The 132,634-nt window shown below is 42.4% G+C and overlaps 36 protein-coding genes across 36 annotated transcripts; 20 read left to right on the forward strand and 16 right to left on the reverse strand.

Annotated features, from left to right (window-relative positions):
• Positions 1-642: 642 nt before the first annotated feature.
• BDB00DRAFT_932320 (PLC-like phosphodiesterase) lies at positions 643-3,704 on the forward strand (the record flags this gene model as incomplete). The annotated part of the gene is made up of 3 exons (XM_053129076.1): positions 643-1,356; positions 1,487-1,972; positions 3,593-3,704. Exons 1-3 carry the CDS (start codon positions 785-787, stop codon positions 3,702-3,704), a joined length of 1,170 nt encoding a protein of 389 aa, XP_052975191.1. The 5' UTR covers positions 643-784.
• Positions 3,705-6,467: 2,763 nt separating this feature from the next.
• BDB00DRAFT_771583 (DHHC palmitoyltransferase-domain-containing protein) lies at positions 6,468-7,730 on the forward strand (the record flags this gene model as incomplete). The annotated part of the gene is made up of 5 exons (XM_053119974.1): positions 6,468-6,613; positions 6,701-6,809; positions 6,927-7,137; positions 7,230-7,537; positions 7,617-7,730. The coding sequence occupies 5 exons, from the start codon at positions 6,468-6,470 to the stop codon at positions 7,728-7,730; spliced, it is 888 nt and encodes a 295-aa protein (XP_052975192.1).
• Positions 7,731-8,223: 493 nt separating this feature from the next.
• BDB00DRAFT_884658 (mRNA splicing factor) lies at positions 8,224-8,972 on the forward strand (the record flags this gene model as incomplete). The annotated part of the gene is made up of 4 exons (XM_053128346.1): positions 8,224-8,321; positions 8,391-8,550; positions 8,632-8,743; positions 8,875-8,972. The coding sequence occupies 4 exons, from the start codon at positions 8,224-8,226 to the stop codon at positions 8,970-8,972; spliced, it is 468 nt and encodes a 155-aa protein (XP_052975193.1).
• A 707-nt stretch (positions 8,973-9,679) lies between these two features.
• On the reverse strand, positions 9,680-11,154 carry BDB00DRAFT_771621 (Cullin repeat-like-containing domain protein; the record flags this gene model as incomplete). The annotated part of the gene is made up of 4 exons (XM_053119979.1): positions 9,680-10,044; positions 10,123-10,294; positions 10,398-10,775; positions 10,876-11,154. The coding sequence occupies 4 exons, from the start codon at positions 11,152-11,154 to the stop codon at positions 9,680-9,682; spliced, it is 1,194 nt and encodes a 397-aa protein (XP_052975194.1).
• A 2,285-nt stretch (positions 11,155-13,439) lies between these two features.
• BDB00DRAFT_922132 (uncharacterized protein) lies at positions 13,440-14,569 on the forward strand (the record flags this gene model as incomplete). The annotated part of the gene is made up of 6 exons (XM_053128756.1): positions 13,440-13,477; positions 13,601-13,687; positions 13,788-13,891; positions 13,971-14,037; positions 14,155-14,217; positions 14,283-14,569. 6 exons carry the CDS (start codon positions 13,440-13,442, stop codon positions 14,425-14,427), a joined length of 504 nt encoding a protein of 167 aa, XP_052975195.1. The 3' UTR covers positions 14,428-14,569.
• A 682-nt stretch (positions 14,570-15,251) lies between these two features.
• BDB00DRAFT_643430 (Rho GTPase activation protein) lies at positions 15,252-17,967 on the reverse strand. The gene is made up of 6 exons (XM_053118139.1): positions 17,665-17,967; positions 17,474-17,575; positions 17,273-17,389; positions 17,022-17,129; positions 15,964-16,885; positions 15,252-15,847 (listed from the first exon to the last, which is right to left on the reverse strand). The coding sequence occupies exons 1-6, from the start codon at positions 17,845-17,847 to the stop codon at positions 15,450-15,452; spliced, it is 1,830 nt and encodes a 609-aa protein (XP_052975196.1). The 5' UTR covers positions 17,848-17,967; the 3' UTR covers positions 15,252-15,449.
• A 1,831-nt stretch (positions 17,968-19,798) lies between these two features.
• Positions 19,799-21,576, reverse strand: BDB00DRAFT_845766 (uncharacterized protein). The gene is made up of 4 exons (XM_053125107.1): positions 21,056-21,576; positions 20,511-20,946; positions 20,076-20,424; positions 19,799-19,907 (listed from the first exon to the last, which is right to left on the reverse strand). The coding sequence occupies exons 1-3, from the start codon at positions 21,510-21,512 to the stop codon at positions 20,217-20,219; spliced, it is 1,101 nt and encodes a 366-aa protein (XP_052975197.1). The 5' UTR covers positions 21,513-21,576; the 3' UTR covers positions 19,799-19,907; positions 20,076-20,216.
• A 4,541-nt stretch (positions 21,577-26,117) lies between these two features.
• On the reverse strand, positions 26,118-28,469 carry BDB00DRAFT_845778 (NUDIX hydrolase domain-like protein). The gene is made up of 7 exons (XM_053125108.1): positions 27,919-28,469; positions 27,501-27,820; positions 27,342-27,440; positions 27,106-27,255; positions 26,906-27,004; positions 26,715-26,821; positions 26,118-26,630 (listed from the first exon to the last, which is right to left on the reverse strand). The coding sequence occupies exons 1-7, from the start codon at positions 28,407-28,409 to the stop codon at positions 26,388-26,390; spliced, it is 1,509 nt and encodes a 502-aa protein (XP_052975198.1). The 5' UTR covers positions 28,410-28,469; the 3' UTR covers positions 26,118-26,387.
• Positions 28,470-31,218: 2,749 nt separating this feature from the next.
• On the reverse strand, positions 31,219-32,221 carry BDB00DRAFT_791455 (thioredoxin-like protein; the record flags this gene model as incomplete). The annotated part of the gene is made up of 6 exons (XM_053121039.1): positions 31,219-31,313; positions 31,386-31,462; positions 31,545-31,678; positions 31,765-31,927; positions 32,021-32,137; positions 32,211-32,221. 6 exons carry the CDS (start codon positions 32,219-32,221, stop codon positions 31,219-31,221), a joined length of 597 nt encoding a protein of 198 aa, XP_052975199.1.
• Positions 32,222-32,381: 160 nt separating this feature from the next.
• BDB00DRAFT_771595 (uncharacterized protein) lies at positions 32,382-34,449 on the forward strand (the record flags this gene model as incomplete). The annotated part of the gene is made up of 10 exons (XM_053119977.1): positions 32,382-32,773; positions 32,877-32,951; positions 33,030-33,147; positions 33,227-33,335; positions 33,402-33,464; positions 33,557-33,726; positions 33,848-33,892; positions 34,024-34,199; positions 34,238-34,245; positions 34,307-34,449. The coding sequence occupies 10 exons, from the start codon at positions 32,382-32,384 to the stop codon at positions 34,447-34,449; spliced, it is 1,299 nt and encodes a 432-aa protein (XP_052975200.1).
• Positions 34,450-35,873: 1,424 nt separating this feature from the next.
• Positions 35,874-38,676, forward strand: BDB00DRAFT_845787 (FAD-linked oxidoreductase-like protein). The gene is made up of 3 exons (XM_053125109.1): positions 35,874-37,365; positions 37,478-37,599; positions 37,719-38,676. The coding sequence occupies exons 1-3, from the start codon at positions 36,087-36,089 to the stop codon at positions 38,298-38,300; spliced, it is 1,983 nt and encodes a 660-aa protein (XP_052975201.1). The 5' UTR covers positions 35,874-36,086; the 3' UTR covers positions 38,301-38,676.
• Positions 38,677-49,091: 10,415 nt separating this feature from the next.
• On the forward strand, positions 49,092-49,746 carry BDB00DRAFT_845831 (uncharacterized protein). Its single transcript, XM_053125110.1, has 2 exons — positions 49,092-49,562; positions 49,593-49,746. Exon 1 carries the CDS (start codon positions 49,329-49,331, stop codon positions 49,560-49,562), a length of 234 nt encoding a protein of 77 aa, XP_052975202.1. The 5' UTR covers positions 49,092-49,328; the 3' UTR covers positions 49,593-49,746.
• A 1,680-nt stretch (positions 49,747-51,426) lies between these two features.
• On the reverse strand, positions 51,427-52,917 carry BDB00DRAFT_941953 (uncharacterized protein). The gene is made up of 5 exons (XM_053129384.1): positions 52,711-52,917; positions 52,403-52,674; positions 52,294-52,379; positions 51,930-52,167; positions 51,427-51,887 (listed from the first exon to the last, which is right to left on the reverse strand). The coding sequence occupies exons 1-5, from the start codon at positions 52,763-52,765 to the stop codon at positions 51,663-51,665; spliced, it is 876 nt and encodes a 291-aa protein (XP_052975203.1). The 5' UTR covers positions 52,766-52,917; the 3' UTR covers positions 51,427-51,662.
• Positions 52,757-53,075, reverse strand: BDB00DRAFT_845855 (uncharacterized protein; the record flags this gene model as incomplete). Its single annotated transcript, XM_053125111.1, has 1 exon — positions 52,757-53,075. A coding segment is annotated over one exon (198 nt), but the record flags the coding sequence as incomplete, so codon positions are not given.
• Positions 53,076-58,209: 5,134 nt separating this feature from the next.
• Positions 58,210-60,981, reverse strand: BDB00DRAFT_791459 (P-loop containing nucleoside triphosphate hydrolase protein; the record flags this gene model as incomplete). The annotated part of the gene is made up of 12 exons (XM_053121040.1): positions 58,210-58,254; positions 58,352-58,443; positions 58,551-58,919; positions 59,064-59,319; positions 59,411-59,435; positions 59,523-59,617; positions 59,708-59,835; positions 59,972-60,170; positions 60,261-60,359; positions 60,421-60,621; positions 60,723-60,829; positions 60,948-60,981. 12 exons carry the CDS (start codon positions 60,979-60,981, stop codon positions 58,210-58,212), a joined length of 1,650 nt encoding a protein of 549 aa, XP_052975205.1.
• Positions 60,982-61,757: 776 nt separating this feature from the next.
• Positions 61,758-64,035, reverse strand: BDB00DRAFT_845868 (uncharacterized protein). The gene is made up of 4 exons (XM_053125112.1): positions 63,673-64,035; positions 63,568-63,592; positions 62,960-63,460; positions 61,758-62,855 (listed from the first exon to the last, which is right to left on the reverse strand). Exons 1-4 carry the CDS (start codon positions 63,880-63,882, stop codon positions 61,948-61,950), a joined length of 1,644 nt encoding a protein of 547 aa, XP_052975206.1. The 5' UTR covers positions 63,883-64,035; the 3' UTR covers positions 61,758-61,947.
• A 968-nt stretch (positions 64,036-65,003) lies between these two features.
• BDB00DRAFT_845873 (heterokaryon incompatibility protein-domain-containing protein) lies at positions 65,004-67,170 on the reverse strand. The gene is made up of 2 exons (XM_053125113.1): positions 66,840-67,170; positions 65,004-66,751 (listed from the first exon to the last, which is right to left on the reverse strand). Exon 2 carries the CDS (start codon positions 66,720-66,722, stop codon positions 65,100-65,102), a length of 1,623 nt encoding a protein of 540 aa, XP_052975207.1. The 5' UTR covers positions 66,723-66,751; positions 66,840-67,170; the 3' UTR covers positions 65,004-65,099.
• A 762-nt stretch (positions 67,171-67,932) lies between these two features.
• Positions 67,933-69,212, forward strand: BDB00DRAFT_876910 (uncharacterized protein; the record flags this gene model as incomplete). The annotated part of the gene is made up of 7 exons (XM_053127537.1): positions 67,933-67,965; positions 68,028-68,120; positions 68,204-68,563; positions 68,642-68,724; positions 68,810-68,840; positions 68,911-69,012; positions 69,117-69,212. 7 exons carry the CDS (start codon positions 67,933-67,935, stop codon positions 69,210-69,212), a joined length of 798 nt encoding a protein of 265 aa, XP_052975208.1.
• A 224-nt stretch (positions 69,213-69,436) lies between these two features.
• Positions 69,437-70,387, reverse strand: BDB00DRAFT_771584 (translocation protein Sec62-domain-containing protein; the record flags this gene model as incomplete). Its single annotated transcript, XM_053119975.1, has 2 exons — positions 69,437-70,113; positions 70,225-70,387. The coding sequence occupies 2 exons, from the start codon at positions 70,385-70,387 to the stop codon at positions 69,437-69,439; spliced, it is 840 nt and encodes a 279-aa protein (XP_052975209.1).
• A 2,690-nt stretch (positions 70,388-73,077) lies between these two features.
• On the forward strand, positions 73,078-75,786 carry BDB00DRAFT_922162 (uncharacterized protein; the record flags this gene model as incomplete). The annotated part of the gene is made up of 2 exons (XM_053128757.1): positions 73,078-73,080; positions 73,637-75,786. 2 exons carry the CDS (start codon positions 73,078-73,080, stop codon positions 75,425-75,427), a joined length of 1,794 nt encoding a protein of 597 aa, XP_052975210.1. The 3' UTR covers positions 75,428-75,786.
• A 217-nt stretch (positions 75,787-76,003) lies between these two features.
• Positions 76,004-77,157, forward strand: BDB00DRAFT_845882 (uncharacterized protein). The gene has a single exon (XM_053125114.1). The coding sequence runs from the start codon at positions 76,289-76,291 to the stop codon at positions 77,000-77,002; it is 714 nt and encodes a 237-aa protein (XP_052975211.1). The 5' UTR covers positions 76,004-76,288; the 3' UTR covers positions 77,003-77,157.
• A 2,544-nt stretch (positions 77,158-79,701) lies between these two features.
• Positions 79,702-82,593, forward strand: BDB00DRAFT_644379 (uncharacterized protein). The gene is made up of 11 exons (XM_053118141.1): positions 79,702-79,951; positions 80,120-80,203; positions 80,320-80,455; positions 80,537-80,637; positions 80,721-80,845; positions 80,919-80,986; positions 81,093-81,381; positions 81,444-81,610; positions 81,689-81,801; positions 81,871-82,079; positions 82,149-82,593. The coding sequence occupies exons 1-11, from the start codon at positions 79,805-79,807 to the stop codon at positions 82,345-82,347; spliced, it is 1,638 nt and encodes a 545-aa protein (XP_052975212.1). The 5' UTR covers positions 79,702-79,804; the 3' UTR covers positions 82,348-82,593.
• Positions 82,594-82,748: 155 nt separating this feature from the next.
• On the forward strand, positions 82,749-83,906 carry BDB00DRAFT_644320 (uncharacterized protein). Its single transcript, XM_053118140.1, has 5 exons — positions 82,749-83,057; positions 83,174-83,209; positions 83,317-83,444; positions 83,554-83,773; positions 83,858-83,906. Exons 1-4 carry the CDS (start codon positions 82,840-82,842, stop codon positions 83,673-83,675), a joined length of 504 nt encoding a protein of 167 aa, XP_052975213.1. The 5' UTR covers positions 82,749-82,839; the 3' UTR covers positions 83,676-83,773; positions 83,858-83,906.
• Positions 83,907-85,782: 1,876 nt separating this feature from the next.
• On the reverse strand, positions 85,783-88,826 carry BDB00DRAFT_845889 (uncharacterized protein). The gene is made up of 6 exons (XM_053125115.1): positions 87,810-88,826; positions 87,542-87,649; positions 87,143-87,466; positions 86,709-87,037; positions 86,316-86,603; positions 85,783-86,240 (listed from the first exon to the last, which is right to left on the reverse strand). Exons 1-6 carry the CDS (start codon positions 88,727-88,729, stop codon positions 86,095-86,097), a joined length of 2,115 nt encoding a protein of 704 aa, XP_052975214.1. The 5' UTR covers positions 88,730-88,826; the 3' UTR covers positions 85,783-86,094.
• Positions 88,827-88,853: 27 nt separating this feature from the next.
• On the forward strand, positions 88,854-90,418 carry BDB00DRAFT_845895 (uncharacterized protein). Its single transcript, XM_053125116.1, has 4 exons — positions 88,854-89,091; positions 89,192-89,219; positions 89,324-89,396; positions 89,490-90,418. Exons 1-4 carry the CDS (start codon positions 88,953-88,955, stop codon positions 90,273-90,275), a joined length of 1,026 nt encoding a protein of 341 aa, XP_052975215.1. The 5' UTR covers positions 88,854-88,952; the 3' UTR covers positions 90,276-90,418.
• A 1,132-nt stretch (positions 90,419-91,550) lies between these two features.
• Positions 91,551-92,136, forward strand: BDB00DRAFT_845897 (uncharacterized protein). Its single transcript, XM_053125117.1, has one exon. The coding sequence runs from the start codon at positions 91,884-91,886 to the stop codon at positions 92,097-92,099; it is 216 nt and encodes a 71-aa protein (XP_052975216.1). The 5' UTR covers positions 91,551-91,883; the 3' UTR covers positions 92,100-92,136.
• A 1,119-nt stretch (positions 92,137-93,255) lies between these two features.
• BDB00DRAFT_845898 (uncharacterized protein) lies at positions 93,256-93,727 on the reverse strand. The gene has a single exon (XM_053125118.1). The coding sequence runs from the start codon at positions 93,529-93,531 to the stop codon at positions 93,343-93,345; it is 189 nt and encodes a 62-aa protein (XP_052975217.1). The 5' UTR covers positions 93,532-93,727; the 3' UTR covers positions 93,256-93,342.
• Positions 93,728-95,203: 1,476 nt separating this feature from the next.
• On the reverse strand, positions 95,204-97,567 carry BDB00DRAFT_941963 (geranylgeranyl pyrophosphate synthase). The gene is made up of 7 exons (XM_053129385.1): positions 97,197-97,567; positions 96,882-97,036; positions 96,619-96,782; positions 96,444-96,473; positions 96,283-96,354; positions 95,989-96,209; positions 95,204-95,858 (listed from the first exon to the last, which is right to left on the reverse strand). Exons 1-7 carry the CDS (start codon positions 97,317-97,319, stop codon positions 95,526-95,528), a joined length of 1,098 nt encoding a protein of 365 aa, XP_052975218.1. The 5' UTR covers positions 97,320-97,567; the 3' UTR covers positions 95,204-95,525.
• A 754-nt stretch (positions 97,568-98,321) lies between these two features.
• On the forward strand, positions 98,322-99,059 carry BDB00DRAFT_845913 (uncharacterized protein). Its single transcript, XM_053125119.1, has 2 exons — positions 98,322-98,490; positions 98,593-99,059. Exon 2 carries the CDS (start codon positions 98,730-98,732, stop codon positions 98,967-98,969), a length of 240 nt encoding a protein of 79 aa, XP_052975219.1. The 5' UTR covers positions 98,322-98,490; positions 98,593-98,729; the 3' UTR covers positions 98,970-99,059.
• Positions 99,060-99,170: 111 nt separating this feature from the next.
• On the forward strand, positions 99,171-102,048 carry BDB00DRAFT_771593 (transport protein Avl9-domain-containing protein; the record flags this gene model as incomplete). The annotated part of the gene is made up of 13 exons (XM_053119976.1): positions 99,171-99,444; positions 99,534-99,652; positions 99,781-99,852; positions 99,929-100,018; positions 100,088-100,231; positions 100,305-100,374; positions 100,463-100,611; positions 100,697-100,837; positions 100,912-101,035; positions 101,153-101,283; positions 101,415-101,575; positions 101,661-101,714; positions 101,796-102,048. 13 exons carry the CDS (start codon positions 99,171-99,173, stop codon positions 102,046-102,048), a joined length of 1,782 nt encoding a protein of 593 aa, XP_052975220.1.
• Positions 102,049-105,483: 3,435 nt separating this feature from the next.
• Positions 105,484-107,407, reverse strand: BDB00DRAFT_963026 (uncharacterized protein; the record flags this gene model as incomplete). The annotated part of the gene is made up of 8 exons (XM_053129743.1): positions 107,371-107,407; positions 107,108-107,197; positions 106,866-107,038; positions 106,727-106,793; positions 106,441-106,654; positions 106,218-106,371; positions 105,916-106,133; positions 105,484-105,832 (listed from the first exon to the last, which is right to left on the reverse strand). Exons 2-8 carry the CDS (start codon positions 107,184-107,186, stop codon positions 105,484-105,486), a joined length of 1,254 nt encoding a protein of 417 aa, XP_052975221.1. The 5' UTR covers positions 107,187-107,197; positions 107,371-107,407.
• A 2,548-nt stretch (positions 107,408-109,955) lies between these two features.
• On the reverse strand, positions 109,956-110,687 carry BDB00DRAFT_845923 (uncharacterized protein). The gene has a single exon (XM_053125120.1). It carries the CDS (start codon positions 110,647-110,649, stop codon positions 110,329-110,331), a length of 321 nt encoding a protein of 106 aa, XP_052975222.1. The 5' UTR covers positions 110,650-110,687; the 3' UTR covers positions 109,956-110,328.
• Positions 110,688-116,354: 5,667 nt separating this feature from the next.
• On the forward strand, positions 116,355-117,361 carry BDB00DRAFT_645146 (uncharacterized protein). Its single transcript, XM_053118142.1, has 3 exons — positions 116,355-116,376; positions 116,461-116,519; positions 116,582-117,361. The coding sequence occupies exon 3, from the start codon at positions 116,626-116,628 to the stop codon at positions 116,929-116,931; it is 306 nt and encodes a 101-aa protein (XP_052975223.1). The 5' UTR covers positions 116,355-116,376; positions 116,461-116,519; positions 116,582-116,625; the 3' UTR covers positions 116,932-117,361.
• Positions 117,362-118,090: 729 nt separating this feature from the next.
• Positions 118,091-118,387, forward strand: BDB00DRAFT_845953 (RecF/RecN/SMC). Its single transcript, XM_053125121.1, has one exon. The coding sequence runs from the start codon at positions 118,196-118,198 to the stop codon at positions 118,367-118,369; it is 174 nt and encodes a 57-aa protein (XP_052975224.1). The 5' UTR covers positions 118,091-118,195; the 3' UTR covers positions 118,370-118,387.
• A 6,681-nt stretch (positions 118,388-125,068) lies between these two features.
• Positions 125,069-125,317, forward strand: BDB00DRAFT_735611 (uncharacterized protein; the record flags this gene model as incomplete). Its single annotated transcript, XM_053118383.1, has 1 exon — positions 125,069-125,317. A coding segment is annotated over one exon (249 nt), but the record flags the coding sequence as incomplete, so codon positions are not given.
• A 1,209-nt stretch (positions 125,318-126,526) lies between these two features.
• Positions 126,527-126,823, forward strand: BDB00DRAFT_845982 (RecF/RecN/SMC). The gene has a single exon (XM_053125122.1). It carries the CDS (start codon positions 126,632-126,634, stop codon positions 126,803-126,805), a length of 174 nt encoding a protein of 57 aa, XP_052975226.1. The 5' UTR covers positions 126,527-126,631; the 3' UTR covers positions 126,806-126,823.
• The last annotated feature ends 5,811 nt before the right edge of the window (positions 126,824-132,634 follow it).

A 132,634-nucleotide genomic window follows, 5' to 3' on the forward strand; every position in this document is an offset into this window, starting at 1 on the left:
TTTCCGTTCCTTGGCGCGACAATAAGTTTGACGAGCGTGGGCTTGATAAAATAAATGTGCCAAGGGGGGCTTACTGAAAATCCAGTATCATCGACATTGCCATCGTGCTAAGCAAAGGATTTAGTGTCGCTTGTTGTTTCTGTTATGCTTTAGCATATAATTTTAGCGTGCCTTTAGTTTGCTGTCCCTCATCGGCTATAGATCGCTCAGATTCAAATGATCAAAGGGGGCTGTAATGCCGAGATACCTTGTTTGTGATGGTATCATTTTACTATCTAGTATGAAAAGGCCGCCAGCATCAAGTAATGTGATATCAGACAGAGGTCCAAGCACAGGCCCGCGTCCTTCATCTCCGATGTAATCGAGCACAGTTGCAGTAGCAGTTAACTAGCAAGTTTGACCCCCTTTTTCTTCTTCTTTACTGCCTTTGTCATGGAAGTTGCGATAGTCTGATTAGCATCTGTGGAAAAAAGGGATCTTCGCTTGCCTGGTTTGGGATGTGTGCGTGTATACGGCAAGTGTTTGGATGATCCCATGAGATGTTTATATATAGCTTGACAGAAACAATTGCCCAAAAACACTTCGCTCATTCAAATTGCAAGTCAGCAGCACCCGCACGCAACATCTTTTTCTGGAATAGGCCTGCCAACGAACCCATAAATAGCCTGCCTAGAACTTCTTTCTTTTTCGCTTTTCTTTCAACTTTGTATACTCTCGCTCCCTTTCTTTCTATATCTCATAACCCTTATTTATTCACTATATTGCCACTACCACTACTACATCCATGCTCAATCGTCTTTTCTTCCAAGGTGTGGCTGCAGCAGCAAGCTTGCTAGCTCTGGGCGTATCTGCCCAAGACCAACAAGCATGCAACGGCTATGCTGAATTCTGTTCCAGACCATACAGCGACCTGACTTATGTCCTGACGCACAACTCGTATGCGTACATGGCCAACCCTGCTGCTAACCAGCAGTGCGATATTAGTGCACAGCTCACCGACGGTGTCCGTGCTTTGAGACTTTCAGCAGTAAAGCCAGACAACTCGTCCGACATCCACCTGTGCCACACATCTTGCTCCTTTCTAGACGATGGCCCGGCCCAGGACACCTTGTCGACCTTGGCTACCTGGCTCAAGGACAATCCCAACGAAGTACTGACCGTCATGTGGAATGTCCCCAACCAGGATTTCTGGGCTTCCGATTTCCAGGCACCGTATGAAGCCAGTGGCATTCTCGAATATGCACACGTCCAAGAACAGCAGAATTTGACGTGGCCCACCCTTCAGGACTTGATTACGTCTGGAAAGCGCCTGATCAACTTTGTCGATGTCAATGCAGACCAAAACAGTGTCCCATGGTAAGCATAGCAAACAAAAACAGGGAGAAGAAAGAGGGAGGAGATAAGCGGGTTAATTTCGTAAAGAAGGATAGGGTAATATTGAGGGGAAGAGGGTGTACACACAATTAAACAAAAGAGTGATGTGTAGGTTACACTCCCAATATGACTACGTGTTCGAGACGCCCTACGATAACAAGAACGAATCGTCATTTACCTGCACCATTGACCGTCCCGAAAACCCTGTGAATCCTCAGCAAATGATGTACGGCATGAACCACTTCTTGTATGGCTCGTTGCCATGGGGCGACAATGTCATTCAGATTCCTCAGAGCGGTTCAGCAAGCGTTACCAACTCGCATGATTCTTTGATGTTGCAAGCCAACGAGTGTAACCAGGCATTTGGTGCGCGTCCAAACTTTTTGATTGTCGACTTCTACAACCGTGGTCAGACGTTGGAGATTGCTGCAGAGCTCAACAACGTGACTTATGATAGCTCAAAGGAACTCGTCTGTGACAAGAGTTCGACCAACACTGGCAGCGATAATTCCGACTCGGCTGCCAGTTCGCTCCAAATATTCATTAGCTCACCTTTCATTGCCACCTTGTTGCTAGTTGGCCTTGTCATGACCTTCATGTAAAGAAGCACACACACACACTTCTCTAAGAAGAAAACCGCATTAAAAAAGCATACGCAACGCACACAAACGTGCACATGTAGATATACGTATATTACTTTTCCTTTGTAAATTTATCTGAATTTTTACTTACCACCCAACCACTCAGTGTATAAAAAAGGCTCATGGTACTACATACCCTTTGAGCTTAAAATGAATATTACAGTACATTCACACATAAAGTTTGTGCTATGTATCATTACAAAATGATTGTTTGAGTAAAGCACGTTTTTACTGTGTGTATATGGATTATCCCTCAAAACATGAATGCCTCCGATGATTGAAAATTTATGATGTTGCCCTACATCTAAGCTCAATGCACGTTTGTTGTTGTGGTTGCTTTTCACTTCTTTCGGCTATATATTGCCGCCGAATTTGCATACATAAGGTATGCCAAGCTTGTCCGTCGTCATTAATGAGCTTAATTGCTCTTTGTTACTATTATTATATCTCGATAGATACAAAGGCGTCAAGTATGGCTGCCTCGTATTACTCATAGAAGGTTTTGACATTATGTCATGCAAAAGTATGAATGTAATATTTATTTCCTAGGGTCAAAATCCTTAACAAGCATATCCGGGTGCGGCAACAGTAACAACATGTATGTGTTGCATCATCAGATGATGTCGCGGGCAAAGAGAAACGTAATTGCGCAGCTCGTTTACTATGCAATGTTCTATATTTATATGCAGTAAACAACAACAACAGCATGCAGGCAGAACCCTCTTTTACTTGTGGCTAAACCTGTTTGAACACGCCTGCCTAATTATGTTTGGCTGGGAAGGAATGCCTTTTCTACATATCTGCTATGTATAAATGAATGTTTCTGTTCACAACGACATAACGAAATAACAGAGTGTATCATGTGTGCTTTATAGCAATCTGACTCGCTTGGTATCTTAATTGGCAAATTGCTTTTATTTACAGCTGTATCATATAGCATCATGCACATAACGACTTTTTGATTTTCATAGTGCATCTACAGTTTCCATATTATTTATTAGTTCTCGCTTTTTTTACTGGTACATCAAGTGTACAAGATGTGCATGTGCAAAATTCAAAATGGTATAGAAGTTATATCCGGCGCAATCGATCCTTTCTATATGCCTAAACTTTGCTAGAACATAAGAAAATTTCAGTCGATCTAATTAGCTATATCGTATCAACACATGTGATTTAGTCATGATAAAAATGGAGATGGTTTATTCTCACTTGGTGCGATCTGATAGTCCATTTTGGCTCGAACGACTCGATTAGAAATCATGCTCACTTTCAATACCGTGGCCTATCTTTGTTTTTGTGTCATCCAAGTCAACTTCAATTGTAACAATAAATACACTACAGGCGTTAGGAAAACTAACTATTTCGTATCCGACATCGCGTGGGTAACTGGTATTTCGGCGTACAGGTTTTACGTCAGATAAGGCTTCAGATCGAAAAACAAGTTTTAGATGGAATTGAACGACGGCGAAAGAAGGCACAGGACTGTTGTTGCTTGATATTGCCCCCACTTCATCGACGATGCCATTTCAAACAGCACGCTATGGAAAAACTCACGTATAATCTTTGACGTCTTGTAGTCCGATCCACTGCGGCGCACGAATCCACGTGATGAAGGATCGCGATAAGGCTACTACCATTTGGGCTATTCGTCCGCCCTCTTCTTCTGGTCGAAGAGCAGACCACCCGTAGGTCATAAATACATGGGCATAAGCGACCAACGGAAGCAACTTGGTCAGCCTTATTCTTTCTCTTTGGTGGCAGCGACAAATAACGCGTTTCGTTGCTTTGGACTGTTGAGCAATTCAGTGATGGAGGAGTTGATGCACGTTTTTAACCTGTGCAGCTTCAAAATTTACACTATTTTGCGAATTTTCTCAGATCCAGGCGCATGCTGCTGGAGCCGTTTATATGCTGTTCCGTGAGTCGCTCTTCCTCGCAGTTTGAGTGCCAAGTGCAGTCTTGAATGAACACATATAGATCAAGGCTCCTTAGGCAACAGAAAAGTATAAAGTATGATTATTCAATGTTAGTATCAGCGAGGAATCACTCTGCGGATACCTCGTTGATACTGTTATACAGCAATGAGGAAACAATGTGCTGATACCTCGTTGATACCTCGCTGATACTCGTTCAGCATGGCCAAAACAAAAATACGGAAACGACCATGGAATCGATCCATTTTAATATTGTAACATCCTAATATGTACCTTGAATATGTAGCGTAAACAAGAAACAGCATAATTCATGGAAGTGAAACGAACTTTTCTGATAGTTGGCACCTTGGGAATATTTGCAGCAACATAATATTTAGCAGCATTGCAATACCGCAAACAGTTGAAGCGTTGATTAGCAATTACAAAAGGCTTTATGCTTTTCCAAGCAAACAAGTACAAACAAGTTCATGTCCGTCTACATAAATTCTATCGTTCGAGCCGATGTTGCTTTACATTATATATAATAAACAAGCACGAATATGATAATATCATAGTGGGAATTTTGGCCATCCAAGCAGGTATATATAAGCGATTGAATGTTTTAGGTTAATCGCCAGACAATTACAGTAATACAAAGGTGATTGAGAGAAACAATTGATTGCCGCTCATCTATCCATAGTGCAACCGGCTCTAACTCGCAGATTTTCAAGTACTATATAGAAAATACGTTAGTGGCGTGCTTGGATAGCGCCATATACTCTGGATCTTCGATACGACGTCCAAAAATACTCGTAATAAAGTAATGCATCATCATATACAGCAAAATGACGTTCTAATCTCCTCAAACGTACACAATTTATTTCCTGTTGATGTAGTTGTTAAAACCACAAATATAATGTTTCTTAAGATTCACGTCTCGTCAACTGTTCTTGCGGGATTCTATAACGCGTATTGTTGCGATACGTTACGAAGAAGGCTTATAGGTTCTCCTGTCGTAACGGTAAGATCCAAGCCTTAAAAGCTAATCTTGATTGGTGCAGTGAGTGTATGTCTGTGAGCGGCAACATCACATATAAAAAAGATCATTGGAGCCGAATAAAAGCGATCCACAGCACAGCACTCTCCAGTTGTCCTTCCATAATAACTTGCGTCTCTGTTATAACATTCAATTTAATACCATGGCAAACGATATCCAAGAAATTAATGCTAGACGCCACAGACGGACAGACCAAATCACAAAGGCATTTTTCATACTCCAGTATACTATAGCGCGAAAAATGAAGGGAGGTAATGATGCGTGCATACTTTGACTATCATGTAGCTTAATTACAAATATTAATAAACTAGCATAAGAGACACATCTTTGAAGCACTATCAAGTGATCGATATAAGGAGGAAGGAGTGCCCTGCATACTAAAAAGACGGTGGTATAAATAATGCGCGCTTGGTTGAAAGATGAAATCCAAAAGTTGACAGGTAAATAAAGTATATCCTTCGAACCGTGGCACAAGGTCGCTATTACGTGAATGACACTTTTCGCTATTGACGGAACCGACCCTTAAAGAGTATTTACTAATACTGCTACCCAACCCCATGCTTGTATACCAAATCTGTCTCCTCCCTCCACAGCTCTCCAAAACTTTATGAAATCATCGGAGAACTCCGGTTTTGAGGTAACGTTCGTTCGTCAGGCACCGAAAAGCAATACACACTCTTCTTTTTTTTTACGCCTTGTTTTTCTTTATATATTAAGAAAAAAAACGAAAACAACGTTACCAATTACATGGGCCCCGATGAGCTACCAAAACACGACCCCTCTGGCATGTCTGAACCACAGCAGCACCAACATAACGAGGCATATTATAAGACACTCGGCATACCCTTAGAACAACTCAGCGAAACGCAACAACCACACCAACAATTCATACATTCCTCTTCGCCATTTGCATATCCATCTTCCAATGTCATTCGCTTTGCATCTAAAAGGGAACAACAACGGCAACAACCAGATTCTTTCGAGAATTTTGATTTTGGTGCGCTATCTTCGGCCACTCGTGCTGCCGTCGCTGATTCTACTACAACCACTAGCCCTGAGCAAACCAGAACAAACAATACGTACGACGAAATGTCATCTCACGAACAACCTATTCCTCATTCATCGGGCTTGACAGCCATTTCAAACATGACGAGCGATGATAGTGCAACATTGATTGGGCGCAGTAATACTCATCATTTACAACTTCATCACCAACCGTTGCAGACAACGCAAGAATATCCATCACCAACATCACCCTCTTCTCCCCGCTCTCTTTCACCTCCTCCTTGTTCTCCGCAATATGAACAAGAAGAACTACAGCAGCATCCGATAAAAACACCATCACCTATCATTACGCATAACATTGATAATTATCACCATCAACAACAACAGCATCCTTATAATCATTATCAGCATCAACCACAATCGGCCGCTTCAATAGCTGCAGCAGTAATTGATCGACCCATGGATACAAGTAGACAAATGAAACTCGTTCGTAATTATAAGCTTTTCCCAGGCCGAAACAAGTTCTTCTGTGGCGGACGATTAATGACAAGCAGAGAGTACTGGGCATTCATTTTGGCATTAATATTGCTGATTGCACCTTCTGTATTGTTTGGTATTTTCACGTGAGTTCTCTCGAAGCTATTTACCTATCATTATTCTTATCGGTATGCATAAACTTACGTCCATGTGTGTGTTTGGTGATTATCAAGCTGTCCGTTTATTTGGGAGCATGTTCATCCAGCCATTCCTATTGTATTCGCCTATCTGTTTGTGCTATCATTGACATCCATGATCAAGACTTCTTGGACCGACCCTGGCGTAAGTTTCTCTTACCTTGAATATATGACTATGTGGTGTATTTATATATGAGAGTATAAGATGATTTGCAAGAGAAAGCTTACTAGAATTATATGTATGTTATTTAATTCTTACTAGATTATACCCCGTGATTTGGATCCGTTTCCAGTATTAGAGAGATACGAGGATCCCGGATCTCCATACTCTGAATCCATGTGGCATCACGGTGTACCTAGTCAAAAGGAGGTGCGCATCAAAGACAAGACATGGACATTACGCTACTGTGATACATGCCGTATATATCGGCCACCTCGGGCATCGCATTGCCGTCAATGCGATAATTGTGTTGGTAAGCGTTAATATTTTTTTCAGCAGTTGCTCAAAAGTTATAAACGACGATTAACAACGCCTTTATCTTCATTTTGTAAATCAAAAATATAGAGGTGGAAGATCATCATTGCATTTGGCTTAACAATTGTATTGGCTCACGCAACTACCGACCCTTCTTTGTCTTTATCAACACTGCCACTTTGTTATGTTTATTCGTGATTGTGTTCTCAATTGTTCATCTACTACTTGTCTGGAGAGAACAAAACACTACCCAACAAGTAACGTTCAATTCGGTATTCGATGCAGCGCCAGTCAGTTTCGTATTGGCTATCGTATGCTTGGTTCTCCTTTTAATGGTGGGCGGTCTTACACTATACCATTGCTCCTTAATTTTGCGAGGTATCACCACGCATGAACAGGTAGAAAATACAGATCCCATAGTATCTTTCTCCTCCTTTCCTGAGAGTACCATTGTTAACTTGGGTTTTCTATTTGTAGCTACGTGCGTCTGTGATGACCAAGCACTCAGATCTGAGCGCCAACCCCTACAACAAAGACAATCCAGTTCTAAACATGGCAACTGTTTTGTGTCGTCCTCGTCCAAAAAGGTAGGCTGCGTGTATAATTGAAAGGAAAGGGCTTGTTGTTTTTGGTATTGCTGTCGCTAACTATCTTGATCATGGTATAGTTATCTTCGTCGAAGGAAATACAGTCCTGCCCATTAATCCAAACCCTTATTCTATTCGATGTTCTTCCTTACAACCACCCATTTAACATCCACCATCCTTTATTTCTTCCGTTCAGACTCACACTAAAAGTTATACCACTTTCTGCCTATTCTCAGTTTTACCACTGTTTGTAATTCTATAAACCATCCTAGTTTGCCATTATCCCTTGTTGTTTTTCTTTCGTATTCTACACAAAAAAACAACAACAAAAAAAAGCTTGATTGTACTGTTGATATGACCCATCCAACAATCACACTGTCTCTTTAACTTACGGGATAAGACATACTCGTCGCATTAAATTTTTGATGCTGAGACACATTGTAATCGATTAAAGTAGCGCCTCCTCGTTCTTTTTCTCTCCTACTTAACACAACACAATGGAAAAAGAAGCACTCAATCGAAAAGAACGTCTAGCAGCATTACGAAAACGGAAAACAGGATCTGAATCAAATCAAGCTGCTGAAACAGCCGAAAAGTAAACTACAGTCTTGATAATATACGCGATCCAAAATAAAAGAACGGGTAAATATTCACGTTTAAATAGGAATCTGTCATTTCGAAGCTATACACCAACCGATGAAAACTTGAAACAACACACAAACGTTGCAACCCCATCCGACATTGGCGAAACAGTTGAATCCGAAACCAAAGATTACACAAAGAAGGCATTAGCAGCAGCTGCCGAACAAGATAAGGAAGAAGTGGTAGGATGTGTTCTTGATCGATTAGTATTTGGCGGTTGGTAATACTCATCAAACCGACACTAATTATCTTGTTATCAATAGGACCTATTCAATTTGCAACCAAAAAAACCAAACTGGGATCTAAAACGCGACGTACAGAAAAAGTTGGACAAGTTGGATAGAAAGACACAAAGAGCTATTCTCGAAATTATACGTAAGTGTCAACCACTGATATAAAGTATTGGTAAAACTTCCAAACACGCGTGCACATCTGGTGTATGAAATGGAAGGATTCAAGAGAGAAATAGAATACAGCTAACCACTCTTTCTGGCTGCGTAATATAGGCGAACGTCTGGTGAACGAAGGGGATAAAGAGGGAAATCTTGCAGATGCCGTTGCAAACGCAGAAAAACAACAAAAACTCGACGTAGAGGACGATTAGAATGGAGCCTTCGGTTGGATAATAAAATGCTCTGGTTCTTTTTTGTTCCTTTTTCCACATAAGATGGGTTGTTTCGAGATTCGAATTTATCTTGGCAGATTACTGTATGTACATACATTTCAGCAGCAAGGAAAGGAAGCGGGAAGCAGAGCGCGAATCACATATTGGGCATGGAGGTTGTCTGTTGTCGAGTAACGAATTTAAGTGTACTACGAACAGAGAGGGAAAATAAAGAAAGGAAGAAATTTACTAGTGGTTTTCAAATGAAGCTGTCAAGAATGTAGTAGTGATAAAAGAATGGTATCTGTGGAGTGATGTAGAGTAATAGAGAAAGACGGCGTGGTTATGCTGCAGGTTCGAATAGGTGATTGATCATCTTTTCCAGTTTGTCCTTGTCATATCGAATATATTTGGCAGGGTTCTTGGTAAAGTCAGTGCTTTGATATCTAGTTAGAAGATAGGGTAATGTAGGTGACCACATCGTCAGTAAACAGTTTTACATCAACCCGGATTAATGAAAGTAAACTTACTTATCAAGGAATCGGCCATACATTGGCACTAAGACATTCTTTACATCACGAATAACTTGGTTACGTAACTCTGAGTCCGGTACCGCATATGTTGTTTGTGCTCGCCAAATTTCATCGAACTCGGTGTTGAAGTTCTATTTTAAAGAGATTTTTTTTAACCACGGCACGTCCTTCTTTTCACTCGAGAAATTGATTATTAGAGAAGGAAAAAGGACTCAATCTTACCTTGAATCGTTCCTTGACAAGCTGACGCTCGCCACTTCCCATGGAATTCTTGATTGCGCCTCCTCGAACATAAGTGACATCCATCAAATTCTCTACACATGGCTTCCATGATTCTTGGTAGGTATCCAGCTGCTTCTTGACCAATTTGCTGAATTTGAGTTCGGATACTTCGTCAAAGATGGCATTAAGTGGCGGTGATCGGATTTGTCGTAAGATATGGTTGTAGTTGTTGAGTAAAAAGACGGTAGCCAAAGCAGGTTTCTTGTATCCACGCGATATCCTTTGTAGGGATACTGTCAACTGATCCAAAGCATCATCTGGAATTGATAAGGAAATAATCGTCAAGTTAGCAAGCAGGTTCTCTTTCTGAAATGTGATTATAGTAATCGACATACCAAAGAAGCTTTGCAATAATGCTGTTCCTTTGGGCGTTTCACCATACGCAAATGACTTTTCTGGAATTGCAGTGATAGGTCCAGGGTGGTTCCAGCCACCGTCACCGAGCAGCAACAATAGGGGTTCCACAATTTCGCGCCACAGGTACAGGCGTTTCAAGTAGTTCAAGGTCTAGTATCATCATCACCAAGGCATAAAAAGGACGGATTAGTAAACGATATCGTTACAAAATATATCGGCCTCATTAAAACATATATACAGGTACGATACATACATTACTGGTCATTTCATGCACGGTACCATCACTGCTCATGTTCATGAACGCATTATTTTCGCGCTTGCCCTTGACGTCCTCGGAAAAGTCATGGAAGCTCTTGAGCGCTGTCAACTTGAACGTCGAAATCATTTCAGTGCAATCGCTCAAATCAATTTCTTGTGATAACTCCTTGAGAATCGGAGCACAGTCGCGTTCGTATTTTTCCATAATATCGAATATGAAAATGGTGTCAAAATAGTTTAACCGTTTAGCAACCACGTTCAAATGTCGCCCGGCCGAGATAAACTCTTGCAGGGCAGGTGCTATGCTTCCTTTCAAAGCAGTACTTCTTTGAGATCGGTTGCTGAGAATTTTGCCAGCAAATTGTTGCTCTGCCTAAATAAAAAAAAATTGTCCCTTCTTTTCAATATAACGACCTCCCATCACAGTAGAATATGAGTATCTTCTCCGCTCATTTCCCTTTGATTTTAAGTACCTGAATAGCCTTTGTAAAGCATTCCATGTATTTGAGAAATTCCCCAGAACCCTTTTCGTATGAAATGCCCTGGTGACGTTCAGACACTTGGACCGATTGCGACAGTGAGTGTAAGGATTTGAGTAGGTAGTTGGAACGAATTTCGATGTATGGTTTGCTGAAGTCAACGGTGTATCCAATTTCTTTTTCAGACGTTGCAATGTAGGTCGAGAGTTGAGAAAGCTGCTTTAACGAATCGTTGGGTAATGGCTCTAATAATAAATGGTGCGAGGAGGACATCAGTAAGCAGGTCTTTCTTTCTACTGGCCCTCATTTTTAACATAGAAAAAGCAAACTCGATGACGTTACTTGGATTAAGGATATCGTCGCTATTCACGACCGTGCTGACAGATGATAACCATTTACGGAACAGTGTCTCCAGATGCAACATACCGGCTTTTAATAATTGTTTCTATGTAACCATCACGTAGTCAGCAAAGAAGTACTCAGGAATATTATCTTTTGCCTAAATGAACTTACTGTCTGATTTACAGCCTTCTCGCATGACTTCAACTGATTCCGCTCGACAGTATCCACAGCATCCTTCAATGCACCCATTGTTTGGAGATAAGGGAGAACATTATGCTCATCAGGTCTAGAGCAGGAAAGAAGCGTTCAAAGGGAGCAATAATGAGTGATGTGTATCTCACTTTCGTCAGCAGTTACTTACCCTTTCAGAATGAAGGCTTCTTCTTTGCTGGGAAGGTTCAAGCAGTTTACAATATTGTCGGTGGCATTTAATGCACGATCAATATCTACGGAAGCATATATTTAAAAAAAACAGGCTCTCTGTGAAATCTCTCTATCAGGCTCTCTGCCGGCAAACCCCCTATATACGTTCTATATAGAATATCACCACTCACTTGACGCCAACTTTGTTAGGTTTTGAGTCGATTTATGTATTGGTCGTATCGATGCTTCTAACTTCATCAAGCGACCGTCGAAACCATCGAGTATCCCAATCTAAGTTCGCAAAAAAGAAGATCGACGATTCAGAGTCAGATACAATGATTATTTGACAGATCGTCGAAAGAAAAAAGTTACTGGCGTACCAATTCGTCCGAAAGACCATCCATTCGACTGAGTTGGTTCTGTAAGTAGTCGAGTTCGCCAGTGTCATCTTCGATACGATTCAAGTTTTTCTTGCCATGACTAATGGAGACACATTTATAACGCTTGATTATTTGTGCGAGACTCTTTGAATTGATAAAAAGAAAGGAATTATGTAACCTTACCTTTGAAGTGTCTTGCCTGGCATAGTTTTCAATTTTGTTGCAATAAGAAAAGGGCGCAATCGGGCAACTGGGGAAAATGCATTTTACACGTGTCTGCCATTGTTACACAAACCTTGACTTTTGAAACCACCGGTGAATAATGCATACGTGTGGGGTCACATGAATGGTGGTAAAGTCAAAAGAAGTATCATAGGTAAAATTAAAAAAGGCATTGGTGCAAGAATAGTAGCATAACGAAATTGTGGCCTATAGAATAAAAAAAAATGTTTACGTGGTAGCAATATGAACGGAGGTATAGAAAGATAATGTTTGTGCGGGAGAGACAGCTTCTTGTGAGGGATTTATCGGGTCGAGACATATGAGACTATAACTTGGGATGTGGAACAGATACGGAATGCTATAACAGAAAGGGTACTTGTCGGGGAAAACGGCATGGATAGGAGGGACTTGGTACGAGGTACTGTATGATGGAATAAGCAAGACGGACAATAAGTAATACGGGAATGATGTGGGTGCAGGTGTAGCGTGGGATCACCAGAGCATACAAAAACGTGGAATGCGTGATGGGAGCAGGTAGTCCGGGGAATAGGTACGATATATGATACAGAAGATAGAAAATGTATGTCAATAAAATACAAATCGAGGGAAACATATTAAATTCAAAGATATGAGTATGTTGTCGGCGGTTTCAAAGGAAGAGGAGCCACAATTGGTTGAGACAAATTAAAGCATAGATGGTTGAGGATCGAGTAGATGTAGAGGAGAAAGTTGTTTAAGGGCATCATATATTTGAAGTAGTCTTCTCTACTGATAGCTTGCCACTCTTTAGCCAGTATGGTACTCGTGATGATGATGGAAAAGAGTCACCTTCAAAGAGCGAACATAATGTATGTATCCGTAGTAGCACATATACTTCAGCGATCATCTCTCGTTCTAGTCGCTGTCATTGTTATATGTATTTTTATCGATCAAGTGGACCACGCCACCCTTGCTGTATATGCTAAATGCACACTCACTTCTCCATGAATGCACCGCAGCTCAAACAAATGCTGATAGATATATTGAATTAAATATCAGCAGTAGTGCTTGTACATATACTTGACGTTGCACATTGACGTTTCAAAGCTGATACGATGCATGAGGAGCAGACTAAACACGCGGCACGCATGACGTGTCTGTGCTCATCTGTCAAAATAAAGCTGAGCTCGAATTACAGACGACCGTGGATGGTTGACTTTTCCTTTCTCTCTTTCTCTCTCTTTTTCCTGTTTCATTCTAACAGAAAAGATCATGGACCGCCACAACAGCTCAGGTGATATTCGTGAAATGTACATATCACGAACTCTTGTTCTCTCAGATAATATGTACACAATAGCACGATTATCGACCGTGTTTATCAGTAAATGAATGCTGACGACAATGGTACAATGGCTGTGTACTTTTTTTTTCAGTGACAATCAGTTGGGTTCGATTAATCTGCAAACGGTCATCGCTTCACAAGAGCTACGCGAGCAAAGGCGCTTGTACTATGCGCGCCAGTAAGTTGCTTCTTCATTAATATGAGTACGAAAATGGTCTATATGCGCAGCAGTGATAGTACGATGATGAATTAAGCCTTTTTGCACCTTCTTTTCATAGCGCAGAGATCCCGAATGCCATCAGTAATTTTCAGCAAGAAATTAGAGACTTTCTGAATGAAGTGGTCAGCACCTTTCCAGTCAATGAGGACAAAGCTGAAAAGAGTAAGAAACCATTTTCAATGTTGAAAAAGGCATTACGGATAGTGAGAGGGACTAACACAAATTATATAACTTGCTATAGTTCTGTGGCTCATCGACGACGGTGCTTACAAACTCATGGAGTATTTGCGTTGCATCGATCAAAATATGTAAGCCACGTTTCTTTCTTCTTTTCCTTCAGGCTAATCAATCTTTATTACAAAGAACGATATTATTTTGAGTTGGTATAAACTAGTAACCATCACATCTATTTTCTTAACAAAAAGCATGGATATAGGAGGCGATGAAAAGACTTCTTTGGAAGAAGAAAGCGAGGCCGGAGTCATGAGGTACGATGTATGGTAAAAAAAAGTTGGGATGATTCTTCTTTTTTTTACTAAATTGTATAAACCAGTGAAGCAAACACTTTGCTAAAGGTGATTCAGTACGAGATTGACACCCTCCATCTTCGTTTGCAAAGGCTCAAATCTCAAAAGCAAGAATTGGAACGATTGACTGCTGAACAAACAGCTACAGAACAACCTACTACTGATCAATAGCCGTCAAGAATAATGAAGAGTGCACATAGTAGCTTTAAAACATGACTAGCTCATATTACATACTATCATCTATGATCACAGACAGCACCTCTACTACAGTACCCCAAAATTGTATATTGCTTTTACACATAAAATATTAAAGAGCTACTAAGTAAAATATCTTATCAGCTAATAGCAACGAGCGATCTCCTAGTGATGGTGGCTGCTAGATTAAACTGAAGGTGTTTGGCTTGATAATCGAGACGGCACTACTTTACTACTACGTGATTTGAATGATTAGCAGTCTTGCTGCTGTTGTTTCCATACATACCCTGTCATCAATTACTGCCATATTATACAGCGAAAAGAAGAAGAGGAACGGAAAAATGAAACAAAAACACATGTGCATACAAAAAGAGCCAGCTTTGTTATTATGTTAAATATAAAGATATATCCACAGCATGTCCTGATGCTGTAAATAGTTATGATATACGACGGTGATAGCACTGCTAGTGTAATTAAGGATATTGATGTTTTCGTCGGGCTTGCTAAATATATACGTAAATACAAACATAGCGATTCCATTTGACTCGAAAACGTTTTTGGAACGAACAGACTATATGTGCTATTCCTAATATCATATGACATGTTTCCAAATCGGTTCGAATGCAATGGACGGGATATGTGCTTTTCATTACGTAACAGCGCAGTTGATGTTAGGCCAGAATATTGGTGTTGACATATGGCTTTTATTGTCGTTGGCGTCGTCTTGGTTGATTAAAGTCATGAAACCCAAAGAAAGAACAGTGTTGCTGGAAACGTGATGCGGGTATGTGTATGAGAGTAGTGATCTTGGTCGATGCGTGATGGATTCCGTGTGTGTGCGTATGTCATATCAGAGTCCGTCCGTTCGTCAGTTGTTAGTTTTCGGTATTTGGTGGGTAGAGGCCGGAAAGAGAGCTTGTTGATGGTGGAAGAGAACATTCGTTGTGTTATATTGTCGTCAAGAATTTCAAGATCGTGGAGCAGATTCAGAAGCAGCTTCACTCGAAATTACTGTCGTCTGTCCAAAAAATATCGTCAAACTCTGTCAACAGTAAGCTGAAAACGCTGGTCGGGATGCTGAGTGTTGCTGAGAAAACGATACCGACATTTCGTACGGTCATTTTATTTGCGCCGGCGTTTTGTACGACTCGGATAAGATGAGCGCATAGTAACCGAAGGAGTGTGTAGTTTGCCAAAGGAAGCAAGGATATAATCCTTCCCAATTCGGTGACGCGTTCACGGCGATCAGGAAGATTGTCAACGTTTTCCATAATCTTTTTAAGCAAATCCGTCGTTAAAATGTTATCAGGTAGTTCTCGAAACCACATTTTAAGCAAGCTGGATACAACATGAGCATCGTAGGTTTCTTCGCCGGCTAGCAGATCGACATCCCCCTCTGCTCATCACCGTTTAAATATAAAGCATTGAGCAAGCAAGGAACGTATATGAGCACGATATTATATAGAAGATGTACATGATAATAAACTCAGCGCTAGCATGAATGAATGTTACCTTTGTTAAATTTGGCCTTGAGCGCTCGGATCTTGGCGGCACTTCCACTGCGACGGTAAATACCTTCTTCTTTGATCGAATTTTTGGCCTCTAAATAGTCGATGCAACGATAAACAATAGCGGGCAGCTCATATCTCTCTGAAATTTTGGCCACCTTGATCGCCTCTTCGAGTGGAGCGCCAAACACTTGATTGGGCTCTCGTGTATGATCCTCGGTCGGTGGCGCTGTATAAGAGACATCATTGTTTTTGTTTTTATCTTGTTGACTTCTAAGGCTGCTCGATGGTTTAAGACTGATTTCTTTTGTAACATTGCTGCTGGAACTTGAAAACACCTTTTTAAACCATGGTACGCGTTTACTACTTGGTGTCTTGCTGGAGGTGTCGTCTTCCTTACTGTTACTAGTAGTGAAAGGAGATGAAGGGCTGGCAGTACTGCTATTGGTCTTTTGTAATTTTTCAATGTAGCTCACGGAATGGCGTTTCAGCGTTGCTGCATGATTATTTGGCCCCGAAATGAACGTTGGAAGACTCGACCGTCGACGGTTTGCTCGTATGTTATCATTGTTGTTGTTGTTATTGTTGATAATGATGTTGCCGATATCTGCCTTTGTTGGTGAAACTTTTCGGTTACTCTTTTTCCGACTGATTATACCGTTTGTAATGTACTTGGATGCTGCGCTGTGGTCAATATGCTGCATCAAAGCTTCAATCCATGCATCGCGATTCTCATCCGTGTCTGCACAAAGTACATGTCGGGCAATGCCCCCTGGAGCCGATCTCTTGGGCTCAAGGATCAACAGGGCATGTTGGAAAACTGGCGCGTCTTTGCTGGCTACTTCTGAAGAAGAGGGCGGCGGCGATATTTGTCTTGCGATTCGTGCCTCAGTTAGATGGATCTTGCCAAGGTATTCGCCTAGCTCCTATATGCATTAATACAAGCAATAGCTTCTGTTATTGGAAGTGTACATGAAGATTACTATTATATATATGTTGAGACACGAGATATAGATAATGCTGCAAGTGGCTTCGTCGTTTGTTGAAGGGATTGTTACATACATCTTCATAGTATTTTAAATCAGGTCCGTCTAGTACATAGAATCGCTTCTTCCAGCATCCAAAATTCTTGCCACGCTTTCGTAGATATCCTTGCCGGTATCTGGACACCTAAAAGAAGGTTATAGAACCAAATTAGGTACATATTTAGGTTAGGACAACATGTTTTTGAGACAGAAAAGATAACCCACAATGAAGAAGATAGATTAGATTTTTTTTTGGTCTACTCTCTTATTGTTATGGGTGTCTCTTACCCTTGTTTGAGATTCATCCTCTTCTTTAGTTATATTGGAGCTCAAGAACTCACAAATGTCTGTTGAATCCGGTAGGGGCAGTTCAATCACACGTTTCAGGTAATTCTCGATGCCCAACTGGTAGTTATAAGCGCATTATAACGTTAGATTTTCGAAGTCGTACAGTAGATAAAAAGCAGATAGAGATACCAAAAGATGTACCTTGCGTTGATCCACCCTTCTCGGGCCATGGGTCACGAAAAGTCCTTTATCAGGGAGCTTCGGAAATTCGTATTCCTTCAAGTATTTTGCCTCTGCCTTGAGCTTAAAAAAATTATGACAACGCGCGACCGTCAAGTTTAAGCTTCCAAATGACCGTAGTAGTGATTTCGCCAGCTGTTATGTACACATACCTGTGCATCGAGCGCTAGGAAATCTGGGTATAGTTTCTTAATTTGCCATAGCTCTTTTGAATTTGAGTCAGAGTCAGAAGGATCCTGAACATTGCGCACAGAAATGGTGAATGTGACGATTTTCTTGCCCTTGTCATTAGTAATGACGTTAGAGTCGACGACTTTAGCACGCAGGTTAGCCATAAGAAAGAAATAATAAATAGTGGAGGGAGAAGAAATGAATGGAAAGAGACAGGGAGGAAAAAAAAAATGACTGTTTATGGCGTTGTTGTTCCTGAGTTGTGTGTGTAGCGATTAATAAATGTGATATTAAATTTATTATTGATCGCTCTCTCTCCAGGTGGCGTTGTTTGTCTGCCGTCCTCCCCTCTCCTTGCTAGGCCTCTGTCGCACTAGCTGTTTCCTTTGTTATCACCTTTGTACTGGGGTTGTTACATGCAAACACATGAGCAAACCAATTATAGATGCTATTCACACTCTTTACATGAATGTCTTCAAATAAAACGATGGATTACTGCAGTGTACAGTCACTCAATATGATATGTCGAATCTCAACCGTGAAATGTGTTTACAACCGCTGCTGGAAGGTAACTATGTAGAAAGATCGAAAAACATCAACAGAGACAGAGAGATAGTACAAATATTCTGTGATACAGGTTTTAATTTTGTCGTGGCGGGTAGCACATAATCATCCTGTGATACTTGCGTGCAATATGAGCTTATTACAACCTGTTGGAAAAAAAGATCTACCACTTACCACTTTTAGCGCTGCCGAGGTTTTGGGACCTTTTTGTTTGTCATTTCTGAACACAAAAATCCAGATTTGCTTTTTTAATTAAATATATCGATCTTTGAAAAATCAGAAAAATGATATACTTCTAGCAAACAGTCTGGATAGGGCGCAGGCCCTGTTTGACTCGTTCAAGGCAGGTAACTTCTATCCAAGAGGTTGTCGGTTCGAATCCGGCTGTTTGTTGTCCCTCGCTGCTGTCCTAATGTGGGTTGTCACTTCGTGGCATGGTCCTCCCTGGTGCTCTTGATTGGTCCGTAGTTAAAACACAACGGTGTGTCTTAGTCGCTTCATCCTGTACACTATGTATCTTTAACGTTATTGGCAGTTACTGATAATTGCACACTTTAATAAACTTGTCCCCGACCGGGGACTTCCCCTACAAAGAAAAACAGTCTGGATAAAGAAAGTTCTCTGTAACCAAGCGTGATACTTTCACATATCACGACTATTTATAGAAACTTTAATTAGCGTATGCAAATAAGGTTTTTCCACCTGCATTCTTAGAAACAAAGTGTGCGAGACATGAACTGCAATAATGATTAAGCGACCATGATTAAAAGCCCACCACACAACACGCAGTAATTTTAAAGAAACAACTTCTATAATGGAAGCCACATATCCCAAAGAAAGATGGTTACGCTTAAAGTGACCGTTAATTGCTCTGTTGATATTACTAGTGATGCATGATGTGCAAAGTATAGCAGTAATCAGGAGTAATAAGACGGAAAACTGCAAAAATTAGTACTTTAGGTGTCTGTCATTATTTTTGTTTTTTCTTCGTTTCTTAACTAGCCATACCACGCATGATACAATATATTTAAAACTAGACGTTGAGGTGATAACTTACCTTAAAATCAAATGAATTTCTGGTACGACGGCTACTTTGATGACCCGGAATAACTTGACCCTGAAGCATCGTTATCATACGGGTGCTTGACCAATATTATCTAATGTCAATGCAAATGGTAAGCCTCGTGATGACGCCAAATGCCGATGATGATGGTTTATTGAATATTTTGGATAAAGCTCTTAGCACTTTTTTCACCGACATGGAAGCTTGTTCGTGCTGCCTTTCTAGTTTGTGATCAATCTCTTGTTCTTCGCTTTGGACGTCAACCACGACACAGTTGGATCCCTTGAGTCATATTGGGTAAAACTGATATTGTTATATGATGACGATAACGACGAAAAGGGCAAAGAGGATCCTTTTATGATATAAGGGCACCATTGCCACTACCATTAGTGGCTGTTGTTGTTGCCGTGGTTGCTGGAGTAACTGTTGTCACTTCAGGATTGCCACTCTACCACAAAGCATTGATTAGCAACAGTGGCGTGCACGTACTTCGTGATAGAAACAAAAGCTGAATGAATTCATCATTGATACTGACAAAAAAAGATATCAAAGACGGTGCGGTGGAAAAGCAATGATAGCAGTGAGGATGATGAAGCTCTGGGGTATCCGCCATAATGACAGCAGCAGCGATAATAGCATATCAAGAAAGTTAGCCATTACTATAATGAAGTGACTTATACTGATTATCATAATAATACGAAGTCGCCAATAATAGCCAGCATATATTTTGAGTACTGTACAATCCGCTTTAAGAAGGGTGCCTACAATATTCTGGTAAATATGAGATAGGCGTTGTAGCGATATAAGATTTTAATAAAAGACGCCTTTTTTAAAAAAAACCGTAATCCATTTTTTTTGTGAACAGATCAATTTTATAGACCGATATGGCAGTAGAGCGATTGATTTCTATCTGCTATTTCCTCGAGGAGGGTTATTGTTGGCATTTCGCCATTTGCGGGATCCGAGCGCTGTCGTAGTGGAGATAATAATAGTTGCACCCAACACGCTCATCCAGTCTGGATACTCGCTAAATATACATATACCAAATAAGAAAGCCAATACAATTTCGTTCATGCGCATTACAGAAGCAGGACCTGCAGGAGCCATTTGTAACCTATTGTAAGTTTATACACAGTAAAAATTAGAATTAAGAAATCCCCAATATTTTTTATGTAATCAGAGCAATATAAGCGAACATACCCTTTACTGAGTAAACATTGACCGATGAACGCACTGATACCGGTCATCAAAAGCATGGCATATTGACGCCAGCCTTCTGGTAAAACAGGCGATTGGACTGTACGCAAAGCGGGGATACTCATCAAGCTTGCGACAACACCAAAATAGAACGTGTGAACCAAGAAATGGGCAGCTTTTCCAACTTTTCGGATAGTACAATATGCTACAGCGGTCAGGATGGCCCCTGTTACTGCCGCAAGCACAGCCAATGTTCGTTCCTCATTACCCTGGCCGTGATCTGAGGCAGAACCGTTTCCGAACAAAAACTCGGGCTTTGATACAAACACGGCACCAGTTAGGCATAGCGTAACGCAGATGCCCTCGAACCAGCGAAATGGTTCACCCAGTACCAAAGCAGCGAGAATAGCTGTAAATGCTGGGTTGAGGTACATGATGACTAATAACAACATATAGCCATCATACGAAGGAAAAAGTAATTGTATTACTTTGTTAGTCGAGCTGGATTCTTATACGTTACTGCAGTGATAGTAGTTACAGCAACAAACCTGTTGCGTCTGCAAGTGGCAAGTGCGTCACGCTGTAGAAGTTTACAGCCAAGGCAAGTCCACCAATGACTCCACGAAACACGAGCCAGGGACGTATACGGCGGTTTCCAAATGGATTGATGCCGATGTAGGCACAGCCAGCAAGGCCTAACGCTGTTTGGACCACAGAACGGAAAAGCACGATTTCAAACGATGGGAATGAGGCACCACTAAGCTTTACGAAAAGGGTCATGGATGAGAATGCCAATGCGCAGAGTGCCATTAATGTTAAACCAATGACTTCCGATTTGGCATCGCGATTGGTTGTAGTAGATGTGGGACGTGAAGACGCTGTTGTTGGTAAAAGTGGACTTCGTTCATCATGTTGTTCTTCTTGATAGTGGTGGTCGTTTACGGCATTAAATTTATTGCTATCTTGTTCCTCCTCTTCCTCACTGTTGTCGGTCGGTCGCGACATTGTATAAAATATCACGATAAAAAGGAAGATCAAAAAATCCTTTTAGGGAATACAGAGATGAAAGATTGAGTTTTGTGCGCGCGCTTCTTCACGGGTCTGCTGTCTGCTGATGGAACGGCATCGCCAGCACTACTGCAGGATACGCCAATATATGCAGCTTGACGATTTGATGTACAAAGAAGTGTAAAAAAACATTGAAAATATAAATATAAAAAAACGTTTTAGTTATTTGTCGCACAAAAGCCTTCAAGGCAAACAGGGTTCCTTTTACGACATCACGATGACACACTTTACGAACGCAGTGAAAACAAACATACAAAAGATATATGTAATTTCTGCTTTGCTGCATGGGATACTCAAAAGAGGTTTACACATACACCGAGTATCTCCATGTCTCCCGGTTCGTGCCTCGTCTGCATTACACCCAGATTTCACCTTGGGACTGAGCTCCGCACCTTTTGCAGGTACCTTTTTTGTGTAGACGATGATTTATTGAAATACCTTTGTTGTCGGTATTTATAATGTCAGAAAAGAGGGTTGACAAACGCACTATGAAAAAGTACTGATTTCAATGTAATGCGGGCTGCTACACCGTCGGGCCAGAAGGTTGATCCTTGAAACACTTGATGCCAATGGGAGTTGCATATGTGGAGTATTGTAGTGGCGATGATACATATGAACTCTGGTTTGACCGTGAGCGGGAAGGTGTTGAGAGACCTACTGTAATGTGATCACACGTCAAAGACTCATGGTCGACAAGGAAGCGCTTTGCAGGTACCGCTATACTCGCACGGATAAACTGAAGAACCGGATATGTTGTCATGATCCCCTTCTAACAACATAGCAATCGTTGCCATCGTTACTTTACCTCACATGCAGCTGCAGAACCCCCATGCGTAGCTCATATAGCTTTCTCTATGTATTTAATATCAAAACACACCTCCCCTGAACCAACCCTGGCTAGCAGTACCTCCGCCTCTTGTGTGCCCTCTGTGAGTATACTTCAATCCACTTCTTGCACGATTAACCATCATCTTCTCGTTAGTGCATACTGATGAGTTGACAGCTAATTTCGCATTAGTAGTCACTACCACAATTAGAGGAATCTCCTATTCCATCATTTTCTCTCTTTCTTCCCTGTGTATTTCGTTCGTCTACTTTACACTGTAAACCGTCAATCAGTAGCATTGGTGCATATTATATCTGTTGTCTCGGCCCCAATTCTACCACTGACACAATAAAACAGACAGTTATTTTGAGACAATTCAAGTCTACACACATCAGCACTTTAAGCGTAAGTGGAGAAGCGTAAGTGAGAGGCGTACCCATACACTCTGTTTTTCCGCCTGATACAAAGTGTATGTAAATGTGAATACATATTTTGGTGTTGTCCCACTCGAACAGTCGCATGTGGTGCTGGCTATTCCTAAATATCTATATTTGTATTTGTTCGTTGCTTTTGTTCTCACCCCTGTACAAACTGCTGCTACCCGTGTCAGTAAACTCGGTAATACATCATTGGCTTGAGACCGTGATCCGACAAACGATCAGGATCTAAGCAATTCTTCCAACCACCTTGCGTTTCTCGGGGAGCGTTCAACTTTTCTGGAGCATACACGTTTGCGCTTCTATATATTCAGTCTTCAGCGTTCAACTTTCCAGGAATTGTTCAATATCAGTATATTAAAACGCGTCGCGATTTGAGACGAACAGCTCATACACGATGGTGAAATAGTCAAGTAATTCGGTTGTTGACATCATGCATACAAACAATGACTTCCCATGCTCGAGCAAGGGGCCTAAAAAAAATTAGACACTCTTACAAGCGAGTCAGTCACATCTCTCGATTACGAATCTATGCTGAGCAATTTTGCATTTGACTTGTTTATATCTGAGAGCACTGACGTTGTGACCATATAGCCTGGGACCAGAGCTTTAGTAAGAATGCTATCAGCGTAAAAAAAAGAAGGGAAAGTGGTGGCACGAGCATGTTGTTGAAAAAAAGATCCGGATAGCGACTGCCATTTCTCCTTCTTCTCGACCATCATCCTTCAATAATAAAAGCATTCTTGTAGATATAACTTGGTTTTACGTCGCCATTTCTGTGGCTGCTTACAAATGAGAATACAGTCGTAAGCGGAGGAGATGAGATGACTCGGTTGTTGCGCGCTTAATACAATTGACAGATGAAGAATTATATATTCGTAAGCAAAATCACGCGTATAATAATATTATTACATCGTTTACTCATACATTCTTCAATACCTTGTGCCACGCCAACTCTTACCAGCAAAAGTAAGCTGACTGATGCAATTGGCAATCTGCATTGTATATGTTAATAGCATGATGTGCCATATAAATTATTCATGGAGGTTACGCGACAGAGATAATGCGAGGATGATAACTAAAATGATGAAAGGGTCATTTTTCGCCTGTAAGCACGAGGGAGAAGTAACGCAAGCTCAAACGCTACTGACAAGGTTTTTTGAAACCGGAGAATAGCGGGAAAAAAGGCATCCTACTTGCAATACCAACGCGTTATAAAATATCGTATAAGCCTTTTTAAACCAAGCTTTGACAACGCGAATCCGCAGCAGTCGGTCAAGCTTGAAGTCAAGCGTGTCTCACTTGCTGCCGTTGATGGCCATTTGTTTCAAACGGATCTTGCATCACAGAAAAGAAAAACACAGACGCAGCCTCGTTTCTTTCTTTTAAGAACCGTCGACACTATCTTAAATGCACTACCACGCCACGCAAAAAGGCTCACTCGGGATATTGATACCTGCAGCCATCCTGGTTACAGATTTGAACCTGAACCAGATCCACGGCTTGTTCTTGCACAATTCTCTCCCTCAACCTCGAGCTAGTGATTTATCCTGGTCCCCAACACCCATCTCTCTCTCTACTCTCTACCTGTTGTCTCTGGTAAAGCCTATGTATATTTTATTTATTTTTTCTTCTCTTTGTAATATTTAAGCATCATTTACCCTCGCTTCATCAGCTTCCCACAACCAGGTTTTTCTTCCCCCGAGGGGTTTCCCGCATGTCTCTCCCCCTTATATCAGCTATAGTGGTTCCCTGTTTAAGTTCAGCCTCAACGGGGATCTATAAAGTGCTGAAACTACTGAGGGTGCTACATACTATAAGGGGGTATAGAAAAAAATTGAGATAACTGAGGGTTTATCTTGTTGAGTGTGAAATTAGACGGGGAACCACTGTATATATTCATATTCCTTAGATTTATAATTGCTGGCAAATTGCCTATCATAAAGGATGTTGCCACTTTGCCATCTTCACCTAAATGCTGTTTGAACTGCAAAAGACGGAGTCTGGCTGTAGGTGAACTGAGTATATGTGGCGATGATGCGATCATCGAAACACAGCCCATATCTGCATATGCACAGCTATACTTTGAGGAGAAAACACGGTACATGTGCTGCATAGATGCACTCGTGCATAATGCTCCTCGTTTCCACATATACGACGCAGAATACAGAGAAGGCATTAGACTTCTTTTCCAAAAATTTATTAGCTGTCAGCACATTTAGAATAATAGTATTTATATTATAATTGGGTAATGAGCTGTCAAGCTAATAGGTAGTATGTAGTGTTACTATTTCGTCAACTTTTTCTATATTGATATATAGCCAGATGTGCTCAATTGATAATCCTTGTGTGGCGTAACAAGGTGGGCTAGGCTTGATTTAACGCATAGGGTTTTTATTTCTATATCATATGCAGCATAATCTACAGATGGCGTTACAGTTCCTAGCCCCTTTACATTGAAGAGGTAGATTGACAGTCAGTCTTTTAGTATAAAAGGTTCGCTTTTCTACAGAACTTGCTCTATATCAAATAGTTTTGTGATCCTCACTCAATTGTAAGTCATCTTTTCTTTATTTCACTACTATGCACCTTCATGTTTATTCAACTAACCATTGACATGTACACGCTTATAGTAAACAAGACGAACATGGTTCAAATTTTCTCTCTCCAACGCCTTTCTCTTTCCGTGGTTTTGGCCTCGATGCTGGCTTCCGTGCTGGTTTCTGCTGATGATGGTGCCTTTTGCTATGCTTCTAATGAATTTTGTCTTCCTGGTGGTCCAATTTCTTGCTGCTCCGGCACATGCGAATGGAATACGTTGTTCGAAAGATATGCATGCACGTAATCGGCATCATGAGTGAAATGCAAAGATGAATGTTTTGCGCGCTTAAACTTTCTTGCGCACATTTTCATGAATAAAGTGGTTTTAAAATGTCCAAAATCAGCTTACATAACTCATTATGGTGCAAGACAGCTACAACCAGCCAAATTTAGGGCCAACTTATAAAAAGTATCTAGTCACCTAAAGTTGACGATATTAAATTTTTATTGCGTTAAAAACGTTATTTCGATGGAGGAGAATAATTTTAACGCAGCCGATTTTTGTTTAAAGCAACACAGCCCAAGAAGAAGGACTTCAAAGTCGGGATATGCTTATAAGTGCAGCCCAGATTTGGCCGGCCGGCAATATTACCTATAGCCAATAAAATCACATAAAACAGCCAAAGTGACTGTTTATATAGTGGTAAACTATGATCCGGTATAGACTGATGTCTTTCTCTTCTGTGTTTTAGGATCTATAAGAGACACGATTGTGCACATCGTACTAAGCGAGAGGTGTAGAAACGATGCAATTACCCATTCAAAAGCTTGCAAGTGACTGTACCAAAAGTTCTTGATGAATTCATTTTCATTAAGACCAAGGCTATGTGTGTCCTGAAGATACTCATGTTGTGGCGTACTGTCTCTTAGTGGGTAGATGATAAGCATCTTTCGCACTGTATACTGTCTTTATTTAATCTATTCAGAATTTGTATCATAATACTTGTTTTACATTTTGGCATTGGATTTCTTGGCCCTCCACTCTCGGTCTGTCGCCCATGTCTTGATAAGCTGGTGTGCAATAGCAGTGCCTGGTGGCATCGTGAACTTTGCTCCTGGTTCTTGGTTTATTGCTGCGAGCACCTCGGCACGGGTAAACCAAACTGCTGCTTCTAGCTCCTTATCCTCCAACTTGATATCAGTTGTTACAGCCTCAGCAATGAATCCGAACATCAAGGAGTTGGGGAAAGGCTAATATATAGCCAATGCCATTGTCAGTACTTTTACACATAAATCTTCAACTATTCCCGATATGGATTACTGTGATATTCTTACCCAAGGTTGACTGCTATGATAAAGCACGCGATTCACCTTGACACCTGCTTCCTCGTATGCTTCACGACGCACTGCCTCTTCAATGGATTCGCCCGCTTCGACAAAGCCTAGCAACCAGTTCAAACATGCCTTAGTCGGATGCATCCTTTCTGCAAACTACCAAGACACAATGTGCTTTTTTTCTGACTTACCCGCAATACAAGAATGCATTCGACCGGGCCATCTTTTTTGACGACCAAGAAGGAGTTTATCTTCTGTGGGATGAACGATACCAACAATAATGACAGGGTCTGTTTTTATAGAAAAGGTAAAATAAAGCGGTTATTAGTTCAGGTAAACATATACAGGCCTATATACACATGCTGTTAATCATGCCGTACACTGGACATACCTGTTCTTGGATAGGCAAAGTTGTGGACTCCCTTTTGACTAATACATGGATCATGTTCACTGCTAGGGCAACGACGTTTGTGACCTGCTTCATCCGAAAATGTCTTTCGTCCGCATGCAGGACAATAGAGATTGCGTGTATTCCAGTCCACTATACAATACAAAATATTCAAGGAATTGTTTAAACTTGCACAAGCTAGAATTGAAGTATTTAAGATATCCTTCTTTGATTCTTACGCATGGCTCTCGCTTGAGCAAGTATAGAAGCCGCTTCTTCATCAATCGAGAAAGCTCGAGGAAGGGCAGGGCTGAATTCTAAGTTCTGCGCCTTAAAGCCTAGTAAAAAGATATTAAGTATATATACATCATATCTCACCGCCATTTCCCAAATCTTACCTTCCACAAGTTTTTTTAATTCTTGCTTATGTGGACCCTTGGGGGTCAAATCCAATGCCCAATATGCCTGACCGTCCTCAGCAGCCGCCTCCTTTTCGTCAATGCCCAAAAAGACCAACATGACGTCACTGTCAGGTTTCACACCATCATCTCCTGGAACTGCTTTATCCACAAGCGACGCAACTTGATCATATTTTGCGAGATAAAGGCCAGCATTTGTCTCGAACAACGGATCCAGTCCATTCAGTAGCAGATATTTTGATCGTGGCGACCGAGCTAAACGACGTAGAATATTTTTATCATTTCGATACCAGCTGAATCTATAGAGCATGTTGTTTATACATCATGTCAATAATAGTCAAAAATTATTACTTTTTACCGAAGCTGCTTACTAACTGTTACATGGAACAATACTCACCTATTCAATGGACTACCGGCAAAAAAGTTGTTCCGGTTGGGTGGGAATGGCGAGCCCTTGATGATCGCTTGTTCTTCATTTTGTTCTTGCTCTTCTCTGGCTCCTTGTGATGGCGCTAAAAGTTTGGCGATGGCGTCAAATCCCCAAAATTCTGCAACTTGAGCGGCCGTTTTGCCTTCGGAATTCGTTGCTGATAAATCACAACCGGGCTGCTTCACTAAAAACTCGACAATGTCGGCTTGTCCAAACCGGGCAGCGAAATGCAGTGCGGTCCAGCCACGCTCGTTTTTCACGCCAACATTGCCACGGTTTTGTTGCAGGTATTCAAGATCGCCTTGAGCCGCTGCTTCAAAAACGTTGCTACTGCTCATTATAATATACAATGGAAAGGAAAAGTAATAAATATACGCGTGAGGAGTTATTCTCGCTAACTCAGATTTCATGGATTTGTCAGCTTGGTAACGCATGAATAGCGTAAACGTTACACACATATTTTGGACGTGGGTACGTTACCTTATGTGTTTGACATCCTTAATTATCGAAGCACTGAGCTGTTTATCGTGTAATTTGATGCTCTACCGTCCCGAAACAATGATATGTGGTGGCATCTGAATAAAATAGCGCCTTTTTGTTTTGAATATCACAATCCAATAAGTAACCTTTCGTTCGGTTCAGGAGGTTAGTGTTCTGGTTATGTAGTAATCATTTTGCTCGACTCTTTGACATTTTTTTTTATTTCTCCTTGATTAGCAGTGATTGTGTATGTTTCCGTTTTTCTATGATAAGTGAAAAGGCACAGCATCGCATTCTTTATAATTTGAACGCAGTGAAGGAAAGCTTCCGCACATCAATGGCCCGACATAGTATGGAACGCTGGAGAAGAAGTAGAATAAGCGAGCCAAGTTAAGCAGACGACTAAAAGCAGTACGCGTGTGGGCTTCACAAGAACGTTACCCAACACTGGCAAAACGATCTTGCTCGATATCGGACAGCTCTGAAAGCGACTCATGCCTGGTTATTGAATCAGCCAAAGAGATGTTCAGACAGCAATTCATGTAGATGAATGCTGCTCAAAAGTATGTGTTGAAACAAAGTGAAGGCGCCAAAAGCATTTATCATAAAGACATAGTGTGTGAATGTGGTGCAGCTTTGAGCTATGAACAGTAAGTTGTGAATCAATTCATAACCTTCGCTGTAATTAAACGCGGAGAAGATTTAAAGTGTACCACTTATCATACGCTTCATATTACAGCGCTGAGCCCTCTTTTGTCCTTGTTCCAATCGACGAGATGTGAAGAAGTATTTCTCTTCTCATGAGCCTCAAACGATTCGTGAAGCTTAACAACAAAATTTCGCGCCTTCCATCACAAGCAGTGCTGTGTACGATAACTTTGATCGATGTGTTGCTTGATTCCGTTGCACCGCTGATTGACAATGATACTAACGGTGTTGAAAAGCCAATGTTATCACCGTCAAATATCGAAAAACTATCGCTCGTCGAAAGCGGACCGTGCAATCCGCGAACACTCTACGATAAAGTTTCCAATCAAACGATCCCTTCTAGATCATTTGCGTTTGTCCCGCTTGGACTTGACCGAAGGAAATAGTACAATTATTTTCAGAAATGGACTGTGTCATCAGTTTCTGGGGCAACTTGGACAAGTTCTCCGGTGGTACTGCTGTCCCTGGAAGATACGTCTTTTCTTTTCAATCCCGAATTCCCAAGTCATCATATTTATGGCTCTTGTTGTTAACCGTGATGAACCTCTGTCGGTTAAAATTCGAGCGCGAAAAATTGGAGGAAGCCAGTCGATCAGCATCCGTCTGCCTGTCCAGATATGCTTATTATCAACGACGGATTGGAACTTGCTTGCTGAGAATATGGCAAGGAGAATTTGGGTAGGTTGACGATGAAAGAATTGGTAGCATTTGCCAAAATATATTGAAAGACATGTTCTGTTGATCATTGGCAAATAGCAAGAAGCGAGCAGCTAGCTCGAGCTCTAGAAAACTGCTGCCACCAATGACAACGGTACGTTATAATCATTGTTTCAAATGACTGTACCTGTACTCCTGACTTATTTGATCGGAATATATGTACAGCTTTGGCAAAGGAAAAACATCAGCAGCAGCAAGAAGCAAAGAAACGCATTAGTCAACTCCTTATTTCATACCATAAATATATCTTCTGTTTTCCACACCTCTCTAACACATTGTATGCGCAAATTATAAAAAGAGCCCAAATTCTATGGCGTTCCAGTACTTGTTTCTTGTTAATTTTGAGCAAACACTTGCTCATAACATTAAGCACCTATGCCCAGGGATTCTATGTAAATCGCTTCTAGGAGAGTCAAGTAGCAACAACAACAACAAAGAAACGTATCATATACTGTCCAGCCTTACTGCTTTTGTTTTATTGAAATACCTACAGAATGTGTATATTTTATTGGAGCTGGACTATAGGGACCAAGTATTGACCTGGTAGATGGCAACTCGAAGCGGTCCAGCTTTCGCGTCAACTGTGCAGATTACATATGATACGACAAAACCACTCGGATCACGCGTCCTAACGTGCGTTAAAAAATCGAAAGGGAAGCATCTTAAATTTCTTACGTGCCCATCTACAAGAAACCACAGTGCAAAAGACCGTGACAATGATGGAAAAGTTATTCAGGCTACTAAATGAATTTACTGTATGCTGAAGGATTTAATACACGGAAAAAACTATACCTAATCTACAATCGCGTACATTGGAGTCACTAGCGAAAACTTCATTTGCCCAGAAAATCTGTGCACAGTTGGTTAAATTATAACGAAAGTACGTAGCTGAATGTTGATTTGCAAGAGCTGTAACATATGCAAGCTAAATAAAGACAGGGTCGATAACACTCAAGCGACTGTTGACCACATTCTGCAGCATATACACAAGATAATAATCACAACTAAAGTTATTTTCACTTGTATTTAGCTGTTTCATCAAGAAAGACGTAGCTACATGATAATTGACCGGCATAATGCACTTAAAAGGCCAGTGGAAGACGCTTAATCCACGAATATATACTTGTTGTCGCTCAGCAGCGTTGCATATATTTAAATCCCTTCGTTTGTATCAGGCGGATCACAAAGATTTACGATGATTATGACCGTCACCATGTAAAGAAACAGAGCAATGTGGAAATCCGCCCATACGTGTGTAGACAACCTAGCATGAACAAAAAGCCGAAAAAGAAACGAGATTTCTTCAGATATGGATGGATATATTGTATGCGTATTGCTTAGTGCCTTTCGCAAAGTCTTGCTCTATTCATAGTCACTATCACTATCATTGTGGCCTGTGCTTTGGAATATAGATCCTTTAGCTTGTGGGGCTTTTTCGTCCTTTTTCTTCAGTACACCTATTTAATCGTACATGATATTAATACGAGTCATCCACAACCATGTATCACACCAACACCAAAATCACTTACCAGAATTGGTCAATTTCAATTCCAATACTGCAGTTGAAAAGCCATCCGTTCCTCCCAGATCATCAAAACCAACAATTCTTTACGAAAGATAGAGCAAGTCAGGTTAACAATATTCTTTTATCATCAGGAAACTTCGTCACACTTTGTTGATATACTTACTTTGTCTGCGCGTATCCATCCACCCAGGCCATTACACATGGTAAGACACGAATCGACAATTTCTCCACCAAAAAAGGACAATTCGACACGTTGATTTTGATGAATCGCGTTTGATAATGCTTCTTGCACAACGTCTATATGTATCAACCAGCATGAGACTTTTTTGCAAGCCTTCATGTTGATGATCCCCCTCCCTTCCAACGTTTCTTCTCCCTCTTACCTCCAAGTGGGTATCCATAATCTTGCACCGTCGAAAATCGTCGTGGAAAAAGTGTCCCACTACATATTTGGAACTGGTCGTGATATTCATGAATTCTTTTTCGTTCGTGATCTCGGTGAACTCGCCATGGCTGTTTTCACCCATCGTCTGTCGTCGTTCAAACCTATATTTCGTCAAACGAACAAATGAGTTATACTAGTAGCTAGGGTCCTAAAATGATGGGTAGATTGATAAAGTTGTTAAGATGTGGACGTACTCTTGTTGGATTTCCTTGATCCGGCGTTCTCTCAAAGAGGCAATTTCGTTCTCTTCTTCCTTCTCGAGTTCTTCAAACAATGCCTCATCGTCTTCAATATCGGATAAATCTTGGTTCCTTTTAAAAAACTTTGTGTGAGCCGCAATGATAACGTTTACGGTGTATAAGCGAGTGAGCTTATGACTCGTACCTGTTACTCATGTCAAATAAGAAAAACTGTCAAATATATAAAGGGGCAGCAGGTGCAAGCAGCGGAATGCAATTAATAAAAATGACCCGCAACCGGGCCGCTGGGGCTGCCTGCCTTTTTTTTTTCCAAGGAAACCCACAAAACCCGATCGCAAAACGGCAAGAGCCCAAAATGGAAGACGAACTTGAACGACTACGTGAACGCGTTTCGGTTCTGGAAGCACAATTAGCAAAACAACAGTTACAACAGCAAGATCGTGCAGCAACTTTTGAAATAGCCAATCAACTTAACAATGAAGAGATTCGTCGTTTCGGACGACAATTGATCCTTCCGGAATTCGGACCGGCTGCACAGCTCAAACTGCGCAATAGCTCCATACTAGTAGTAGGGGCAGGTGGTTTAGGAGCACCTGCTATCCTCTATTTGGGAGCAGGCGGTGTCGGTAAACTCGGTATTGTCGATCATGACGTTGTGGATATATCAAATTTGCATCGTCAAGTGATCCATAAGGAACGAACCCAAGGCATGAATAAGGCTGTTTCGGCCATGTTGGCAGTACACGAGTAAGTATTAACATGCATGCGCTGTTGCTGATGACGATACTAACAAAGAAAGGGGAATTGACACATTTCTGTATTGCTGCCTCTACTGTTTGCAACAAATTAGAATTCATCCACACTGTCATGTGACACCGTATCCCATTCTGTTGGATAGCTCCAACGCACTTTCCATTATCAAGCAGTAACGTGTTTTAATATTATACTTTATGCCAAGGTCATTATTCTTATTGCAACTAAATGGCTAATGGCTGTTTGATAGGTATGATGTAGTGTTGGATGCAACAGATAATGTGGCCACGCGTTATTTGCTCAATGACGCATGTGTTTTGGCTGGCAAACCACTGGTGTCTGGTAGCGCGCTGCGGATGGATGGTCAGGTAGAGGAGATGCAAATATAAACAAACGAAATTACTATTCATGGAAAGCCGCAACTAAAATAATAGGCAATCGGTTTAGCTTACGGTTTACAATCATAATGGCGGGCCTTGTTACAGATGTCTACACCCCGTGCCTCCTCCTCCCGAAACCGTGACCAATTGCTCTGATGGTGGCGTCCTTGGTGTCAGTAAGTAACCTTAGTAACTCTATTTATATTGTCGGTATGCTAATGACGTATATACAATACCTGTAGTTCCTGGTGTGATTGGTGTATTGCAAGCATTGGAAGCTATCAAGATTGCTTCGGGCTTAACTCGTAAGTTGGATCACCCTGTTTGCTGTTGCATAGGCTTGGGCGAAACGATATGTGCTTATCATGCGTATACTATTTTTGGACGGTTTGTTTAGAAAATGAGTCTTCACATGGTCTCCTCGTTTTTAATGGTTGTTTTTCGCCCATGTTCCGTTCTATCAAACTGCGCGGAAAGAAGAAGGAATGCTTGGTGTGTGGAGATAACCCAACCATCACAGAGCTCATAGACTATGTAGAATTTTGTGGGGCAGGCGCCACCGACAAGGTAAACGCGAATGATCTACTTGTTATTATGTTGTGGGCTATGTGGTGATGTAATGCGCATATTATGCTAAATGATAAAAATATTACACGATCAAACAATAACAACAATACACCAACAGGAGGCATCGCTTTATGTTTTGAAACCAGAAGAACGTATTAATGTTCAAGTAAGTCTCATGAGTATATGTGTGTGTGTGTGTGATGGGCCATGGAAAAAGTGGCACACAGATAGAAAAGAGAGAGAAAAAAGAAAAGAATGATAGATCTGACGGCTATATTGCTTTTCTGCCTCAATTAGCAATACAAACAAGTGTTAGAAAGTAACGAGCGCCACCTATTGCTAGACGTACGGAGTCCGGTACAGTTCAAAATCTGCAATCTAGCAAACAGCGTAAGCATACCACTGGATAAGTTGGAATCGCAGTTAGCAGGGATCAAGGAGCAGATAGAAAAGCAGAAAGCAAAAAATGGCAAGTTTTTTCCTATTTACTTTTTTTCTATCAGCTAGCGAGCTGTGCGTGTGGTGTAGTTATTTAATCCGTAAAAAAATGGGACCCTTCCTTTCATTTTCGTTTTATCAGTCTATGTAGTATGCCGATTAGGAAATGATTCACAGCTGGCTGTGCGAATGTTGCAGAAAAATGGAATCGCAAACGCGCGCGATATCGCTGGCGGACTGTATAAATGGGCAACAGATATCGATACTACATTTCCTATCTACTAAGTACATAACAAATAAAGTTTACGTTGTTTTTCTTGCTCTCTTATCTCCAAAAAAAGCAAGAATTGATATTCATTGTGGCCCACCCCCCACCTTTCCACCTTCCGGCCCCTAGTCCTCTCTACCCGTCCCTACATGGAGAGGGAAAAAAAGGCTCCTGGAGCAAATAGTGCTAGCTGGCTCTGTAGTAGTACCCTATATCTCCTTTTCTATCACGACCTAGGCTACCGCACCCATCGATCTTCGTATAAACCCGTCACTCAATCGCCGTCATTGCTAAGAACCCCGAAAAAAGAAAAAAAAAGATTATTCGGCTCTCCAACGTAGGCTTAGAGAAATGATTTTCCGTACTTGCGGAAGGCGCATATGCTTTCAAGAACGAAAGAGTGGGGGACCGTTCGCTAATTTGATTTTTGCTGTCCCGCGCTAGGTGCTAGTAATTACTGGTTACTACTAAGTAGTAGTAAAGGTGGCACTAGGCGCTCTACGTAGCGCGTGTGAGCTTAGAATCAAAAAAAGATAAGCATTTTTGTTTGTAGAACGAAGCGTGACCTTTACATGCCACGTTAGACAAAGTGATAGACACCGAGGTCTGGTGGGGTTTTGCATGTTTCTGCGTCGCGTGTGATGGTGCTACAAAAAAGAGAAACATATTAAGTTCATGGGCAAGGCGGCAAGTTGTTTTGAAAGAAGACTGGATTAACGTGCGGGGTGGGAGCTTGGGGGGTGGAAGTCAACGTGATGGATGGAAGAGGAGTTTGTAAGGAAGCTGCTAGGTAGCTGATTGGGTGGGTGTTGGAGCTCCCTTAATGAAGTGAGTGGTGGTAAGTAAGCAAGTGGCCCCCAGGACGGCAAAATCTTTTCCTTTTGGCCTCTGTTGACTATGGTACCTGACCAATCATCGCCTATTGTTGTCTTCCATCCCTTGCAAGACCAGACGGCAAGCAAGGAAAAAAAGAGAGCCGTGCCCTGACGGACGATGATTGGTCCTCTGCCTATCCACCCTATGTCGTGTACCCCCCCCCCATAGACGCTCCCTTTTCTTGCTTAATGTAGCAACAGCAGCAAACACACAAATCAATGTTTGTGAGTGCATGTAATGTAAACAAACCTTTTACAATAAGTAGTGTGTGTGTAAACCTTAAAGAGCAGCGTTTCCGTTATCTCTAAATTCACTGTTCAGCAAGGTTTGTATATGTACGTGAGATGGGAGCACAGCAGCAGCAGCAGCAGCAGAAGCAACGCGAGATTTTCCTTGCGTAACGTTACATTTGTTCCCTTTGACAGCAGAAGAAGGATGAACCTAATCGCAGGTTTGCCACGCCATTCTGCGTTCTGATTGGTCGCATTACTGTTTAGGAAATTCTTTCGGAATTGATTTGTACCTCGTCCGCCCATCCTTTTTTTTTTTTCTTTTGCATCCATCCCGAAGAGTCTCCAAGGTTCATCGTTCATCGCCCGCACCGCCCGCGGAATATCTGCTGAACATCAATTTATTTTTCAAGTCCTTTTTTTTTTCCGTTTATATAAAACCACCCCTCCATCCCAAACCCTCCACGGCCTCTGACCCTCATAGCGTGTTCTTCTCTTCTTCTTCTTCTTCTTCTTCTTCACATCCATCACTCCAGCAAGACAGTTTAATGCTCCACCGTGCCATTCCTCGCGCTACTCCTTCTCCATTGCATTGCTCTATCCGCTGGTCGCCACCGCAACCTCAACCACTCTCATCTCGATTCCTCCGACTTCATAATCTTCCTTCTTCTTCCACACCCTTCCGTCGCTCCTATGTCACCCCCTCCTCTTCACGGCCACATCAACACCAACGGCCACACTTCAAGTCCATCTCCGCCAGCGTTGCGCTTGCCTCTGCTGCCTCGCTGATGTACTTTTACAACGCCCAGCGAGACAAGAATGTCGTGCACGCCGAATCAACCATGCCTCTCTCGGCATTCAGCGCGGCCTCGCCATCCAATGTTTTGGCTGAACTCAACGACGACGACAACCGATCCTTCTTGCAGGCCAAGTCGACCGAAGAGCTCGTGCTCGCTACATTTGTCTACAAACTGTGCACCTTGTCTTGGCTAGTCGATGCCGCCCCGCATCTCATCCATTTGGCCCACACCTTGGGCATGGAGAAGGTTGCCTACTGGGTCGTCCGTAGTACCTTTTTCAAAAACTTTTGTGGCGGTGAGACCGCTGAAGAATGCATGAGCGTCATGGACAAGCTCACGCGCTCTGGCATCAACTCCATTCTCGACTTGAGTGTTGAGGCTGATGAAAACGTTACCCAGGATGCAGCCAGCCTGGAGAAACTCTGCGACTTTAACATGAAGATGATGAAGATTGCCATCGAAACTGCCGCTCGAGGCCAGCAACAGTTCACCCAAGGCTCTTTTTTTTCCTCGACCGTTCCTCTTGTAGCTGTCAAGGTCACTGCCTTGACGACGCCTGACCTGCTTTTGAAATTGAACCAGGCCATCGCTACCTTGGACAAGGCTTTCCACGAACACCAAGTCGAAGGCAAGGTCAGCGTCGACTCGCTCCGCACGATTGCCGATCAAGTTTTCCCTACTTCTGCTAACGACAAGGCCGAGCGCGATGCCATCTTCACCAAGCTTGCCAGCGAAAAGGCTTCGGTCGATTTCATCGAGTATACCAATCTGTTCAACACCAACAGCTCCTTCCGCGATGTCTGGTACACCCATGGCAATCTCCTGAACAAGGACGATCTGGTTACTTATGACCGCATGATTGCTCGTATCAACGAGATCTGCACTCTTGCCAAGGACGTCAAGGCTGGCATCATGATTGATGCGGAGCAGACCTATTTCCAAGAAGCCATCGACCACGTTGCGATCAACATGGAGTCCAAGTACAACCGTCGTGACGAAGAGCGGGCACCCACTGTCTACAACACCTGTAAGTCCTACATAGCAGTAGCAGCAATGTTTATTGTTTGGCAGCTACCCCACTTTAAGGTTTTAGATCGTGTTACTTAGCAGCCCCCTTTCTTCTTTACGACACCTATTAGATCAAATGTATACCAAGGCCTCGTTGCGCAAGGTTAAGATTGATGTTGAACGTGCTCATCGTGAGAATTTTGCTTTCGCCGCCAAACTTGTTCGGGGCGCCTACATGGTCTCGGAGCGCAAGGTAAATTTTTTTCTTATTCAGCAAACCCCACTTTTCGAGAAAACACACGAGGGAAAAAAATCAAAACAAAAACAAAAATACTGACCTCCTCTCCCCAAATCACTTTATGGCTTTTCCAGCGTGCCATTGAAATGGGTTACCCATCCCCTATCCACGACACTTTGGAAGATACCCACGCTTCATACAATGGCGGTGTCCGTTTCTTGCTTTCGAAATTGCACGAACACCAAGAAGAAACCGGCGAGCCTTTGACTGGAGCCACTGCCCCGATCGTGTTTATGGTCGCTTCGCACAACCGTGAATCGGTTATTCTGACCATTGAAGAAATGGAACGTCAAGGTGTCTTGCCTCGTTCGGGCGTTGTCCACTTTGGCCAATTGTATGGCATGCAAGATCAAATCTCGTATGCTCTCGGCAAGAACGGCTATTCCATCTACAAGTACTTGCCTTATGGCTTGATCCAGGATGTCCTTCCTTATCTTATTCGTCGTGCTCAAGAGAACTCGTCTGTTCTCGGAAGCGTTACCAAGGAGCGCGAACTGATCTTCCAAGAGATCAAGGACCGTTTGGCCGGTAAGGCTGGTAAGCCTGTCATTCAGTCAGCACCCACAGTCGTGGTTACCCAGGCTACCGCTGGTGGTGCTCCCGCTGCCGAGTCTTCACCAGCTACTGAGGCTCCTGCAGCTGCCGAAACGGCCTAAAGTTCTCCACTTATTATTCTCCACATCCAACTTATCCTAATCCGCTCCCAACGTAATTCCCCCTTCTTACCTCGCTCTCCTCTCCATACTATCTAAAACCCTCATCCTATTCTCTTCATCATCATGTACATTTTTGCTCGTTCTTCTGTATTCCATGTATTTTTATTGCATATTACGCACCCTCTTTTTCCTATCCCACAACACACGCACACCTTCTGCTCCGTTCGTCAAACGAGCACTATAATTATTACAGCACTTTTTAAGATAGAAAAGTCTTCTCTCAATTACTTACTTACACACTCACCCTCCACAATCGCCCCTCAGGGCCGTGGCTATACATAAAACCTCAAAGTAAATAAATACTTTTATAAGAACTAAAAAGATAAATGGTTGCTTTATTATCATTATGTGTAGTGTAGCGGTCGGAATGTTACGGGCGCGCTAAAACGCGGGATCGCAAACTTTATCCTTTTGATTTCGAGATACAGTTTGTTATTGTGTCACGCCAAATTTGTCGTTAATGACGGGGGTGCATGTACTTAATATGTGTGGGGGAGGGAGGGGAAGCAGGGCACTCGGGAAGGTACAGGGGGGGATAAGAACTAAGAATGGGTGCGAATACCCAAGTCCCCGCGGACCTATGCACGAAGAACACGAATCTACCTAGTAGATAAAGGAACGGAAAAGATCCACTTTAACATACATGCACATAATATATTACTAAGTACTAGTAGTAAGTAGCTAATGCAACTAGCTTCCATTACCTTTGTCGCGAACCATAAGCAGCAGATAATTTCGCCGAAACGTTCAATCAGTAAAAGAGGTATCCACAGACTTTATGTTTGGTTGTTACCACCTATGTTAAATAACATAATCTTCTTGTTATTCACGCGACTTGGTCATCAATCTTTTCCTTTCTTTGTGGGGTAACGGGTATTATTTGTGGTGGGAGAATGGAAACTTGTCATTTAAAAAGAAAGGCTCTAGACCACACGCTCACTTGGTAAGTTCTGCAGGCAGATAGATGAATTTCGAATTGCAGAAAGACGCATGGACACCACCACCCGTGTTATTAACAAGAGCATGTACGCCATCGCCAAGGAATCTGAGACTCTTGGGTGCTTGCAATCGATCACCAGTCGACCCCGATAATACTGATAGTTCGGGAACAACGGGACCGACAAATTTAGAACATCAGATGAGCGCTCGTTTGAGGCGAAGTTGCTGCTAATTAAGAGCACTCACTGTGGTTGCGGGGGTGAACGCTCGTTCAAGTTTGGTTGCTCCGTTGTGACGGGCTCCTCAAAACATCTTGTTCATTTTGGCGGGGAAACCTTTCTTTTAAAGTGCTAGGCTAAGTAAAGAGCCTTTTTTCTACACGGTGAATTCGTTATGTATATCATAACTTTTCTGGGGGAGGGATGGGGAGGAGGCGAGAAAAAAGAGCCGTTGGAGCAGAGGAATTAATAGAGATGTGATTTTCTTTGTTTCCCTTCATATCTATTGTTATGTCAATTATTAGGTTTTCCCGTGTCTCATTTTATGCTTGATCTTGTCGTAGCTGGAGATGTTGTCAAGGAAGTCGTGTAAATTTTACGATAGATTATTAGAAACTGGTCTTTACATACTGTATATTTAACGTTGCTCTTCTTACAGCACAAAGTATTTTACCAGCTGAGCGGTTGGCTTAGAATAATCACTTTGCATTGTATATGAGTTACATACATATTGTGGTGAACCTAAAGCCTTCATGTTTTACTGTTGAAGATAGGTAGGCATATCTGCGGGTATTTCTCTGTGTTAAAGGTGAGAAGACATACTTATGCATTTTAAATAGAAAATGAGACGCGATAATTGAAAAAAAAACACCTTGGATGAGAATATATGCTACTGTAGAATAGATCTATGTCATGAGGCGAAAAAAAAACGATGGAAGAAGGTGTATATATACAAGATATAGGTAAAGTAATAAAGAGTTTGTCGTGGCTTTGGATCGAGGTATAGGTGTTAGCGGGGGTAGTAATGCCTCCTCTGGAGCTAGCCCATCGCTGTCGTCATAGCTGCCATCAGGATGACTCTACCGACCGATTTATTTTCCAGAGTGTACACGAATTAGCGCTGCTCTGGACCTTTGAAAATTTGCACAGGATACGCCGGTACCATACACTTTGTAAAGATAAGTATCATAGGAAACAAATTTGTCAGTTGGTGAGCAAGCAGTGGAAAAGATTGGCTTCAGTAGAGTTTAATCCGAGTACTATCTCTTCTTTTGTTATCTTGCTGCTTCTAGTCTGCCCATATCTGCAAAGAAAGGCAATTAAAAATGATTTGTGTAAGTTGTACATAGCTCAAGTAGTTTTTTATCTCCATTACTACCAATGCTGATAGTGGTGATACCCCGAGAACTATCCCTCCAATAAAATCTGAATACAAGAAAGAGCTGCATAACAAACATCAAGCACATCACATCACACAACAACAAGAGCTCTACTACAGCAGCCTCGCAATTACTACAACATTCTGGCACTTTCCATAAAGCCAAGGACACAGCGATCCAATAACTACGCAGCAACAACTCTACACACTTCTGGCACCTTCCAAATTGCCAAGGAATAGCTAATAATAGCATTATTCCTAGACTTTCCAATTGATTCCACATCCGTAACCATTGGATGCGAGTACTTTCCACAACCTTCGAGCATCATCTTTGATGTTCAATTATTATAGATGTATTGAATTATTTTGAAAGATATAAATACCCCCTCATTTTATTTGAATAAAGACATTGAATTTCTACCTCCCACTTTTGACTTAACTTTTCAAGTGTTGTTTTCAATCACTCAAGACCTAAACACGGCTTGTTTTATCTTACATATTGTTTATTGCTCATAACTGAAGCTAAATAAACTCTTCTATTAAGACCAGACGTAACATTCCTGCTCTTATTTCTCATTTACTTGGACAGACGTAACATTCCTGATCCTTATTCCTCATTCATTTTGGACAGACGTAACATCCCTGATCCTCATTTCTACTCACTGAACTTAATCAAGACAACAGCTCCCCACTATTTACAACCTTGGACATAACCCATACACATTTTTACCTTACTTTACACTCATATCACTTCACAACCCGCCTGTAATAAACGATATTATTACTGGTGCTCACTACTAAACATACACATAAACCGTTACGCAACTACCTGGAATACCCCAAATTCACCGTAACACATCTGGTGCTCACTAGAGGGATAACAAGCACAAAACAAGACAATTACCAAGGATAACGATCTCAAGAACATCCTACTTCAAGGCACTCCCGCGAAACAATCACAAGGACAAGAACTACCTGCCCGCTCGGATATCTATCAAGGACAAGAAGACAAGTCAAGATGCAAAAATACATGCCAGGAGCTTTCCAAACAAACAACGTGCGAGACGAACTTACTCTGTTGGACGACAGCACACGATCTTCCATGCCCCCTCATTGGCTGACCTACAGTGGATTCGAGCATGAAAGTTTCCGCACATTTCGCCGTGCGTTCACTTCTTACATACTCGTCACAGGCGCTCAATCGGAGACAAGACGACTAGAAATTTTGCAAGGAGTATTGCAAGGACCGGCTTTAACCTATTACCAAACTCAAGTCTTGCCTGAATTACAGGAAGAAAGAGATGAGAACAACTCCCCCATCACAGTTACAGCAGCATTAGATTTGCTCGAAGACAACTACGTAACTGAATATGACATCCAACGATTCCGTGAACACTTCTACACCATAATGCAGAAGATCGATGAAAGCCCCAGATCTTTCCTCGGAAGACTACGTGAAGCAGCTCATGAAGCAGGCATCACGGAAGCAAGCCAAGTACAATCTCGATTCAAAGCTGGATTACTACCCGAAATCAGAAAACATTGCATTAGAAGCCGCGCATTGACGCACGAATTGGTACTTCAATACGCTGAAGGATACTGGAATGCTGAAAGAGACAACGGAAGCATTCGCAGAGTAAACCAAAGACGAAGAGACGGCCAGACGCTCGCCGTAATGGGTGAACCCCACAACCAACTAGACACGGAAGAAGATCAAATCTTAGATGAAAAGATCGAACAACTGGTTGAGGCAGGATACTCCCCTGCAACAGCAGCGCGAATTGCCTTCAGATCACAACAAAGAAGCAACGTGGTTCAGCAAAACAATGCCAACTACAATGCACGAAGACCAAGCTATCCACCTCGAAATCAAGAAAGACGATACCCTTACCAACCAGGTCGACGACAAAACTACAATGACCAGCAAAATGGGAATGAAAGACAACGCCCATATCAAGACCGCCGACCTTACTACAACAACAACCAGCGACCATATCAACAGCAACAAAGCCATAACAACGGACGTCCGCAACAACAAAAGGACCACGATCAAAGGCAGTCGAACGGAAGACCCAACCAGAACGAGGAACCTGCCATGAGAACACCAAAAGAAGATCGACCGAACAGTAATAGCAGACCCAATGTGTACAGCAATTTCGCACATTTGGAAGATCGATACCAAGAGGAATACTACGACGATGTTGACGATTATTGGCATTCAGAAGAAGAATACTACGACGACCAGTATTACGAAGAACCTCAAGGATACAACAAGTCAAAAAACTACTAGGGCCAGTTGCTCATGAGAGACGCGGTCAACTGAACGCCCCCACCAACTATAACAAACCCGCAAGGAACAGAAGAACACCCAAAAGCAAAAACAAATCCGACCTGCAACATCGAGAATATAACAATGCTCAAGACTTATACACTATACAAAAGCGACCCTTGAGCTTAGAAAACACTGAAAAACGACGAAGTATGAGCCTGAGATCAGGATCAAAAGTCAACAAAATTGTACACGCAGACAAACCCGATCCAGCAAAGAAACGACAACGACGAGTACAATTCCAGGAACAAGAAATTAACAAACGACCATCATCTTCAAGAACCAATGAGCCGACGAACCAACCACAGGCTATACCAAGAGAGATGGCTACACCAATGGATACTACTAGGAATGACCAAACGATGACGGATCGACCAGTTGAACGACCGATGGAAATAGACAGATCCCCGAACAAAGGAAAGGAACCTATACGGAAGAACAACATCGACGAAGCAAGAAAACCAAAGTCACGACGCGCGCCTAGAACGAAACCAATTATCGACTACGATATTGTAGAAGATGTATCCAACATAACAGCCCAAATAAAGATCGGAGAACTTATCAAGGCTTGTCCTAATTTAGACGAGACCTACATAGCTTCACTGCTGTACGCAGAAGAAAAGATAAATCTCTAAACATATTGGAACTGAAGCCAAATCTAGACTCAACTGCAGCATACGCAAATTTTCATCTGAAAGGACATCCAGTTGAAACACTTATTGATACAGGAGCAGCCAAAACCTGCATATCAAGAATGCTTGCGGACACATTAAGTCTAAAGATTGATGGACCGTCAAACACAGTGTTTACTTTGGGCAACGGGAAGTTTCAAGCCTCCCAAGGAGTAATTCGAGACTTCAAAATCCAAGTTGGCAATTTCCTTAAGTGCCTATTACAGTCGAAGTATTAGGTAATTGCCCAGTGTCACTCATTATTGGAACAAACTTCTTGGATCTTGTAAAAGCAAAGATAAATTTTGAGGATGCAACCATCACCGTCAACTATAAGGGACAACAATCCTGTGCACCACTTACATACGTTCGAGAAATGCCCAGCAAGAAGACACAACGTTACCAAGAACCGCGTATAACATTATACGAAGAATCCGATCGAATCCGACATAGAAGAAGAATCTGAAACCGAAAGCGACGACAGCAATACGAAACTCCAGTAGTGAAAGCGACGAATCAACCTCATCAGAAGAAAGTGATGATGAAGAATCCTCGGGAGAAGAGGAGATCGAACAAACAAACATGCAGAATTCTTTCTAAACGATGACCGCCAACGTTACAAACCAAATGTCAAGGAATGGACAGCTGCCGATGGATCACCCTGTTTTGAAGTCGAAACAGCCGAGGGATTCACAATACCACCAAAGGGAAAAGCATATTTCTATGGGAAATTACCTCGCACAATCTCTGCAGATGTAAACTTCTATCCGCAAATATCAGCGACTGCACCCATTGAAGCAACCAATTATCCTAGCATACGAGCCGGAGCCACAGACTGCACGATCACCCTGGAAAACTTTTCATTCTGCGAAGTAGATATCCCAAGTGGATTCTTACTAGGAGACTACATGGAGCAACATTATATACGAGACGATGACTCCGATACGTATACTCTGAAGACTTGAACAATGAAGAGATATATGGTTACGATATCAACCTGCAATATCCATATCCACACTACAACGACAAGGAGCCCGATACGAGGAAGAGTTATTCTTCTTGGATCACGGTGCACAATCACCTACATTACTGGAGACCAGGAACATCGAGCCGAATAACACCATAGAAGTTTGGTCGAGAGAGAACATTACTATACCCGCCGATTTTACCACTCAAGTGCACGGTAGATTTCTCAGACCCACAACGAAACCACTATATTTTGTACCAGAACAAGGAGTCCACCCTGCAGAAACAAGACATGAATACTTCTGCCCAGACGTAGAACAAGGAGCCACAACCTTCACCATCACGATCAAAAATAATCTGCTTCACAATTGATTATTTCACCACCGAGCTTTATTGGCACCTTTCATGAAATACAAGACAATGCAGACCCCGGAATAGAAACACCAATGGTGAACCGAACCGAATCCAACAAAGATATTCCAACACCGACCCCGTTAACCGAAGAACAATTAAAGTTACTCAACATACCTGACATCCCTGATGACCACGATGGCAAGCTACGAAAAGCCTTTCTCGAACTCGTACGACAATATCAAGACTGCTTTGCCTGGACAGACGACGATCTTGGATGTACCGACCTATTGGAACATAAAATCACTCTAAAGAAGGACGCGATACCAGTAGCCTCCAAACCCTACAGATTAGCACCTGTAGAAGCTACTGCACTGAAAAAGGAACTCGATCGATACTGCCGCCTCGGAATAATACGACCATCCAACTCACCCTGGGCCGCACCTGTCATGCTCATCAAGAAAAAGGACAACAAGTCATACAGATTCATTGCCGACATGCGAGGGTTAAATAAATCATCTATACGACCGGCGACATACGTAGACAACTTTTGGCAGGAAATACAAGCTGCAGGACAATCCCGGATTTTTTCAAGCCTTGACTTAAAGGATGGATACTTCCAAGTAAAACTCGCCGAACAAAGCAAACCGCTAACGGCTTTCTCTACAAAATTTGGAGCATATGAGTTCAACCGACTACCACAAGGATACCACGCTGCACCATCTGTTTTCGTAACCCTAGTACGACTAGCATTCCAAAAAGAAGAAGACATACTTTGTCGATACCTGGATGACTTGAACGTGCATTCAAAAACAACTGAGGACCATCTTGAACACCTTCGCGAGTATTTGAATGTTTACGAAATGCTGGACTAAAACTTGGAGTTAAAAAATGTTGGTTTTTCAAAACTGATATTTCATTCCTTGGACACATCATCACTGGAGAAGGAATTTGCGTAGATGAAGCACGCACCAAGAAAATTCGAGAATTACCAATACCGAAAACTGTGACACAGCTGAAGTCCTTTTTAGGCTGTATGTCATGGTACCGAAACTGGATACCGCGGTTCAGTGCGATAGCACGAGTACTATATAACCAGACCAAGCAAGATGCCAAGCCATGGGGAGAAGAGGAAACAAAAGCTTTTAATAAACTGAAAGAAACTCTTATTTCTCCACCCATCCTAGCACGACCAGATTTCCATTGACCTTTCATACTGAGAGTAGATGCATCAAAGGAAGCATTTGGCGCAGCATTAATGCAAAAGGACGACCAAGGAAAAGAGAGAGTAATATCTTACCACTCACGCGTCACCACAAAAGGAGAAAAGAACTATAGCAGTTCCCGATTAGAGACGGCATGTCTTGTCTGGAGTGCAAGACTCTTGAAACCATTCTTGTTGAACAAATTCGACGTGTATTGTGACCACAGCGCACTACGTGGAATATTAAACCAGAAAGAACCAACAGGCATAATGGCCAGGTGGATTGAGACACTGAGTGAATACAAATTCGACGTACACTACAAGAGCGCCCACCAAAACCGAAACGTTGACTTCCTCAGCAGACTACCAGGATTTGGAGAAACCACGAACAGCAAATTCGACCGTTGCCTACGATTCAAATGCGGAAATTTCGAAGACGTTGAACTGGAGAAAAAACAAGAAGAAAAGACGACGACTGACGAACCAATACAGCAAGACGAGAATACACCAAAAATAACCGAAGTCACCAACACAGGACATTCCAAACGCCGCGAACAAATCTAAAGATTCCAGACCACAACAACTGCATAACACTTGAAACACTGAACACAATCAATCAACGTACCACAAAGCCAACCGGACGCCGATCACAAACTGATTATCAACACATCACGAAACAACACTGATAGCAACATACCAACGTCGATCACAACACTATTACAAATCACCCCGCAAAAGGCTTATTTGAAACATTCTCAAATTACTCGACGACATACAACTACATCTACTGTGTCACAACCAAAATCACAATGGATAACAACATATACAACGGACTCAAGTATTATCTTGAAACACTCGAATACCCACCAACTAGTAGCAAGGAACTACGGAAAACAATTCGCACTCAAAACGAACACTATATCGTTATAAATGGAAAACTCTACTGCAAAGGATCCACGCCAAAAATGATCCTACAGAGGAGCGAGATCAAAGATGCAATCTGGATGGTACACAAACATCCTCTTGGGGGACATTTTGCATTCCAAAATACACTATTCAAGCTAAAAACAAAATACTACTGGCGAGGAATGGCGCAAGACGTGAAACAATTCATCGCACAATGCGACCGGTGTCACCAACACAAGAAACCCAACAACCAAGAAAGACTATATCAATACCTGCTTATACATATCAAACCTTTTATTTTAATAAACTGCAATGGGTACAGAAATATAAATCGATCATAAATCACAATACAATCAAAAAAAAAAAAAAAAAAAAAAAAAAAAAAACATAAACAAACAAACACACACGATATACACAAAGATACACATCAAAATCTTTTATCACACATAAACACACAAACAAAAGGATGGAGCGCCGACTCATACAGAGTGACTCCACGATTCGCACCTGATTCAACAACAATACAAAGGAGCGCCGACACATACACAGAGCGACTCTACGAACCACATACAACTTATCAAACTGATCGAACGGATGGAGCACCGAAACATACAGAGCGACTTTACGATCCAAACAACAATATCACATCAATCACATCAAACGGATGGAGTACCGACACATTTACAGCGTGACTTTACGATCCAAACAACATCACAAACGAATTACAACAAAAACGAACGGATGGAGCCGCCGACGCATATACAGAGCGACTTTACGACCCATTATACAACAATTCAAACGATGTGGGACCATCTTTTTCCGGGCCCGAGGAGGTGTGATACCCCAATAAAATCTGAATACAAGAAAGAGCTGCATAACAAACATCAAGCACATCACATCACACAACAACAAGAGCTCTACTACAGCAACCTCGCAATTACTACAACATTCTGGCACTTTCCATAAAGCTAAGGACATAGCGATCCAATAACTACGCAGCAACAACTCTACAAACTTCTGGCACCTTCCAAATTGCCAAGGAATAGCTAATAATAGCATTATTCCTAGACTTTCCAATTAATTCCACATCCATAACCATTGGATGCGAGTACTTTCCACAACCTTCGAGCATCATCTTTGATGTTCAATTATTATAGATGTATTGAATTATTTTGAAAGATATAAATACCCCCTCATTTTATTTGAATAAAGACATTGAATTTCTACCTCCCACTTTTGACTTAACTTTTCAAGTGTTGTTTTCAATCACTCAAGACCTAAACACGGCTTGTTTTATCTTACATATTGTTTATTGCTCATAACTGAAGCTAAATAAACTCTTCTATTAAGACCAGACGTAACATTCCTGCTCTTATTTCTCATTTACTTGGACAGACGTAACATTCCTGATCCTTATTCCTCATTCATTTTGGACAGACGTAACATCCCTGATCCTCATTTCTACTCACTGAACTTAATCAAGACAACAGCTCCCCACTATTTACAACCTTGGACATAACCCATACACATTTTTACCTTACTTTACACTCATATCACTTCACAACCCGCCTGTAATAAACGATATTATTACTGGTGCTCACTACTAAACATACACATAAACCGTTACGCAACTACCTGGAATACCCCAAATTCACCGTAACAGTGGTATATACCGGCATGACGACAACGTTGGCCACATGCGGTGTATTAATCTGTGCCCTACTGGTTGCTGCAGTTGAAGTTGCTGTTCGTAAAATTGGCCTCAAAGCGCATTCCTTCGGTGTACCTTTATGAAGGTAGCACTAGAGTGATCATTCTTCTATATTTCGCAAGTACATACTTCTTTTGTTCTAGGAAGAAGATTGCAATGATGGCAAAAAGGAATTGAAAAATAGGTTTATTTTTATGGTAATATAAGCTTCTAGTAGTAAAATTATAATTAAAGAATCGTGCATTCCTACAAATGTTAGTAAGCTTTTGTCCGTGGTAACGATAGCCCTCTGATTTTTTTCTCTCTTTTTTTTTTCTTCTATAATTTTTTCTTCAACTACATAATATTCTGATTTTTGGGATTCGTCTGTGGCAGTAGTTACGGTCTTTTTCGTCTTGATAATTGTCGTCTTCAGTAGCCTGAGGTGCGTGATATCTGTGTGATTTGCTTGTTGATATCTTCGGTCCTTTTTGGTGTGTTACCATGTCGTGTTATTTTTTGCATTCGATGATGTATGTCGATCTGTTTTCTTTTTTCTTTTCTCTTTTTTCTTCTTTTCTTTTTTTTTCGTGCAGCCTTCGCTAAACGCTCTGTTGTCTTGAGCTCGACGCGAATGATATGGAGGCCGTTGAAGTCGATAATAGACTGTGCTTGTGGCTTTGTATCGATGATGATCCTCAGCGCTGTATTTTGTCTCTTAAATCATATCAATAAGCCTTTCACGTTAGTTATCAAAGTCTTATTCTAAAGTAAATCCGTGTGTCTTATTTGTACTTACTGTTGATTAGTTTCACTTTATAGTTGCCCAAGTCTTGCTTTTCAGTCTGGTAGTAAAATCGACTGCAATTTGATATCGCTTGGTTTGTTTTGTATGTAATACTGTGTGTCTTGTGTAGACATCATCTTTTCTTCGCTGATATAAATTGTTACTGTTGTTGCATGTGTTAGCTTTTGATGCGATGTTGATCGGGTATGTGGTGCGGTCGTAAGCAAGCTTGCTTAAGGTGATATGTAAGACAGCCACCGACTTGACGTTTTCTTGGTGCCGTATTGTACGAAAGGCAGTGATGATTTTTTTTCCTGACATTTGTTTCTGACTTTTTGTTGCCTTGAATTTCGCTACTTTTGCTTTCCGTCGTCACAGACCGCGTGATGCTTGGTGTTGTTTTTACATTCTCTCTAATCTACTACTAATCTACTTCCTGATTTTCTTTTCTTTTCTTTTTTCTTTTTTTTCTTCTTTTTGTTACTTGTATTTTGGGGGGCTATCGTTACCTGGACCGTAACTTACCAACGCTTTGTCAGAAGAGATTTCCTGGGTAGAATTTGGCGAATTTTCGTTGCATGAATAGCGGCCTTCACTAATGATATGATTGTAGCAAAGTCACAATGAGAAGATAATTTCACAAAAGCATGAATAGTCAATTGTTTCTCTTGGTTTTGCTTCTTACCATGATACAGCAATGTGTGCTGCTTCTGTTTCGATTTCCAAGGTATGATAGTGTGACCATGAAATAGTATTGTCTCCATAACTACTAATGACTGTTCTTGTAGCCACCGCTTGATACAGAGGAAATGACAGAAAGCCTCCCTTGTTTGCTGCGTGCCGTCCATTGGTTTGTCAAGGATACACATGCGCGATTCCTTCCTTAGAGTAGTATCATCGAGTAGTCATGTCGCCCACCGCTTTTACTAAAAGATCAATCGATCTAAATGAGTACGTATAATACATACATCAGTGCTAATCGCCTCATTTTCCGCTCCAAACTCATATCATGTAAATTCAAATTACCTTAAACGTTCTCTCCTTTCAACGGTCAAGCTGCTGCCATAAACAATATGTGTGTGCGAATGTCAATAATGCGCAGTTCTTGAATATATGTCCCGTGCGACAGGAGCCATCGACCGATTCTCTCGTCGAGTAGCGTTTATCGGTTGTGCGATCAGTGTCTTCAATGTGAGCTCGCCAGCATGCATTCGAAAGTCGGATACGGATAGTGCCGCCATTATTGCGTCTACGCAATGCCGTCGGGTCCCTCTGGTAATAATGTGACCCTTGTTGATAGTGTCCTTTAGACGCAGTGTTTTGCTTGATGCGTCTTGGACAGGTGTGCTTCTCGTCCCTTCTTTTGTCCCCATTGCTGCTTCACCACTAAAGCAGAAATGAAACCGCCACGATAATATGATACTGCTCCATCCAATAGCCGTGTCCCGTGTGCATCGTTGTCCTTGATATTCTTTGCCCACCGATGCCGATGACTTTGCTTGTTGTTTTCATGCGCAATTTTCAGATTGTTCGCCACCTTTCCCCCCCTAAGAAGAAATTGAATGTAAGAATCACATTTTGTCCGACTTGATATTGTTAAGAACTTACTATAGGCTCTGCATCCATCTAAATGGGCGTTTGAAATGTTGTCATTAAATATGTCTCCTCGTATCTTGTCGCCAATTCTTCCCGTGGTGCAGCTTGGATTATGTCGCCATCATAATGAACGCTGTTCACCAGGGACTGTACCTTGTTCATCATGGGTAGATGCATCAGGGTTACAATGTGATATCTCTTAGTCCGGCGTCAAACAGTCGTATGTGTGGCGCTCCATAGATGCTTTGTTGCCAGTATTGATTGTCATATCAGAGGATGTGTTGCATTGCCACCGTGCTTCATTGCCGCAATAGCCTTCTGTGCTTGGTTGCTACCACACCCATATATGCTCCAATGATTCCTGGTTGATTTTTCTTTGTCGCCAAGAAAAGAGGAGTTGCCACCTTGTAGATAGATTGTTGTTGAGCCAGCTTGAATAGTTGCCATGCGTGCTGCTATCCAGTTTTTACTGTTTGTCTTTTGAAATCAATTGCCACCATAATAGAAGTCGCCAGTCTTTTTGCCTTGTAGCCATCTGATAGAAATGATAAAGACGTATTCGAATGGCCGTCTATTGCCCGATGTTGTCCCCACATTGAAAGCTAACAATGCCAATGTCGTCTTTTTGTCGCGACGCTGCTGTCTCCACAGGTCTCCTCGTCGTAAACGAGATAGATTATGATTGTTTTCATCTCCTTGACTTGACGTTGACTGATTTGAATAGTTGTAATGGGTGTTGCCGTCACATTACACCTTGTGATTCTGAACGGACTGATTTGTCGTATGCATTGTTGCAGTTTTTGACGCTGAAGTATCTTGCTCCATGTGGCCACCATAGGTAGCGATGGACACTGTTTGTCGATACGATGTTTGCCGCTGCTCCTTTTGTTGCCGCTTTCTCTTTGTGTTTTCACCACAAAAGTAGGGATGGTTGATGATGATGATGATCGTGCCGTTGATTTGAAACCATCCCACATATTTGCCCGCATGCCTGTAGACTTGATCCGTCTACGGCCACACAGCTTGAGAATTTTGACTAGCTTGTATATTCTTCGTAAAGATGTACCATAAGTGATTCATTGCTGCTGCGCCTGAGTATGACTCGCCCATAAATTACATGTCGCCTTTTCCGCCTGTCACTTTTTCGTCCGCTGAAAACAGTTGATGCCAAAGGCTGTCCACCCCGACTTGCACTTGGTCCGCCTATGCACGTGTTAAATGCATGCAATTTTCCGCCCAGAAGGGGAAGTGTCATATTGGATCACTTGAGAACAGATATCCGCACCCGCTTGAAGAGTCCTTGCCGCCATAGCATCGCCAGTAGACAATAAACTTGCTCCTTCCAACCTGGGAATATTCAATTTGTCTAATTGAATGCCGAATGTAGTTGTTGCCTGGACCAACAGGAAGAAAACCAGAGGATGCCAACGATTGGATAATGATGATCGATCTTGATAGTCAATCGCCAAAAGACGGATCAAGCCAAAGACGGGATTCTGCCAATCCTCGAATCGACATCAAGTAAAAGAGATTGTTTTTACTCGGCTAGCCTGGAAATATGACGCCACCTGTAGCAGCATAACCATCATGGATCATCCACCAAGACCACACGAGACGACGTGATCAAGCCAAAGACGGGATTCTCACAACACCCCGAATTTTTACTCGGCTAGCCTGGAAAGCTGACGCTCTCCATCGCGGCGTACCACCCACACCGCTGGCCTGACACCCCAACCCGGACACCCCAGCTTCACGGAATCCGGAGGCAAAGGTGAAGGCTGAGGCTGGACTTACATGGCTGTGACACTGACTACAACCGGTGGAGGATCCAGGGTATGGAAAGGGCGAGGACAACTCCGGTTGAGCTTTCGGTGGCAGGGATTGGGTGAGCAACATTGCTCCGGTTGGCCAGGGCTTACGCAGGAACACCATCCACATGAGCTGGAACTGACTGGGATGACAACCTTGGGAAAGGAATAAGTTCCTAATAATGGGCTCCTCTTCGCCTTCTTCACACCACATCCGTGTCGAATGCGATACGAAGAAGGGAAGAAGGAAGGGAAAAAGGATATATCAGTTAGTAAGCCTCTTCTTATTAATATGGCCGTAGGTATTAAAGAAAGCATAGTACGTACCGTAATCATACAAGCATGACACCTTGGGTTGTCATTTGCTGTCAAGAACCGCCGCTGTACATGTGCCTCGATGGTGGATTCCTGCTGCCTACACAACCAGAGCGTTGCTCACCTCCCCACCACCGGCTCAACCGGAGTTGTCCCCATGTGCCCCCTCCAACCCCTTCACCCCCGGTGGCTGCAGCCAGTGTCGGCGCCAATGCCAACCCCAACCGCCTTTACCTCAAGAAACCATCCACTGAGATGTCCGGGCCGCACCCCATCGCCTGACGAAGGCGGAGACCGCCAGACACCCGCGAGCACCGTGGCCGTGCCACGCATAACCTGTACATGTTACTCGGTTTCATCAGTATATCATTTTTGGCGTGATAGTAGTATAATATCATTCTTTAATCACTTACGGCAACCACAGCCCAGCCAAGCCGCCGTTTGCAACGAGCGCGCACCCAAAATGCACCCAAATACGGCCCAGAGGTGCAACACGCCACAAAGGAACACCGAGTTTAGCGGAAGAGAAGGAACCAGAGGAGGGCGGAAACAGAAGGCAGACACGGATTGAAGAGAAACGAGACGGGCGGAAAGGAAGACAGGAGGAGGAAAGAGGAGGACCTAGTCAAATGGACAGCAATGTTAATGGCCTTGTTTGTGTCCGCATAAAAGCAGCGTCTTCAGCTTACCAATAATCATAGAGCTTTCTGTTTTTGTAGGCTTTTCAAGTACTTTTTTCTGTTTTTTTTTTGTGGGCTATAAATTCGAACGGGAGAAACTGTCAGTGATCGCGTGCATAAAACAAGTGGCGCATATGAGATACTTACTTTTTAAAGAGATTTTTAACTTTTTTTTGGGTCTACAATAGAAGTTAAAGAAGTATGGTTAGCTTGTAATGGTTCTATGAGATAGCGTATCAAGCGTGAGCTGGCGATGGTGCTTACTTTTCTGGGTTTTTTATTTCACTAGCACCACCAGGGGAACGCTGGCGCTGGCCCTACCCAGTCGACATACATCTCGTCGGAATCTTCTTCTTCGCACCACTCGTCGATGTCCATTGGCTCATCAGTATCCATGGCATCATCGTCGTCTTCTTCTTCTTCATTGCTAGGGACACCAAGGGGCGGAAAGAGAGGAGCTGGGGCGAAAAGAGGAGTGGTGGGGGCAGCTTGGTGTTGTGGCGGTGGTGATTGTTGTTGCTGTTGCGGTGAGTGGTGATGCTGCTGCTGTGGAATTGGCGACAGAGGAAGAACGGGCGACAGAGGAACGGGCGACAGAGGAAGAACGGGCGACAGAGGAACGGGCGACAGAGGGAGAACGGGCGACCGGAAAGGGTTTGGCTGAGGTGATGGCGGTGGGGACGAACCCGCACGCGACAGAGCACCGAACGCATCATCATCATGACCGAGGTCAATGATGAGAGAGGACTCGGTGGAGAAGACGGGCTCAAAGGAGCGGTAGGAAGCGGTGGTGGGGCTGTCGAGGTTGCTGTTGGTGGATAGGACGGGCGAGATGTGCAGAGGCGAGTTGAAGGTGTTGGTGGAGTGCGAGTGATAAGACAGTTGAGAAGCCGCGTCAGGGTCGTAAGGGGCAGTGGTGGCGTCGTCGTCAAAGTCGTAATAGCCGGTGGCGTGGTTGTAGCTGTTGCTTACAGAAGTCATCGTAGAAAAGTACGGAATAGAAAGCAGGTAAAGAAGGAAAAGGAGGGGAAAGTAAAAAGTGGGCTCTTTTTATATAAATTGGATGATTTCCTTTTCCGGCTTATCGACCATTTGACCTTTCTTTTTGGAACCAATGATGGTGGTGACGCTCTAAGCAACGCGTTGGATACAGTATCTAGGAGATAAAGTGGCCAGAATACATAAGCTTGCTCATTGTTGCCATGAAAACACTGGCATTGGCCTTGCTGCTATCTCAGGTGCGTGCATCATGTAGAATAAATAAAAATCTATTCTTTTATTCGCGTCATCAGTGTCAATAGAGAAGCTGCTTCTCACCGTATTATGCAGTCAGTCAGTCTCGTAGCGTCACATACACGTTGGGTATCTGTCGTGCCGGAGGGTCTCCGAGCTCGGCAAATCACGACTTGATCGCTCCTCTCCACCCTCGATTTGAATGCCAAGATGGCTGAACCATAACACTTTGATATAGCCGTGTACAAAGACGAGACTAGTATGTACATGTAGCCTGGAAGGTGCACAATGCAAAGGGAAATGTCAGGCTGAATGCCATTGCTTTGGGAGATGAGCGACGCGTTGCTCTGTGTGTCCAGTGTGCTTGTGTAACCTGACAAGACCTGGGTTGGCAGGTGATGCTGTCAACTTCTTTGTATCCATTCCTTTTTTGGGGGGGTCAGCTGATCCACTATAGAATCACTGATAAGAAATAAACGCTCCTCTCTCATTATCTACTCTCTGCTCACTTTTTCAGTGTTGGGAATAGAAAGTAGTTACTACTACCTCGAGCCCAAAAACCAACGAAGATACGTGCTGGCCCTGTAACGAAAGTGACAACGACAAGCAAAGTGACAGACAGAGACGTGGTGGACAAGTCGAACAATAACAATAGATTGGCCGTTTCCTGAGAGTGCGTGTGTAACTTTGGACATGTGCATTTCTGTGTAACCCCAGAAAGACAGCTTTTCTACATAGACTTTTCTTCTCCCGTCTTGATGACGAGTCGTACTTGGTGTTTGTTCATCAGATGAGAAGGAAAAGGGGACCGCTTTTGTGTAGATAACGGGAAAGTAAGAAAGCAGGTTTCGGGTGTGTGTGTGTGTGTGTGTTGGTTCATCCATTGAAAATAAAAGAGCAGAGTTTCCAATGCACGCTTCTGTCGTGTGCACGTATCAGTAAATCATGTTGTTGTTGTTGTTTCCATGCAATGTCGCACTCTAGATGTCGTTATACACAATGGAAGTCACGCTCGCTTGCAAACGTGTCTGTGTCGAAAATATGTGCCCTTGATAAGATCTACGATATGCGAAATTACGTAAGCTGATCCAGTTAGGGCCTACGTACTATGGGTGCTTCGTGGTTCAAGGTGCCACCTTTGTCCCGCTAGTCTTTTCCTTTGTGGTGTTCTTGCTTTCCTTTACTTTAGAGACAGATTTCATGAGTACAGTGAGAAGGAAGATAGAGTAGAGAAGTTGTGTTTGAAGTGGTAGCAAGAGAAGAAGGAATAAAGTACGTTTGGTTACAGCCAACAGCTTTAATGTTTCCTTAAATAGATTCTTTTTGGAGTCACAGAATCACATTAACACATGAAATACCGTTTGGCCTACACACACCTTGAAAGTTTACATCGCACCATGGCGAGCAACAACAACAGTGGCTATTCGAACAAAAAGGACCATACATAGATACCACCACAACCTCAAGTTAAGCAGGCAACACCGTCATTACTGATTGTAGGCCCCTCTTTCTCCCACGACATCTCAATCTTACATACATCATCAAGTACATATCCAGACAAACGTTTGTAGTTTCATACTCTTAGCCTCTGTAGGATTATACTGTAGCAATAGCCATAGTCAGTGAGCACGGCACTAGGGCTCCTTCAGTCGGGCCTTCCTAAATGATACTGTTATTTATGCAATGTACATACTTCCCGTCACGACTGCGGTAGACACGGTGAGGGGCAGGATTTGTAGTAGCAATTATGAAGTTAGGTAAAGTTGTAAAGAAAGCAACAAACTCTATCCATATTACTGTATACACAAAAGAAAATCAAGTCTCTCGAATGAATAGCGCGTTGTCGTCTATATATACAAGTCAGTTGATGGAAAAGTTCAATTGCTTTGGCTACAACAGTACAGCAAGCTTATGAGTAATCCTGATTTTGATGTATGATGTTAAAGAGGCATCTTTGTGGATGCGTGATTCACGGATAGAAACTCGTGAACGGGCTTGAGCACAAAAATGTCAATGACACTGTAAACCACAAAATCTGTCGGTTTCTATGTACTGTATGCAGTGCGATGTGTTAAGATAAGCTGTAGTCTCGGTGATGTGTATATTACTAGTAGGCACCGATAGGAAATGGATACAGACAGGAGAAGTATATAAAATTCATTGGCTGCGCTTGCCAAATGTAAAAGCTGGAACCCTGATAGCGAGGATCATGACCATTTATCCATGTACTCTTGCCAACACCTGCGGACGATTAATTTTTTCCTCCAAGGACCAATAGCGCCCGCTTGGACCATTTGCATTCGTGTGAGATTTGAACATAGAATTTGTCACAGTGAGCCAAAAAGGTGCATCCTTCTTTGAGAATACAAAAAGATTGAAACTGGAAATGTCAAGGTCGAATGTATATAACTTGACCTATAGCTTGCGTTGCTTTGATAAAAGAATTTGCGTGAACTTTTACGTATTAAATGGGGAGTGGCATGCTTAACAATGCTGGGTTACTTTCAACTATCCTGATTGAACGTTCTGTGGATAGTTATGTATATCATATTGTCATCCGCCTTCAAGATATACATATATTGCCATGGGGATATCGTGTTGGTAAGGGGTCGTCACGTCATTTTTATCGGATATCTTAATCGAAGCTATCTAATATGCGAGTAAAATTCAGGATCACCGGCTCTTTTCGTCAGCACGGAAGCAACCGAGTGTCTGTTGTGTTGGCGACGATCTGTACTAGTCCTACCGCTGAAACTGGCGCAAAATGTCGATCGCTGACTTGATATTTTTATACAATGCTTGATACACTCTCTGTGCAACCAGAGCTTTTTACAAAACGAGGCATTGTTGAAGATACAGTTTATTTTGTGTCACGCTAATTATGTAGTTATTAATGAACGGGGTACATGTGCGTAATGTATGTTTTAGGAGGTGGTTGCAGGTGGATAGAAGGAAAAACGAGCTGGAATGATGAAAATACATGAATACGCCACGGATCTATGCACGAAGCTTCTTTGCTGTGCCGATTCGACAAGAATTCACCTAGTAGAAAGAGAAAACAAGGAAAAAATCGTTTTAACTCACTGACACATACTGCTAGGTTCTCGACTAGTAGCTAATGCGAAAAGTTTCTCATTACCTTTGTCGCAAACCGTAAGGAACAGAGGGTTTCGCCGAAATGTTCATTTAGTGGCGAGATATTGACAAACATAAGTGTTTTGCTGTTGCCACCTATAATAAGAACATGACATCTCTTTGGTTACTCACAGTGATTCATTACCGTAACCTTTGCCTTCTCTGCAGCAGTAAGAAAAAGAGAAAAGAGCACGCTTTTTTACCTAGTGAATTCTGCAATAGATAGGTCAATTTTGAATTCCGGAAAGGTACATGACCACTACCATCCTTGTTATTGGCAAGGGCATGTATGACATCGCCAAGGCAACTGAGACTCTTGTTGATTGCCTGGGTTTCTCGTAACCGATCACCAGTTGATCCCGACAGTGCTAACCGTTCCGAACCAGCTAGGTCGATGAGATTCAGGACACCCGAGGATCGTTCGTTTGTGGTGGAGTTGCTTCCGGTTAATCGCAAAGTGAACACACTATGGCTACGAGATGAACGCTCGTTCAAATTGGTTGCACCGGTTGCTCGGTTGTGGCTGGCTTTTCGAAGCATCATATTCACTTTGGCGGGGGAGTCCAGGATTACTAAGTTATGTAGAGATAAAGTTAAAAATACTCATTTAATCTTTTAAGTGGGGCTTGGGGTAAGGGGAGGCAGAAGAAGCAAGGAAAGAGTTGTTGGATAGTCATAACGGAAAGTGGTTTCTCTTCTTCGTTTGTGCTTGTTACCTGTCGTCATATCAGTGACAATGGTTCTTCCGCTCTTTTCGTGTCTGATTTCATGCTTGATCTTGCCGTAGTTCGAAGTGTCGCCAAGCAAATCGTGCACGGTCTCGTTATATATCTCGAGGAATTGCCCTTCCATTGTATATTTCCATCCTCGTTCTCCGAGCTTTTGCGTTACTTCGTAGATTTGCTGTACAGCACGGGGTATCATACCAGCAGATTCGGTGTTTGGTCCCGAAGGCCCTTGCATCGTGTATGTCTACATATTCGAATTTTGATCGAATTAGTTATCAAAGAGAAAAGTATTTGGGTTGGTTTACCAAAATCCAAGTACTAGTTTCTTTTCTTACTTTGCCACTTCCGGTTTGCCCATAGCTATAGACAGATTCGAAGAAAACATCATATGAGTACTCTTGTGCTAACATAGAATAAAGCTACCACTGGTTGTTATATTACACTTACGCGAAAATACAAACATTATAGCCATCTAATGCAGACTGGACTAACTGTGAGATCTCCTCAAAGACTTCCTGCTGGTTTTTTTCTGGGGAAAATACCTAGGAAATTAAATGGTATTAAATACTTGAGTTTCATCATGAACAGCAAACCAGCGCCACAAAAAGCAAACCATCAGAATCAAATCATACTTGGTCAAAAACGAACGGATGGCTCTTATCCGTCTTCTTGCCAAGAGTACTCTGTAGCGTTTCGGTGAGCTCTATTTTCTCACCGTCTTCACCGTAATACTTGATTTGGGCTAGATGGCGGCTATCCTCTATTTTTCGTATTCCAGACATAAAAACCAGAATACAACATTTCCAAAGGTTTTGATCAGTACCCAGAAGCATTGCGTCACATACCACTTTCTTTTTTGAAGTTTCTAAAAGTTGCTCCACTATCGATATGTTTACCTGCTGTTGGAGGCCGCACTCTACAGAAGACGCGAATATTTCCTTTAAGTTCTTGTATAGCATTGTGCAAACTTCTTCGTGTTTTTTCTCCTCCCAGTAACTGCGTTTCGAGCTCTTTGGTAACAGCAATGGTATCATGGTTTTCTTTCTTCAGTTCATCGATGCGATGCTGACGTTCAATAAGTTTTTTATCCGTGAGCTAAGTAAAATACCGAAGCTTATCTTATTAGCGCAACCGTGTTCTAGATTTTGTTCAAGCGTATTACATGTAATTACGCAATGGCTATACCTCGCCAGTAGCTTTCAAGGTTGTCAGTTCCGCTTCCAATTCGATAAACGATGCCGAAGTGCGTGTGATGGTTTCCTGACAGTGATGAATATCACAGCACTATTAGTTTTCCATTTATTGCTGAGAAAAATTCCCCTGCTACTCATTTCTCGCTTATTACCTGAAGTGTAGAATTTTCAATCTGGCCAAGTTCAAATCGCTTCAGCGCGGATTGAGTTCGTTGCTGCATATTAGAGATCTCGTTCTGCATATCTGTTAGTTTGGAGTGCAGCGCATTGTTGTTTTCCTCCAAGGTTCGGTTTTGTTGCGTGTGTTCGAGTTTAAGCTTCTCAATCTCTTCACGATGAGTGCGATCTGCCACCTATTTGCATATAATTTGCAGTGTTAACATATATGTTCCAGCATGTGTAACCATCACCACGAACAATAGCTTTATCTCTTCCCACAAGGAAAAGCGCTCACCTGGCGCATTGTTTCAAGCTCGACAAGTCTTTGAGAAGCTTCGCGTGACTGAGTCGTCTTATCCGCGACTGTGTCTTCCAAGTTTTTAAAGTCGTTCGACAATTCGGCTACTAACCAAATTATCATGCACAATAGAAAATAAAGTTAATGATATTCTTTCTATTCGACGCGACTTTTCGACGCGAATAACAAGAGCAATTATCATGAGATCTGCTTGTTGCTTACTTCTTGACTGGTTCGCCTGGCGGTGTCCTTCCATGTCTGAAATTTTACCCTGAGTATGTTATTTTGTGCAGTGAGCAATTCAAAAGTACGCAAGATAAGGTACAGAAATGAGAAATAAAATATAAAATATAGAAGTGATTCAACTAAATTCTTTGTCAACGCATACTCTGAAATCCCACGCAGGACGTTTCGCTTGTTGTGTGTTGGTTGTTGATGATCCATTGGTAAAACGACGGACGTTGCCTGTTGAAGTTCCTGCGTCAACGCGAGGCCTTGTCGATCGTGGTGAGTCTTTGTCAGTGCTTTTACGCTTGTTTGTTTGCATTGCAGAAGGCTTTCGAATGTTGTTATTGGCGATTGAGAGTGGCTTCTTGGTTGTTGTTGTTGTTGTTGCGGCTGATGCTGATGTTGTAGTGGAAGTCTTTGCCGATTTCACGGGAATGGAGCTTCTTTTACGATTGGGCTGATTCTGTTGGTTTTTTTAGTAAAAAGAAGTAATAAAGGAGAAAAAGCGTGTTAAACAAAGCTATCGTTGGTTACTTTTTTTTGTGAGTAGTAAATAATATACCTCCAGAGCTGGTTTCATTGTTATCCAAAATAAAAATATCACACTTGCACGCAAAAAAGCAACAGAGAAACGCGATCTGGTTTCCCCTTCTATTGCTCTATAGGCGGCGTTCTAATTGATAGTAGTTCTACCCAATCCTATGGTTTGCTCACGCGCCTCCACAAAGAAAGAGAGTTTGCGCGTAGAGTGTAAGTACATGTTGTACGGCACTAATAGCAGCGTAACCAGGCGTTAAATTCGGGCACAAATGTTTTGTTTCAGGTATGTATTTTATATATGCAGTTTCTTGAGGACGGACTGTTGACAGGGACAAATATACAAAGTGAGGAAGAAATAATGTAGGAAGGCGGGCGTGGAGGAAGAATTGTTGTAACAAATCAATATTATTACTAGTGAAAATAGGGTGCAGATGTATGTGTGTGTGTGCGAGACTCAGGCATCGTTGGAAGTGACTGCAGTTTTCCATGGAACTTGCAATGGTACGCCTTCCACTGCTGCAATTCCTTCTGTTACAACCTTTTCAGCACTTGCGACACACCCTTCCAAGAGCGGAATGCCAGGCCAGCAATATGAGCCGACAAACCAGATCCCACTATTTCCTTGACACCGGCCTAGCTGCAATGATGCTGTGTTGCGGTCATCTTTAGGAGAAAACAGTCCATCGAATATAGCCTTTTTTGATGTCAACGTAACCGTGGCACGCTCAAACCAAGCCTTGGATAAAATCTTGTCTGCTAATGGAGACACGCAAGGGTTGGTCGTCTGCATGTATATCAGATTATCCTTTGCTTTCAAGATATGATTGTCGTGTGTCATTGTCAAGATATGCGTTGTCATGGTGGTATCGTGTGGATAAGGGATCGTCACGTCATTTTTTTCTGATAGTTGAACCGAGCTATCCAAGGACGCGAAGTTCAAGGATCGCCAGCTCTTTTGATCGGATGGAAGCAGCCGAGTGTCTGTGTGATTGACGACAACTGACTTGTCGTACCGGAACTGACCCAAAATGTCGCTGGCTAATCCGATGTCTTTGTACAGCGTTTGGTCAGCCTCCGTACAACAGGCCTTTTCTTGAGCAGATAGTAGTTGCGACCGGCATTGTTCAAGAATTTTGAGTGCTTGATTGCCTTGTGTTGCAAAGATAACGTGATGGAACTGGTAAATTCTGCCGGATGCATCTTGCAGTTCAAGTTTATAGCCAGGCACACTGCTTGGCTTGATGGATACAATACAGGTCTGAAGGTGGATGTGTTGTAGAGGCGATGCTAGTTTTTGGACGATGTTACGCACGCCTCCCGAGACGACATATGACTCCTGAAATAATCCCATTGCCATGTACTCTTTAACGAACAAACCATATTAGTCATTACCTTTCAACCCTCCCTCCTTCCCACACCCCGTACTTCAAATATGCCCCACCCCTTGAATCAGAACACGGACATACCAAGAACATCGACTGCCGGATAATCCAACATGGACTTCCATGAGTTTGTGCACACTGCTGCGAATAGAGGAACGAAGATATCGTGCACGAAATAAGGGTGAAAATGATGTCGCCGGAACCAATCGCCCAATGTCATGCGACTCACAATGTGTTCGCGATCCCGTAAATGTCCACGATGGTGTAACCATAACGCCATTCCCATAAGCCAGAGATAGGATATGGACACAACGTAGAGTTTCCAGCATGTCTGATAAATATCGTATATATACTCGCCAAAAGTCGTTGCCCGAGATTCGGGCGATTCTAAGCTTCCGATTGTCCGAGATCCGCTGTAGCTTAACTGGGACTGATTGAGGGTCTTGTAAGTCGCTTGATCGGTCGCAATGCAGAGTGGTTCGTTTATGTTGGGAGCTTGGATACGGTACCACCCAAAACTGAACTTGGCTGGGATAAAGGATATATCCAAGTGTTGGTACAGTCGAAACAAGTGGGAGTAATAACCTGTTTTTTGTTTTGTTGTAGTCGTTATTATTATGGCAGTAACAGAATGATGTTTTTGTAGCGGTTTGTTTGTTACATGTTATGTTTGCACAGAATCAATTTTTTACCTGACATGAACGAGCGCATAGGTACCTAAACTTCATGTTGTTGGTTAGACATATCAGTAAAACCTACTCCACACCTCTTTCTTACAAAGATCCAGTTTTCCTTACATCTACCCGGAACTTGTCGTCCTCCCTGGATCCCACTGATATCGAAGCCGCATCCATGCCGAGCTTTTCGCCCTTTTCAAAGACATGCGGCTCAAAGTGCTCATTGTGCGATAAAAGATAGGCAGAAGTCAATCCTGCCAAGCCGGATCCAATCACTGCGACTTTGACAAGTGTTTGTTTTTCATCATTATCGTCCCGGGCAAGAACCATATTTTATGGTTAATCTGTTTTTGTGTCTGTGTCTGTGTCTCGTCTCGAGAAGAAGGAAGGACCAGCGGAAAGCAGGTACGACTACCCAGATGCCTTTTATAATCGCAGGTCCTCCTGATTTTTTAATTACCGACTTGGATCAGAGGCGTACAAGAAGTTTGTACCGTTTCGGGAAGGAAATCACCGGTTGCTGTGTCCAGGGTCCTTCTTCGTTCTCAGTATATTAAACACACTGTCACCTCTTTTCTCATCATCTATACCCCAGAATCGGCTTATACTTGCCGTTTTGATGACTCTTCAGCGTTGTTCTATAGAATACGTAGTCGTGTGATTTGCTTGGCACAAAGTGTTGAGCAAAATAGCTAGACTTGGTGCTCCACAACGCTTACGTATTATCTTTCTGAGCAACACCCCGTTTCCTGGTTTCGCAAGAGGTTGATGGTAATACATTTATTGTGGAATGTAAGCTTTGCGCACGATCCCTGCACTATAAGATATCATTTTGATCCGAAACGTCACCACTATCGTTAGTACGCTTCGTTTTAGAAGACGCATATATATTTTGCTCCATTAACTTATGGGCCAGAATCGATGATTTAATATCGGGCCTCTTCTGTCGTTTCATTTTTGGTAAGACTTCGTAAGACCGACACACCCCAAGAGCATGTGTATTCTTAACAGAAATCAACATGATAAATTTGGGGCGAGCGCTCAGCAAAAAAAAACAAGTGCCGATGCTGTGCATACATATCACGCATATGTACATACGTATTTTAAACCTGGAATATCATTGATCACTATGCACTTTGAAAGAGTATCTTTCAGTAAAAAACCTTCTCCTTGACTTGCAAATTCTCCACTACCTTAAGATTATCGTAAGCGCCTGGTCCCTACTAAGAAACAATACATAACGCAACCGTCGCGTTATAAAAACTTATATCTACGACATCTGATGGCCTACGAAATTCCCAATCGATAATCATTCGACGTCTCTATAGTGTTGCTATATAAAGCTCCTTACATTATATAAATGTAAGAAGCCACCGTTATGTGCCTCCAAACATCAGAAAATTGGTCATCCAAAAAACATTGCTAGTTAAAATATGGGCGAATGCGTTTTTGTCACCTGCTCTAAATGAGAATTAACATCTATTATGCACTTTATTGTTACAATATAACCTTGATTAACAACAATATTGATTCCGCCCATTCTTCTTCTATACAATCACAAAAGATCCGTTTTGTGTCTGGTCCGTAAAATCACTCAAGCTTGCGTGCTTTTGAAAATAGTACTTGCGGCAACGAAGGTATAAAACACCAATCGACCTATAGGTTGGTGTTTCTTTTGTATCACCATCAGCACCACTAGCGTCTTGCTGTAGTCGAACAACTGGAAAGATCCGTGTACTTCGACTGTCAGTCGATTTGAATGGTATGTCGAGAATGATGCATTCGCTACAATCACTTTCGTCCTCTTCCGTCAACGACAAGAACGAGAGAGGATGGTCGCTTCCGGGAGCAATCTCACGAGCCATCATCCCGCGTCTCATCTCTTCATGTTCAGGCTTGTCTGAAGACAGCTCGTCTATATAATGCGTGAACTTGAAACCTCCATCGTTCATATAACGGGATAGCTCCTCTTTGGTCAGTGGGAACTGGCGCGGTGTCACGGGAAGGTAGTTGCAGTTAATGATATTCAATCTGTGCTTTGCCGGATCGGTAGTTCTATCGACAGTGACAATATCGGACGGGTTCTCGACGAGTGTATATGCCTTATTGCGGATATGAATGCCTGAGATACCTGTCCAGGAAGGGAGATCATAGTAATCGCAAATGGTATTGTTATAGTCGCTCCGTGGTTTTCCAAAGCATAGAATGGATAAGTCTTTTTCGAGAAGATTGCTGTAAAAGCAGCTTAAGACGTGCAAGATTGGAAGATCATAGTTCACTTCCACCTCGATGAGATCGGCAAATATGTTTGCAAGAGCATAAGCTCTATCGTGTTCTTTGGCAGTGTTGCGTGTGTGAGCGTGGCGTAAAACCATGTTGGCCGTGGGAGGCTCGGTTAGAAACAATTCAAACAAATCTTCGATCGTCCCCATATGTGCAGAAAGTGCCATGCCGCCAAAGAAGATGCGCGTTGATAGCCACAAGTGTGCGTTCCTGCCAACAAACACAATTTGTCTTGACATGATGGCTTCCTCAAGTGTCCACATGCGTTTGTACCACTGCGAGTCGCAAATGGCATGGAGGCAATTTTCAATGGTGTTGCGCTCTTTGAACTTTTCGTCATTGATCACATGTCGTAGGTTCAAAATACCGCTAGTCCAGCTAACTTCTTTCACCCCTTCCGGAACCGACATTTCAGGAATCATGGCAACAGCGAATTTCCCGCTACGATAAATTTGGTGCATCCGTTCGATCTCGGAATGTTTGGCCACCTTGTCGTTTTGATCAATACACATCTTGTCGTACCAGATATAATTGATTTCAAAATCCTTGCATAATTGCTGGACAAGCTGCTCGAATTTGACATGCTGTATCTCGTGTTCGAAAAATGATGCGCCTTCACTCGGTTTGTATATAAGTTGGTGATGTCCATTGTCAACGCATTCGTACTCTCCGTCCTCGCCTTGAACAAGATCGCCCGAGTAATTCCAAGAGTATGACAAAGTACAGTAACCATCTACAGCGTCGGTTCCTGGAACACGCTGCATGTCGGATGTACGGACAAGCCAGGTAGGTCGAAAGCCCTCGCTGTCCTCGTCAGCGGATAGATTAGTCCATGGTTTGCCGTCCATAAGGAGCGATATCTGACCGCTTACATATGTCATGTACATCGTTGACTAGCAAAAGGCTCTCTATAAAAGTTAGTATGTATGCAATGCACGTAATAAGTAAGTCTCTACATCTTGGACTCACTTTGTATAAGGTTGCTTCTATCGATGATATATTAGCAGTCAAAAGCGATACTGAAAAAAGAGTCAATACAACACCCGTTTATAAACAGTTTCCTCCTTTTTGTGCAATATAAAAGTTGGTTGAGTTTGCTTGTCGTGTGATACCATGCACATATGTATGCTTGTGGTCTTGAAAGCCACAGACGATCAATCTCGTGTTCCAATACCAAATCAGTCCAAAGAAGTTATCGGGCTTAGCGTACAAGATCCCTAATTGAGACATAATCGTACAAAAGGACATCAATCAGAATAAAACGGATCACACTCCTATTCTGGTACCATACAGAAATCCCTAAAGCTACGCGCTTCTAATAACAAAGAAGCTAGTAAAAAGTTATCTCTATCAAGATGTCAAGCTATTATACAGTAGTTTGGAATTGTTAAAATTCTCTTTCAATTGAAGAATTACAAAAAAGCAGAGGTACTGATGGAGTTTTAAGTATGTGTGTGCTCTGCTGAACGCGGCGTAAGCATTGTACAAGACGTACATATATACTAATTAAGTAAACAGCGCCGAGTGTCTTTCATCTGTATTGCGTAGCAATGCTCAGGAGTACATAGACACACCGATGACTGCCAAAATAGACAATGCGTTGGTGTTGTTTGCACGAAGACAAAGAAAAAAGTACGTGCAGTTACTGATCCACTATAATAGACAGCAGAGAGTTTTTCGTTCGAAGAATGTAATTTTTTTAATACGATCACGATCTAGCTGCCATATTAAGTATTAGCTATGCAAAGGATCTTGCAATGGATTGATACCGACCGCGCAACCAATAACGATTGTAGTTATCAAGTAAAATAGCTGTACATATAATGTTGGTCCTGATTCTATAGTTTAATGCGATTCATTTATAGGTCGTCTCCTTTGGGAATAACTGGCAGTACTAATATGGAGCAATCACAAAGATTTATCATCTATCAAGTGGTTAGCTAATAAGTAAAATATAAGGCACACAGTGGTCCTGGTACTGGCAGCATTGTGAAGCTGGGTCGCTCCTTCCATTTGCGTCTTGACGTAAATCAATCAGCGCAGTTCCTCGTTTCTGTGTTCCTTGATACAAAAACACGATCGATTCACTTCTCACCGATGGACCTTAGCCAACTATTGACTCTTTTTAAGGTAATCATATAAACAGAAGTATAGAAATTGGTGCAATAAAGAAACGAACTGAAATTTTCTAGAGCCAAAAACAACCAGCAGAAGAAGAACAACAACAACAGCAAGAACAGCAGAACACGAATATTGCCAACTATCAAGATCCGATTGATGATCAAGTGAGTCAAATCGATTTTTTTTCAACTTATGGACTGAGCACCAATCTTATACCTACAAATGATTGCTTTTACATTTCCAAAAGGCTCGAAACGGAATTTCTGCTGCACCACTTTCATTACCACTAGTGGATTCGTCCATCAGTGTTCCTTCTGGTATGAACTTGGGAGCAATCGACCCTGCTCTTATTGCAGAAGTACGACAGGAGTTCTTATCCCAGCAAGCCCCAACACGAATGGATCCACATGACCATGATCAGCAGCAGCAGCAACAGCAGTTCCAGTATCAGGATCAGGAACAGGAACAGCAAACGGATACACTTGATTCACTCTTGGATTCTCTCCGGAGTGCTACAGAGATCACACCTCAGGTGTTGGTTGGATTAGGACGGATGTGTAAAGAAACGGAACTATTAGATGTACTACGAGAGTGTCAACAGATACAGGTAACTTAATGATAAATGTATATGCTCAGAAGTAAGGACTACAGAGTGCGTGGGTAATGTAATATGTCGTGTATATAGCATGACACCGAGCGAAACCTCAGTAGCAAACGACAAACAATAGAATCAAGACATCAAAAAGCGCGAGATGCACTATTTGCACAGTAAGTGAAGAAATGTTGCTTTCTCGGTTCAGCCTTGGTCCCAGCAGAATTGAAGTAGTCATGAATTAAATTATATATTATTTAGAGAATTGGTAGGAGGAACACCAGATTATGAGGTACTGTTATCAGCTACACAAAGAAAAACGCGTTTTAAAAGGGGGGAGAACTGACTCAGTGCCCTCTTAGTCATTAGATCAGCAAACCCAGGCAGATCTCAGGAAAATGGATATGCATATCCTTCGAGAGATGGATAGTCAGCTACGATCACAGCAAGTGAAATTGGCAAAGGTAACGGAATATATAGAAAAATATGCTTTGTTTGGGTTATATTAGATGTTCTTTGCAGGTTGTGTTGGGGAGTGGGGAGTTGTTTCTCACTCTACTGTTAATAGTTGAAAGTGCCGTTTTTCAAGCAGACGTTTGATCCTGCAGAAATCGAAATGCAACACAAGATCTTATCTATCCTGTTGAACATGGTGAATCAGTAAATTGCTGTTTGTTTCTTTCCCTCCCTCCCCTCTTGCACACCTCTTGCACAAGCTTTTTCGCCGATATCATCCCGTTCATCTATTATCCTTTGTCCAAACCAAAACAACCTAGCAGCCTGACTAAACACCCGATGCACATGTAAATATACGATACAATACATACATTAAAGCAATTTATAATATGCGATTTCGTAAATGATTTGTAGAAGGGGGAATGGTTTTGTTCAATCAGAGTTGGCGGCGGCACTCTCGGATGATGCTGTTGCTGCTGCAGCCTCTGGTGCCGGTGCTGGTGCTGCTGGTTCCTTTTCGCTGGTAGCCGATGGTGCAGACGATGTTGACGAGGAGGTGGGAGGAGCAGCAGCATTCTTGTCTTTTGGTTCATCCCAGCCCCAGAACGGAATAAAGCTGTCGACAATGCCGACATCTTCGAACAAGTTGGGGAAAATCCAGATACCGCGGGGAAGGACAATGATGGTGATGATGTACAGAATCAGTCGGATAATTGCAATGCCAAAGAATACGCCTAGAAGACCAAGGATACCGACACTGAGGTACCATACACCCAATCGCAATGTTTCTGGCCAAAGTGGGAACAGCACGGCTGCTAATACAACCGCTACTAAAGCCACAGCGCCCAAGTATAATTTCAGTTGCGAGCCTTCCCAGATCCACATGTAATACCCATCGTCTTTGAGTTCTTGTTGTGGGTTGGGCTGCAGTACACGTGCAGAGCCTTTACCACCAATAGGATCGCCACGGTTCACTCGTAAAATGAAGCCATATTTGCCCATATCATTCATCACCTTGAGCGCGTCTTCACGAGTTGCCACTGCTTCACGATCTTTTGGGATCACTTTGGCGAATTCCTCCTTTAACAATGCGTTGAGGCCGCCTTTGCCTAAGTGACACAATTGACGACTCCAATTGATGAGCTGTCTCAATCCTTGCACCCTACCCATCCTTCCTTGCTTGTTTTTGTTGCACTTTCTAGTAAACAAAGAGAACTTACCTTTGAAATATTCGACACGCTTTCCGTTAAAGACGCCCTGCCGCAATTTCAAGCCGGATTTCTTTGTGTCTCGTAAAAAGTCGGCAGTCGCTTTGTAGAAAGGAGGTGCCGTTTTAGCATCGGCGATTCGAATTGTTTGCTGCGGTCCGTGTGAGTGACTCATTTTTTTTCAAAAAAAAAAAATAAACGAAAGAGAAAGGTTGATGTGCCTGTGGCAGATGGAAAAGAGAGGTAAAAATAAAAACGAGCTCTTTTCTTTTCTTGGGTCCGTGGACCTTACTCCCTATGATCCGGGTTGAAAAACAGCCAATCAGCGTAAGCCAATGCATATTTTTCAGCTGATAAGTCGCGTCAGCTTTTGCTAATAATAACTATGCTTTTTATTTTGGTAAGTATCTGATAGTACCGGCCTTCAGTCTTATATACCTGTCCGAGCTTATTTGATCAATCAAATACTTATTTCGAGTGCACGCGATCCCCAATCCTTGTAGAAAAAGGTACAGAAGTGTCAAAAAATTTTAATAACTGGAAGCGTTGTAGTACAAATAAGTATTTTAAAAGAAAGGCGAACTTTTCTCCAAGTTCTTAATGTTGGTGAAACCAGTTTGCTACTCTGCAATGCAGCTTGCAGATATTTCAGTATTAATTAATTAACGAAGCCACCGTTCTATCATTGTTATTGCCAGTGCATTATGTAACCTGGAACGACTGATTTGCATCGGTGGCTAGCATTAGCAACCGTCAGTACTTCAATGAAGATGAAGTAGGCTCTAGAATAATCAGCAGAGTACGACGACAGCACTACGTATCAAGGGAACCAAATACCTGTGTACATGAAATGATATCCATGATAAAAGATGCTTCTAATAACATGGTAATGTTGCGGCGGATGTAAAAGGACAGCGTTTTTGGTAGCTGTGATGGATATGTAGGAAAAAGGACTAGGCATGGAAGAATATACATATAAATTCAATGTTATCATAGAAAGAATAGATAATATTGAGGGAAACAATGAACAACAAGTAATAATATCGTGTATCATACCATAACGACGTTACAGTATTACACTTGTCGGTAGTATCTACTACAGAGTTTTAATGTCTAATTGACGCAGCAGCGCCGCCATCATCATTATAACTACCTGCTCTGTCTATGATATCGATAACATTCTTGTCCACAATTGCTGCACGTAGAAAATCTACTGTCTCGCTTATGTTGACAACACCCTTGCAATTCCAACTCCTTTACTACCTTTGTTTTCGGCATGCAACAGCAGATAATTAAATTTACCGTACACGTGTGAGACTAGACGTGCGGATATCTGTTCTCCTGTATATTTCGCTTCTGCTTTGCGTACACCAGTGAGACAGAGACCGGCCATCATCTTTGTAACGTGCTCATACCTGCTTTTGTTTTCGTGAATCAACAGCAAGAGCAGCTCTTGTTTTTATAATGTCTAGCCAAAACATGATGAATGTGCTGTCTGGGACTGCTGACATATACAGTAACATCTTGGTTTGCGAAAACGTAAGGTGCACACGCTAAATCGATAAGATGTTCTCAAACCATTGGTAACACTTATTAGATCGTGATGCTTTTGCAAAAAAAAAAAAACCAATGCCACGACATAGATAACGAAGTTATATACAGTGTCATATAATAGCAGCATGCGAAGGATAATACAGTATCTGATCAAAAGCAAAACTTATACAGTACTACATACATATTTCTTATACATTCTTCTTCAGATGACAGGATTCTAAAGTGAAAATTCTCATCAGGCTCAGAACAAGATACAGAATTAGAACAAGAAAAGTATAGCTTACTTCTGGCAATACTCCAGAAATAATTCTATTTACCAAAGGCACTAGGAGAGTAATATATAGCAGGTTGAATAAGTAAAATGTATATCTTACTGTATGTAGACGAAAAAAGGGAAATGGACGGAAAAGAAAAATGGTTGATTAAATTATTAGAAAAAACGAAGATTGCTCATGTCCAATCTTTGCCAAAAGTAGGCGCTCTCAAGTATATTCGGATATATATTACATTTTATGATATGTCAGTGTTGATAGTGATAAGCGAGCTTTATTAACACATCAACAATCAATAACGGATAGTTTAACGAGAAGCAAAGAAAAGGAAAGCAAAGTGTGGATATTATTACGGTTATTAGTATGCTAAGATAGCGATGCAAGCGAGTATTACGATAAGCCGTATTCTAAATTATTCCTTGGTTAAGCTCTTTAACACATTGTTATGACTTAGCATGGTCTGTATCTCGTCTCTCAGTGCTGTTGCCGATATTATTCCTTTTAGATTTTCTTTGTTTCGGATCTTCCTTCTCGACACTTCTCTCTCCTTTTGCCGTCTATTACGATTATCTCGATTGATCGGGCGAAAACAGTAGCAGGCATTGGTTTTCATACAAAGAAATATGTATTAAGACTTGATAAATAGTTTAACTGGAATTGTATTATCAAACTTTCCATTTTGTGGAACTCACTCAAGGAGATCTGGTATGTATTGTTTAAGTAGGCTTCAGATACACACGTATGCAATAAGTGTATACTAATGATGGTCAGCAATGATATTTCTGTCGTTAATAATATGTTTGTCTGCTATGAGATTTATAGTTCTTCCCTATCGTGCAATGTATGGTATGGTATATACAACAGCTGACGATAACTCTTCTACTTCTTGGATTGTCTATATACTTGTTATGCGCGTGCAGTGTGTGGGGGGTGAGGAAAGCAGAAAGAGGAATATTTCTTTGTCAAACTATTTTATCTTATGGCGCCACGTGCCCCGTGATCTGCGCACAGCTGCGCAAAGGATAAAACATATGTGATAATGGTAAGTTGACAACACATTTGCATACCTGTTGTCATGAATGCAAAAAGCATAGACTATCATTGATAGGAACACCATGCCCCTCACCCCCTAAATTTTTTCTCAGGGGGTTGCTTGATGGAAGGTCTGAGGTAGAAATATGACGACAAGGACCGGAGATCAGACAATACCAGTTAGAGATGGAAGCATGTCAGTTGGAATAAGGATAATTCTTATTATTACACAGCACTTTTGATAACGATGATGGTTGTCGGCGGGAATTTCTCGAAAGAATGTCCCTGCCAGAAGGAAAAGAGAGAAAATAGAAGAAATACAGATTTGTGTATTGTGTGCGATTTTGCAAAGTGGCCCAACATCCAGTCTGGTGAGAAATTCCTCACTCGGTAGTCGCAAATACAACAGCAAACCCATTCCCAGCAATCGCTTTAAATATAAGATGATCTTCGTAGCTTTAATGACTATTGTCCTCTCTATTATCCTCTATAGCATCTCTTCCATCCACAACACTCTCCTGTCGTCGGATATACCCTAGCTACTACCTATCAACAACTACTGCTAGTACCCTTACCTTTCATTACAAATCACATCCCTGTATATCATGCGCTTTACCCTTACCGCCATCGCAACGGCCGCTTTGCTCGCCCAAGTTAATGCTCAATCATCATCTGCTTCCGCTTCGGCTTCTTCTGCTGCAGCTCCCATGTCGTCAGCTTCCGCCAGCGGCATCTATGGTGCATCCGTAAGCGCTGTTAGACAAGCCGCCTCGTCGGCTTCAGCCTCTTCTGCTGCCGCATCATCCGCCTCAGCATCCGTCCACATGAACGAGCGTCGCGACATTATTGACTTTTTCGAGAACTTGATCTTTGGCGACGAGGATAAGGAAGTCGAGGCTAGCAGCAGTGCTTTCGTCCCCGTTGCTTCGTCGAGCGCTGCCGTCCCCGTTGCTTCGTCGAGTGCAGCCGTCCCCGCCGCATCCGTCTCAGCTCCTTCGATGCAGAAGCGCGCAAACGATGCCGAATACAGCCAATTCTTGGCTGATGTCTCTGCTGGTATCAACTCTGCTAGCTCTGCTATCATGCAATCTGCCTCGTCCATGTACAAAATGCCTGCCTCCGCTTCTGTTCCTGCTGTGAGCGTTTCAGCTTCTGAGGCTCCTGCTGCTGCTTCATCCTCAGCTTTCTATAAGCGTCAAGAACCATCTTCCGCATCTGCCTCGTTCTCTGCTGCTTCGTCTGGTGCTTCATCTGCCGCTGCTCCCTCATCCGCTGTATACAAGGCTGCTGAGGTATCTTCCGCATCTGCTTCGGCCTCTGTTTCCAGCGCTCCATCATCCGCTATGTACAAGCGTCAAGAACCCTCGTCCGCATCCGCCTCGTTCTCTGCTGCTTCATCTGGCGCTCCCTCATCCGCTGTATACAAGGCTGCTGAGGCATCCTCCGCATCCGCCTCGGCCTCTGCTTCCAGCGCTCCATCATCCGCTATGTACAAGCGTCAAGAGCCCTCGTCCGCATCCGCCTCGTTCTCTGCTGCTTCGTCTGGTGCTTCATCTGCTGCCGCTTCCTCCTCTGCTGTCTACAAGGCTGCTGAGGTATCTTCCGCATCTGCTTCGGCCTCTGTTTCCAGCGCTCCATCATCCGCTATGTACAAGCGTCAAGAACCCTCATCTGCATCTGCCTCGTTCTCTGCTGCTTCGTCTGGTGCTTCATCTGCTGCCGCTTCCTCCTCTGCTGTCTACAAGGCTGCTGAGGCATCTTCCGCATCTGCTTCGGCCTCTATTTCTAGTGCTCCATCATCCGCTATGTACAAGCGTCAAGAACCTTCGTCCGCATCTGCCTCGTTCTCTGCTGCTTCGTCTGGTGCTTCATCTGCTGCCGCTTCCTCCTCTGCTGTCTACAAGGCTGCTGAGGCATCTTCCGCATCTGCTTCGGCCTCTGTTTCTAGTGCTCCATCATCCGCTATGTACAAGCGTCAAGAGCCCTCGTCCGCATCTGCCTCGTTCTCTGCTGCTTCATCTGGCGCTCCCTCATCCGCTGTATACAAGGCTGCCCAGGCTTCCTCTGCTTCAGCTTCATCGGCTGCCGCTCGCATGTCTGTCTCTGCTCCCATGTCTGTCTCTGCTCCCATGTCTGCCTCCGCTCCCATGTCTGCTTCGACGGCCGCTGTCCGCAAAGCATCAGGCTCTGCTTCTGCTGCTGCCCGCCAATCTGGTTATCCCGTCGTCATTGTAGAGGAACAGGTTTTGGTTGGTGATGAAAGTCTCTTTGCTGACGGTCAGGCTGAACAGTACTGGGTTGGTGACGATTATGCCGAGAAGGAATACAAGGGCTTTGGCTGGAAGAACTACCAATAAGTCCCCCGCTTATCTAAAGTTACTCCATATTTTACTTTTTTTTTCTTCCTAAAATGACATTTTCAATTCACCACACACAAGAAAATTACAAGGCTATCTACTACTAATTTTTTCATTTTGTAACCTTTTTTTACCTCTTGAATAATCTCAACAGCAATTTCAAAAAGTCTTCTAGTACACTTGTAAATTTTTGCTCTTTTTCTATTTGGTTTTTTTTCCTTTCAAATTCTATTTTCTTTTCGGGTTTTTACTTAATAAAACGTTCCATTTTGTTCCAAGCACAAGCTATAAAAACTATTACCAGCAAGCTATGAAAATTTATATGAAGCCAAGCGCAGTTGAGCTAAGAAAGTGGTAATAATCTCTTGGTCAAAAGATTCAAGTGATAAACAAGAGCATGATATTCCTCACTTTATAGCAACATGCTGGTTCCTGAAATTATAAGCTGATTTTTTGTGTTCTATATCGTTTAGCGAATTCAGCTTAATTTTCACGTGAGTGACATAAGACCAGACGTCTCCGAGTATGGTAGTATTTGTGTTACGGGTCATATAAATAAACTTTTGGCGAAAGACTCTCCATATCTCAAATTCAACATCATCTTCTTTTCATCATAACCATGGTAGCACTCTGGCACATAGAAACAGCTTTTATTCTGTGGTTTGGTTGCACGATTGTTAAAAGGGCAACGTCTCCATTGACACCAAGTGCTTAATCTTCCTTTTGGTGTGACAGTAGAAAAGTATCTTCCTAAACGAGTATATAAAGTATTACCCTTCGATCCTTGAAATATAAGTCCATGTTTGCATCCTTCTTTCTCCCTTCTTTTGACTCTCTCCCCACCTTCTTTAATAAAAACAAATGGACACACATGTGGTTACCCCGCAGCATCAGCTAGGGCCTATCAGCGACGAGCAACAGCAACAAGTACCAGCACCAACCAAAGACGCTCTCGCTCCTCTGACCGATGAAGACATGTGGAAAGACATAGCCTCCATAAGCAGCCATTCTGATACAACGATAACAAGCGCTTCCTCAACAAACTCCTCGTTGACCTCTTCAAACAGCAAACCTCTACCTCCACCTCTCAATGAAGAATTACCGCCATCCAAACGCCAACTGATTGCTGGCCACCTGCGGTCCATCATCATTGCCTTTCTCCGATGGGCAAGCAAGGGCAACAATTGGGCCCTGATCATTAACCTGTTGCACCACCTGTGGGGTGCACGCAAACTCGTCTTTAACAAAAAGTACTATTACCGAACACTCAAAGAAACACAGCCTATTGCTCGTGATGCCGTGCATGCTTCCGTCGGTGCTATGCATCTCACTTTTGCAACTTTGACCGGACTCGCAATGAAGCATCGCCGACTGTCAACCGACCGATCCACACTGTTGGTATTGACCTTGGCCGCCATTGGCCAAGCCTGGGCTTATGCTGTAGCCTTTTGGAATTCTGGAGCCAAGTACACGATCCGTGGATTGCGGCACTCGGGGGCTCTTGATGCAGTTGTATTTGCTGTTTCTAGTATAGCATTTTCCAAAACCGTACGGCGTTCAGGGCGATTATTATAAATTTAAAAAGAGGTACCAACTTGTCTTATCCTAACCCATTCTTTCTCCCTTTTACCTAAACCCATCCCTCGCTCTCTCTCTCTCTCTTTCCTCTCTCCCGCGTTGTTTTTCATTGCTCCTTTTAAACATACAACAAACCATCATCATCCTATAGTCTACGAGTATTGTTTTTACATCATTTTACCTTTACATTTGCAAAGCTAAATATACCCTCCTTCACATGCGAAGAAAAAAATATCAACTGTGTAGCATGCATAGTTTCAGATGATGGTTTTTCAGCTGCAACAAGTAGATTTTTATCATGACCACCGTTTACATATAGCTCACAAAAGATAAACAAAGAAGGGCTGTAGTAGTGGTGACATTAGAAGAAGTTTGTACCTGGTGATGGCCACAGGAAAAAAGACAACCATTGATACATCACTGTAAACTGGCAACAGTGGATAGCAGCTCTATTCCACACATATTGGTTTGGAAAAACGTGTATATCATATTACTATATGGTATGTAATAAAACTACATAGAAAAGCTTAAAAAACTATTAACACGCAAAATATTAAGCAAAAAAGCGGTTAAGCGATATCATGTACAGCTGTATATATCTTTTGGCTGAATTACACAGCGCATTACTTGCAGAAATGGAAATAATCATGCAAGCCGGAATTCATTCCGCATAAAGTGTGTTACTGGACGTATTTTAATATCACAGCCAAGTAAACTGGATACATCTTGTAACTGGTTTATTGATAATGATGTTTTTGTGCATTATATCAGTTAGCAAATTTTAAATATTCGAGGGTATGTATAAATGTGGTAAATGCTATTTTACGCAGTAGCAAGTGACATGGCTAATATTCCAGTAGCTGTGGCAAATGCAAAAATAACGAGTGACGCTTCGACAATAAGGACGAGGGACGGGATGGATTCAGTGCGGTAGCCACTGTCACTTCTGCTGCTGCCGGTCCTGCTGCTGCCACCACCTCCGCCACCACCACCGCCACCGCCACCGCCACCACTTCGACCGCAACACATTGTTGTTAGAGGGAACAGGTATAGATGATTTTGGAGTGTAAGTCAAGTAGATTGTATAGAATAAAGCAATTGTAGGAGGCCTGAACTGTTGAGTTAGACTCGTTGTTCTAGCAAGTTAAGAGTATTTATACTTTTTCTCGCAAAGATAAATTGTGTTGCCAACGACAACGGACTCGTAAACATGAAAAAAGAACAATGACACCTATGTTACCCCACATATAATCGTATTGTCTTTGACATATAAAGGTGTGTGCTTGTTGTCAACTGGGGATATCTATGATTTAGTGTACTGTATAATGTCGTTATTAGCGATATGTTGGCAATTGATCTTAAGCGAAAATATTTCTTTTATTATAATAATCGCATTTTAGTTTACTCAATCATAACTGATACCATGACATGTTTATGTTCGTTTTTCTTATTCTTTTCTTTTTTAACACACGTAGATTCGTCCCGGCGTATAATAACCTTTGTACGCGAGTCTCTAGAAAAGCAAGGTGACGAGCAAGCTGGTTTTGCCGGCTTCTGCTGGGTGGCAAAGGCAAAAAACAGTTGAACGAAACGAAAAACAACAGCGGGAAAGGCAAACGCTAAATTCTCCTGGCATATGTATAATATAGTATATTATAAGACTTGCTGTTCAAGTGACAGAAGAAGGTCCTTCCTTTGCTGGCTCCGCTCTTATCCATCTTATGCTGTCGAAGTCAAGGACGCTGAAGCCGCTACTTCACCCATCTTGGCTATTCCTACCATGGATGAACCTGATATGATATATAACAGTCTATCTGCTTAGTATGATGATATCACTTATATAAACCACCGTATCCTCCATTTCTTTTCTGACTGAGTATATGAGCGTATTATCAAAGAAATCATTGGTGCCAAGTGCAAGCATTACCGATTTGGTGATATGTCTATTACTACTGAATATCAGTAACCATCATAGCATCGTTCAAAATTTGGGCATTTTGAACATAATACCAATGTTTCTTGTTCGAAAAGTTCTCTGTGCTGCTCGTGGGGACTTGAGAGTATCAAGAAGCGAGCAAGTGAAGCTCTCATTTATGAATTCTTAGAGCAAGTCCAGCGGACTCGCCTAAGGAACTTGTAAAATCAAAAGAGGTATCGTCGGACACATTGTCTGTCAAAGTTGACAGACTTTGATAGACTCGCTAAAGATTTTTCTTGTGAGTCAGCTATTGCTGATAGCAATAGCGGACCGCTGTAAAATTTGACTCACCAAAAAGAATAATTGGGATAGCGAGTGGTGAAAAATGTGTGTACAGCTTGATATGTAGCCTTCCTTTGTATAGAATACCTTGGTATCTTTTCTCTGTGAATAGTTTGAAAATAAACTATGTTATAGTAAACTCAACCATACAAAAAGCGAGCCTGCTGAGCAAAGTCAGCAAATATCGTAGACCGAATATGCGAAAACAAACATTATACATATTTATTAGAAGGAATTGATGTCCTTTGCTGTAGGATGCAGTATCTTATGACAGCGAACGAGCTTCCCTTCTTGGAATAAAATATCAGTATGGTAGCCCATGTATGTTAACGTGCAGGTGAATAGCGAACCATGCCTCCAAATTGGGCTGTCACGAGAGCAAACCTCATGCCGCCCACGAAAGATTCGGGCAAGAAAGAGAATAACGCGGTCGGCCTTTCGATCCCGAAAATCAAAGCAAAACGCGCCTTTTCCTTTACACGTTATCCTGACCTCTTTTTTTTTGTCCTCCTTTTTCAACGCGGTCCACCATAAAAACAATGCGAGATAGTTACAATGTTCGCATATTAGGCCAGTCGCTTTATGATAAAGTCGCTTCAAGTCGCGTACTAATGGTGGGTGCTGGCGGCATTGGTTGTGAACTTTTAAAGAATCTCGTCTTGTCAGGATTCAAGCACATTGAAATCGTAAGAGTTCCTTTTTTTTTGACAACGCCAAAACTAGTCTATACCCTTTTTTTATTGTGGTTATTTAGCTTGAACTTGGGTCTATTAAAACTACCTTTGCTCACACTATTAATAAGGAAATGAGGAATAACAGACAGTACTAACTAACCCCCCCCCCTCTATCCTTAGATTGATTTGGACACGATTGACATTTCCAACCTGAATCGACAGTTTCTGTTCCAAAAACAACACGTGAAAAAATCGAAAGCTCATGTAAGAGAGCATAGAGTTGGGCGTCGTCAGTGAGGATTTATTGGAGGAGGGGAGGGGTCCACTAAAAAGCAAGTTTTATCCTAATTGACATGCGAACACTATGCGATATGCAATAGGTAGCAAAAGAATCAGCACTCAGGTTCAATCCTTCTGTCGATATTGTGTCACATCAAGCAAACATCAAAGATCCACAGTTTAATGTCACTTGGTTCTCTCGGTTTACCATTGTCTTTAACGCGCTAGATAATTTGGGTTCGTAAAAATGAAAAGAAGGTGGTGGGTGGAAATTGCAAGTGAAAGGGTTTGCTAAGTCTATCTGTTTGATATCAATAGAGGCACGCCGACATGTCAACCAGATGTGCTTGTTCGCCAACATTCCCTTGGTTGAATCAGGCACAACGGGTTACCTTGGTCAAGCTTATGTCATTAGAAAGGTAAAAATTCCCCATTTATGAGTTAGGATGAGAGTGGGGGGCAGTACATACTGACAAGATTTCATTTTATGATGATTCTCTAGGATGTCACTGAATGCTTTGACTGTGAACCAAAACCGACGCCAACTACATACCCCGTTTGCACTATCCGCAGCACGCCTAGTCAACCTATACATTGCATTGTTTGGGCAAAAAGTTATCTATTCAGGTAAAATCATACGCAACTTATAGAGTAGCTGTACTTTCGAGAAATATTATAAGCTGATGTTTGTTTGTCATAGTCAACTGTTTGGTAACTCTGAAGAAGAGGATGAGGATTTGCAAGTCAAAGACTCCGACAAGGAAAATGGTATGGGACTATTAGCTTGGGTTGATTGCTACGACCTTTGCATGAAACGAACAAAGAAGGATAAAGTGACTTAAAAAAAGTATACGCATTGGCATGAATACATTAGCTCAAGAACTCGAAGCACTGGCACGGGAAACCGGGGAATTAAAGGCAATCAAAGCAGCCATGGGAACCGATGAATATGCCCAAAAGGTGTTTGACAAGGTGTTTACATCCGATATTGAGCGACTTTTGTCCATGAAAGAGATGTGGAAAACCAGAGAAAAACCGGTACCGCTTTCGTACAGCGCTATTGAAAAAGAGAGCCATAATGACTCGACTGAAACAGCCCAGAGTGGATTGAAGGACCAACGAGTATGGAATGTCAAGGAGTGTGTTGGGATGTTCAAAGACAGGTAACAATATATAGTATATATACGTGGTAAGTTTAAGGTTAATCAACTATAAATGTATATAGCATCGAGAGATTATCCACACGACTACTGGAGCTGAAAGAAAAGACCAGTGATGCCATCTTATCATTTGATAAAGATGACGATGATGCATTGGACTTCGTCACTGCCACAGCAAATCTTCGTGCACATATCTTTGGAATCCAGGAAAAGAGCAGATTTGAAGTAAAATGTAAGTGTGTAAACTAGATAGTAGAGCAGAATACATGGAAGAAATTGACGTCTTTCTTTTTTTTTCCCTCCAAATCAGCTATGGCGGGCAACATCATTCCTGCTATTGCAACCACCAATGCAATCATCGCTGGTATTGCTGTGATGAAAGGATTTGCTGTGCTCCGCGGTCATGTCGAGACAATCAAACGGGTAAGGGAATGTGTCTGACGTGGAAAAACAAAGAAGAAGGTTTTCTAAGTGGACGTGGTCCTTTTTTAGACATACTTGACAACAGTGGGCCGTCAGCGCCCGTTGCTTATGCTGGAAGATCCACCCAAACCGAATCCAGAGTGCAAGGTGTGCCAAACAGTGAGTGCAACAGTAACTGTTGACTTTGAGCGGGCCAAGTTGAGCGATCTTTTGGAGACGGCCATTGTCAAGGGTGCCAGTCTCGACGCTGAAGAAGTAACAATGATGAATGGAAACAAGTAAGACAATGAACGGTTGTATCTAAAAATATTTTTTTTTACAAAACACACTAAAGAAATGACGTGCAGGATTGTTTACGATGTCGATCTAGACGACAATCTGCAAACACTGCTGACGGATTTAGGCATACACGCGGGCACGATCCTTCGAGTGGCATCGGATGATGACGATGAAATTGACTTGGTGCTGCAGGGACTGTATGTATATATACAACCAGTTGTTTTTGATCATTATGGATTGCTTGCTAATACGACCACGCTATATTAGCGATGAGGAGAACATAGATGCTGCTGCTGCTGCTGCTGTGCCTGCTGTTCAGCTTGTCGGAGGACCTATTCAGAAGAGGGTGAAAAAGAAGGTGACACCCGCAGCGGGTGGTGAAAAGCGTCCACTGCCCGACGACGAGGGTGAACCAGTAGAAGCAAGCTCTAGCAAACGGTCGAAACTGGAACAACAGCAGCAAGTGGTGGTGATTGATGACGACGACACGATCGTGCTGGACTGAGCACAAGGAAAGAAAGAGAGAGAGAGAGACACGTGGCCACGCCTCACAGGAAAGAGCTTCTTTATGCAGCATGAGAAAGGATTAATTTCATTACTCACACCCATTGGACTCCCACACACGCACATTTATCATGTACACACACACACACCCGCTCCCTTTTCTTTCTCTTCTTTCTTTCCTCTGCCTTTACTGCCTCTTCTCTCTTCCCCCAAATCCTCTCCCTCCTCTGTTTTCTATCCATTAAAAAAGCATAAATGATTGGCATCCAACTCCATAACAAACGAATCCGTGACGAAGAAGAGGAAGGTCGACGCAAACTCAAGCGACGTTCAAGCGCCCATTCGGCACAGACACCCGTCCATGATTTCACACTGAAAGCATACATAAATCAGCATGATATTGTAGACTTGCAGCTGTCCCAAATTCTTGTCGATTTCCAGTGTGTCGTATTGTTTTGCTACGCGCATGATTTGTGAGTTTCTTTTTCTCTCTCTCTCTTGTCCACATACTGAATACACGCACAGACACGCAAGAAAGTTTTTTAAACGTAGACTCTTTATTTTTTTTCTTATATAAATGTCATATAAGCACACCACAAGCACAACAAGATCTCCGGTTGATTGAGTATGTTCCACTGACAACTTGCAATCTTGGAAATTGCGCGCAAGCTGAAACAAAACTAGATTTGCGATCGGAATTGGATCTGCTAAACATGGGCATACTTTTATTAGAGAATGTGTAGAGACTTTGATAAATTTACAAGCAGCACCGCTGGCCATGTCAACGGACCACCCGCACGTCCACCGTGCGTTTGCCAATTTCCCTTCGGGATTACAGTTCACGCCGAGGTTTCCGATGGGTAAACATGGCCGAATTCCCACCCCACATATATACACACACTCACACACTCTCTCTCACATAAGCTACACCAACACAGCGGCCACATAACTAAACTGGTTCGTCATTAGTGTCAGACAGTGTCCGCTTGGTGTCGAGCCACTTGGGAATCCTCGACCATGAGCAAGGCTGCGCAAAACGGTATATACAAGTGATGAAAAGCAGCAGATCAAAGGGACTCAAATGTGATTAAATAGGTCAGTGTTCATCATTGATTCGTTGCGAAACGTACACCACACCATTCATTTGCAAGAACACGAAGCTCTTCCTATGGAGACCATCATTACCAAGGTAAAACGTCCTTTCCCCCCCTATAACTAGCATGGTGCCTATGGGAAAAAACAACAACAACAACATCACTAAATTACCGGACAGGCTGCTCTGTTGTCAAATACGATGCTGAAGTCAGAGGCAGCCTACATTAGTTAGGTGCGCACATCTGTTTCATTACAAAGAACCTCGTTACCTCTTTCGCTCTTTCTGTTATAAAATGCTCATCTTCTACCGATCCAACACCGACAAAAAGCACATACCCACGATTACCCTAGCCGTTGTGCAACATTCCACTTTTCATGCATCACACTTGTACCACCTCAACTTTACCATTGCGTAATACAACTTCTCAGTCTTTGCGTACTGCTTTTTCCCAATACTATAATGCGTGCTGTGTGGGAGATAGACGACGTGGCTTTTTGTGTATTGGGCTATTATTACCGTGCTTGAGGGTCTACAACATACAACTTGTGTATATTTTTATATATATGGCTGCTTTACAGATATGTTATGGATACAAAGAATGGTCGTGGGATATCACATATGAATATGAGAAGAAGAGGGCACTATTAAACGTGAGGCGAATATCTATCAACGCGCACTGTCGTGGCTATGCATTTTGGCTTTTAATTGTCCTTCTGCTCGTCAAGTTCATTATCCCATTTGTTTGGGAATCATCCGGGGCTGACAAGAGAATAGCTTGTTGATACCAACTTTCCCTCAGTTGAAATACTAGTACATAAGAGTGCTGTCGACTTGAGCTAGAGGCAGTGGTCTTTGGGTTCTTCCAAAAGATACAAATTGCCGTCTGTTGTCTTTCGGACACCTGAAACGGTCTTCCAAGACTCTGTGAGGTCTCAAAAGGCACAAACGATCATCTGAAATGTTTGGATGTTGATTTTCAAACACGATATATTTGCAATATATAACAGGCCTTTTCTATCCAGCGATCTGTACGCTTGGCTATGATGATCTTGAAAGAAAAACACACTAGTAGGATTAAAGTGCATGTGAACGTCCATCGATCCAAGCAGGCTCTTTTTTCTTTCTCCTCGAATAGGTTGCTTTGAACTAAGAAAGAGAATAGAAAAGTAAAATAGCTACATAGCAAAGAGTGGGCGTGATTGAAGAAAAATATACACTGCGAAAGTTATGAGATTCAACCACTTTTGAAGGTGCTATGATAAATGTGCCAACGATGGTAAACACATGATTTTCAGTCATGGTTGAAAAGTGATATAGTGATACATTATCCATACATCTTGTTCCGCCAAAAGTAATTCCAACTACTTTATTTTATGAAGCAAAATATGATGTATCTCGGCTTGCCATGTAGTAAATCACTGTACGATGATGATGTAGCAGCAGGCTGTTGCTTTGCCCTCAAAAACATGTAAAGGGGGATATGATAGCAACAGTGACCCTTATGCGTTCCGCAAAAAAAGAAAACAAACTATTAAAGTGTGTGCGCGTCGCAGACCATGTTTCGCATGTGTGTAAGTTAATCAAGGTAGTGCGCAGCTACTGAATTGAGTGACATAATACCGATGGCATGGCGGCTGTATATCGTTTGTATCAGTAATACCACGTGGGTATATAAGAAATCGCGCTACAAACTTCGATCCGCCATGGAGAGGTTTTTTGAGCACCACTATTATACCGCGAACGACGATCCGTGGTATGTATGTAGTAGAGCTTTGGTCCGACCACAATTAACACACAGACATATCACAGACTAGTAATGTCCACAGTACACAGTATTTTCCCATTCTATCGATTCATGAGTTATCTCACCTAGTATCTAAAAGAAAGGAAATCATACAAAGTTATAGAAATACTCCTCATTGTACATATCACCAACGTAGAGAATGTCAAGATACATATGTATCTCAGAAGGAGCATATTATAAGGCTATATGATACACTTACTGTAGCAGTAATCATCTACCTAGTATATGAGGAACATTGTCGTATCAGAAAAGATCCACCAGCGGTATAGTACAAAGAGACGTTATCCATGATTACTTCAAAAGAAAAACATGATATTTATTCGTTGCTTTCTTAATAAATAACAACGTACGGAAGAAAAGGAAGAACTAGAGTGGGATGAGAAAAGATTTGATATGCAAAGACGGAAGAAGGAAGAAAGAAAAAGGATGAGGAATTAGTTTGTGTATGCTGATTTTGCTGGGTGTTTTAAGAGAGGGATCGTTGTGGTGCTTTTAACTTTGAAGGGAGACCGAGGAGCGATAGAGAGAGAGTGAGTGTGTGTGTGTGCGTGTGTCATTGATAGGAGAGGATGGCAAGGGGACGATGAGGGAGAAGTCAAAACAAAGTTTATTATGCGGCCGGCGCACTGTGTCCACTGATGAATCCTGAGCAGATCAGATCCTCTTCGTTCATGGTCAAAGGAGATGATCCTGGCGACCATAAGCAGACTCGGAATAACAGTCGTCGTAATCGCTCATGTGAATTTCGGCAGCCAGCTATAAAAAAAAAGAGAGAGAGAGGTTAATTATTTGTATAATAACCAGGCATGCAAAAGTGACCAAGAAGCATACCTAAAGCTGCACGTTCAAACCAAATGCTTGCTTGATGCAGGTCCACGGCACAGCCAAGACCCCGTTCGTAGCAATTGGCAAGATGGTATTGTGCGGCCACATGATCTTGTTCAGCCGCCCGTTTAAATAAGTCGAATGCGGCACCAAGGTCCTTTTCGATTCCCGTGCCGTTTTGCAGATGGACGCCCAGTTTGTCGAGCGCTCGAGCGTGGTTCTGGTGTGCTGCGTGCTGGTACCAATACACGGCCTTACGGTCGTCCTTTTCAACTCCAATTCCATTGGCATAACCTATTTAAGTCATCAACATGGTTAGACTCAATCGATTCCTTAGGGCGTATGGGGAGCGCGGAGGTGTTCTCTCAATATATAGAGTCCATCCCCTTTCTCACTTACAAAAGCCAAGGTTGCACTGCGCCCATGGATTCTTTTGACGGGCTGATTTGTGGTACCAGTACACTGCGCGTGCTGGATCCTTCTTGAGTCCCAATCCTTCTTCGTAGCAGTAGCCCAGCGAGTTTTGCGCAAGCGCATTGCCCTGTTCGGCTGATCGTCTGAACCACTTGACAGCTTCATGTTCGTTTTTGGGTAAGCCGATGCCGTTTCTATAGCAATAGCCCAGTGACAGTTGTGCAGGGGCATGGTTCTCCTCGGCACTGAGATAATACCAGAATACAGCCTCTTGCTCATTTGCAGTAACGCCAATACCGTTCTGATAACAGTAACTGTAACATTTTGAATTTACGTGTGTCAGTGATCCATCCTATGACATAGTGTTTTCTCTTTCATCCCAAAAGAACCCAGAAGAACCCAAAAGACAGAATACATACCCAAGCGAATGATAAGCAAAAATGTTACCACGTTCAGCCGAACGACGGTACCACTTGACAGCTTCTTGTTCGTTACGTTCAACGCCAATGCCATTCTGATAACAAAAGCCAAGATTATGCTGTGCACGGGCATGGCCTTGGACTGCTGCCTTGCGATACCAGTGAGCGCCCAGCGCATCGTCCTTGGTAATGCCAATGCCATTCTGAAAACAGTAGCCGAGATTACATTGAGCCCAAGGATAGCCTTGCTCGGCAGAACGTTGATACCAGATCGCAGCTTGCTTCAGATCTTGTTCGAGACCAATGCCGTCTTCATAACAGTATCTATTCAAAGATAATCCACTTCACAAGTTAATTTCTTCTTACAAAAAGAAAGCACACGATTGATTGTCGTCTTACCCAAGCGAGTTTTGTGCAAAGGCATTGCCCTGTTCTGCAGAGATGCGGTACCATTTGACAGCCTCCTTGACATCTTTTTCGACTCCTATGCCGTCTTCGTAACAATATCTGCAAGGATAAACACAAGAGAATGAGTATAACTGAGAGAAAGGGCAGTAAAGAGAAAAATTGGGGATCCACTAAAGATAGAAAAAAAAAAGGGGGGGCGAGACATACAAAAAATTAAAGCGTACGGGGATCTCCGTGAAAAAAAAAAAAAGAGACTTACCCAACGTTATAGATGGCAACAGTCTCACCTTGAGCAGCAGCAAGGCGATACCACTTCATGGCCTCGACATCGTCCTTGGCGACGCCAAAGCCTTCGCCATAACAATAACCAAGGATACCTTGACCACGGGCATTGCCCTGGTCAGCACTGGCCTTGTACCACCTAAAAGCGGCGAGTTCGTCTCTGGCCATGCCCACGCCGTCGTGATGGCAAACGCCCAGGGCATATTGAGCCGCAGCGTCATTGTCCAACGTGGCGGCCTCGACAATCCAAGAGACCGGGTTCGTGTGAGCAACACGACGGACCCGTTCGGCCCATTCCTCTGCCTCGGCACGATCAATGTTGACATGCGGACGACCGTATTTCCTTAAAAACGCCAAGCGGGCCATGGCAAGCCCATCCTGTTGTTTGGCTGCTTCGAGATAGTGGCGTTCGGACCGAATGAAATCACGGTCGACGCCCATGCCGAATTCGTAACAAAAGCCAAGCACGCCCTCGGCTTGGGCATGGCCGAGGGATGCTGCTCTTCGAAGATAGGTAATGGCCAGGGCAGGTGCTTTTGGATAGCCCCTTCGGCCGAACAAATGGTTGTTGGCGAGTTTGAAAATCAATCGAGCGGAATGGGAATAGTTGCTTTGTTTTGATGAATGAGCGGAGGCGATGGAGGTGGTTGTCGTGTTGGCGGTGGTGGCAGAGCGGGATTGCATGGTGGGTCGTTGTTCATTGGATTTGTCGTTGACAGTAGTAGTGGTGGAGGTTGTTGTTGTTGTTGTTGTTGTTGTTGTGGAGGAGGTCATTGCACTTCGGCTGGCGGAAGGTTGCGGTAGATTGGTGTTTGATTCCTTGTTGGTGTTTAGCTTTGAGAAAGCAAGTCTAGAGCGGGTTAATATGTGAGATAGAGGGACGGAAGGAGGAGACATGGGGAGGAGGAGGAAGAGGAAGAAGAAGAAGAAGTGAGAAAAAAAGGGACAGGAAGAGCAGAAGCCCAGTGTGTTAGATTCATAAAAATAATATTCGGTGTCACCTGCGAGCGGAACCATGGCCCTCCTCCCCCCCCCTCCTCTTTATTATATTTCATTCGCTCTTTCCTTTTTATCTTCTTCTCTGTCTCTCTTTCCCTTCCAATCAAACAAGTCAGGACGGATGATCCCCTTAAAACCTAACCCATCAGCAGTCAGGATGATTGACCATATCCGATCTGCTCTCAGGGCCTGTTTCAAAGGGAAGAGCAGCAGCAGCAGCTGTCGTCTGTCTGCGGCGACCATCGACTCCCTAGTCAAGGGTAATACGCTCGCTCTCTCTATGCTCCCATGTGCTGTTTTTAATACTTGGCAGATCTTGTGTTTGGTGCTAACAATAGCAAATTCTAAAATTTTCTAAAGCCGTTGTCGCCGTTGCTCTTGGTTTAAGGTAAAAAAGCAATAGAGAGCGAGTCAAATGAATCTTAAACTAGACCCCTTCTCTCTTCCTTTCCGTTTGGCGCCGACTCTTTTCTTTTCTGACTTTGGTTTCAGAGTTGCTCATCTTGTGGATGTTGCTCATCTCTCTTCCGACCAGATAAACCAATTGATTGCCCTATTGCGACAGGTACATGCTGTTTAAAACAAATGACGTGACTTGCTGTTTTTGGTACTAACCTACCTTTCCCCCCCCCCCGCACCCCTCACACTCACCTCTCAGGAACCGCAATGCCAGCCATTGCTAGTGTTACATTTCAAAGACCAGTACATGTTTCTATGTCATCGCCATGAACTGGTACAGCATGTGGAAGCCACGCTCAGTGATCCCAACCAATGGATATACGTCGATATCCGGGGAAGCCAAGGTCCCCCTGTTCAGGTAGTAGAATCGCTTCTCCAACACCCCCCGAACCCCCTCCGGAAGGTGTCGCTAATTAAAAAAATCACCCATAATTGCAACCACCCAAAAACAAACAATAAGCGGCCATGTCCCGAAATACTTTTATACTGGTTACGACATCGACTGCAGCCGTTTCTCATGCAAGGGCAAGATGATGCAGTGTTCTACTCGTCTGTGGTCCCAAGCTACATGGTGGCATTGACGGGCTGGCTGTTGGAATACCCCACGATATACATGACGCACATTGAAAGCGATACGACGGTCGACCAAGAGCTGGATGAGTGGGAAATGGTGCCCAACTGTTTGGGCGATCGGCGGCTCTCGTTGGTCCGCGTGTGGTTGCACGGCGCATCCTTTTGGCAGGACTACATGTTGCTTAGCTACACCTATCCGGAGCTAGTGATCGACGACGACGACGACGACCATGACGACGACGGAACAGTGGATCCGACGCGTAACCTTGGTTTTAAATTGCAAGCGAGACTGGAGCGCCGTCAACAACAGTATCAACAGCAGCAGCAGGTAGAAGGTGCTAATAACATCATCATGGACACTCGGCTGGAAATTGTCCATGAATATGTTACACTGGATAGGGTGGCGTTGTGAATTATGTTTTAGTCTATTTTAGCAGCAGTGTATATAGTGGCATCATTGTATGATGGTCCCTTCTTTCCTCTCTCTCTCTCTTGTGGTAGTAGTTTACTGTACATAACTGACCAGACCCAACCTGCAACTGAAGAAGAAAAAGGGTTTTATTATGATTATTAATTTTCTGTGTTCTCCCTTTTGTTAACTTTGTTGATGACGAGAAAAGGACCATTATGGATGACGACTAGAAATATGTATTAGAAGAAGGAAAGAAAAAGGAAGCATAGCTAAAGAAGACGAGGGCATGCAAATGGATTAAAGAAAGAAAGAAAGAAGGGAGGGAGGGAGGAAGGAAAGGATGCATACGTTATTTAAAGATCAGTCGGTACAAGAAGAGAAAAAGATGCGCAACTTTTTTTTGTTTGTTTGTAGAGTGTGTGTGTGGTATGTATGTATGTGATGATATGGAGATGAAGAAGAGTATGTAATGCAAGAAGAAGAAGATGAAGAAGATGATGATGGGGAGCAGCACTAACAAGAGTAGATCTTTGTTATGTGGGCTATGTAAGAACGAGAAAAAGAAATACATAGTATGTACGTCCTAATGCAAACTGAGATAATAGATATACTGTATATAAAGATAAGATGGGGGGCTGCACGGCTACGATGAGAAGGCACATCCCTCCCCCAAAACTCTTCTTGCTTGTCCGTGGATGCATTAGCGAGGACGGTGTCGTTTAGGGCAGTTCCAAGCAATATGTCCAGTGACACCACAGAAGGAGCACGCCGAGGTCTCAGTTTGATGATGGTTCGTTGGCAGAGGATTCATGGAGGTCGTGGATGACGAGGGGGACAAGACAACCGTGGGAGAAAAAAGAAAGCACAAAAAGGGCAAATGCGCTGTGGAGTAACAGAGTCTCGGAAGAAGATGCGTGCAAAGAGGTATGTAGTAGTGGGTGTATATATGAGGAAGGGAAGAAACGGTGGTTAAGAGTAAGAGTTAGCGAAGAGAGAAAGAAAAGGCAAGGAAAAGGTGGGTGACGATCTTATCTTATCAAGATGGTCTCTGCCAGTAAAAAGGGCGCTTTGGGAAGGATTTGCCTTTTGGCAAGGGCCCTTTTTATATATACACGCCTTCTTTGCAACAAACCATCAACAACGGACCAGCCACTCGAAATTTTGTTGATCCGGCCATCCAATCGCGCAACGTCCTTTGTGGATTTGCTGTCACTGCCCTCTCCCCACCCCCAAGCATGCCTACACCCTCTCATGTATAATAGAGAGCACACCCCCCCCCCCGGCCCATTGCTGAAAGTGAACCGCGGGATTGGTGAGAACCTTATCTTGCTCTACCAATTTGACCTTTTCGGAAACCCAAGGAGCCAAGAACGAGAGAGAGAGAGAGAGATTGTTTGCTGTTTCTCCACCTCGGAATGACAGCAACAACAGCGCGGGGTGCATAATATTGTTTTTTGTGTTCCATCCTTCTTCTATGTCTTAGTCGGCTTTACCCTTGGTTTGCAGCTGCCACATCGCCAACAAGTCCTAGAGTCTAATGCTTTCTCTACTAGGCAGGCCGAAACAAGGTTGCTAACCCGAGAAACAGAGAAACCGACGTCCAAGACAATGATGGTGCTAAAGTCAAACTGTTTTATTATCTTTTGGTGGCCCCTTCACCTGAACCTTGTTCTCACGCAAGGGATCAAACTCTTCCGGGTTAACAAACAAACACACTCACGATACACAAGGAAAGAAAGAGCGACGGCTGTTGTGTTGGTCTACGACCACCAAACGCGTGGTCGCGTCCTCTCTAATACCCTTTGCATCACCGCCAAAAAATAAAAAATAAAACAATGGGTGACTTTGAGCAAAAGAGCATGAGTACCAACTGCCAAGATATTCACAAGGGAGTAGCGACTGAATTGATTTGCTAGGTAGTAAACCGTGTGCAAATAGAAAGTCAGGCCAGCTTGTGTCAGCCACAAGTTTAATAACAAATGGTTGTTGCTGTAAAACACAATGCGACAACACATTATGCAAATGATGATAGCAATGATGATGATGATCAGCATCACATTAGACAGATAAAGCAACGTGGAGCAAACTATTAACTTCTGGTAGCCGTTCCTTTGCTCGTTTCGTGGCGAATGGGGAGTCATCAATTTTTTGTCTGCTAACCGGCCCATGTATCACAGTACTGGTGCGAGGCCGCTTGGTATATGTAGGGCTGGTACTACATTAATAACAGCAGATCGTGCTGCTGCCTTTCTCTCATGTGTTCCCAAGGGACTGTATTGCGTGTGTATGTATACAGTAAAAGGGAAAATTGTGGGGTAACTGCAAAAAAAAAATTCCCACCCTTTCTTTCAAACTATATTTTTCTTTGGCAGCAAAGAACGAACGCATCGTCAGAGAAGCTATGGTGTTGCTGTTGTTGTTGTGTCGAATTGCTGCTACCATATCTGATCAGTCCATTATGATATCCTTGACTAACCACACTAAAATGCAGTCCTGAAGCAAGCAATGATTGTTGAATTATCCACCATGTGCTCAGGTATACACACACAGCACAAACACAGCGACTGCCACTGCGCATGGGAGGGCAAGCCCTCCCATCCATCACCCACTTGTTCTTGCTGGCGCAATTCTCATCGTGTATATGATAGTCTATAATCACAGGCATAAATAGGCCTTTTACACACTTTAGCGTAAAAAAAAAAACGGCTGATGATAGGTAAAACGAATGAAGCCTTTTTCTGCATCCGATTCATCAATAACGGGCTGACTTCTGTTTGCGCGATTTATCATGACAGCAACGCAGCAGCCCATCATGTTTCAGAAGGGGCCTCAGTTTCATCTATTGAAAATCCTGTTGTCCCTTTGCTATCCTTTTGTTCAAACAACAAATGCAAGCCAAAAACGAGGAGAGTCTGACCAAATATAAACCGATGAGGCTAGTGCCGGTGAAAAAAAAATTCATTTTTTTTTTACGCATATAGCACGCTATGTGTAGTATAACCATACACAGACTGAAACCATACATCACCTCATCAATCTATTCTCTCCATGACGCAAAAACGGGAGGCTAGAGAAGAAGCATTTTGATCTGTACATAGTGAAGCAATCGTGAACAATGGAATATTACTACAAGCATACACATCATCATCAACCAACGTCCAGTGGAATACCATGTGACATCATTACAGAGATAACACCAAGTGACGGCAACACAGTATAAAGATGGTGTGGCCTTCTTAATCGCAAACCCAGACATTCTTCTCCTCGTTAATAGCCAGGATCATCTGTCACAGATGTTGAACATGTATCTAAAGCAGGACAATCGGGTTTGCTATCATCTGACAAAATCTTATCGATCAAGTTCATGGGCTCCTCCTATTAGCATTACATGATCATCTCGTAGATCTCGCTCACGGGTCCCGCGCACGTTTGATCTATCGGAGGATGTCAAGGCGATTGACATATTTACTCTGGTCATCGCAGACAGAGCTGATAAAATCATCATCGATTGAAGCACTCTCATAGTAAAGTGGACCTTTTAATCATTCATGGTGATGAGGGTGGGAGAAATAAACATCTCTTTCTTCCGGAACTGTTCCATCCGGGCTTTCCTTTTCGTTTTAGGACCCCGACCGGGCCGGTGTACGTACATAACCATTGGTAAGGAGCTGGCCTGTGCATCCCGACCCAGCAAACTGGGAGAATGGAGTACATGACGATAAAGATGAACATGCTTTTCCCTCTCCACAAAATTGTTTAATAAAGGGGAGAGAGCTATCACGCTGCCAAGTAGTACTAAGATAGAGTCACTTTGTGAGCCAAGCATAAGAAGGAGGTGCGGACACCGCTCTCATATCACATTCGCACAGAACAGGGGGCCCGGGGTCCTTGCCGCACGGATGTAAACATTCATCCCCACCCCAGTAATAGTAACATTTATCCTTTTTCCCATGACATGAAATGGCTCTTTGGTTCATGCGCACGGAGTACGGAAGGAACAGGCGTTAATGCTAATATGCAATGACGGACTTTATTTAGCTGAGTAGTTTTTTCTTTTTTGTTTTATGCATGCACAGATAAGCTTTCATCTGAAATCTCTTCTTTGATGGCGTCATCTTCTTGTCTAGTATTAGCCTTAAAAAAAAGAGGCCCATCTTAGCTGCAGTCCAGTTTTTGTACGTCTCGATTGATAGTATGCAACAGGGTATCGATCTTAATGCACTGGATCGATCTGCTAACTCGATTTTTCCACGGTCCAGGAGAATGAGATCCAGTTGGCCCTTTTGCTCTGTCGACTCCCGAGAAAAATTGTCTACTAGTCCAACTGGTGCTAGTGGCATTGGAAACTGTTGAGTGAGATGCGTTTTAAGCGACCGCACTGTGCGCCTTCTTGCAGCACCACTACGTACAAAAATGATATGACAACACCTCATCTTTTTCGTCTTGTTCTTTTTCACAACAGCTATTATTCTTCTAGTGCTTAGCATTTTATTTGACCACAAGTTCAAGTTTGAGATGCTACAGCTTCATGCTGCTGGTCAGGAACAAGCTGACATGGATTGTACCAACTCCCGTGCTGTGCTACTGTATGCCACCGCTGGATGTGTTTTTGATTCAGTGGAGCATCTTTCCACGGGTGACGAGTGTAGTATACATATAGTGCTTTGAGCTATTTAACCATTGCATGTATTTTCCTGTTATACATTCCTTCTGGTGGTATACTATATGTTTTTGTATACCTCGTCATAGGTGTCCCTTGTAGCACTAAGAAAGAGCTTATTCTATACGACAATACAATGCATTTATCAAAGGAACCGGTAGTTACCTACAGCTTAAAGCTTATACAAAACATCACGTTTAGCAGTAACAACTGACGCCGTGGCTGATTATCATGGGGAAGAGCTTATACCAGCTTTGTAAGCACGCAGCGTCACTCTAAATTTAAACCTGTCTGCTACCATCACTTTGTTAAAACATATGCCATAAAATTTCGTCATGATCAATAATTATCATTTAATTTGCAACCAACAGCTTCTTTAATAGCACTGCAGTGCAGAGATGCGACGGTATTTAGGGTATATACATAAAATTTGTATTTAAAATTTGGAAAATAGAACCTTTTCGAGTCAAAAAGCTTCAAAGAGAATTTAAAAAAGTAAGGAAGAGCCTGTCCTCGCAGACAATTTTCTTTCTCTTTTTTTGGTGGAGGGATAGTGTTAAAAAAGATAGTAAATTTTTTCTGCTTAACGTCTACTGGGATGGAGTAGATGGAGCGGAAGAAGGATCGAACAAAGGAATGCTAAGCGCATCCATAATCTTTTCCAGCTTTGGATTACCACCGAGTTCTTGAATCTCTTGGCGTGCTTCCTTTTCAATCCCGTGAAGGAAGCTTCGACAATAGTTGAAAGTATCCGTCTTTTCCAAGAGTTGCAACGCATATTGTTTCAAGTCGAGTGAGTTGCTACGTTTCTGTAATATGTTGAGTAGTTGGCGGCTGTGTGGATCCGTACGGATCGAGTGGATGATGGGGAACGAGAATTTGCCTTCAGTCAAGTCTTCGCAAAAGCCTTTGTTGTCGGCGTACTATGATGTGGAAGATTACCAAGATTGTTTTTTTCTTAGTATGCATGGCAATTAAAGAGTGGCAACAGACGTCAAGGAGAGGGGATCGTGGGAGAAGATGATATCACGTATTAGATAATTTTGCATTTACCTGTTGAGACTGTAAATTCATGTAGTCATCTCGTACTTGAAAGTGAATACCGATCTTATTCACAAGACTTGTGTAATCGCTAAAAGCATGACCAAAACGTAATAACTCAATGTTAGTAGAAAGCTCGATATATTGATTGGTTAACAGGAGAAAAGCATACGTTTTTGATTGACTTGCAGCTTGCATCAACTTGACAGCCAATCGCAAAAGACCACCCGTCTCTGAAAGATAAATAAGAGCAAGAGTTAGAGACGATGTACACACAGATAATGCCAGGCAGTTTGGAGGACTTACTGTTGTTGACCATTTCAATAAACTCTGCTTCGCTTGGGCAAAGCACACGATCACGCCAGTGGATCTCCATGCCTATTGTTTTGTTTAATGTATAAAAGTTCTTGTGTAAGTTGCCATTGTTGTTTTTTTTAGTGCACATCATATTGGTGTGTGATGATTACCTTGACCGCGATGGAGGTTGATCAGTTCCTCTAATAGGGTTGGATAAGAACAAAGAAATATAAATTTAAGGTTAGCGCATGTGCAAGTTGATGCAGAGCCCTTCAACAGCTACATCATACAGCCAGCATCGCATTAAAATGCATAATTGTAGCAGAAAATAACTGCGACATGTACCCGTATAGATTTGCACCATCTCTGGGTTGTTGAGCTTGTTGATTTCTTGCAAAGCCAAAAAGTAGACGTAGTTTGCAGAATTGATGGTTTGAGCCACACCAAACAAATGATGTGCTGCGGGCACACCACGTCGCAAAGCAGATTCATCTTCAACATCATCAATTCTAATAGAATATAGACAGTCAGTTACCCACAGTGTTTTTTAGAGACTGAAATCATCAGAGTAGCGTGATAGACGGACAAAGAAAAGATAGGAGACATACAACAAACTAGCACTATGCAGCATGCCGATGACCTTGGTGATGACCAATAAGTCGTCGTGTGGCACCTGTAGCCAGACATTGAATGCAGCAATCATCTTGGTACGAACATCCTTGCCTGGATGGGCACAGAGGTATTCGTAGGGCTCAAGCAAGACCTGAAATATGTCATACATGAAGAAATGAAGAGGAAGAAGGGGGGAACAATGTGGTTAGTTAGCCATCAGCTAAATAATCCGAGGTTCTATATACTCTTCTGCTTCCAAAATAATAGCAGCTCTGTACAACAATGACGACAACTACAGCAGTAATTTTTACCTGATCTTGTTCTTTCACAGCCGGCGTGTTACTACCGTCTTGATTGACATTGAGACGCAAGTTGGCATTGATATTTGAAACACCGGCAGGCAAAGCACCTTGGAGTTGGGTTGTTGAAAGCATGATGTTGGATAGCACTTGAATAAAGTAGAAATGGCAGTAAGGGAGAAGAAAAAAGAAGGTAGTAGTGATAAACGAGATGACACAAAAGACCGAGCCTTTTTTATGTCTTTTTCCTACATTCGTCCCCTTATTCGAGGCGCTGGCCGATCAACTAACAAGCATCTGACATCCTCACTGTGGATGCAAGGTAAGCAAGTCACTTTCATTGTAAACGGTCGAAGGGGATGGTGTTTGAAAGCTGAGGAGGTACTTTACCCCCCCCCCCCACCAACACACACACCGATCCCCTTTTAGCGGTGATCTTTTTGTGATAGGGGGTCATCTGTTCAGACAGCATGGCATGCATCCATAACTGTGTTTATAAGAAAAAGAGAGAGAGAAGCCTGTTTGAGATGGCCAATAGAGTAGCACACACATATACGTGACACAACAGACTAGTTTGGGTGAACGCTTTTCTTTTTAATTGACAAGAGCCAACTCATGTTGTCTCGTGTTGCATTGGGGGAAATGTAGTGTAAAGCATCCAAGCGAATGGGCCAGCATCAACAAAGTCGTCAGAACCTGTCAAAACAAGATTTTCGATCTTCTTGTTGTTTCGTCGTCCTTGTCCACTCCCATCATAGAACTCAAAGCACACAGGCTTTTTATTTCTTGCCACTCTTCTTGATGCCGCCACCCACTATACAAGTAATACCATGATCGTTTAGTACACTATGCTCGTACGTGCTTTAACGACCCCACTCTTTCTATCTCGCCCCATCCCCCCCCTCTCCTGCGTATAATACATATAAAGTATACCTCTTGTAAGTCTGTTCTCTTTTCCTTGTTCTATTCCACCTACTTTATACCCACACCAACCAGCTCCTCCCTCCACACCCTTCTACAAAAACGATGGATCAATCATTAATACGTACACAAAGGTCCCTTGCCAGAAGCCTTGGCTTGGAGTTCCTTAAGCTTCTTGGCTTCCTCAGCTTGCTTCTTCTTGAAAGCGACGTCCTCCTATATATAATAAATATCAAGATGTAATTAATAAACGAGTAATTCCGTAATTTTTTTTTTCTTTGCCATTATTTCACTGATCAACATACGTCGTCGAAATCCTGTTGCTTCTTCTTGCCTTGCTTAAGAGGCTTAAGTTTACCACCTATTATAAATTAGAGTGCCATGTGTAAATTCAAATGATCTCATACCACTAATTTTTTGTTATCAGTTAGAACTCAAAAGATTTACCTTGTCTTCCGGACATTGTTTACTTCTTGTATGTTTGTAGTGTAAAGAAAAGAAAAAGAACACTTCTTCCAAGTTATTTATCGCTACTTTTCACGCCCGCAGAATTTTTCGTTTGAAAGGCAGGAGTCCGTTCCGCGATTGTCGGTATCTCATCTTTTCTCTTCTCTCATCCCTTGAATGATACGTTTGCCTATCCTATTGACCTCTTATATTAGACCTCTTTTTTTTTTCTTTCATTCATTGGTACCTCATGTCACCATAGCCATAAACACGATATACAAAGCAAGGAGCTTGATGCCCGCTCATGCTTATCTGCCTTTCTCTTTGAATACTTTTGTAAAAAGCGCATTACTCTCTAAGATGAACTGCAGTCTATCATCATATTTACCACAACAATGCATCCTATTTACACTTTAAAAGAAGCAGTAAAGCTTTTTGCTAGTCATAGCAAACCAATACAGTAGTAACAATAAAGTGCTGTGATCAACTAAATTCATCGCCGCGGTCACGATGCATTTACTCTGCGGGAGTTGAGTTTGGCGCTCTTTTCCTCTTCTCTGATTCTTTCATCGCACACAAAATAATACTCCTTTTACTGCTGCATAAATAGTAACTATAATGGAGATCAACAGCAACGACAACAATCCGAGCAACACAAAAAATACTAGCAGTGACAACAATAGCAACAGTGTTCCGTCCGTGAAGCAACCACCTGAAGACGATTCTTTTATTGCGGCATTACTTGTGGTCGGGTTCCATCATGCCCATGGACCCATTGTCGAGTTTTGCGTCCCACCTTTGCCACAACAAGACAACAACACCCAGCAAACAACTTTGGAAAAGTTAAAGGTGCCCGAAGAGTGGAACTTTCTACCGTTTCTTGCACTCCCTGGTACATTACATATCTGCCACTACCCAACAACGAAGACGTTGATATACACTAACTTTCATAACCAACCCAATCGTTTGTATCTATCATAGATGGTGCGCATCAAAAGGACGAGGACTTTGCTTACTTTCACTTGCCGCCCGTCCCAGGATGGCCTGTAGCAGAGACTACATTGTTTGGAATATCGTGCAACCGTCAAATTGCTGCGAAAGTAGGTAATGCAGATAATTGTAATTTCCTGGCGAAACGGAACATAAAAAAAAAAGCAAGGCAAAACCATGTGTATGTATGTGATGAACGGATGAATAACGAGGTTCTTTGGAATCACAATAATAATAGGATTTGCTGGTGAAAACACCCGATGTTACTCGGTCAATCGTTCAAAAAGCTGTAGTTGTTTTGGCACGTCAGGTAAAGTTCCAAACAGTGGGCATAACATGTCTGCGTTGCATGAACGGGAATGTAATATGTTGTGTTCTTCTCGTAGCCCATTTTTGGCCCACTTCGACAGAAATTAGCCGTCATCACTTCTGCATGGTTTAATCAGAAGGACTTTACACAACTGGATATCCTTTATGTGAGTTCAAGTAAAATTATTCGTCGCTTTCTGGTAGGCTTGGATACTGATAGATAACAATTCATCTAGGATTTTTATCGGAACCTTCAATCAACCTATCGCGGCCCAATTGACGATTCTACGCTGTACATGGGCACATCATTACGTGAGTTGTTGCACAAGTTCAAAAGCAAGACATTAATGCTGCTCAAGTTGTTATTGTTGGAAAAGCGAGTAAGTAATCGGTAAAATAAATGGGATATAGCTCCATAACGATTAATGTATGTATACTGTTATTCCAACAAAGATACTCTTTTATGGATATCCAGTGGAACGATTATGCACTTTTGAGTACTCTCTTATGTCCTTGGTACCAGGTAAATCCAACAAAACTTACCATTATTCGTCGTTACATCGCGTATAGAGAGGAGACAACTAATATAAATCTATTATTACGAATAACAGGACTTTTACGCTCGTTACAAGATTCTGGCGACCCAGATCTCGATACGTCAAAGAAGTTCCTAAGAACGACAGAGGCAAAGGAACTTTCCAGTGGCAATAAAGAGAGCTTGTTGAAATTCATGGGGCTGCCATTAAGGCTTTTTGAAAAGGTAACATATCATTTTCCTTAACTGACGTAACACATATAAGGTCATAGAGTGGCCAGCTGTATACTCATAAGGATTTGTTTTATAGGGATCGTTCTTCCAACCCTATCTACCACTTCAACAAATAGACATTCTTTCGTCCGAAAAGACAAAATCATACGTTATCGGTACAACGAACCAAATCTTTTTCCATCACAAAAGCGATATCAACATTGATGTTTTAGTCAACGTAAGCTAAAAACCCCAATATCATGCATTGGTGAAGAAAAGTGATGGAAAAATGGTATTCACTCTACCATATAGGTTGAAACTGGGTCATTAGAGTTCCACAATCAACGTTTATCCGCCATGGTAGGACCCACTATGGCTGATCGTCGATGGATGGAGAATATCGTAAGAGTGGTTAACGACACATGGGATGAAAGTGGTAATATAGATCTCATTCTTCTTCTTTCTGCTTATATAATACAACGATAACAAAAATATGTATCCAGTAGAGGATGAATGAGGCTAATTTCTTCTGCGGGGTTGAATTATTGTGTAGATCCAAGTCGACCGATGCAAAACACTTATCTGGGATCGGACGATTATCTTCGTGCACGCTTTGAGGAGTACATACTGTCGCTATTATCGAGTATGAAGCACGCCCAGGATGCAAATCTGATCCCTGATGGCGTACTCGATGAATCTACTGCCACTTCCCTGGATCCTCAACAACAACATGAAGATGTGATGAGAGATGATGATCGAGGTAATCTATTCACTGCTTGTGAAAGTATTATTCACGGTGTCGTGCTAGTGATAAGTGGTGTCACTCATACTTACACACAATGCACTCTATCATGACAGAGAAAAATTACCTGTCGGATTACGGAATGAGTTGGCTGATGGCATGGCGCGAAACCAACAATTTTACCCTGTGGAACCAATATACCGATCATGAAATCTATGAAATTGTCGAACCTGGGTAAGCTATAACCATGACAAATTTCCATGCAGATACGTGTATCCAGATCCGTATTTTTAACGATTTGATATACAATTTTATAAAGGCATCCCGGGATGGGCAACATATCCATTTCAGACATACAAAATACCTTATCAAAGTGAGTTTTGTTCTGTTAACGGGTTAACATTCTCATATTAAAAGTTCGCTAATTGTTAATCTATTACTTTTGAATACTTAGCCGGTTACGTGATTTACAATTGAGACAGAACCTTGCACCATTACGGCAAACGTTATCTCGTGCAGTATCAGGCGGCGCCAAAGCCATGTCTACTGGCCGTTCACGATTATTCCGTGGGATGGATGCTTTGTGGAACGAGTTTGAACGTGGCGCTAATGATGAGGCACCACGACGATCTTCAGCAGATACAGCCAATCCAAACGCAAGCGGTAAGAATCAGGAAAGGGAGCTATTGAACAGGAAAAAGGCTTAAATATCGAATTAATTCCATCGCTCTATTCTGGAACAAAAGGTCAGCAACCGCGGAAAAAGGTGGATCACAATCGTCGCTGGTCATCGTTTGCTGAAGCATCAGTTGCTGCAGCAGAACCAATATCCCCAACATTAGAGTCTTCAACACAGCAAGCTGGACGTCTTTTCTCTAGCCTTTCGTCGTTCTTGAGCAGAAAGCAAAAGGAGATATCACAAGCAATGGAGGTTTGTTTTGTCATGTTTTTTTGTATCGCTGCTCTTATGGCACGCTATACAACCAAAACTAGCTATATACACAGCTCTTATCAGAACTACAAAATCATATTTAGGAATCCATGGCAACGACTTCTGCTAACAATGAACATGAACGCAATGTCAATGCACGATCACCTATAAGCCGGACCGCTTCTTCAGGAGCCACAAGTGATGATGATAGTAGCTCAGCATTTGTGGATGTTGGCGCTATGTATCCGTTTTCTACATCGACTGCAAACAACAACGGCAATAACGGCGCTATCGTTACTGCCGGTGCATCATCAACGTCAACACAACCACCTGCTGCATTAACAAAAAAGAATGACAAACAAGAACAACAAGATGAGAGTAGCAGCAGTATAGAAAAGAAGGATGTCATTGATATTTGAAAAAGCTTCGGCATCTTCTTATTTATATATATACTTTTTTTTCACCTGTGCACTTTTCTCTTCCTCTCCCACTGCTGTCTAATATATTTCTTTAAGTAATACACCCCTCCTCTGATGTACATTAAACCAATACACGTACACATTATACTCCATAGTACGTCTACACGAACTTCACTTATTATCACAGTAATGTTAATGTCTATGTGTGCAGATTAGACCCTTTTCACTTGGTTGATAAAAGCAAGCTTTCCTCCTCTAATATTTTTCTTGTACGTCGACACTCGTCTATTTCTACCTGTGTGTATATATGAAAGAAAGAAAAAAGACACGACGACATATATATAGGAGGATTTGCTTATCCGTGTCACACCAGTTTAATCTAAGATACACTTCGTACATTAAACACACTATTCATCAAGAAATTCCATCCAAAGAGTAACTTCATTAAAATTTACTCCTTGATAACTGTCAGTATATACAAAAGAAATGCGTTATCCAGTGTTTGCTATGATATCGTATGGTATGGCACCAGTAGTTATAGTCGAAAAAATAGCAGACGTTTTTCAATATTTATTCACAATATCTTTAATAAACCGCCTTCAACAAATGCGATATCTGTATATAGCCAATTCCTTGCACGGATTCCAGAAGTTTCGTCCTTGATATTGGTTGATATACGCATAATCGTCTAGTGGGACACATGTCAATACAGTATAATTTAATAACATTAAAGCTATAAGTTTCAAAAGTAGAATCAACGGAACTGAAAAGTCTACCTTTCATTGGAGATGTTATTGAAAGCTTTAAGTGAAAATGCCTGCCTATTCCTACAAGTGGAAGGCACCTAAATATTTGAAACAATACACTGGCACACTGTGATGCCACAGAAATCACTAGAATTCGCTACTTGCCCGAGCAAAGAAAAAAAATATTCCTTAAGCAGTTGGAGATATGATTGTCTCCAGTAGGGGTCGCAATTGGACGGTTTGGGTCGGGTCAAGTGTCTGACCCGTTGACCCGTGGGTCAAGAAAACACTGACCCGACCCGACCCGTTCAACCCGACGGGTCAAAACTCGGGTTGACGGGTCAAGACTGATTTCAATGTAGTGATGAAGGAAGTGTCAATCAGCCTGAACTTGAGCGCTGGAAGTGCAAAACTCCATATATATATAGCTCTCTAAGATGATGGCACGCAAATTCCTAGCAGTGCTAGCAACATCTACGTTTTGAGTGATTATTCTTAAAGGTAAAGGGCTCTGTGCCATCACAAAAGAAATCGCTTGGGCTCACATGCTTTAAAGAAAGCATAATATTTAAAGTGTGGTTGAAAATCGACTTCCCTATATGCCCCTTATCCTTTTCCCTTTTCCCTTTTCTTTTCACTTCTTTCTCCTTCCTTCGATTTTCTGTCTTTTACTAAATCGCGTCTCTTACTGCCACCTTCTATTGTATATTCTTATTGCACTATCGCTACTTCTTTACTCCTATCATATATATTGCTTATAGCTTACTTATCCCATACTGTTGAATATAAAGTATAATCCCACAATAGAAAGAATTAAGTACGTTTTATGCTATAGTTCTATAGCAGACATATTGACAACTAATGATGTTTCCCAACAAGAAGATTGACTACTTAAATATAAGTACTTCATACATATTATGTGTATACACGGGTCACGACGGGTCAACGGGTCGGGTCAAGGGTTGGATGGGTCGACCTGCGGGTCAGAAAAGCATCAACCCGACCCGTTGACCCGTCCTCAACCCGCGGGTCAGATTGCGACCCCTAGTCTCCAGCCATGACATTCTCTCCTAGTCAAACAAAAACTTAATTGACCAACGCGCAAAATGACGAAAGGCAGAAGCAGTGTTGCACTGGATGCATCATCATCTCCCACTCGGGAGCTCCACTAGCAGCAACTTACTAGAGGTTTCCCTACAATGGCAAGTTCGGAAACGCAGTAAATAGTGATGTGAAACCAAAGACAGTGCCTAAATTCAACAGACATGTTGATTTCACAGAACCTCAAATAATTGTAAACAATGCTTAGTATAAAAGATGGCAATACCTCTTTTGTGAAGCAGTGTTGTTTCCGAGACAAACGCAAAATGTCTGTTCGATGAACTTACAGCTTCGAGCCAATTACAGATTTAAGACGCCTAATTTGGTTGTGCTAGCCAGGGTGCAACTTGGAAAAGAGAGGCAGTGCTCAAATACGCAGATGCTACAACACCTTTCCATATAATGTAGTAATTAATTTGTACCTCTCAGAACGTTACGCTTGTCATTTTCTGTCTTGATGATTTGCTTGTTATGTTAGAAGAACGAAGTGACATGAATTTATGAAAGAAATACAGAGAGATGTTTTGGTATACAGATTGTTTTTGAAAGAAAATAAAAGGGACAGAGGAGAGAGAAAAGAGCTAAAGTGAAAAAGAAGAGGGACGGAGGAGAGAGAAGACAGGCTAGTTGCTCTTCTGTCTTTTGGATGATGATGCGGTAGATGCCGAGTGCCGAGAACTCAAAGGAACAAATGTTGTAGGTAGCTTCCATTCATTGGAAGACCTCAATGACTGGAGCTCACTTTGTGTGTTGACGATGGCTTTTCTGGTTTTTTCCATTATGGCGAGTCCTGACAGTGCTAGCTTCATCAACGGAACAATTCTTGAGACATAGTCGTCGCTACAGGTCGGGTACTCAAGAGGCTTTGAGCGGCGAATCCTTGTCACATAGCCACCAGGCGAGTCCATGTCCAGCAGAGCAACCTTGCCACCTATAAAATGAAAGTTAGGTCGGAGATGTTTCACTGTTAGACTTCATAGACGATGACATTTGGGGGATGCACATACCAACTATCACGAAGCCGAGCACATGCACGCAACGTAAGAGACTTTCTGAAAATGCCACTTGCAAAAGCATGTCATGCATGACGATGGGCATCTTCAACAGCCCATCCTTCATCTCCTTCGTCTGGTCTTCGTCCTTGCCAATCTCAATGCAACCTAGCTCTTTGCCGCTACTTTCGTAGAGCAGGTCCATTTTACGCCCCATTTTGCGGTGTATCGCGGGGTCTACGGCAGATATGCACCTTTTCTTGTTGTTTTCGTCGGCATTCGCTTTGCTCGACCCTTCTTTGCTATTTTGAAGTGAATTACAAATACAGCTCAAGTTATTGCTGTTATGTCACGCGTTGGATCATTTTTGCTAGTGATAACTTACCCTACTGCCTTGATTTTATTGCCGTTCACCATGGACTTCAAAAAGGACCACATCTCGTACTGCTGATCTGACTCCAGCATACTTGTTAAATGAAAATCGCCGTAGAAGTGCAGTTGCGAGCTTTTTTGGAGCTCGAGGCTCACCCAATGCTTCAGAGGCTCTTTTATAGGATCGAAATCCAAAGTGCGAGCGAACTTGTACGCCTCCATCGGGGTTTTCTGTCAAATCGAGCATTATCAATCAACAAGCTACTAATTATGCATTTCGTTAAAATCTAGTATAATCTTTTTAGTGCATCTTACCAATTTTGACACCTCGTTCAGAATCTCGATGATCTCAGCCGGCAAATCACAAAATAGTGGATCACCAAATGCTTCGATCCTGTCTAGCTGGGCGCCGCTGAATACTGTTTCCCAGTTACCATCACCCAAATCCAAGATCAAAGATTGCGACGGGCTAAAAAAATCGTTTATGTGAGTACTGTAAAATACGATCTCTCAAGCTTTTTTCGTCTACAGTACTTACTGATAGTAGTTGCATGATCGGGCGAATTCGATTACTCTCTGATCAACATTGAGACTTTCATCCAAATGAAGCGCCCAGAACCTATCTTCTTTCAGATTTTGGAACGTTTGAGCCAGTCTAGCTTTGTCGGCGGATGACAAGGATGTTGAAAAGGATGTGTGAGATGGTGTTTTTGTTGTTGCTGTCACTGCTGATGTAGAGTGATCCTTGCTCGCTAATAAACAGAATCAGTAAAGGATTCAAGTACGTAACATGTAACTTTTTTCTACGCAACGATTTTACGTACACTCCCTTGCCAGCTCCAACATTTTCAAAGCCACTGCCCCGAAATCCGGCTTCTTGTTTACTTTTGCCTATTTCATAAAACAATATGTCTCGGTAAGTCTGCTCAATGATCATTTTAGCCATATAATTCTGACACGTACTACTTCGATTTTACGCTGTTTCATTGCTGCACCGAAAATTCCAGCCCACTTGGCCTCAATCGCTGAATTCCTGTCGGAATTCTTTGCGATGAAATCAGTGTTTTCTTCAACAAAACGCCATAAGCTTGGATTTTCATTCAGCTCGTTGCACTTTTCGAGAAAGCGTTGAACGACTACATATATATAGTTGCGTTAGTGACACCAATTGTGACACGTAGTATTTGGAACATCTTGCTACACACCTGTTTCCAACTTCATATTAGCTGCTTCTTTATCACTGCTAGAGCGTTCGTTGTCCGATGGCGTGTTATCTGTAGGCATGGTAACAGTTGCTAAGTAAATTGCCAACAGGTTAGAGTCAAAGGCTACTGTCAAAGGCAACCATACGCGATTTGCTAAAATTTTAGCACCCACCCACAACACCTCATCTACAAAAAGGTTGTTAGCAACCCCACATCCGCACACACACACACACGCACACACAAAAAAAAAAGGAAGGACTCACAAAAAAGAGGTAAAAGTGAAGAGAAAGGAAAAGAGAGGAGCAACACGCTGCGGAAAATAGGTGCATGTTGTACCGTATCAATCGCATGTGCACACGTTCAGATTCCGCTTCCCTTTTTTTTCAAGAACAAAAAGTAAACACCCCCACCTCCCCAGGTGCCATAGGGACCGCTGAAATTTCCCTGGCATCAGCCTAAATTCCCTGGCAACCTTCGGGAAAACTGATTACCCGGAAATACCAATACTACCATGCACCTTTCTTCGCGTTTTTTTTAAAACAGGTATTTTATAGGTGAGAAAAAGAGATGAATAAAGTTAAGAAAAGTTTGACAAGAAATTGAAAAAAGCAGAATATTCTATAATAAAAGGTTTAAGAAAGAGATCATGGAAAGTGGGATTGTATACGGAAAAAAAGATGGAAACCATAGTTATGCATGTCGCGTGTTAGCATTTGTTTCGCGGTAAGTGGTGGGCAACGTGCGTCTGCGGCGTAATTGGGCTACATCACTGAGGTATTCGTCGATGTGGCGACCTGATAGTTGCTGATTGAACCGGTTGCGTTGCTGTTCGTTTATGCTAGCTCTGTATAAATCAGCAACTTCATCAAAACGCCTGTCTTCTTCTTCTAGTTGTAACACCAGTCGTCGTCGACGCTCCCGGCTCCGTTGCATCTCTATTTCAAAGTTGCGCGATTCTTGCTCCCTATCTGGAAGAACTGCAGTTTGAAGAGAAAGGAGGTCGCTTTCTGTTGTTGATTCATCATCACTGATAAAGATGATGCTTTGTCGGGAAGGAGGAGGAGTAACAGGAGCAATATTGCGATTAGCAGTAGCAGAGGTGCGGGTCGAGGTCGTGGTGATAGTAGTGATAGTAGCAGCAGGAGTTGTAGTGTGGATGATGCTGGCATTTGTGGTATCGCTGAAGCGGGGTCTTGAACGTGTGCATGAAAAGGCACCCATTTTCCGCAGCGTGCTGCTTCCTCGCTTTTTCTCGATCACATGTGGTAAGTCCCGTCCTTTTTTTTCAGTGTGTGTGAGTGTGAGTGAGGGTAAGTAAGCGCAAGGGTGGGTGCTGATGCTTGTTTTGTAGGCACGGGGCGACTTCTAAGTAGGTAAGTGGATTGGTGAGACCGCTGGCATCTCAATACCGATCGGACCCTCCGAGATCCATAAAGCGCCCAAGACAGAACCCAGCTTTGTGGTAGAGGGTTCGGGAGCAGATGTCGATGCACCTTCCCGGAAAACTAAGACATCGACACTCTCGTTTTTGGACGAGCCTCTTTAGGAATTTGACCTAATTAAATAAAGGCCTTGTTGTTGTTGTCCCCCGTCTATCAAACATGTGCTGTTTGTTATTGTGTATTACGCGTATTGTATGTAGTCAAGCTACTACTTTAATTAATGCTGCATATTAGCTATCTTACCTCACCCAAGCTACACGTATCTTTACGATATTCTACGGTTTGAGACCCAAAGCAATATTTTTAAGGTTTGATAGCCTTTGAAAAGAAGAAGGTCTGACAACGTTGAAATTCTTAATGATGCGCGCTATACCTCTAGTCAAGAGTGTCGTATGGCAGATTCGTTACATTTCTTCGAGAGGAGACCCTTAATACATAGCTCTAAACAATACACGTCCAAAAAGTCGAGCGTAGACAACCATTTGCAATTAATCTGTGTGATCATGTCTATTTGATCTTTAACGCAAATACAATTCGATCAATCCAAAGTTTCTTCCCGATTTAGCCACAGCTCCGCGGGTATGTGCACAGGTATTGTTAATAGATGCTGTGGGCTGCGCGTTCCATGACGATCCAATTGAGCCAGTTTCCTCTGTTTATGCCTGTTAATTAATAAACATAACGTGACAGTAGCAACACATACAACTTATTATTATTGCTTGCTTGGTCTCAATAATTATGAAAAGCAAAGATCTTGGGTTGCACATCCGCAGCACGACAATTTCTTCCTTGACATATATAGAGGAAAATATAGCATAACAAACAGTTTGCGTGAGAAATCAATTCAAAAGTCTTTCACACACCCGTTTGGTATGGTATCGCTCGAGAGATTAACCACAACATCAAATTACTGGTCCCAGTCTTGTCGGTACTGTATTATCCCTGGCGATAAGATTTCGTTTTAACCCTTCCCTACTCTTTCGCTAGGCACATTAGCACAGTTTATATAGTTTAAGCATTAATCGCATAAGATGGATGTACATTAGTTTTCCACCAGGGTATGTAAAAGTAGTCATTCTTACTACATTTGTTTGGTACTAAGTCTTAGTTGTAAGTCAAGAAATCTCTCGGCGTATGATACGAGCTTTTTTGAGTGTGCGTTGTCAACTTGGAAGATCTTTTGGAAACACACCCGTATTCTTTCTTCTTATCTCCCCTGAGTATGATATGTTTATATAATTATAAGGGGCGAACTATCACAACGGCTTGGACTTTCTACAATGTCGCACTGATCCCATGAAGACGCTGGCTACGGTGTTCAGCACATGTTTACTCCAAACCGAAAACTGCTGTGTATCTTATCACACCTTGCGCGGTATATATCATTACGATTCAAAGATACTGTTCACCGGTCAATATCGACGCGGTACAACCAAACAAACAATTTCATATTCATTATGAGCAACATTGACGGGAAAGCTGTACAGAGATAAGACAACTTGCATAACACTATCCGCTATCATCCCCCGTCCCCTCCTTTGCACCTGCCCCTGCCAGGTATGGTGCATTGTTTTTGTAAGTGACCGTGGGTCAAGTTTACTTGTCTACACGTACAGTATAGGAAATAAACTGGCTCCTATAATTCCTTCGGGCCAGTGTTTTCTTGACCCGACCCGACCCGTCCAATTGCGACCCCTACTAAGTGCATAGTGTGGGGAGAGGGAGGTGTCATAAGTTAGTAGCATAAAGTAATTTATTGCTATCATACATGATCATGATTTATGGCGTTGGGTCGAGGACCGAGCGCCAGTGCATGGTCCAGACAATTTGAAGAATGGTACCCATGGGTCGAAGGTTACTGCTATAATAGGTCGTGGTCGAGGAAGTTGGAGTGCGTCCCACACCTGATTCAGCATAACTGACTGTGAGGCAGCGACATCGTGTGAAGTGACGAAGGGTCTCTGCTTCGGTCTCACAGAAAGGGAAGATGTTCGCGGGGTTTTTACTGGTGAAGACGCAGTGTAGATGCTCTTTGTTTGATAGACACTTAAAAAGGAGTCGCCACCACGCTGTGCGACTGTTCATATGCTGTCGTAGCATCTACGTATTTGGGCACAGCCTCTCTTTTCCAAAGTTGCACACATTAGGAGTTTAAAGCTTTGATTGGTTCGAAGCTGTGACGTCTTCATGATTTTCCAGTTGCGTTTGTCTGGAACCAACATGTATACTTCACCAAACGTATCACCATTCTTTACAGTGAGTATTCTTAACATTTATCATTGTGAGCTCCTGTGAGATTAAAGTGTTTATTCGATTTAGTACTGTCTTTGGTTACACGTTAGTGTTTACTGCGTTTCCGGATTTGCCATTTGTAGGGGACCCCTAAAGGTTTTGCACCTGATGGAACTCCAAGTAGGCTGATGAAGTCGACCATCGGGGTGCGTGGCTTGGGTGGTCAATAGTAGGGGCGCCATCCACCTATTGCAGATGCTGGAGCTACCGAGTAGGGAGATGATGATGCATCCAGTGCAACACTGGTTCTGTCTTTCGTCTGGTTGCGCATTGATCACTTTAAGTTTTTGGCTATCTGGAAACGATTGTCATGGCAATATATTTTCAAGGAAACATATGTAGGGGACCCCTGAAGGTATTGCACCTGATGGAACTCCAAGTAGGCCGATGAAGTCGACCATCGGGGTGCGTGGCTTGGGTGGTCAATAGTAGGGGCGCCATCCACCTATTGCAGATGCTGGAGCTACCGAGTAGGGAGATGATGATGCATCCAGTGCAACACTGGTTCTGTCTTTCGTCTGGTTGCGCATTGATCACTCAAGTTTTTGTTTGCCTTGGAAAGAATGTCGTGGCAGGGACAATCATTTCTCCAACTGGTTAAGGAAAGTTTTTTTTTTCTATGCTTGGGCAAGTAGCGAATTCTACTGATTTTTGTGGCATCACGATGTGCCAGTGTATTTTTTAATATTTAGGTGCCTTCCAGTTGCAGGAATAGGCAGGCATTTTCACCCAAAGCTTTCAATAGTATCTCCAATGAATGGTAGAATTTTTAGTTCCGTTGACTCTACTTTGAAACTTGTAGCGTTATGTTATTAACTTATATCGGCATGTGTCCCCTAGACGACTATGCATATATCAACCAATATCAAGGACAAAACCTCTGGAATCTGTGCAAGGAATTGGCTATATACAGAAATCTTATTTTGAAGACGGCTATCAAGGACATCGTGTAATAGTTGTTGATTGTACATATCTATTTTGAAAGCTGTAATTACTGGTGCCACACTATTCGATAACATAGTAAAACCTCTGAATGACACGTTATCTCTGGATTCATGAACAGCTACCGATAATCACAGGGTTAAAGATGTTATCGTTGGATGGACTTCCCTGAAACAATGTTATACATGTGCATAGTCTATCTTAGAATAAACTGGTGTGACACGAAAGAAGAGTTTCCTATTTGAATGTCAACGCTTCTTTATCTTCCAATACATTCGAGCTGGTATAGGAAATCGTATGTCAACGTAACACGATGGATGTCTCGTTGCTATTGATCAACGAGCGTTTGTCACCTTCGCACCTCAGTCTTGTGCCTCTCCCACTTCGCTACGTGTCAATCCCTATAGAGCTTCGGCTCGGCGGCAAGGGGGATCGCCCCGCCCTCTCCTCCACCCAAACCCCCCGTAGCGACCGCGTTCAAGGCATCATCAGTATTTGTCGTTAGATGCTTTGTGATATCGTGGATAACAGTAAAACCAACCATTTACCTACCCTAACGCTAGCCCTACCGAGAGCGACTGATTTTAAGAGGTCGTCTAAGTCAGTGATTTATATCTAGTGACTTGTGACGGTTGCTGATGCTTCTTTATGGACAATGTTTAAGGTGGAAGTGAAGCATGTGATTTTGGTGTGTCTGGAGGAAGTAGAACAATTGTAAGTAGGTTGGGAGTGCAGACGTGGGATAATGGCATACTGTATATAGTTTCCCATGTGCGAAAGCTGGCTTGAATAGCCACAGCATTGCCCTACTGTATTGAGGGTTGATGTTGCGTAGAAGCGTTAGTGGCTGGTGTCGCATTCAAGATACATATTTAGCAGATTACTGCAATCAAGTGGCTGTCGTTGGATTAGGGGTTTGCTGGACACGCACATTTCGGTGAGTCGAAGTACACGGGCAATGTTGTTGACAAAGAGGTAGGACGTGGTCAGGGAGGCATTGACGATACCAGCCTTGTTGCCATTGAGAACTATGGGCTGTATTTGTCCAGAGTCATCACCAATAGCAACAGCCTTTCTACCAAACGGAATTTCGTTTCAAGCGACGATGAAAACACGTCTTCAAAGCTCATATATAGTGCATTGATTAACTATCCGCTAGAAACAACAAGTATCATGGCAATTATGAGTTTGACTTGCGGCTCCTGAAGAAGCAGTCCGGCCCGGGGTGTTCGTGCTTCAACATTGCTTGCATATTCATTGTTACAGTAGCGGCAGTCGGTGTCATGGATTCCTTATTATGATTTGTTGTATTGGTAAGGGCTGTGTACATAGCTAGATTTGTTTGTATAGCATGCCATAAGAGAAGCGACATGAAAAGAAAAAGAAACATAGCAAAATATACCTTTATTGGTTGTGATATCTTTTTTTGCTTCCTGTTCGAGAACGACGAAAGCTATGATGTGATGGAGCTGATAATGTATCATAGATTTTGTTCTTCTTCTTTCTGCTTATATAATACAAAGGTCGTCGACAATACATACCATAGAACATACCGTTAAAAAGGATCTCATAGAATAGAACAATACTACAGTATTATGTTATACCCAGAATTCATTGAAGTATAACATGCTGGAAGTTGAGTTGCAATAGCAAATGTTAGTATAGAATAGTGGATCAAGGTTGAGTAGACAGAGCACTCTGGACGGCACCATCGGATGGCTAACTTTGCCGGTCCGCACAAAGCGGCAAATATATACAGTGGGACCCCGTTTTGCAACAGTGACAGTTCCAGATATTTGTTGCAGAATTCGTGGACTTGCAACGGACTGGATTTAGTACTAGGCGTCTAAGCACAGATAAGATCAGTTTATATTTTGGTCTCTTTCCATGAGTAATACACTACTGTCATCTGATGATCGTGTTTATGACTACATATGTAGCAAAATAAAGATGTATAAATAGTTATGTTCAACATAGCTGGAATGTGTCTATATAAGCAGTTCACTAGCTTTGATGTTGTCGCTCTTCTGTGTATCATACGTATAATATTTCTACATTGTTACATTTATTTCTATGGTAAAATCTTCTTTTAAAAGCTCACAGCCGAGCAAGAAGATCGTATCAGAGAGGAATATTGCCGTATTAATGGTGCCGCTTTCTCCGGTGCAGGTAGCCACCTGTGCTAAAAGTACCACTGTGTCCCATTTTTCCCGCCTTTTGCATAAGAAATGTATCGGCCCATGCTCAATTAACGAACGGAGAGAAAGCGGCATTAACAAGAAATAATAATTTGTAAGGCATGATCTGATTGATTATCACAAATAACTATCTGTAATATCGGTATTCTATGTACGGACATTGTATGCTGATATTTTTTGTGTAGGATATTGAGGAAGCGATATGCCTTTGGATGCTAGAATCGAACCTTTATTGGCTTTTACTATCCCTTTGATAAGATGCAACAAGCGACAAGGCATATGTTTCTGTTGCAGATCACGTGAATGCTTTAACTCTGATAAGATGCAACCCTACCATACAGGTCATCCAGGTTGCAAGTTTCTAATGGTTTTTTGACATTTAAATCAACGCGTTGCAAAAAGTGTAGAGATTGCATTTGCCGGGAGTTGCAAAACCGGGTATCTACTGTAATGCGATCTAACGGCTGTAGGTTTGGTGGTAGCTCGGAAGGAACATATGCAAAGGCCATTAGCATAGGACGTTGCGATATCCACTTGACTTGAGAGAAGGCTTTTTGCGGCAACCGCGGACAAAAGAAATATCAAAAAATATTGCTATGCGCGCGCGAGAGAGAGAGAGAGAGAGAGAGAGAGTGAAGGATAACAGTAAAGATGTATCAAAGCAAAAGAGTTCTGGTATTTATAAATTGATTGAAATTCTTGGGATTCGATCTGTAAGGTACTGACAGGAACAAGACAAGATGGAAGGAGCACCAAGACTGAAACAAGACAAGGACCAGACAACGACGGAAAAACTTATTAAAAAGGGACTAGGTGCTTTCAATAGGAACAGGACAGGACGAAGAAAAACCGGAAGGTATGATAGGAGTCAAATGATGAGGAAAGAAACAAGATGACTGATTGATGTTTTATTATTTATAGACTATGTCATGTGTATATATCTTGTAGTATGGATTTAACCGTATTGCAAATAAACGAGAAGATGAGCATGAAGTATGTGAAGTCGGATGACGTTGACGCTGAGGAATAGTGTATGATCATCACGGTTGAAGAGTGATCACATCAAAGGTCGGGGTGTGTTCATGACCTAATTTATCCATCCGTAACAGTTCACCAATCACCTTTCTCTTCCCTTCTCTCTTCATATTTCCCTTGAGACATCTTCATTACTATTACCGTAATGTATTGCTGACATCCTTCTCAGCCATCCTTTTGTCTTATCTGTCGACTTTTATGGGTCTACATTTCATCTTAACTGATTAGGGCGGCATTTAAATCATCAAGTATGCATTCAAAACTGCGGCGGGTGGCAGTCGCCTTTGACAGTAGCTTTTGACTCTGACCTGTTGACAATTCACCTAGGATCCGGTACAAGGCTAACAGATAACACGGTAACAGACAACTTGACGCCAGTTGAATGCTTAAGCAACAAAGCGCAGCAGCTGAAATGGAGATTGAAACAGGTGTGTAGCAAAAGTTTCTAAATATTACGTGTCATAATCGTTGCAACTGACGCATTTATAACGTAGTCCTGAACGTTGTTTTGAAAGTTCATTTAAACGCGTGAACACCCCAGTCTTGAAAGCTTCTCGTTGACGACAACAGCGATTTCAATGCCACGATAACTGTAGTAGGCGAATCAATCGAGGAAAAGTGGATTAGTCTTTTCGGTGAAGCGCAAGCAGTACGTTTTAGAACTATATGGCCAAAATGATCATAGAGCAGACTTACGGTGGAGCTTGCAACAAATCGTACGTAAATCGTTGCGTAGAAAAAAGTTACATGTTACGCACTTGAATCCTTTACTGATTCTGTTTATTAGCGAGCAAGGATCACTTTACATCAGCAGTGACAGCAACAACAAAAACACCTCTCCCACATCCTTAACAACTTCCCTGTCATCCGGCGACAAAGCTAGACTCCTACATATATTCAAAAATCTGAAAGAAGATAGGTTCTGGGCGCTTAATATGGATGAAAGTCTCAATGTTGATCAGAAAGTAATCGAATTCGCCCAATCATGCAAGTACTATCAGTAAGGACTATAGACGAAACAAGCTTGAGAGATCGTATTTTACAGTAGCCCAGCGCAATCTCTAATCCTGGATCTAGGAGATTACAACTGGGAAACAGTATTCCGCGACGCCCAGCTAGACAGGATCGAAGCATTCGGAGACCCTGTATTCTGCGATTTGCCGGCTGAAAACTATTACGATACTGGGCAATGCATCAAAATTGGTAAGATGCATTATGAGATTAAGTTAAATATAACGAAGTGCATAGTCAGTAACTCGTTGATTGATAATGCTCGATTTGACAGAAAACCCCGATAGAGGCGTACACGTTCGCTCGCTCTTTGGACCATGATCCCATCTCAGAGCCATCAAAAGCATGGGTATGCTTTGTACTGATCAAAAGTTCGCGACACCATTTTTACAATGATTTTAACTTGAAAAGCATGCTCGAGTCGGATCAACAGTACGAGATTTGGTCCTTTTTGAAGTCCATGGTCAACGGCAATAAAATCAAGGCAGTAGGGTAAGTTATCACTAGCAAAAATGATCCAACGCGTGACATAACAGCAATAACTTGAACTGTAGTTGTAATTCACTTTAAAATAGCAAACAAGGCTCGAGAACAGCGAATGGCGACGAAAAACAATAAGAAAAGATGCATATCTGCCGTAGACCCCGCGATACATCGCAAGATGGGGCGCAAAATGGATGTATTGTACCAAAGTAGTGGCAAGGAGTTAGGTTGCTCTGAAATCGGCAAGGACGAGGACCAGACCAAGGAGATGAAAGATAGACTGTCGAAGATGTCAATTGTCATGCATACCATGCTTCTCCAGTTAGCATCATCAGAAAGCCTCCTTCGTCGAGTGCATGTGCCTGGTTTCTTATTAGCTGGTATGTGCATCCCCCCAAATGCCGCCGTTCATGAAGTCTAACAGTGAAACACTTCGGACGGTAATTTTCTAGTAGGTGGCAAGGTTGCTCTGCTGGATATGGACTCGCCTGGTGGCTATGTGGCAAGGATTCGCCGCTCAAAGCCTCTTGAGTACCCGACCTGTAGCGATGACTATGTCTCCAGAATTGTTCCGTTGATGAAGCTTGCACTGACGGGTTTAGTGATCATGCAAAAAACCAGAGCAGACATCGTTAACACGGAAGTGGAGCTCGAATTGTCTTTGTCCTTACGATGGATGCTTACAGCATCATTTGTTCCTTTGACTTTCTTATTAACAAAGTCATCAACTGCAGCATGCTCATAGGCAGCATCTGTTTCCTCTCTCCTTAGTTGCCCTCTATTCTTTGCACCCTATCCTGTGTCCTTTCCTACATTTTTTCCTACTTTCTTTGTCTAAAAAATAAATTGAGTATTTTATTTGTATTTTCATTTCTATTTATATTTTAGTTATTCTCAAGGATCGCGGACGGTTAGAAAAAACAAAGAAGCATACTGGGATTTTTATAGGATGCTGCCTCTATGATAATTGACAAAGATCTACATACTGTAATTGTTCCTGTCCGTTCTACAAATGTGGGCGGTGGTGGCTGTAATATAATAGACGGCTGTGGTGCTGATGCCGGCGAATGAGCAAAGGAAGAAAGCAGTTGTTTTAACCGTCTGTGATTGTTAATAAACAGGTTTTTTCTGCGAAGATGACTGACTAGTAAAGTCGTTTCCGTCGTATTGGCCGTGAAGCAAGCGGTTGGTGAATCGAAGTGTGTTGTTCTAGTGATGGCAGTGCGTGTTGGCATGGGCGGACTCGATGGAGGCTCCAAATATAATCAGAGCAATGATAATAAGAGAGTTGAATTGTACTCTTGTTTCCAGCTTCCAAGAGACACATTCTGCTGGTTGGATCTGAGGCAGCAGCGAGTAAAACTGATCGTCTTATTGGCCTAGAGAGCTCTTGGTAGACCGTAAGAGAAAACACATATACATTTAGTATCTCAAGGTGCATAATCGAGCGAAATCGTTTGAGCTACAATGTCAAAAAAGGTCTTAAAGATTAAAAGTGCGTATCATGCGGCTGTCAATGATTTGAACCTGAAAACAATAAGTTCAAGCACGCGTTAAAAGAAGACGCGTTGAACGAAATCGCGCTTTCCTCCAGCACGATTCAATCTCTCCTCAAGTCCGACAGCTCACTTACTCTCCACCTTGCTTTTTTTTTGGACGGTGCACGCCCATACTCTTAAATATATATGTACCTTGAAGAGTTAATCATCGAGGGCTTCAAGTCCTATGTCTCAAGAACACACATCACCGGTTGGGATCCCGAGTTTAACGCCATCACCGGTCTCAATGGTTCAGGAAAATCTAACGTTCTGGACGCTATTTGTTTCGTACTCGGAATAGTGTATGATCATCACGGTTGAAGAGTGATCACATCAAAGGTCGGGGTGTGTTCATGACCTAATTTATCCATCCGTAACAGTTCACCAATCACCTTTCTCTTCCCTTCTCTCTTCATATTTCCCTTGAGACATCTTCATTACTATTACCGTAATGTATTGCTGACATCCTTCTCAGCCATCCTTTTGTCTTATCTGTCGACTTTTATGGGTCTACACTTCATCTTAACTGATTAGGGCGGCATTTAAATCATCAAGTATGCATTCAAAACTGCGGCGGGTGGCAGTCGCCTTTGACAGTAGCTTTTGACTCTGACCTGTTGACAATTCACCTAGGATCCGGTACAAGGCTAACAGATAACACGGTAACAGACAACTTGACGCCAGTTGAATGCTTAAGCAACAAAGCGCAGCAGCTGAAATGGAGATTGAAACAGGTGTGTAGCAAAAGTTTCTAAATATTACGTGTCATAATCGTTGCAACTGACGCATTTATAACGTAGTCCTGAACGTTGTTTTGAAAGTTCATTTAAACGCGTGAACACCCCAGTCTTGAAAGCTTCTCGTTGACGACAACAGCGATTTCAATGCCACGACTGGAACCGACATGTATACTTCACCAAACGTATCACCATTCTTTACAGTGAGTATTCTTAATATTTATTATTGTGAGCTCCTGTGAGATTAAAGTGTTTATTCAATTTAGTACTGTCTTTGGTTACACGTTAGTGTTTACTGCGTTTCCGGATTTGCCATTTGTAGGGGACCCCTGAAGGTATTGCACCTGATGGAACTCCAAGTAGGCTGATGAAGTCGACCATCGGGGTGCGTGGCTTGGGTGGTCAATAGTAGGGGCGCCATCCACCTATTGCAGATGCTGGAGCTACCGAGTAGAGAGATGATGATGCATCCAGTGCAACACTGGTTCTGTCTTTCGTCTGGTTGCGCATTGATCACTTTAACTTTTTTGGCTATCTGGAAACGATTGTCATGGCAATATATTTTCAAGGAAACATATGTAGGGGACCCCTAAAGGTATTGCACCTGATGGAACTCCAAGTAGGCCGATGAAGTCGACCATCGGGGTGCGTGGCTTGGGTGGTCAATAGTAGGGGCGCCATCCACCTATTGCAGATGCTGGAGCTACCGAGTAGAGAGATGATGATGCATCCAGTGCAACACTGGTTCTGTCTTTCGTCTGGTTGCGCATTGATCACTTTAAGTTTTTGGCTATCTGGAAACGGTTGTCATGGCAATATATTTTCAAGGAAACATATGTAGGGGACCCCTGAAGGTATTGCACCTGATGGAACTCCAAGTAGGCCGATGAAGTCGACCATCGGGGTGCGTGGCTTGGGTGGTCAATAGTAGGGGCGCCATCCACCTATTGCAGATGCTGGAGCTACCGAGTAGGGAGATGATGATGCATCCAGTGCAACACTGGTTCTGTCTTTCGTCTGGTTGCGCATTGATCACTCAAGTTTTTGTTTGCCTTGGAAAGAATGTCGTGGCAGGGACAATCATTTCTCCAACTGGTTAAGGAAAGTTTTTTTTTTCTATGCTTGGGCAAGTAGCGAATTCTACTGATTTTTGTGGCATCACGATGTGCCAGTGTATTTTTTAATATTTAGGTGCCTTCCAGTTGCAGGAATAGGCAGGCATTTTCACCCAAAGCTTTCAATAGTATCTCCAATGAATGGTAGAATTTTTAGTTCCGTTGACTCTACTTTGAAACTTGTAGCGTTATGTTATTAACTTATATCGGCATGTGTCCCCTAGACGACTATGCATATATCAACCAATATCAAGGACAAAACCTCTGGAATCTGTGCAAGGAATTGGCTATATACAGAAATCTTATTTTGAAGACGGCTATCAAGGACATCGTGTAATAGTTGTTGATTGTACATATCTATTTTGAAAGCTGTAATTACTGGTGCCACACTATTCGATAACATAGTAAAACCTCTGAATGACACGTTATCTCTGGATTCATGAACAGCTACCGATAATCACAGGGTTAAAGATGTTATCGTTGGATGGACTTCCCTGAAACAATGTTATACATGTGCATAGTCTATCTTAGAATAAACTGGTGTGACACGAAAGAAGAGTTTCCTATTTGAATGTCAACGCTTCTTTATCTTCCAATACATTCGAGCTGGTATAGGAAATCGTATGTCAACGTAACACGATGGATGTCTCGTTGCTATTGATCAACGAGCGTTTGTCACCTTCGCACCTCAGTCTTGTGCCTCTCCCACTTCGCTACGTGTCAATCCCTATAGAGCTTCGGCTCGGCGGCAAGGGGGATCGCCCCGCCCTCTCCTCCACCCAAACCCCCCGTAGCGACCGCGTTCAAGGCATCATCAGTATTTGTCGTTAGATGCTTTGTGATATCGTGGATAACAGTAAAACCAACCATTTACCTACCCTAACGCTAGCCCTACCGAAAGCGACTGATTTTAAGAGGTCGTCTAAGTCAGTGATTTATATCTAGTGACTTGTGACGGTTGCTGATGCTTCTTTATGGACAATGTTTAAGGTGGAAGTGAAGCATGTGATTTTGGTGTGTCTGGAGGAAGTAGAACAATTGTAAGTAGGTTGGGAGTGCAGACGTGGGATAATGGCATACTGTATATAGTTTCCCATGTGCGAAAGCTGGCTTGAATAGCCACAGCATTGCCCTACTGTATTGAGGGTTGATGTTGCGTAGAAGCGTTAGTGGCTGGTGTCGCATTTAAGATACATATTTAGCAGATTACTGCAATCAAGTGGCTGTCGTTGGATTAGGGGTTTGCTGGACACGCACATTTCGGTGAGTCGAAGTACACGGGCAATGTTGTTGACAAAGAGGTAGGACGTGGTCAGGGAGGCATTGACGATACCAGCCTTGTTGCCATTGAGAACTATGGGCTGTATTTGTCCAGAGTCATCACCAATAGCAACAGCCTTTCTACCAAACGGAATTTCGTTTCAAGCGACGATGAAAACACGTCTTCAAAGCTCATATATAGTGCATTGATTAACTATCCGCTAGAAACAACAAGTATCATGGCAATTATGAGTTTGACTTGCGGCTCCTGAAGAAGCAGTCCGGCCCGGGGTGTTCGTGCTTCAACATTGCTTGCATATTCATTGTTACAGTAGCGGCAGTCGGTGTCATGGATTCCTTATTATGATTTGTTGTACTGGTAAGGGCTGTGTACATAGCTAGATTTGTTTGTATAGCATGCCATAAGAGAAGCGACATGAAAAGAAAAAGAAACATAGCAAAATATACCTTTATTGGTTGTGATATCTTTTTTTGCTTCCTGTTCGAGAACGACGAAAGCTATGATGTGATGGAGCTGATAATGTATCATAGATTTTGTTCTTCTTCTTTCTGCTTATATAATACAAAGGTCGTCGACAATACATACCATAGAACATACCGTTAAAAAGGATCTCATAGAATAGAACAATACTACAGTATTATGTTATACCCAGAATTCATTGAAGTATAACATGCTGGAAGTTGAGTTGCAATAGCAAATGTTAGTATAGAATAGTGGATCAAGGTTGAGTAGACAGAGCACTCTGGACGGCACCATCGGATGGCTAACTTTGCCGGTCCGCACAAAGCGGCAAATATATACAGTGGGACCCCGTTTTGCAACAGTGACAGTTCCAGATATTTGTTGCAGAATTCGTGGACTTGCAACGGACTGGATTTAGTACTAGGCGTCTAAGCACAGATAAGATCAGTTTATATTTTGGTCTCTTTCCATGAGTAATACACTACTGTCATCTGATGATCGTGTTTATGACTACATATGTAGCAAAATAAAGATGTATAAATAGTTATGTTCAACATAGCTGGAATGTGTCTATATAAGCAGTTCACTAGCTTTGATGTTGTCGCTCTTCTGTGTATCATACGTATAATATTTCTACATTGTTACATTTATTTCTATGGTAAAATCTTCTTTTAAAAGCTCACAGCCGAGCAAGAAGATCGTATCAGAGAGGAATATTGCCGTATTAATGGTGCCGCTTTCTCCGGTGCAGGTAGCCACCTGTGCTAAAAGTACCACTGTGTCCCATTTTTCCCGCCTTTTGCATAAGAAATGTATCGGCCCATGCTCAATTAACGAACGGAGAGAAAGCGGCATTAACAAGAAATAATAATTTGTAAGGCATGATCTGATTGATTATCACAAATAACTATCTGTAATATCGGTATTCTATGTACGGACATTGTATGCTGATATTTTTTGTGTAGGATATTGAGGAAGCGATATGCCTTTGGATGCTAGAATCGAACCTTTATTGGCTTTTACTATCCCTTTGATAAGATGCAACAAGCGACAAGGCATATGTTTCTGTTGCAGATCACGTGAATGCTTTAACTCTGATAAGATGCAACCCTACCATACAGGTCATCCAGGTTGCAAGTTTCTAATGGTTTTTTGACATTTAAATCAACGCGTTGCAAAAAGTGTAGAGATTGCATTTGCCGGGAGTTGCAAAACCGGGTATCTACTGTAATGCGATCTAACGGCTGTAGGTTTGGTGGTAGCTCGGAAGGAACATATGCAAAGGCCATTAGCATAGGACGTAGCGATATCCACTTGACTTGAGAGAAGGCTTTTTGCGGCAGCCGCGGACAAAAGAAATATCAAAAAATATTGCTATGCGCGCGCGCGCGAGAGAGAGAGAGAGAGAGAGAGAGAGTGAAGGATAACAGTAAAGATGTATCAAAGCAAAAGAGTTCTGGTATTTATAAATTGTTTGAAATTCTTGGGATTCAATCTGTAAGGTACTGACAGGAACAAGACAAGATGGAAGGAGCACCAAGATTGAAACAAGACAAGGACCAGACAACGACGGAAAAATTTATTAAAAAGGGACTAGGTGCTTTCAATAGGAACAGGACAGGACGAAGAAAAACCGGAAGGTATAATAGGAGTCAAATGATGAGGAAAGAAACAAGATGACTGATTGATGTTTTATTATTTAAAGACTATGTCATGTGTATATATCTTGTAGTATGGATTTAACCGTATTGCAAATAAACGAGAAGATGAGCATTAAGTATGTGAAGTCGGATGACGTTGACGCTGAGGAATAGTGTATGATCATCACGGTTGAAGAGTGATCACATCAAAGGTCGGGGTGTGTTCATGACCTAATTTATCCATCCGTAACAGTTCACCAATCACCTTTCTCTTCCCTTCTCTCTTCATATTTCCCTTGAGACATCTTCATTACTATTACCGTAATGTATTGCTGACATCCTTCTCAGCCATCCTTTTGTCTTATCTGTCGACTTTTATGGGTCTACATTTCATCTTAACTGATTAGGGCGGCATTTAAATCATCAAGTATGCATTCAAAACTGCGGCGGGTGGCAGTCGCCTTTGACAGTAGCTTTTGACTCTGACCTGTTGACAATTCACCTAGGATCCGGTACAAGGCTAACAGATAACACGGTAACAGACAACTTGACGCCAGTTGAATGCTTAAGCAACAAAGCGCAGCAGCTGAAATGGAGATTGAAACAGGTGTGTAGCAAAAGTTTCTAAATATTACGTGTCATAATCGTTGCAACTGACGCATTTATAACGTAGTCCTGAACGTTGTTTTGAAAGTTCATTTAAACGCGTGAACACCCCAGTCTTGAAAGCTTCTCGTTGACGACAACAGCGATTTCAATGCCACGATAACTGTAGTAGGCGAATCAATCGAGGAAAAGTGGATTAGTCTTTTCGGTGAAGCGCAAGCAGTACGTTTTAGAACTATATGGCCAAAATGATCATAGAGCAGACTTACGGTGGAGCTTGCAAAATATCGTACGTATAATCGTTGCGTAGAAAAAAGTTACATGTTACGTACTTGAATTCTTTACTAATTTTATTTATTAGCGAACAAGAATCACTCTACACCAACAACAAAAACACCATCTCACACATCCTTTTCAACATCCTTGTCATCCGGCGACAAAGCTAGACTGGCTCAAACGTTCCAAAAGCTGAAAGAAGAAAAGTTCTGGGTATAAAATACCGATCAGCGTCTCGCTGTTGATCAGAAAATCATCGACTTTGCCAAAATATGCAATTACTTTCAGTAAGGACTATAGACGAAACAAGCTTGAGAGATCGTATTTTACAGTAGCCCAGCGCAATCTCTAATCCTGGATCTAGGAGATTACAACTGGGAAACAGTATTCCGCGACGCCCAGCTAGACAGGATCGAAGCATTCGGAGACCCTGTATTCTGCGATTTGCCGGCTGAAAACTATTACGATACTGGGCAATGCATCAAAATTGGTAAGATGCATTATGAGATTAAGTTAAATATAACGAAGTGCATAGTCAGTAACTCGTTGATTGATAATGCTCGATTTGACAGAAAACCCCGATGGAGGCGTACAAGTTCGCTCGCACTTTGGATTTCGATCCTATCAAAGAGCCTCTGAAGCATTGGGTGAGCCTTGAGCTCCAAAAAAGCTCGCAACTGCACTTCTACGGCGATTTTTATTCATCAAGTATGCTGGAGTCAGATCAGCAGTACGAGATGTGGTCCTTTTTGAAGTCCATGGTCAACGGCAATAAAATCAAGGCAGTAGGGTAAGTTATCACTAGCAAAAATGATCCAACGCGTGACATAACAGCAATAACTTGAACTGTAGTTGTAATTCACTTTAAAATAGCAAACAAGGCTCGAGAACAGCGAATGGCGACGAAAAACAATAAGAAAAGATGCATATCTGCCGTAGACCCCGCGATACATCGCAAGATGGGGCGCAAAATGGATGTATTGTACCAAAGTAGTGGCAAGGAGTTAGGTTGCTCTGAAATCGGCAAGGACGAGGACCAGACCAAGGAGATGAAAGATAGACTGTCGAAGATGTCAATTGTCATGCATACCATGCTTCTCCAGTTAGCATCATCAGAAAGCCTCCTTCGTCGAGTGCATGTGCCTGGTTTCTTATTAGCTGGTATGTGCATCCCCCAAATGCCGCCGTTCATGAAGTCTAACAGTGAAACACTTCGGACGGTAATTTTCTAGTAGGTGGCAAGGTTGCTCTGCTGGATATGGACTCGCCTGGTGGCTATGTGGCAAGGATTCGCCGCTCAAAGCCTCTTGAGTACCCGACCTGTAGCGATGACTATGTCTCCAGAATTGTTCCGTTGATGAAGCTTGCACTGACGGGTTTAGTGATCATGCAAAAAACCAGAGCAGACATCGTTAACACGGAAGTGGAGCTCGAATTGTCTTTGTCCTTACGATGGATGCTTACAGCATCATTTGTTCCTTTGACTTTCTTATTAACAAAGTCATCAACTGCAGCATGCTCATAGGCAGCATCTGTTTCCTCTCTCCTTAGTTGCCCTCTATTCTTTGCACCCTATCCTGTGTCCTTTCCTACATTTTTTCCTACTTTCTTTGTCTAAAAAATAAATTGAGTATTTTATTTGTATTTTCATTTCTATTTATATTTTAGTTATTCTCAAGGATCGCGGACGGTTAGAAAAAACAAAGAAGCATACTGGGATTTTTATAGGATGCTGCCTCTATGATAATTGACAAAGATCTACATACTGTAATTGTTCCTGTCCGTTCTACAAATGTGGGCGGTGGTGGCTGTAATATAATAGACGGCTGTGGTGCTGATGCCGGCGAATGAGCAAAGGAAGAAAGCAGTTGTTTTAACCGTCTGTGATTGTTAATAAACAGGTTTTTTCTGCGAAGATGACTGACTAGTAAAGTCGTTTCCGTCGTATTGGCCGTGAAGCAAGCGGTTGGTGAATCGAAGTGTGTTGTTCTAGTGATGGCAGTGCGTGTTGGCATGGGCGGACTCGATGGAGGCTCCAAATATAATCAGAGCAATGATAATAAGAGAGTTGAATTGTACTCTTGTTTCCAGCTTCCAAGAGACACATTCTGCTGGTTGGATCTGAGGCAGCAGCGAGTAAAACTGATCGTCTTATTGGCCTAGAGAGCTCTTGGTAGACCGTAAGAGAAAACACATATACATTTAGTATCTCAAGGTGCATAATCGAGCGAAATCGTTTGAGCTACAATGTCAAAAAAGGTCTTAAAGATTAAAAGTGCGTATCATGCGGCTGTCAATGATTTGAACCTGAAAACAATAAGTTCAAGCACGCGTTAAAAGAAGACGCGTTGAACGAAATCGCGCTTTCCTCCAGCACGATTCAATCTCTCCTCAAGTCCGACAGCTCACTTACTCTCCACCTTGCTTTTTTTTTGGACGGTGCACGCCCATACTCTTAAATATATATGTACCTTGAAGAGTTAATCATCGAGGGCTTCAAGTCCTATGTCTCAAGAACACACATCACCGGTTGGGATCCCGAGTTTAACGCCATCACCGGTCTCAATGGTTCAGGAAAATCTAACGTTCTGGACGCTATTTGTTTCGTACTCGGAATAGTGTATGATCATCACGGTTGAAGAGTGATCACATCAAAGGTCGGGGTGTGTTCATGACCTAATTTATCCATCCGTAACAGTTCACCAATCACCTTTCTCTTCCCTTCTCTCTTCATATTTCCCTTGAGACATCTTCATTACTATTACCGTAATGTATTGCTGACATCCTTCTCAGCCATCCTTTTGTCTTATCTGTCGACTTTTATGGGTCTACACTTCATCTTAACTGATTAGGGCGGCATTTAAATCATCAAGTATGCATTCAAAACTGCGGCGGGTGGCAGTCGCCTTTGACAGTAGCTTTTGACTCTGACCTGTTGACAATTCACCTAGGATCCGGTACAAGGCTAACAGATAACACGGTAACAGACAACTTGACGCCAGTTGAATGCTTAAGCAACAAAGCGCAGCAGCTGAAATGGAGATTGAAACAGGTGTGTAGCAAAAGTTTCTAAATATTACGTGTCATAATCGTTGCAACTGACGCATTTATAACGTAGTCCTGAACGTTGTTTTGAAAGTTCATTTAAACGCGTGAACACCCCAGTCTTGAAAGCTTCTCGTTGACGACAACAGCGATTTCAATGCCACGACTGGAACCGACATGTATACTTCACCAAACGTATCACCATTCTTTACAGTGAGTATTCTTAATATTTATTATTGTGAGCTCCTGTGAGATTAAAGTGTTTATTCAATTTAGTACTGTCTTTGGTTACACGTTAGTGTTTACTGCGTTTCCGGATTTGCCATTTGTAGGGGACCCCTGAAGGTATTGCACCTGATGGAACTCCAAGTAGGCTGATGAAGTCGACCATCGGGGTGCGTGGCTTGGGTGGTCAATAGTAGGGGCGCCATCCACCTATTGCAGATGCTGGAGCTACCGAGTAGAGAGATGATGATGCATCCAGTGCAACACTGGTTCTGTCTTTCGTCTGGTTGCGCATTGATCACTTTAACTTTTTTGGCTATCTGGAAACGATTGTCATGGCAATATATTTTCAAGGAAACATATGTAGGGGACCCCTAAAGGTATTGCACCTGATGGAACTCCAAGTAGGCCGATGAAGTCGACCATCGGGGTGCGTGGCTTGGGTGGTCAATAGTAGGGGCGCCATCCACCTATTGCAGATGCTGGAGCTACCGAGTAGAGAGATGATGATGCATCCAGTGCAACACTGGTTCTGTCTTTCGTCTGGTTGCGCATTGATCACTTTAAGTTTTTGGCTATCTGGAAACGATTGTCATGGCAATATATTTTCAAGGAAACATATGTAGGGGACCCCTGAAGGTATTGCACCTGATGGAACTCCAAGTAGGCCGATGAAGTCGACCATCGGGGTGCGTGGCTTGGGTGGTCAATAGTAGGGGCGCCATCCACCTATTGCAGATGCTGGAGCTACCGAGTAGGGAGATGATGATGCATCCAGTGCAACACTGGTTCTGTCTTTCGTCTGGTTGCGCATTGATCACTCAAGTTTTTGTTTGCCTTGGAAAGAATGTCGTGGCAGGGACAATCATTTCTCCAACTGGTTAAGGAAAGTTTTTTTTTTCTATGCTTGGGCAAGTAGCGAATTCTACTGATTTTTGTGGCATCACGATGTGCCAGTGTATTTTTTAATATTTAGGTGCCTTCCAGTTGCAGGAATAGGCAGGCATTTTCACCCAAAGCTTTCAATAGTATCTCCAATGAATGGTAGAATTTTTAGTTCCGTTGACTCTACTTTGAAACTTGTAGCGTTATGTTATTAACTTATATCGGCATGTGTCCCCTAGACGACTATGCATATATCAACCAATATCAAGGACAAAATCTCTGGAATCTGTGCAAGGAATTGGCTATATACAGAAATCTTATTTTGAAGACGGCTATCAAGGACATCGTGTAATAGTTGTTGATTGTACATATCTATTTTGAAAGCTGTAATTACTGGTGCCACACTATTCGATAACATAGTAAAACCTCTGGATGACACGTTATCTCTGGATTCATGAACAGCTACCGATAATCACAGGGTTAAAGATGTTATCGTTGGATGAACTTCCCTGAAACAATGTTATATATGTGCATAGTCTATCTTAGAATAAACTGGTGTGACACGAAAGAAGAGTTTCCTATTTGAATGTCAACGCTTCTTTATCTTCCAATACATTCGAGCTGGTACAGGAAATCGTATGTCAACGTAACACGATGGATGTCTCGTTGCTATTAATCAACGAGCGTTTGTCACCTTCGCACCTCAGTCTTGTGCCTCTCCCACTTCGCTACGTGTCAATCCCTATAGAGCTTCGGCTCGGCGGCAAGGGGGATCGCCCCGCCCTCTCCTCCACCCAAACCCCCCGTAGCGACCGCGTTCAAGGCATCATCAGTATTTGTCGTTAGATGCTTTGTGATATCGTGGATAACAGTAAAACCAACCATTTACCTACCCTAACGCTAGCCCTACCGAAAGCGACTGATTTTAAGAGGTCGTCTAAGTCAGTGATTTATATCTAGTGACTTGTGACGGTTGCTGATGCTTCTTTATGGACAATGTTTAAGGTGGAAGTGAAGCATGTGATTTTGGTGTGTCTGGAGGAAGTAGAACAATTGTAAGTAGGTTGGGAGTGCAGACGTGGGATAATGGCGTACTGTATATAGTTTCCCATGTGCGAAAGCTGGCTTGAATAGCCACAGCATTGCCCTACTGTATTGAGGGTTGATGTTGCGTAGAAGCGTTAGTGGCTGGTGTCGCATTTAAGATACATATTTAGCAGATTACTGCAATCAAGTGGCTGTCGTTGGATTAGGGGTTTGCTGGACACGCACATTTCGGTGAGTCGAAGTACACGGGCAATGTTGTTGACAAAGAGGTAGGACGTGGTCAGGGAGGCATTGACGATACCAGCCTTGTTGCCATTGAGAACTATGGGCTGTATTTGTCCAGAGTCATCACCAATAGCAACAGCCTTTCTACCAAACGGAATTTCGTTTCAAGCGACGATGAAAACATGTCTTCAAAGCTCATATATAGTGCATTGATTAACTATCCGCTAGAAACAACAAGTATCATGGCAATTATGAGTTTGACTTGCGGCTCCTGGAGAAGCAGTCCGGCCCGGGGTGTTCGTGCTTCAACATTGCTTGCATATTCATTGTTACAGTAGCGGCAGTCGGTGTCATGGATTCCTAATTATGATTTGTTGTACTGGTAAGGGCTGTGTACATAGCTAGATTTGTTTGTATAGCATGCCATAAGAGAAGCGACATGAAAAGAAAAAGAAACATAGCAAAATATACCTTTATTGGTTGTGATATCTTTTTTTGCTTCCTGTTCGAGAACGACGAAAGCTATGATGTGATGGAGCTGATAATGTATCATAGATTTTGTTCTTCTTCTTTCTGCTTATACAATACAAAGGTCGTCGACAATACATACCGAACATACCGTTAAAAAGGATCTCATAAAGTAGAACAATACTACAGTATTATGTTATACCCAGAATTCATTGAAGTATAACATGCTGGAAGTTGAGTTGCAATAGCAAATGTTAGTATAAAATAGTGGATCAAGGTTGAGTAGACAGAGCACTCTGGACGGCACGTTTCTTGTTGGTTCTAAAGCTTGTTCAGGTGTCGGTCCACTATTAGTATAGTCACCATCGGATGGCTAACTTTGCCGGTCCGCACAAAGCGGCAAATATATACAGTGGGACCCCGTTTTGCAACAGTGACAGTTCCAGATATTTGTTGCAGAATTCGTGGACTTGCAACGGACTGGATTTAGTACTAGGCGTCTAAGCACAGATAAGATCAGTTTATATTTTGGTCTCTTTCCATGAGTAATACACTACTGTCATCTGATGATCGTGTTTATGACTACATATGTAGCAAAATAAAGATGTATAAATAGTTATGTTCAACATAGCTGGAATGTGTCTATATAAGCAGTTCACTAGCTTTGATGTTGTTGCTCTTCTGTGTATCATACGTATAATATTTCTACATTGTTACATTTATTTCTATGGTAAAATCTTCTTTTAAAAGCTCACAGCCGAGCAAGAAGATCGTATCAGAGAGGAATATTGCCGTATAAATGGTGCCGCTTTCTCCGGTGCAGGTAGCCACCTGTGCTAAAAGTACCACTGTGTCCCATTTTTCCCGCCTTTTGCATAAGAAATGTATCGGCCCATGCTCAATTAACGAACGGAGAGAAAGCGGCATTAACAAGAAATAATAATTTGTAAGGCATGATCTGATTGATTATCACAAATAACTATCTGTAATATCGGTATTCTATGTACGGACATTGTATGCTGATATTTTTTGTGTAGGATATTGAGGAAGCGATATGCCTTTGGATGCTAGAATCGAACCTTTATTGGCTTTTACTATCCCTTTGATAAGATGCAACAAGCGACAAGGCATATGTTTCTGTTGCAGATCACGTGAATGCTTTAACTCTGTTAAGATGCAACCCTACCATACAGGTCATCCAGGTTGCAAGTTTCTAATGGTTTTTTGACATTTAAATCAACGCGTTGCAAAAAGTGTAGAGATTGCATTTGCCGGGAGTTGCAAAACCGGGTATCTACTGTAATGCGATCTAACGGCTGTAGGTTTGGTGGTAGCTCGGAAGGAACATATGCAAAGGCCATTAGCATAGGACGTAGCGATATCCACTTGACTTGAGAGAAGGCTTTTTGCGGCAGCCGCGGACAAAAGAAATATCAAAAAATATTGCTATGCGCGCGCGCGAGAGAGAGAGAGAGAGAGAGAGAGTGAGTGAAGGATAACAGTAAAGATGTATCAAAGCAAAAGAGTTCTGGTATTTATAAATTGTTTGAAATTCTTGGGATTCAATCTGTAAGGTACTGACAGGAACAAGACAAGATGGAAGGAGCACCAAGACTGAAACAAGACAAGGACCAGACAACGACGGAAAAATTTATTAAAAAGGGACTAGGTGCTTTCAATAGGAACAGGACAGGACGAAGAAAAACCGGAAGGTATAATAGGAGTCAAATGATGAGGAAAGAAACAAGATGACTGATTGATGTTTTATTATTTAAAGACTATGTCATGTGTATATATCTTGTAGTATGGATTTAACCGTATTGCAAATAAACGAGAAGATGAGCATTAAGTATGTGAAGTCAGATGACGTTGACGCTGAGGAATAGTGTATGATCATCACGGTTGAAGAGTGATCACATCAAAGGTCGGGGTGTGTTCATGACCTAATTTATCCATCCGTAACAGTTCACCAATCACCTTTCTCTTCCCTTCTCTCTTCATATTTCCCTTGAGACATCTTCATTACTATTACCGTAATGTATTGCTGACATCCTTCTCAGCCATCCTTTTGTCTTATCTGTCGACTTTTATGGGTCTACATTTCATCTTAACTGATTAGGGCGGCATTTAAATCATCAAGTATGCATTCAAAACTGCGGCGGGTGGCAGTCGCCTTTGACAGTAGCTTTTGACTCTGACCTGTTGACAATTCACCTAGGATCCGGTACAAGGCTAACAGATAACACGGTAACAGACAACTTGACGCCAGTTGAATGCTTAAGCAACAAAGCGCAGCAGCTGAAATGGAGATTGAAACAGGTGTGTAGCAAAAGTTTCTAAATATTACGTGTCATAATCGTTGCAACTGACGCATTTATAACGTAGTCCTGAACGTTGTTTTGAAAGTTCATTTAAACGCGTGAACACCCCAGTCTTGAAAGCTTCTCGTTGACGACAACAGCGATTTCAATGCCACGATAACTGTAGTAGGCGAATCAATCGAGGAAAAGTGGATTAGTCTTTTCGGTGAAGCGCAAGCAGTACGTTTTAGAACTATATGGCCAAAATGATCA

The sequence above is a fragment of the Zychaea mexicana genome (genome assembly GCF_025766255.1).
Source record: "Zychaea mexicana strain RSA 1403 chromosome Unknown BDB00scaffold_98, whole genome shotgun sequence".
NCBI classification, from domain to species: domain Eukaryota; kingdom Fungi; phylum Mucoromycota; class Mucoromycetes; order Mucorales; family Lichtheimiaceae; genus Zychaea; species Zychaea mexicana.

Coding starts and splice junctions, on each gene's coding strand:
- BDB00DRAFT_845778 (XM_053125108.1), bottom strand. CDS start 28,409: ATGTGTGTAACGTTTACGCTATTCATGCGTTACCAAGCTGACAAATCC. Junction 26,822..26,905: donor AATGCATTCTTGTATTGCGG/GTAAGTCAGAAA, acceptor ACTGGTTGCTAG/GCTTTGTCGAAGCGGGCGAA. Junction 26,631..26,714: donor ATCATAGCAGTCAACCTTGG/GTAAGAATATCA, acceptor GCTATATATTAG/CCTTTCCCCAACTCCTTGAT.
- BDB00DRAFT_845953 (XM_053125121.1), top strand. CDS start 118,196: ATGTACCTTGAAGAGTTAATCATCGAGGGCTTCAAGTCCTATGTCTCA.
- BDB00DRAFT_845923 (XM_053125120.1), bottom strand. CDS start 110,649: ATGCTACGACAGCATATGAACAGTCGCACAGCGTGGTGGCGACTCCTT.
- BDB00DRAFT_644379 (XM_053118141.1), top strand. CDS start 79,805: ATGCGAGATAGTTACAATGTTCGCATATTAGGCCAGTCGCTTTATGAT. Junction 81,382..81,443: donor GTTGGGATGTTCAAAGACAG/GTAACAATATAT, acceptor AAATGTATATAG/CATCGAGAGATTATCCACAC. Junction 81,611..81,688: donor GAGCAGATTTGAAGTAAAAT/GTAAGTGTGTAA, acceptor CCTCCAAATCAG/CTATGGCGGGCAACATCATT.
- BDB00DRAFT_845889 (XM_053125115.1), bottom strand. CDS start 88,729: ATGTCTCCTCCTTCCGTCCCTCTATCTCACATATTAACCCGCTCTAGA. Junction 87,467..87,541: donor TTTGCACAAAACTCGCTTGG/GTAAGACGACAA, acceptor ATCTTTGAATAG/ATACTGTTATGAAGACGGCA. Junction 86,604..86,708: donor GCAGTGCAACCTTGGCTTTT/GTAAGTGAGAAA, acceptor TGACTTAAATAG/GTTATGCCAATGGAATTGGA.
- BDB00DRAFT_845882 (XM_053125114.1), top strand. CDS start 76,289: ATGGACACACATGTGGTTACCCCGCAGCATCAGCTAGGGCCTATCAGC.
- BDB00DRAFT_845787 (XM_053125109.1), top strand. CDS start 36,087: ATGCTCCACCGTGCCATTCCTCGCGCTACTCCTTCTCCATTGCATTGC. Junction 37,366..37,477: donor ACCCACTGTCTACAACACCT/GTAAGTCCTACA, acceptor GACACCTATTAG/ATCAAATGTATACCAAGGCC. Junction 37,600..37,718: donor ACATGGTCTCGGAGCGCAAG/GTAAATTTTTTT, acceptor TGGCTTTTCCAG/CGTGCCATTGAAATGGGTTA.
- BDB00DRAFT_644320 (XM_053118140.1), top strand. CDS start 82,840: ATGATTGGCATCCAACTCCATAACAAACGAATCCGTGACGAAGAAGAG. Junction 83,058..83,173: donor TTTTGCTACGCGCATGATTT/GTGAGTTTCTTT, acceptor ATGTCATATAAG/CACACCACAAGCACAACAAG. Junction 83,445..83,553: donor CACGCCGAGGTTTCCGATGG/GTAAACATGGCC, acceptor GTTCGTCATTAG/TGTCAGACAGTGTCCGCTTG.
- BDB00DRAFT_645146 (XM_053118142.1), top strand. CDS start 116,626: ATGGCGACGAAAAACAATAAGAAAAGATGCATATCTGCCGTAGACCCC.
- BDB00DRAFT_845831 (XM_053125110.1), top strand. CDS start 49,329: ATGTCGATCTGTTTTCTTTTTTCTTTTCTCTTTTTTCTTCTTTTCTTT.
- BDB00DRAFT_845898 (XM_053125118.1), bottom strand. CDS start 93,531: ATGTCTGGGTTTGCGATTAAGAAGGCCACACCATCTTTATACTGTGTT.
- BDB00DRAFT_643430 (XM_053118139.1), bottom strand. CDS start 17,847: ATGGCTAACCTGCGTGCTAAAGTCGTCGACTCTAACGTCATTACTAAT. Junction 17,130..17,272: donor AGGATGAATCTCAAACAAGG/GTAAGAGACACC, acceptor ACCTTCTTTTAG/GTGTCCAGATACCGGCAAGG. Junction 15,848..15,963: donor CAAGGCCAAATTTAACAAAG/GTAACATTCATT, acceptor GGTGATGAGCAG/AGGGGGATGTCGATCTGCTA.
- BDB00DRAFT_845982 (XM_053125122.1), top strand. CDS start 126,632: ATGTACCTTGAAGAGTTAATCATCGAGGGCTTCAAGTCCTATGTCTCA.
- BDB00DRAFT_845897 (XM_053125117.1), top strand. CDS start 91,884: ATGATGGTGCTAAAGTCAAACTGTTTTATTATCTTTTGGTGGCCCCTT.
- BDB00DRAFT_845873 (XM_053125113.1), bottom strand. CDS start 66,722: ATGTACATGACATATGTAAGCGGTCAGATATCGCTCCTTATGGACGGC.
- BDB00DRAFT_941953 (XM_053129384.1), bottom strand. CDS start 52,765: ATGATGGTTATGCTGCTACAGGTGGCGTCATATTTCCAGGCTAGCCGA. Junction 52,675..52,710: donor CCAGGCTAGCCGAGTAAAAA/CAATCTCTTTTA, acceptor TCGAGGATTGGC/AGAATCCCGTCTTTGGCTTG. Junction 52,168..52,293: donor ACAGGCGGAAAAGGCGACAT/GTAATTTATGGG, acceptor TCAAGTCTACAG/GCATGCGGGCAAATATGTGG.
- BDB00DRAFT_845766 (XM_053125107.1), bottom strand. CDS start 21,512: ATGTCGCGACCGACCGACAACAGTGAGGAAGAGGAGGAACAAGATAGC. Junction 20,947..21,055: donor GCCACTTGCAGACGCAACAG/GTTTGTTGCTGT, acceptor TGTTGTTATTAG/TCATCATGTACCTCAACCCA. Junction 20,425..20,510: donor CAATGTTTACTCAGTAAAGG/GTATGTTCGCTT, acceptor AACTTACAATAG/GTTACAAATGGCTCCTGCAG.
- BDB00DRAFT_845913 (XM_053125119.1), top strand. CDS start 98,730: ATGATACGTTTGCCTATCCTATTGACCTCTTATATTAGACCTCTTTTT.
- BDB00DRAFT_845895 (XM_053125116.1), top strand. CDS start 88,953: ATGATCCCCTTAAAACCTAACCCATCAGCAGTCAGGATGATTGACCAT. Junction 89,220..89,323: donor GCCGTTGCTCTTGGTTTAAG/GTAAAAAAGCAA, acceptor CTTTGGTTTCAG/AGTTGCTCATCTTGTGGATG. Junction 89,397..89,489: donor TGATTGCCCTATTGCGACAG/GTACATGCTGTT, acceptor CTCACCTCTCAG/GAACCGCAATGCCAGCCATT.
- BDB00DRAFT_845868 (XM_053125112.1), bottom strand. CDS start 63,882: ATGGTTCTTGCCCGGGACGATAATGATGAAAAACAAACACTTGTCAAA. Junction 63,593..63,672: donor ACGACAAGTTCCGGGTAGAT/GTAAGGAAAACT, acceptor CATGAAGTTTAG/GTACCTATGCGCTCGTTCAT. Junction 63,461..63,567: donor TATGCGCTCGTTCATGTCAG/GTAAAAAATTGA, acceptor AACAAAAAACAG/GTTATTACTCCCACTTGTTT.
- BDB00DRAFT_941963 (XM_053129385.1), bottom strand. CDS start 97,319: ATGCTTTCAACAACCCAACTCCAAGGTGCTTTGCCTGCCGGTGTTTCA. Junction 96,210..96,282: donor TATTGAAATGGTCAACAACA/GTAAGTCCTCCA, acceptor TTTATCTTTCAG/AGACGGGTGGTCTTTTGCGA. Junction 95,859..95,988: donor TGAATTTACAGTCTCAACAG/GTAAATGCAAAA, acceptor TCCACATCATAG/TACGCCGACAACAAAGGCTT.